The 142,427-nt window shown below is 34.8% G+C and overlaps 5 protein-coding genes across 20 annotated transcripts in view; 1 reads left to right on the top strand and 4 right to left on the bottom strand.

Moving 5' to 3' along the window:
- The first annotated feature begins 21,794 nt into the window (after window positions 1-21,794).
- Window positions 21,795-80,372, top strand: LOC136037388 (hormone receptor 4-like). 14 transcript variants are annotated; one of them, XM_065720120.1, is made up of 12 exons: window positions 21,795-22,061; window positions 48,926-49,027; window positions 52,767-52,872; window positions 61,031-61,583; window positions 63,476-63,690; window positions 65,460-65,608; window positions 67,881-68,092; window positions 69,940-70,074; window positions 72,485-72,739; window positions 73,675-73,870; window positions 76,751-76,884; window positions 78,757-80,372. In XM_065720120.1, exons 1-12 carry the CDS (start codon window positions 21,989-21,991, stop codon window positions 78,838-78,840), a joined length of 2,214 nt encoding a protein of 737 aa, XP_065576192.1. In that variant the 5' UTR covers window positions 21,795-21,988; the 3' UTR covers window positions 78,841-80,372. The 14 variants fall into 14 exon arrangements, with proteins under 14 accessions (XP_065576192.1, XP_065576191.1, XP_065576203.1 ...); XM_065720119.1 differs by having other exon boundaries at window positions 21,804-22,061; window positions 61,019-61,583; XM_065720131.1 differs by lacking the exon at window positions 21,795-22,061 and adding an exon at window positions 31,343-31,485.
- An 8,081-nt stretch (window positions 80,373-88,453) lies between these two features.
- On the bottom strand, window positions 88,454-88,813 carry LOC136036832 (uncharacterized). Its single transcript, XM_065719164.1, has one exon. It carries the CDS (start codon window positions 88,811-88,813, stop codon window positions 88,454-88,456), a length of 360 nt encoding a protein of 119 aa, XP_065575236.1.
- Window positions 88,814-90,336: 1,523 nt separating this feature from the next.
- Window positions 90,337-90,840, bottom strand: LOC136036831 (uncharacterized). Its single transcript, XM_065719163.1, has one exon. It carries the CDS (start codon window positions 90,838-90,840, stop codon window positions 90,337-90,339), a length of 504 nt encoding a protein of 167 aa, XP_065575235.1.
- A 1,425-nt stretch (window positions 90,841-92,265) lies between these two features.
- LOC136037387 (protein obstructor-E-like) lies at window positions 92,266-125,270 on the bottom strand. Its single transcript, XM_065720118.1, has 5 exons — window positions 125,116-125,270; window positions 113,662-113,865; window positions 101,202-101,396; window positions 97,273-97,477; window positions 92,266-92,378 (listed from the first exon to the last, which is right to left on the bottom strand). Exons 1-5 carry the CDS (start codon window positions 125,156-125,158, stop codon window positions 92,348-92,350), a joined length of 678 nt encoding a protein of 225 aa, XP_065576190.1. The 5' UTR covers window positions 125,159-125,270; the 3' UTR covers window positions 92,266-92,347.
- Window positions 125,271-138,548: 13,278 nt separating this feature from the next.
- LOC136037384 (IWS1-like protein) overlaps window positions 138,549-142,427 on the bottom strand; it is a 438,978-nt gene continuing 435,099 nt past the window's right edge. For all 3 annotated transcript variants that reach the window (XM_065720114.1, XM_065720113.1, XM_065720112.1), the window contains exon 10: window positions 138,549-138,754. In XM_065720114.1, coding sequence (XP_065576186.1) covers window positions 138,638-138,754 — 117 coding nt within the window. In that variant the 3' untranslated portion in view covers window positions 138,549-138,637. The remainder of the gene's footprint in view (window positions 138,755-142,427) is intronic.

Here is a 142,427-nt window from a genome sequence, read left to right as displayed (position 1 = left end):
CTTTCTTAAGATTACTTATTAAATCTTTGAAAATAAATCTGCGATCTCAAAAAAAAAACATTTCGAAGGAAAAAAAATCTTGAAGAAAAATATCTCGAAAAATTTTTTTAAAAAAAGCAATTTCGTCTTGGAGAATGCCCTTGAAGGTCTTTAGAATGGGCCGGTAGCTTCTTAGGGAAAAAATGAGTGAGGGGTTAGCAACTTCAGTACACTCCTCACAGCTCTTTTAAGACTATGAGAAGCGTTATATATTAGTTTGTTAGTTTGAGACTATATACTAACGTTTGACTCCCAAATCAATAGTCTTGTTTTTTATTCTCGGTTTTCGTGTTTTTGGTAAAGCGATAGTTTGCTATAATCTTTCAAACATACGAAGATATTACCAGTCGGTTTATTTTCTCTCGTTTTATTGATATATGCTAGATAGGCTGTGAAGTAATAACATTTGTTGGTTCTTCGTTTTTACTTCGCTCTTTACTTCACTCGGAAAAAAATTATTTGTTTTCAATTAATCTATTATCAAAACTATAACATGAAAGCAAGGAGAAATAAAATCACTTATAGAAGGAAGAATAGAAATTTCGGAAGAGCCTCAAGAGCAGTTGCATATAGTTATCTTCGGGAAAGACTAAAAACTCCGAAAATAAAATATAAAACGAATTCGAAAACGAATCCGAAAATATAAAACCGTATAAAATATAAAAGGTTAGCGTAAAGTAATCAGTAAAGCAGATTTAGTACTTTACTTTTTAATACTTTACTTTGCAGATTTCTCCAAATTTACTTTTTAAAACAGTAAAAAACTTTAGCGTAAAGAGCGGGGCGTTGAGGAGGGAAAAGCCCCTTTAATATACGGAGTAATTTCTGTTCATTTTGAGTTTTAATGTTGCTCCTTACTTTCAGTCAAAAAACTTGTTTTTTTTCTTTTAATTTCTGAACGTTTTTGAATTAATATATTTTTGGATATTGGCTGTCCGCACATGAATAATTAAAGCGAAATTTGCTTATTAATTTTTTGGGCTAAATGGCTTTCTCTTAGTTTTGATCGGAAGATTTTGAAAAAAGGGGTGGGGGAGGAGGCCTAGTTGCCCTCCAATCTTTTGGCTACTTAAAGAGGTAACTAGAACTTTTAATTTTATACCAACTTTTTTATTAGTAGAAAATGTACGTAACTTACAAATTAACTTACGTAACGAACTTCTATATTCGTATGTTTTTATTACGTATATGAGGGGGGTTCACCCCCTCGTCAGTACCTCCCTATTTACACTAAAGCTTAATTAGCTAAAGCTAATTATTGTCCCAATTCTTTAAGAATGACCCCGGAATCACAAAGGCCGTAGAATAAATAGTTGAAGTTACTAAAAATGCTTTAGCGTAAAGAGCGATGCATTTAGGAGGAGATGAGTCCCACATCTGCGTAATAATTTCTGTTCGTTTTAAATTTCAATGCTGCTCCTTACTTTCAGGTGAAAAAACTTTTCCGTATTTATTTTTTAATTGTTTTGTTTTTGTTTTAAATAGTGCTAGAATATCCTGCGCTCCCTTCATAGAAATTATCTTCTCCCATGACGAATTTCTCCATAGATAGATCCTTTCACGTAACCCCCTCCCCTCCCGACCAAAATAAAATCCCCCTGAAAATGTCTGTACACTTTCCAATAACCAATACTATGCCTAAACACTGGTCAAATTGTGTAACTTGCAGCCCCTCAATGCAGCCCCAATGAGGGAGTAAGTCGTCCCCAAAGACATTTGTTAAGTTTGTTGACTATGCTGGACGAATTGGCTATCTCAAAATTTTCATCCGTTGACTTTGGAAAAAATGAGCGTGGGAGGGGGCCTAGGTGCCCTTTAATTTCTTCAATCACTTAAAAAGGGCAATATAACTTTTAATTTCCGTTAGAATGAGCCCTCTCGCGACATTCTAGCACCACTGGGTCGATACGATCACCCCTGGGAAAAAAAGAAAACAAAGAAACAAGCACCCGTGATCGGTCTTCTGGCAAAAAATATGAAATTCCACATTTTTGTAGCTAGGAGCTTGAAACTTCTACAGCAAGCTTCTCTGATACGCTGAATTCAATGACTCTTAAGGGGTGTTTCTCCTTACTTTCCGAAATATGGCAAATTTTCTCAGGCTTGTAACTTTTGATGGGTAAGACTAAATTTGATTAAACTTAAATATTCAAAATCTTTATAAAAATATGATTCGTCTGATGAATCTATTAGTATCAAAATTCCTTATTTAGTGTTTCTTTTAGTATTGAGCAGGGTCGCTCCTTACTAAATTTCGTTACTATGAACTGTTTGATTTGTGGGAATACAAACAACTGGAGCTTACAAGAGGAGAGAGGTGTCTTATAATGGCATTTTGGAGAAAGATAATATTTCAACATTAAAATCTTGAGTGTGCGTTAAGCCATACCCCCCCCCCCCCTCGGCTCATATACATGATCAGATGGAATTTCAAAACCCTCTTTTCCTGTATTGCTTGTAGGTAGTAGCGTATATTAGGCAGGGGCCAATGGAGTGATCCCCCCTCTGAGATCCTCATAAAAGGAAAAGGGTGAATGTGTATGGAAACTCTAGTGAAACCGTCGTTGTCGTGGTAGCGAAAAGGTTGATGCTCCAATCTAATCCAAAAAGGTTTTCGTTTATCGCAAGCACGTAAGTGAAAATAAAGATCTAGAAGCTCAGTGAAAATTTTGTTTGCTATTTATTATTATTTATTATTTATTGTGAAAATTATTAAGGTATATAATAAGTCCCAGCAACAGCTTTTGCGAAATATTATGTAAGAAAACAAGTCTTACATTCAATTTTAGCCTCTTGTTTGTATGAAAATCGTCAATTGGGAGGAATTTCAGGCTGGTTTCAGGTGTTTATGGTGCTTAAAACAGTCTTAAATCGTGAAAAAACACTGCTATTTTTTGGCCTAGAGTGATGTGTAACTTCGAACAATTCCTTCACATAGTGTGGGAGCATATGTACTGTATTTAAAGAAATTGAAAAAGAGGGAATGGAAAGAAATTAAAAGAAAGTGTCTGATACATACGACACGCGTGTTGCGCAACATATAGGAAAAAAAATTATAACATGGTATAATTTATTGATCATTGGTACATTTTTTGGGCAATTTGTGATACTTTTTGTTTCGAAGTGTTGGTAACACTGCCTATTATATTCCGGTACATAGAGTAATGTTCTTTGGAGATAAGATATGCTCAGTTGGCAACACTAACGCTGTCAGCATCATTGAATGCTGAGAGCAGGCTAATCAGCTTACCAAAATTTATTTTTAATAACAACGTTAAAACAGGTTTCTTCCATGAGCTACTAGAACTACGGCTGCCAGGTTTTCGGCAGAACGTGTAGCCCAAACCTGCGCAATCACTAGCCCAAAAATAGACCAAACTAGCACAAAAATAGCGAACGCCATTATAACCCTATTATGCCCTATTATAGCGCTGTTATGGATAAAAAGAGAAAGAAATAAAATCGGCATATCAAATAACCTACCCATAAGCATTGGCCAAAAGCAAAATAGAGCCCTGACAACGAACAAAAATACCAACCCCCTCCACGTATGCTGTCGTTAAATTAATTAGTGCTTCAGTGAAAGCAAATATTATATAAAAGCAAAAAAGTAAATTGTCATCCCCAAAGGTATGGTTATTGGACCATTCGACCATGACTAACAAAATGGGTATTTCAAAATTTCGATCAAACAATCTTGGGAAAAAGGAGGTGGTTGCCCTCCATTCTTTTTTTTAACTTAAAAAGAACAATAAAACGTTCAGTTTTCGTTCGAATGAGATCTCCCTCAATCGCCAATGACCATAGGTTTTGGTACGATTACCCTCGGGAAAAAATATATAGAAATAAAGGCGCACTTGCGATCTTTCTACTAGCACAAAATACAATCAAAAACTTTTCAGAAGGGAGTTTGAAACCAGAAGGGAGTTTCAACCAATTCCAACGGGGACCCATAGCAACCAATTCCAATGGAACCCTAGCAACCAATTCCGTTTGTGGCCCTAGAATCCAATCCCAACGGGCCCCATACATGACCACCCGGTGCCCTAGCATCTAATTTCACTGGGAGGCCCTATTATCTAATCCCATTGGGAGCCCCATAGCATTCAATTTCATCGGGTCCCCTAACCTAACAACCGAGGGCCCTAGCATCCATTTTAACTGGAGACCCTAGTATCTAAATCCACTGGGGCTCCTAGTAACAAACCCCACCGAGGCACCTACCATCCAATTCCACTGGGGACCCTAGTAGGCGACATAATGAGACTTGTTAGAGTCTGCTAGTCAAACGTGGAATACCCGGTCATAAATGAAGGATGGACACAAGTGGGTGTTACATGATGACGGTGCAAACGTAGGTGTTACGCAATGACGAAGTACATATGGGATGTTACATAATACTTTCAGAGATTTTATTTTCTTTCTATTCGTTTTTCTTATTTTTTCCTTTGGGAATATTTATTAACTAAAGATTTTTGGCCACGTTAGGACTCGAAGGGGATCCCCCCTCAGTGGAATGGAGCGTTAGATAGCTCAACCAAGAAAATCTCTCTAACATTTTGATTCGGCTAGTACATTTTACATGATACCTTATTACACATAAGGTAAATTCCCTGTTCCCACATACTAGAATGATTAAATGAATTGCGTGTTCCCATATGGCAGCAACAATTGACACCCAAAAGGAAAAATCGATTACCAGAAACTGCTTGAATTCCGTATGAACCTGCACGTTAAATAACGCTTTTAGCGAGTGTTATCAGGTAATATTGTGGGTTGCTCTTAGGGTGTTTCTCAGTAATAGAGTTGTTACTCTATTGGAACTTAAATATGCTATGGGAAATGAAGTAATAGTGAGAGTAAAAGTGAAGTTATTATGGGTAAAATATGGTAAACCATGCACCTACCTGCACCTTTTAATAACAAATGCACTATCATACAGCATTAATGCTTCTAAAATTGGAGCCTAAATATTCATTTAGACTTTTGATAATTTCAAATCAATTAACTATTTCAGAATTTTCAGACAATAGCATTTTGGCCTTCTTTTGACTAGAATTGTTGTTTTGTGCAACAAAATGGCTGAAAACGCCGCTTTGGAGTGGGACAGAATTTTTGGCTAAAATGAAAATCTATATTACCTCTTTTTTTACAGGACTACCAGAATTTTTTAAAAACAAATACCCCACCGTACGGCATTACTGCCTCTGAAACTGAAGGCTCTATATGCCTATAGTTTTTTTTGAATCAATTGACTATCTCAGAATTTTCAAGCACGGCTAATGTGTTTCGATATTTCTTTTTTTGTTAAGACTATGGTAGGTTTTTTTTTCGTCATGAAACTTGCAGTATTTTTATTTTATCTTCATGAAAGTTGATTTATGTTGATTTTTCTTTCGTGATATATGTTGCCTATTGATTTTTTCTTCGTCAAACATTTTAAATTTTTCTCTTCATAAAAGTAGGTGCACTTTGATTTTTTTTGGTTCATGAAACCTTATTTATGTTAATTATTTCTTCGTGAAACCTGTTGGAAGTTGATTTGTCATCGTAAAACTTGTTGTTCTTTTAGTTTTTCTTCGTGAAACTTGTTGTACGTTAATTTTTTCTTTCGTAAGTCTGAATTTATATTGATATTTTCTTCGTGCAACATGTGTAAAGTGGGTTTTTTGTTCATGAAACTTGTAGCATGCTTATTTGTTGTTCGTAATACATAATATATGTTGTTTTTTCCTCGTGAAACTTGTTGCATGCTGATTTATTTGAAACTTCTAGCATATTACTTTTTTTCGTGAAGCATGCAGTATGTAGATTTTTTTCGTGAAAAATGTTGTAAGTGGATTATTTCTTCAGGAAACGTAATATATCTTGACTAATGTCTTCAAGAAACTTGTTTTATTTTTATTCCTTCTCCAAAAAACCTGTTGCACGTTGATTTTTCTCTCCGTGAAACTTCTACATTGCTTTTTCTCATCGTGAAACCGGTTTTGTTCATGGAACTTGTTGTGTGCTGATTTTTCTTCGTGAAATTTAATTTATCTTAAAATTTTTCCTCAGAAAACTTTCAAAATTTATTATTTCAAAAAATTTCATTGACCGTGATATTTTTCTTCATGAAACTTGTTTCATATTGGTTTTTTCTTCGTGAAATATGATGCATGCCAATTTTTATTCGTGAAACTTGTTGTATATAGCTTAGTTCTTCAAGAATCTCAATGTATCTTGATTTTTGTCTGCGAGAAACTCGCTCTATTTTTCTTTCATCTTCATTAAACTTGTTTGGTGTTGGATTGTTTTCTTTATGAAACTTGTATATTGACTTTTCTCCTCGTGAAACCGGTTTTGTTCATGAAACTTGCTTGCTGATTATTGTTCGTGAAACTTAATGATTTAGTCTTTCTTGAAACTTAATTTGTCATGATATTTTTCTTCGTAGAACATTTTGCATGTTTGTTTTTTCTTCGTGAGACATGTAACATGCTGATTTTAGTTTGTAAAACTTGTTGCATGGAGATTATTTCGTCAAAAAACTTAATGTATCTTGATTTATGTTTTTTTAGAAACTTGTTATATTTTTATTTCTTCTTCATGAAACTTATCACATGTTGATTTTTTTCCTTCCTGAAACTTGCACAGTAAGTTTTCTCCTCGTGAAAACAGTTTTGGTCGTGGAACTTGTTGCGTGCTGATTTTTGTTCGTGAAACTTAATTCATCTTGTTGTTTTTCTTCGTGAAGTTTGTTGCAGGTTGATTTATTCTTTCGTGAAACTCAATCTATCATGATATTTTTCTTCGTGAAACTAGTTGTATTTTAGTTTTTTCTAGGTGAAATATGATGTGTGCTGATTTTTCTTTGTGGAACTTGTTGCATGTAGATTATTTCTTTAAGAAACTTAATGTATCCTGATTTATATCTTCGAAAAACATGTTTTGTTTTTATTTCTTCCTATTGAAAATTTTTGTATGTTGATTTTTTCTCTTTGTAAAACGTGAACATTGATTTTTCCCTACGTGAAACCGCTTTTGTTCGTGGAACTTGTTGTTTGCTGATTTTTGTTCGTGAAACTTAATTTATCATGATGTTTTTTTAGGAAACTTGTTATATGTTTTTATTCTTCTTGAAACTAGATGCATGCTGATTTTTTTCATGAAACTTGTTGGATGTGGCTTACTTTTTCTAGAAAATTAAAGTATCTTCATTTATGTCTTCGAGAAACTTGATATATTTTTATTTCTTCTTCATAAAAAATTTTGTATGTTGATTTTTGTCTTTTTGAGGCACGTACCTTGATTTTTTTTTCTCCTCGTGAAACTGATTTTATTCGTGGAACTTAATTTATTTTGATGTTTTTCTTCACGAAGCTTGTCGTATATTGTTTTAATCTTTCACGAAACTTAATTTATCATTATATTTTTCTTCATGAAACTTATTGCATGTTTGTTTATTCTACCCGAAACATGATGGATGCTGATTTGGTTCATAAAACTTCTTCTTTGTGGATTATTTCCCAAGAACCTTGATGTATCTTGATTTATGTCATCGAGAAACTTGTTATATTTGTTATATGTTCGTGGAGCTTGTTGCGTGTTGATTTTTGTTCATGAAAATTAATTTACTCTTGACGTTTTTCTTTGTGAAACATGTTGTAGGTTTATTTATTCTTTCGTAAAACCTAATTTATCATGATATTTTCCTTGGTCGACCTTTTTGCATGTTGGGTTTTTCTTCATGAAATATGATGCACGCTGATTTTTTTTTGTGAAAATTGTTGCATGTGGATTATTTCTTCTAGATTTTAGGTCTTCGAGAAACTCTTTAAATTTTTATTTCTTCTTCATGAAACTTGTACACCTTTTTCTTAAATGCTAGTTGGTTAGGTTAACCTAATCTACCGTATGTAGGTTAAGTACGCTAGCTTAGATTAACCTAACCTAGAAAAACGCGTAAAAGTTTCATGAGGAAATAATAAAAATTATAACAAGTTTCTCAAAGACATAAATCAAGATACATTAGGTGTCTTTAAGAAATAATCCACGGGCAACTAGTTTCACGAACGAAAATCAGCTTGCATCATGTTTCACAAAGAAAAATCAATATGGAACAAGTTTGACGAAGAAAAAATCATGATAAATGAAGTTTCACGATCAGAAATCACCAAGAAACACTGTCAATGCATACAACTGATTTCACGAAGAGAAAAATCAATGTACAAGTTTCAAAAAGTAAAAAATCAACATGCGACAAGTTTTATGAAGAAGAAATAAAAATATAGCCAGTTCCTCGATGATATAAATCATGATCAATTAGATTTCTTAAAGAAATAATCCACATGGAACAAGTTTCATGAACAAAAATCAGCATGCATCATGTTTCACGTAGAGAAAGACTACATACAACAATTTCCACGAACAGATCCAGTTTCATGAAGAGAAAAAAAAAATCAAAGTACATGTTTCACGAAGAGAAAAACCAACAAGCAACAAGTTACATGAATAAGAAATAAAATATATCAAGTTTCTTGAAAATATAAATCAAGATCCGTTAAGTTTCTAGAAGAAATAATCGACATGCAACAATTTTCATGAACAAAAATCGGCAAGCACCTAGTTCCAAGAAAAAAAACAATCTGCAACAAGTTTCACGAAAAAAATTTCATTAGAAATAATGTTTTACGAAAGAATAAATCAACATACAACAAGTTTCATGAAGAAAAACATCAGAAAAAATTAGGTTTCACTAACAAAAATCAGCACACAACAAGTTCCATCGACAAAACCGGTTTTACGAGGAGAAAAATCGTTGTCCAAGTTTCACGAAAAGAATAAATCAACATGCGAAAAAGTTTCCTGAAAAATAAAAATATAACATGCTTCTCAAAGACATAGATCAACATACATTAAATTTCCTGAAGAAACAATCTGCTTGCAACATTTTTCACGAACAAAAAATTAACATGCATCATGTTTGGCGAACAAAAAATCACCACGCAACCCGTTTCATGAGTAAAAACCAGTATGACACCCGTTTCACGTAGAAAAACATCAAGATAAATTAATTTTCATAACAGAAAAAACAACGTACAACAAGTTTCACGAAGAAAAACTAAAAGTCCAAGAAGTTTCACGATGAAAAATTAAAAAGCAACAGGTTTCATGAACAAAAAAATCATTGTGTAACTGGTTTCATGAAGGGAAATAAAATAACGTAAAAAATGTTTCAGGAAGAAAAAAAAATCAAAAGGCATTATGTTTTACGAAGAAAAAAACAACATAAAACAACTTTCATCAAGATAAAATAAAAATACAACAAATTTCATGAAGAAAAAATTAACATATAATAATTTTCACAAAGAAAAAATAAATCGACATAAATTGGCCTTGTTTGAAAAGTTAGAGATAGTCAATTAATTCAAAAACTATAGGCAGATTGAGCTTTCAGCTTAAGAGGCAGGAACGCCGTATGGTTGGGCATTCGTTTATAAAGGTGAAGGTAGCTCTAAAAAATAAAAACCTAAAAAGTAGCCCTAAAAAATAAAACCTAACGGAAACTTATTTTAGCCAAAAATTATTTTAGCCTACCTTTAGTATTTTACATTTGACGACTAGGGAGTATGCAGTCCTTTGAATAATTTCTTTGTACCCAGTACAATAGGCAAGGTTCAATAGCTCTTTATAACTGTATTGCAACTATTACGACTTCTTGCTTTAACAATTAAACAGTCAAGCAGTTCATTTACCACCCATTAGCCTTGACTAAGGACTTGTTTATTTACAAGCAATAATGATTGATAAGATTTTCTCGTGATTAACGTGCTGCTTGCTATTCAAATGTCTTGTTAAAGATGCCAATTTGGAACTATGAGACAAAGCGTACCATCTGACGTGTACCCGTATCTCCTGAAATCTCCTTATTTTTATATCTTTTCCATTGTTTGTAAGAAATGTTATTTATTTTGCCTTTTATGATTTCAGTTAATCTAATAGTTCTTTGACTTTAGGTTTTTATTATTTCTTTTAATTTCTTGTATTATTATTTATCAATTTTATTATCTTATATTTCTTTCCTTATATCTTCTATTGCCTTTTTCATGCTTATTCAATTCTTTTTATTTAATCTAAAGGCAAATCAAATTTCCATTACAGTTGCCTTTTTGCCAATTTAGGGGATTTCCCTCCCCCGTAACATATTTTTCATGAAGAAAATCTTTTGTTTCCCTGGGTAGAATGATCGCCATTACCTAGTTATTAATCAAAAATGCATTTTCCAAAAAAGGAGTTTTTCAAAGAACAATAAGGAGCTAAATTAAACCATATACGAGCAGAAACGAAGTCCTATAATAATTCAAATCTATAAGAACAGAAATTACAATGAATGAATAATTGAGACCCTAACTGAAACAGAAATTACAATGACTGATCAGGTTAAACTTAAAATGAACAATTATCACCAGAAACAGGAGTAGGGCTCAATTCCCTTAGGTCTTCTAAAAAAGGTAAAGGTAAAGGATACGGCATTAGACTTTACAGTCCATACCGGCGGTGCTGATCTCCGTTTCTTGGCCCTTCAGCCAGGAAGTGTAATGGGGTGTTGGTGGCCAGCCATCCTGTGCTTTCGCACACCCTTCCTGTTTACCTTCCCCAGATTTCTCCAGGTACCCATTTAGAGCTGGGTCGACTCTGGCTAAGCTTACAGAGTCACGCCACTGACCCCCATCCCAAACTGAAGAATTGGGTACACTGGGATTCGAACCCGCGTCCTCTCAGACAAGGGATCCCGAATCTAGCGCACCAACCCACTCGGCCAGGACGGCTCAAAGGTCTTCTAAAAGCAAGAGGGCCATTTGCGCCGCATTGAAAAAAGTATTTATTTCGAGCAGTGTGGTTTTGTTTTTCATAAAAATCAAACGTAAAAAAAACATCATATTAATCACAGTAGCGAAAATAGCGATTGAAAGTACACTGACTGTACTGAAAGTATTACTAATGAAAATAGACGCCCTCCAAGCCTCTTAAAGGCCAGAGCGCTATCCGCACTTTATTGAAAATTAATTTTTTTTTAATAAAGTTTTTCTGAGGGAATTAAAGAGCGAAGTTGAAACTTAAAACGAACAAAAATTATCACTTCCCAGCCTATCTAACAAATATTAATAAAACTAGTGCAAATAAATCAACTGTTGATATTTCCTTATGTCTGTAGGATTACAGAAAACTAGCGCTTTACTGAAAACACGAAAGCCAAGTATAAAAAACATGAATATTGATATAGGATTCAAAGTTAAATACATAGCTTCGTAACATCAAATTAATCTATAAGGGTTTTCATAGTTTTACAGGAGCTGTGATATCCATAACTTGCAGTATACAATTAAAATTATCTTAAAAACTTAGGCATAAAAATAATAAGTTCAAAATCATTTAACAGCATAATAAATGGTAGATTGGTTTATCAGGTAACATCTTGGTCTCGCCTATTATTACTCGAAATGAAGAACATATCAACCGTAATATGCACTCTGGAAATCCAGTTATTTCTCTCTATAAAACGAACTAATTAAACAAAAGAAAAAAGTTTTTTTTAGCTGAAAGTAAGGAGCGACATTAAAACTTAAAATGAACGGAAATTATTCCGTATATGAAAGGGGCTGTCCCCTCCTCAACGCCCCGTTCTTTACGCTAAAGTTTTTCTTATTGTTTTGAAAAGTAGAGTTGTGAGAAGGAGTCAAACTTTAGCATAAAGAGCGGGGCGTTGGGAATCACGGGTGTTGAGGGCATTGAGAATTAGAAATCACAAGTATCGGTATGGGCGTATTATTATTGGCCTGGAACGGGGAGGGGGGGGGGTTTAAAATCGGGTCTGAGGGGGCAGTTGCTCCCTGCCCATAGCAAATTATGCCCCTGACTAAACAAAAGACTTTTGGTGACACTTCTTAGGTAGAAAAGCTTAGGAATATAAAATGATATCATCATTGTATGGTCCAAAACCCTTAACTCGAGGTTTGCAAGACCACATCTCGGATGCTCCTCCTCCGAGCCTGTTTAATAAGCTCTGCAATTAAGGTACAAACACCAATATATCAAATCAGATTATTAGAGACGTGGTTCTGTAAGTATTTTTTGTTGTTTTTTTTTTTTTTTGTTTTTTTTTTTCAATCACTGATTTGTCCCCTCTTAAGTGATCATTTTTATCTTTATTATATATTTTTATAATTTTTATCATTTTTATTTTTGATCTTTGTTTTTATATATGTGCTGCACTCATTTTTAAAAGCATGTACAGGTAAGGTATTTTGTCAAGCATTTTGATTCAAAAGGGAATAGAGATCATCCGGTTCATGGTTTGCAACGACATTTTTAGTAAATCACTAAATCCATTTCCCAACATATGTGTAATTTTGTTAAAATCCTGGAGGGGGGGGTAAACCTTGATTTTCCCAACTCAAGTGAAAACGACAGAGAAGACTGAAAAACGCATCATATAGTAATAAAAAAGATAAAGATGTACTAAAGAAAACTGACCTGTTTCAGTGGATGCTTGAATTATGCAGGCTTATCTTAGTTTTGACTAGGGGCTTTTCCCTCCTCAACGTCACGCTCTTTACGCTAAAGTTTTTTAACTGTTTAAAAAGTAAAGTTGAGAGAAAGAGTCAAACTTTAGCGTAAAAATCGGGGCGTTGGGGAGGTAACAGCCCCTTTCATATACGAAGTAATTTCTGTTCGTTTTAAGTTTTAATGTCGCTCCTTACTTTCAGTTAAAAAAAACTTGTTTTTTTATTTAGTTTCTGAGCGTTTTTGAATTAATGCATGTTTTGATTTTGGCTCTCCGCAGGTGAATAATTTAAACGAAATTTGCATATTTATTTTTTTTGGTTAAATGGCTTTCTCATAGTTTTGACCGAATGATTTTAAGAAAAAAGGAGTAGGGGAGGACGCCTAGTTGCCCTCCAATTTTTTGGTCACTTAAAAAGGCAATTAAAACTTTTAATTTTGTACGAACGTTTTTATTAGTAAAAGATATACGTAAATTAAGAATTAGCTTACGTAACGAACTTCTACATTCGTATGTTTTTATTACGTATATGAGGGGTTCACCCCCTCGTCAGTACCTCGCTCTTTAAACTAAAGCTTAAATTTTGTCCCAATCCCTTAAGAATGACCCGTGAACACAAAAGCCATAGAATAAATAGTTGAAATTGCTAAAAATACTTTAGCGTAAAGAGCGAAGTATTAGGAGGAGGTGAGCCCCTTATATGCATAATAATTTCAGTTTTAATGCTTCAATTCGTTTTAAGTTTTAATGCTGCTCCTTACTTTCAGTTGAAAAAAATATTTTCATATTTATTTTTTCATTGTTTTTTTTTTAAACAATGCTGGAAAATCCTGCGTTCCCTTCATGAAAATTTTCCCCCATGACAAATTCCTCCACGGAAAGTTCTCCCAACACATCCCCCTCTCCTCAGCCCCTCCCCCCAACCAAAATTTTCCCCTGAAAATGTCTGTACACTTCCCAATAACCATTACTGTATGTAAGCACTGGTCAAAGTTTGTAAATTTTAGCCCCTCCCACGGGGACTGTGGGGGAGTAAGTCATCTCCAAAGACATAGTTATAAAGTTTTTCGACTATGCTGAATAAAATGGCTATCTCGGAATTTTGATCCGGTGACTTTGGGAAAATAATTAGCGGAGGAGGGGGCCTATGTACCCTCTAATTTTTTCGGTCACCTAAAAAGGGCACTAGATTCCGTTAGAATGCTCATTCTTCCATTAGAATGAGCCCTCTTGCAACATTTCAGGACCACTGGGTCGATACGATCACCCCTGGAAAAAAAAAAAACAAACAAACAAACAAATAAACGCCCATCCGTGATCTGTCTTCTGGCAAAAAACACAAAATTTCATATTTTTGTAGTTAAGAGCTTGAAACTTCTACAGTAAGGTTCTCTGATACGTTGAATCTGATGGTGTGATTTTCGTTAAGATTCTATGACTTTTAGGGGGTGTTTTCCCCTATTTTTTAAAATAAGGTAAATTTTCTCAGGCTCGTAACTTTTGATGGGTAAGACTAAACTTGATAAAACTTATATATTTAAAATAAGCATTAAAATGCAATTAATGTAACTATTGGTGTCAAAATTCCGTTTTTTAGAGTTTTGGTTACTATTGAGCCGGGTCGCTCCTTACTACAGTTCGTTACCATGAACTGTTTGATTCCAAAAATATAAGTTTGATCAAGTTTAGTGCAAGTCAAGTTACTCATCAAAGGCTAAGAGTCTGAGAACATTTGTCTTATTTTCAAAAAAGGAGTGAAATACCCTCTAAAATTCAAAGAATCTTAGTGAAAGCCACACCATCCAGATTCAGCGCAACAGAAAACCCCAATGTAGAGGTTTCAAGCTCCTATCTGCAAAAAAGTGAAATTTTGTATTTTTTTTTTGCCAGAAGAGAGATCACGGATGCGTGTTCATTTATTTCTTTTTTGTTTTGTTTTTTCAGGGAGTGACTGTATCAACCCAGTAGTCCTAGAATATCAGGAGAGAGCTCATTTGAACGTAAATCGAAAGTTCTAGTACTCTTTTTAAATTATCAAAGGATTGGAGGACAACTAGGCCCCTTTTTTCCAAATTCTATTTTTTTTTACGGGTTTAAAATTTCATGTAAAAAACTTATCAGGATTTGTTTTATTCGAATAGCTCAAAATTTGTCAGGAGCAGATTAAAGTGTTTGTCAAAAGGTCAAAAAATCCGTCACGAAGGGGCAAAAACAGGTCTTTGTCTTTCCTTTTTGACATACACCTAACGAATAATATGATGTAATAAAAAAAATATGGCGAGTAATGTCACAAAAATAAACTAGTTGAATGAAAGCACACTTTTTATCACGGAGGTATAGGCCATTCATCTCTCTTTTCCGCCTCGATATTGGTCTATTAAAAAAAAGATTTGTTTCTTTGTTCTGTGTAAAATTCGAGAACAAACTAGTTTTATCTGTTTATGTTAAGAAGCAATTAGCTTACGCTCAGTGGAAAACAAGTGGCGGATGACAGGATACATTGGAATTATATAATTTGGGCTATGTTTGCACATTGGGGGGGGGGGTTAGGTTACCACCACCACCCCCTAATTTGCAAATACATGGCCCAAATTCGTTTCTAAGGTATTATTTCCGTTAAGATTATATGACTTTTAGGGGGTGTTTCCCCCTATTTTCCAAAATAAGGCAAATTTTCTCAGGCCCGTAACTTTAGATGGGTGAGAATGAATTGGATGAAACTTATATATTTAAAATAAACATAAAATTCCGATTCTTTTGATCTATCTATTTGCATCAAAATTCAGTTTTTTAGAGTTTCGTTTACTATTGAGCCGGGTCACTCCTTACTACAGTTCGTTATCACGAACTGTTTGATACAGTGCTAGATAACATTTTATATATATATTTTAGTATATTCTAAAAGAAATCCTAAGCATACCCTTTTTCAACTATAGGGTCTGATGCAGATACAATAACACAGTCTGTAATAACGAATTATGAGCCCGGAGCGACTCGGCCCAATAGTAACCGGACTCTAAAAAGTGGAAGTTTAATAATAATAGATATACCAAAAGATTCTTTTTTTTATGCTATTTCCAAATGTTTGGAATTCGTCAAGTTCAATGTAACCCATTAATATTTACGGACCTGAGAAAATTTCATGAATTTTCGAAGAAAGAGTGAAATACCCTAATCTTCTTGAAAATCGTGCAGATTCAACTTATCACAGAAACCTATCGTAGAGGTTTGAAGCTCCCTTCTGCAGAAATGGGGACTTTCTTATTTTTTTCCCCCTAAAGAAAGATCACGAATGCGCGTTTATTATATTTTTTTATCTTTCTTTCTTTGTTCATCCCAGGGATGACTGTATTGAACCGATGGTCCAAGAAGACCGAGAAAGGGCTGATTTGAACAGAAATTGAAAGTTTGACTGATGCTTTGAAGTGACCAAAAAACTTGAAGGGCAACTAGCCCCCCTCCTACAACCTTTCCCCTCCCCAATTTCTTCTGAAGAAAATTTTTTCACACCCTTTCCCCCCCCCCAGAATCCCTGGGGAAAGGGTTGCAAGTTATGAAATTTGCCCATTGTTTACACCTAGTATTTGTTATTGGAAAGTATTCAGACATTTTTCTAAAAAGTCTGTAAAGATATTTTTATAAGTCTAAGTGACACATTAATTTTTGTTACCTATTTTTGCGCCCTGAACTCTCAGGGCTTCCCGAAAATTCTTTCATTTCGCCAATAGTTTTATCTTGGACGTTCAAATCACCTGTATAATCTAACCCTAGAGATTTTTACTTTCCCTTTTGATACCATACATTCTCCTGTAGCCAATGTCGTGCGGCTTTGGACAAAAAAAATCCAACAAAATAAACCACACGATTAGGGGTTGGAATGTTTCAAACTACTCCAGAGGTCCAGACTCCTTCCCAAAAAACGACATGAACAGTTAAAAGCAATGAATTAAGTGCACAAAAATAAAATCCCAGGAGGTGTGGTCAGATTTTATTTAACAGGGTAACTTAGATACTTCAGGAAAAAGTCCACAGATAGGCCTAGCGTCTTAGCTTGTACAAAATTCAACATTTTCTCGTACCAATTTCGGGAGTTCCATGTGTCAATTTTAAAGGGAATCCTTGCATATCTCTGTGCCTGGCTCAATCATGGGAAGAGGCACTTTTGAAAGCATAACGGCCTTAAAAGATGTTTTCTTACTTTAATGGATGGATTATAGAAGATGGATGGAAATTTTCCAATGGATGAAACATTACAATTTTGGATGGATGGAATAAATAATTTTGGAAGGATGGAATAAATAATTTCATGGTTATGTCGAATGAGTCATATCGAATGGTTATATCGAAGAGTGGTTATATCGTGGTTATATAGTATTACAGTGGCTATATAGTGGTTATATAGTATTAGATAATTTAGATAGTATAGTTTAGAGTAGATAGATAATTTAGATAGATATTTAGATAGTATTAGATAGTATTAGGTTATACAGTATTAGAGTGGTAGTATTATTATTATTAATTAGTATTATTAGTGGTAAGTATTAGAGTTATACAGTATTAGATCGATAAAAGATATTCGGGGATGTATGGGTGCTGTTTTAGATATGAAAACTAAAGATCACGATCTAGTGGTATCATAGTTAATTTTAAGCCACCTTCCTGGAAGTTCTCAAAGAGTTCGTGGTAACGAACTGTAGTAAGGAGCGACCCGGCTCAATAGAAACCAAAACTCTAAAAAATGGAATTTTGATACCAATAGCTACATCAAAAGAATCGGATTTTAATGCTGATTTTAAATATATAAGTTTCATTAGGTTTAGTCTTACGCACCAAAAGTTACGAGCCTGAGAAAGTTTGTGTTATTTTAGAAAATAGGGGGAAACACCCCCCAAAAGTCATAGAATCTTAACGAAAATTACACCATCAGATTCAGCGTATCATAGAACCCTACTGTAGAAGTTTCAAGCTCCTATCTACAAGAATGTGGAATTTTGTATTTTTTGCCAGAAGACAGATCACGGATGCGTGTTTATTTGTTTGTTTTTGTTTTTTTTTTCTTTTTCCCATGGGTGATCGTATCGACCCAGTTGTCCTAGAATGTTGCGAGAGGGCTCATTCTAACGGAAATGAAAAGTTCTAGTGCCCTTTTTAAGTGACCAAAAAATTGGAGGGCACCTAGGCCCCTTCCCACGCTAATTATTTTCCCAGAGTCAACGGATCAAAATTCTGAGATAGCCATTTTATTCAGCATAGTCGAAAAATCTTATAACTATGTCTTTGGGGACGACTTACTCCTCCACAGTCCCCTTGGGAGGGGCTACAAGCTACAAACTTTGACCAGTGCTTACATATAGTAATGGTTATTGGGAAGTGTACAGGTGTTTTCAGGAGGATTTTCTGGTTGGGGGAGGGGTTGAAAAGAGGGGGACATACTGGGGAAACTTTCCATCGAGGAATTTGTCATGGGGGAAGAAAATTTCCATGAAGGGAGCGCAGGATTTACTAGCATTATTTAAAAAAAAACAATGAAAAAATAAATATGAAAAAGTTTTTTTCAGCTGGAAGTAAGGAGCAGACTTAAAACGAACAGAAATTATTACCCATACGAGGGGCTCACCTCCTCCTAATACCCCGCTCTTTACGCTAAAGTATTTTTAGCAATGTCAACTATTTATTCTACGGCTTTTGTGATTCAGGGGTCATTATTAATGAATTGGGCCAAAATTTAAGATTTAGTGTAAAGAGAGAGGTAGTTTAAAGAGTTAGTTTACGCTAAAGTTTTTTACTGTTTTAAAAAGAAGAGTTGAGAGAAAGAGTCAAACTATAGCGTAAAGAGCGGGGCGTTGATGAGGAAGCAGCCCCTTTCATATACGAAGTAATTTCTGTTCGTTTTAAGTTTCAATGTCGCTCCTTACTTTCAGTTGAAAAAACTTGTTTTTTTTATTTAATAACTCATTTTTTTAATGAGAAGCTAAGAGGAAATTTTCAGGAACAGTTAAATATAAAAACTGTTAAATATAAAAATAAAAAATAAAAATAAATAAAATACAGTTAAATATAAATATAAAAAATTTGGCAATAAAGAAGGTGAATGGAATAATTTTGGGAAGCTAGTTTGCGAAGCAACATATATCTTAGGGAGCAAACTTAGAAAAGCAGTTAAGAATAGCAGCAATAACAAATTCAACTTAGTAAGGGCAACTAGCCCTCCTTCCTCGCCCCTATTTACCCAATGATATTCGATAAAAATTTAGAGATAGCCCTTTATTTCAGCATAGTTTAAAGTTCCAATAGCTATAGCTCTGGGGATAAAATGACCACCCACAGTCCCTGGAGAAAGGGATGTAAGTTGTTCAATTTTTCCATTGTTTACATATAGCATTTCTTACTGGGAACTATAAAGAGTTTTTTGGGGTCTTTGTGGGAGGATTTCAAAAGGGAAAAATTCCGTGGGGAGGAAAATTCACGGGGATTTCTTAAGCTTTAGAATTACATATAGTATTTGTTAATTGGAAAAATACGGAAATTTTCGAGGGAGAACTTTCCGTGGGGAATTTTTCGGGTAAGATTATCCACAAAGTGAGGGGAAGGATTCCTGAATTCTTCTTAAAATCAGGGAGGATTGTCCTACGGTAATTTTTAGCGAGGAGGGAATGACTTGGGAAAATTTTCCAGGGGCAATTCAAGTGGTGGTGAATTTTCAATGGCGTATTTTTCCACGGGATGAATTTTTAAAGGAGACGGATTTCCTGGAGCAAATTTTTCATGGAGAGAGGAGGCAGATCTCATGGCGTGATTTAAAAAAGGATAAGGAATCAAATGAAAAATCATTTATTTTTCAACTGAACTGAAAGTAAGGAGTAACATTAAAACTTAAGACGAACAGAAATTATCCCGTATATGAGGGGCTGCCCTTTCCCTAACCTTCAATCTTTACGCTGAAGTTTGACTTTTTGACCCCGTTCTTTAAAAACAACTCCTGAAACACAAAGACCAAATTAGAATTAGACACTTTATTAAAACACTAAAAAGCAGCAAGGGATTGAGACAGGGGCACTCCCTTCCTCATATACAGAATAGTTTCTGTTCGTTTTACGTTTTAACGTTGCTCCCTATATTCAGTTGGAAAAATTTGTTTATTTAATTTAAACAAATTGGCTGGAGAAATTTAACGAGCTTGATTTTGGTTTATTATAACATTTTTTTAAAAACTTAATTTCTATGAATCAAACTGGAAATATACTGGAGCATCGACCGGAGAATTAAATACTATGTTTTTCTCCATATAATTTCTACCATCCAAGTAACTTTTTTTTTAAAATAGACTGTAATATTAAAAATATACAAAATCCTTTTCTACTAAATATTTCATATTGATCTTCTTTTCTTTCTTTTATCCAGTGGCATTTGGTCCATACTGGAATATCCTGGATGTAACTTCTTTCTCTTCTTTTTCTTTTTCATTTTTTCTTTTTCTTTTTCATTTTTTTTCTTTTTCTTTCTCTTCTTTTTCATTTTCCTGATGATGGTGGGCTGGTGATACTTCATGTAATGTATAGAATTAAACCAGGTATTTCTTTTGTCGTATTCCTAAAAATAAAATAAAAAATCAATCCCATTTCTTTTTTCTTTTTTTACTCTAAGACTCCCTGCTTATTTATAATTTAATTGACCATTAATTGACTATCATTTCCTTCACTTTACTACCTATCTACCTTACCTCTTACTCAACATTGCATAGCTTTCTACCTTTCTAATTCCTCAACACCATAATTTTTCTCTACTGTTAAATTTTATCTACCTTTTTCTTAAAAACAATTTTTTTCCTAATTTAGCCTTAACCATTAATTTTGTTTTGTCTTATTGGCAGAGACGAACTTGAGTCAGGCCCATTCGTTTTTTTTTCGAAGAGAGGGGCAGTAATATTTGGTACTTATGTATTATACAAGAAACACTCCAGAATTTGGATCGCGAACATGAGACATTATCCGCTTTTCACGGTGACTATACCAGACAATTAGCTTCGGCTGGCTGGGAAAATACATAGTAGCTTTATTCTAATTAAATATTTAGTTGCTATTTTGGTTAGGTTCGGTATATATATATATATATATAATATTTTTGGTACTTTTGTGTTATTCAGAGCACACTCAATAAGTGAAGTTAGATTCTTTCGTGAAACAAACTACGATGTAGGAATATTTTAATTAAATAATTTATATACAGAGGTGGTTAGTTTGGGTTAAATTAGGTATTTGATAAAATGCAAATATATATATTCCAAACTTTTGATAAAGCTAATCAAATAAAACAAAATATGATGAAAATATAATACTTTATTAGGAAAATTGTAAAATTACCATATAAATGGTATTAGTGCTAGCAAACCACGTATTTACATGCAAATAGACTTTTTTCAAACATGGCCTATTGTTACACTTCCAAAAATGTTCCTTCTCGTAAGAGTATAAAGTCACATTGTGTCCATTGACGTACTGTTTTGTTGTGGGCAACGATCCCTTATCCTGGAAAAATATAAAAGCCTCTTTTTCAGTCTTTGGTAAATCCCGAATCTTCATTTCAAAATCCATGTTCAGACGCTATCTTCTATCACTATGCGTAGCAAACTAAATTGAGCTTTGTCTTTGTGGCTATTAAACCGGATTTTCTCAGCAAAATTCTTGAGTCTCTTTTGAATAATGAACAAGTACCAAATATTTAATTAAAATGTACCTGCATCGTAGTTTGTTTCACGAAATAACTTCACTTAATGAGTGTGTTCTGAATAATACAGAAGTGCCTGTTTTTTTAGAGAGGGTGTGGACAGGAGCAATAAAAAAAAATAGTTGGTTATATTAACTAGAAGTGCCCAGAAATTCAGGAAATTTAGGATTTTTGGAGGATAGACCCTGAAATCCCCTTTGAGCATGTCCCTTGAGTTTCCTTCTTTTATTATCATATTACCATATATTTTCCACTCAGTTTACTTTTTACTTTATCAGGAAAGTCCCTATCACGCGTAATCGGAGCACCTTATTAATTATAGCTTTAGTCATAGCAGGTTCTTTTAATGCTCGTTTTTTCATTTGTCTTCCCCTTCAATGTAGTTCATAGATACATTGAACTTTAAGATTTGCTTTCACTATTTTACCGCAAGCTACCCAACACCTCTTCGCGACGGTAAGAGGAGGTCGCTACTCAAAGACTCATATTTACTACATTTGCTATGTTAGTTTACCTGCCGGTAAAGTCTAAAATTTATATGGAGAAAAACTGAATACGTACCTTTTTCTCAAAATTTTAGGAATATTTTACCTGGCTTCAACAAAGAGAGTTTACGTGAGGTTATGATAGTTTGAGTTTGGTGGAAGCTTGTGCTTTGAGTTTATATAAATTTGGAAAATGTTGGGACTAGGCCCTTTGCATAAGCAGCAACTTATTATGAATCTGGATACAACAAATGGAATGCACACAGGTGAGTTTATCACTTTTTGCAACCCTTCCTCCCAAAAGTGCCCACAACATTCCTCCTTTGAAGAAAACATGGTATAATTTTAGTTTTGGGGCTTCTTACTATCGTGGGAAGCAGTTGAGTTAGGTGAGCAAAACCTCCAGGAATGAATCCAGGGCCAAAAATACAGTTTAGAAAGATGTTGCCCAGCTACCATCTCTACCCTTTCTTTTTTTCCAAACAGATTGTATACATGACAGGTGACCTAAAAAATATTATACGTCGATTTTGACTTTTTAATCCCTTTTCTTTGACTTTAGTTTTGAAAATACGATTCCTAATATTTCATTATTATTTTAAGGCAAGAAACAGGTAATACCTCTAGAATCAGAATTTCATCCTGAATCCATTTGTATTGGAAATGAACTTTACCCCCTCTAGAGGGAGAAGCAGTGGAGGTGGGTGTTTTAAAATACCTTCTCGAGACATACTTTAGCCTGTAGATCCATCCCTGAAAGTTTCATTTTCCTAACCTAACCCCTTCCCGAGATAGCAAGAAGTCACTCAACTAGAATTTTACCGGTTTTGGCAACAGCAGCTAGGCACGAACATAGAAGAATTTTTTGGGGGTGGGCTAAAATACGTTTCATATAAAAATTTGGTAAACCTTTAGATGTATAGGGTTTTGAACAACTACAAATAAATAATTTTAAAATCTAGGGGTTTCCAAAGTCACAAATTGATTCGGTAGGGGTGATTACCCCTTACAGTATCACAGACAGTGTCTGTCACCATATTTTACCACGGTTTTTTTTTTGTAGACCGAGTTTTAGCGTTTTATTCATAAAATGCTATTTTATGAATAAAACGCTAAAACTTTAACCATCTTGAACCATCTAACCATCTAAACCATCTGACCATCTAAATATTTTAAAGAGGAGGGACAGCGAGTTTCTTTTTACTAAAAATTTATGAAAAGCTACAAAAAATTAATTTTTTGCTGAAAATTTAAATGGGACAACCAGAATAATGTGTAGCTTGATTTCGGGGATTTTGCTTTTTTGTGTTTCTGCGCTTTTTGCGTTGCACAGATAACAAAATTCCGTTGGATATTTCAAGATGGGAAGTAGTTGACCAGTTCTAAAGGAATCGTGCTAATAAAACTGAAGTTGTACTAATATTTTATGCTCTTTCCAAATATCATGGTCACCAGTCTGACAATGCACCGCCACCCTTTGATGGTTCCATATATAGCCCCAATAATATGTTTTTCCATTCTTTTGAACCTTGTAATACACCATATTTCTTATGGTGTATTACACCATAATACACCATATTCTTTGTCAAAACAGATTTCTGCATTTTCGATTCGACGAAATCCAGTTTCACGCGATGATAGCAATAGAATTGTGAATATAAGATTATCTGAAACAATTTTAAAATGTTGATAACGAACGAGATATAAATGATAATCTGATTAATAAAAAATTTTCTCTGTTATAAAGTAAGAATTTCGTTTTTTATTGTGTATTTTTATTTTCTTTTAGTTTTTATATACCCTAGGGCTGTGTCTTGGACCATCAGCGGTGTGGGGTGCGTCATAAAAAGGGACCATAATATTCGGAAAGAGCATAAAATAAGAAATGTTTCCTTCTTAATTAGAGATATTGTCTTAAAATAAGAGATGTTTCCTTTAGAAGTGGTCAGCTACTATTAAGCTATATCAAAATAATTTTTTTCTAAAAAACTAACGCCGATCTTTTAGAAATTGCCGTCCAGCCCATTGGAAACACCGTGAATAATATCTTCAGCTTTTTTTTAATCTTCCCTGCCTTTTAATTTTAACTTCTGTATCTCTTTTTATCTAGTTAACTATCTAATTTGACTATCTATTTTAACTATCCGTATCTATTTTTATCTACTTAACTATCTAATTTAACTATCTATTTTAACTATCTATTTTATCTTGGTTTCATAAGGCTAAGTCCAACAGAATATAATCAAATTTTCTGCAAGCAGGCCAAATTATTAAGGAACAAAGTTAGTCAACCGAGGAAACAGAAATTTGAAACATAATAACAAATTTCAGAGCGGCTCCAAATCTGTAACGTTTATTAACGTTACATTTATATAATCTAACGTTACAAAATATTCATTCAACATAACGGTTGTTAAGTTGTACTACTAGGAGGGATTATACTGTTATACTAGGAGGTAAGGTAAAGGTGAAGAATACGGCATTGGACTTTACAGTCCCTACCGGCGGTGCTGATCTCCGTTTCTTGGCCCTTTAGCCAGGAAGTGCAAGGGGGTTGTGGCCAACCATCCTGTGCTTTCGCACACCCTTCCTGTTTACCTTCTCCAGATTTCTCCATGTACCCATTTAAACCTGGGTCGACTCTGGCTGAGCTTACAGAGTCATGCCACTGACCCCCGTCCCAAACTAAATAATTGGGTACACTAGGATTCGAAGCCTCGCCCTCTCATGCAAAGGATACCAGCGCACCAGTCCACTCGGCCGGGACGGCTAGGAGGGATACTAGGAGGGATTGATCCCTCCTATTCGTCTTTCCCCTCCAAAAAGGAAAAGCATACCCAAAAAGGGCGAAATTTTTTAACATCTGGACGAAGTTACGGAATTATGTGGCCAATAGTTAGTTCCAACTTTCCTCCTCATTATTAGCCAATGCATAATCTACTAGTCATGTTAGGACAAAGATTCTCGTCGAAGAGAGTTGTCTTTTTATATTTAATTTCAACAAATTGTCTTCGTTTATATAGGTTTATCTGTATATACAGTAATATATCTATCGATAATGCCGAGTGGCTAGCCGAATGGTTGGTGTGCTGAATTTAGGATCCTTTGTCCGAGAGGGCGAAGGTTCAAACCCCAATGTATCGAGTTATATGGTTTGGGATTGGCTTCAATGGGGTGACTCTGTAAGCTCAGCCAGAGTCGACTCAGGTCTAAATGAGTACCTGGAGAAATCTGGGGAAGGTAAATAGGAAGGGTGTGCAAAAGTACAGGATGGCTGGCTCCCATCCCTCAAATGCAATTCCTGGCTGAAGGGCCTTAGGACGAAGATCAGCACCGCCGGTTTGGACTTTAAGGGTCTAGTGCCGTATCCTTTACCTTACCTATTTATTGGTAATTAAAAGGGATAAGGGACTTATAAGAATTAGCCCACATGGCATTTCCGAACTCGATAGAGGAATGTCAATTCCTTGTTTTTCTTCTGTGTACATGGACACAGAAATGAATTCAATAGTCTCTTGTGGTTTTTGACCCTTGTCAGTTTGCACTTGTCAAGGGCAATGTTCTTTAGAGCATCAGAAATGAGCTGAAATTTCTTTGTTCTACCGTTCCCTTTTTAACCTCACTGAAAATCAAACTTTTGAACTGAAGTACAGAAGCAGCAGTTTTCTCAATCAGATATAACTTGGGGAAAGATAGTGTTTTTGTTTTCTCACCTCTGTCATGTACAATTTTTTTGTACAGGTTTTGTTTTCCACCCTAGAATGTTCCCCAGTAACAGGAGAATCGTTGTCCTCGTTTGTCGATTGTAACGATTAAAATAGGCGTCAACTTAACAGAATAAGTGGGATAGTGATAAAAACAATGGTGACATAACTACGAAAAAATAGTCATTCTACACATAACAAAATAACGAAAGATTGAAACACATGCTATATGCTATAGCCTATATTTTTTTTTCTTTTTTATCGTCCAATCAGGAATCCCAGTTCAAGGCTATACGTAGCAGTTTAAGGGAAGATTTAAATGGTCGTAAGAATTATTACAAATTACAGAAAAAAAAAAAAAAAAAGAAGTTGTGGGGAGTGTTATGAGCAGCGTAGAAGTTTTCAAGGAGGAAGATCCCGAAAGCCCCCCCCCCCGTAAATGTTCCCGTCGCGCTTTCCTCCCCCTTACGAATCTTTTTCGCACGAATTTTTGTAAAATAGATATTCTTAGAGGGGAGTTTTAACATGTTAAATATTAATATGGTCACCTGAATTAGGTGATGGTGACTGAGAAAACTCTCTGGCGTTTTGGAAAAAGGGTCTAGTTAGATTTTTTTTTCTCAAAATGAGTTAAGCATATGGTTCGAAAGAGTTTGAAGAGAGCTATCGATTGGTCTATTCATAATGGGCTTATCCTAATTCTGACCGAGCTATAAATTGCTCCAAAAGGGAGTGTAAAAAAAAGCGCATGTCCCTTATCTTCTAAGTAAAGAACAATTCAGTAATTTGGACATATCCAGTGAATTCTGACCAAGAAGCTAACTAGGGATCAGTCTTTAAAGTTTCAACCTTAAATTCTGATTTCTTAGGAAGATTTTTTCATTGTGCATTTTTATTTTCATTTTGATCTCTAAAATTAGGGGAAGTGAACATAGGCCCTTTTTACGAAACGCCGCGGAAATTCTTGTGAGAAAATTTGGTTGTCTTGAGCCAAAGGGTGACATGCCACATGGATCAAATATCGCAGGAGATGAGCCAAATCGAATAATTATATTCGGGTTTTTGGCTGTTATCATCAGTTATTTTTTGGTACAAGCAATATTTTTTCAAGCTGTTGAGGTATGACACGAATTTTTGGCTTCAATTGTTCCAATTTTAAACTATTTTTTTGAATGAGAAAAAAAGATACAACGAATTAAGAAAGCTGTAATTTTCAACATTTTAAAAACAAAGTAGACGTGAAAAATTGAAACGGCAAGTCTATCCAACGTTTTGTGGCTCGTAAAGGGAGAAGGGATGAAATACATCACATACTGCCTTTATATCCACAGCGGAGCAGAAATTAAATATCAGAGAACCGAAAGAACCCACGTGCTCATAAAACTGAGACGCAGACCTCACTGTAAATAATCGCCACTGACGAATCCGTTATTACAACCTTGGTGATAATTGTCTAATTAATCCTTACCCATTCAAAACATCGTTTCACCCAATTCTTTTAGTATTTTCCATCAGAGGAAATGTAGACCTTGACTCGCCACGCCTCCCTAATATCCTCTCCTAGTAATTCGAATAACAGTCATAGTACTAACAAATACTTGGGCGTTGACCTCAATGTTTGAATTGTCAATATTGATACTATTCCTTTTTACCCCTTTAGTGATTTTTTTTTTTTAATTTATCTTCACCCATTCAAAACATTATTTTGTTCATTTGTTCGTACCTAAATAACTCACCTTTTTTTCTGTGTGAGGAAATATAGACCTTGCCTTTAGTTCGCTCTGCCGCTCCACGACCCTCACCTAGTAATTCGAATAACAGTCATACTAACAAATACTTAAGCGTCGACCTCAACGTTTGAATTGCCGATGGTGATACTATTCCTATTTACGCCTTTAGTGATATTTTTTCAATTTATCTTCACCCATTCAAAACATTATTTTGCTCAATTTTTCTTCAGCATTTTTCTGTCTGAGGAAATATAGACCTTGCCTTCAGCTCGCTATGCCGCTCCGCGACCCTCACCTAGTAAGTAGGATAACGGTCCCAGTGCTAACAAAGAAGTTTGGACCGTTTGTTACCAACCGGTTTGTGACGCTTCTTTGCTTCCTTGTTTTTTTACCGTAATGTTTATAAGACGAAAATTATATGGTTAAAATTGGGAACGCGTGAGGGGTGGTTAGCTTCTGTAATTAATACAGTGATGATCATTATATGATTGACTGCCACAACACAGCTGATTCGTGTCAACACCTGGCTTAGACTATCCACACTTTGAGATCAATGCTCAAAATGCTGATTGCGTCCAAACTTGGGAAGCAGCTAAAAGGACGTTTCTAGGAATGGACTTAGCATTCGCAATTTAATGTTCTTCCAAAAAATTTTCTTAACAAGAATTTTCAAGCTACATTTGGGAGGAGATTTTTTCTACACTGAAAAATTAGCTTTAATCAGATTTGATTGTAGTTAAACGGTTTCATTACATATTTTTTATTAATTTAGGACCTGCCTCCTCAATGGAAATTTTGGGGTGACTTATCGATGCTCATACATAGAAGCTATTTCAAGGAAAATTGTGTTCTGTTGGGGAAGGGGCGACCGTCCCTGGGAATCAAATTCAAAAGTGACAAAAAAAATAAAATTGTTATGAAAAGCATAAGCAATCCCGGGGTAATCATTTAAAACCCTTGAAATTTCACAAAGACCCTGCACCCTGCGACTTCCTTGCTTATGATTCTGTTGTACCTCATGCTACAGAGCTTTGGTGCGGGTAAGGGCGTACGTAGGGGAATTGAGGCCTGGACCATTCTACCGAAATCCTAAACTTTCCCACATTTGTGGTTGATTCTTATTCAAGTTCAAAATTTTTTATTATTTTCCTCTCTCCCCCTGCAGAAAATCCAAATTACGTGCGGGCATACGAGGTAAGACTTATAAGAATGATATGTTTGTATGGCGTTTAGCTAATACAATGGTTCATTCTATTCTACGTCATATACCCCTTTTTTATGATCGCTTTTTATTTTTTAAATGTCCTAAGCTTTTATTAAGAGAATTCACTTCCCTGTTTTTCGAAAGACAGCAAAAAGACAGATAGAAAGAACTTTGAAAGCTATTCTGCTACAAAAACCTTAATTGCAATATTTTCGCAGCTCTACACACGGGTATGGGTAGATGGGTAGTTCGTTTTAAGCACAAAACCCTTTTCCTAGTTAGAGAATTTGGATGTTGTAAATTCTTTTTCCGCTCACTAATAATAAGTTAATTTGAGTCAGTGGTCAGTCAAATTAATACTTAGTCCCAATAAATCCCTCAAAATGGGCGGAGATTAATGAATAAACTAGCTCTTTACATATTGGTCTCTAAGACCTGTCATGGAGAAGTTTAAAAATTAGGTCCAAAAAATTAATTTTTTTAGAAGTTAAGCGGAGGTTAAGACAGAAAGGAGCTATTTTAATACTAAAATCTTAATTGCAATATTTTTGCTATGTGGCTAATTCCTCATTCACTGTTCTCCATCATTTTTATTAAGATCTTGTGAGAGCTCAATTCCCCTACGTACGCCCCTTCCCGCACCAAAGCTCTGTAGCATGAGGTACAACAGAATCATAAGCAAGGAAGTCGCAGGGTGCAGGGTCTTTGTGAAATTTCAAGGATTTTAAATGATTACCCCGTGATTGCTTATGCTTTTCATAACAATTTTTTTTTGTCACTTTTGAATTTGACTCCCAGGGACGGTCGCCCCTTCCCCAACAGAACACAATTTTCCTTGGAATAGCTTCTATGTACGAGCATGGATAAGTCACCCCAAAATTTCCATTGAGGAGGCAGGTCCTAAATTAATAAAAAAAATATGTAATGAAACCGTTTAACTACAATCAAATCTGATTAAAAAAAATTTTATGTTACTACTATGGCTCTGAATGACTTAGGGACCTATGTAGAAGTTTATTTAAGGGCCAAGATTAAGGTAGCTTAAATTATGCAACGCAAAATAGACGATTTTTGTGCGAAATTATAGGGAAGATCAGTAAAATGAATTTGAGGTGAAGGATGACAACCCAAAGCCTCTCCATTTAAACGCTCAAATGCCTTTGTTTTGGAGAATATTTTTAATAAAAACAAATACGATATAATTATTTTCACTTATTTCCAAATACCCAACAAAACTCCAAATTTCTATTTTTGTCAATATTTTCATTTAAAAGCTTAATACATTATTATTCATATACCCTTTTTTATAAAAGGAATTGAATCGTAATAATTCCGATTAATTTAATTCAGTTCTAACCTTTGAGAATTTTTTATTGATATTTAAAAACTTAACAATTAATGCATTGCCAAAACCTGCAAAATAGATACTAAAGTTCAATTTTATTTTAAATGAATAGGCTAAGTGTAAAAACTACACTCTAGTTTCCAGAGATATAAGTTACACTGCAAGTTCCTATCTCTTTTTCGACTTCAATTGACTCCAGGGCTTTGCAACTGATATCAAGTTCACTGGCCGACAAGTAGGACAACATTACTGCTTTTTAATGTTTTGCGTATAAAGCTGTGTTTCAAGACAGAGCTGGAAAATAGGGCGTTCATTGACATCAAGTATAAAGTTAAATTTTTGTGGGTCAGCATTTTTTTTTATATTTGTAGTATTAAAATGAGGAAGATAGCAATTTTGGAGAGGGTCAGCGAGAAAATTTTACGGTTGCGAAATTCCATATGTGAAGACCGGAAGGTCTTTTAAGAATCAGCAGAAGGAAAAAGTATATTTTATCAGATGGAAAATCTGTGAAATTGGCGAATTTGCAAATCTTTGATATTCCAAGCCAAAAAGACGGAATAATAATTCGATTTTTTTTATGCTATGAAAGAAGAGAAATGACTGAATTTTTTACGTGGTAACTATGTAATATACATAAATGTACGTATATATATATATATATATATATATATATATATATATATATATATATATATATATATATATATATATTTAAACTAATAATCGTATAATAGTTTAGAAAATAACCCATACTACCATGGATGGAAAGATCAGGCCTAAAACCATCACTCCAACAGGAATTAAAATAAGTACTAAAGTCACATTTAAGAAAAAAACTGAATTTACCATAAATAGGATTGAACATACAGTCCACTTAAACCTTGTAAGGGTACTTATGTATTATACCGCCAACATTCAAGAAGTGAAGCTATGTTAATTCTAATAAAGAATACCAAACTTGATAAAATATACAATACTTTAGAAAGAAATTTGGGCTATATATTTGCACATTAGGTGGGTGGGGAAAATCTAACCTAAACTAGTCTACCCACAACCCCCCCTAATGTGCAAATATATAGCCCAAAATATGCAATCCCAATGTAGTCTGTTATCCGCCACTTGAGGCGGATGACTTGTTTTCCACTGAGCGTAAGCCAATTGTTTCTTAATACAGACAGATAAAACCAGTTTGTTCTCGAGTTTTACAAAGCGTAAATTTGTGTCGGCGGTATAATACATACGTACCCTTGTGAGGGCCAGAAGGCCACCTGTGTCATATTGAAGACAACTTGTATGTCTATCCCTGTGCAGGCTATATACGATTCTTATCTCCACTAACCAACATAAAATGAAATTTTGTCGCTTATTTTAGCTTATTTTTTAAGTATAGATACTCTAAAACTGTAAGAGAAAGTAAATTGACATTTGTATTAAATATTCCTCATTATTTTTCTTCTATATTTTTCTTCTTTTTCTGCTAACCATTCTTTTCCAGTCATTCTAAACCGCACGCGCTTAGAAATCACCGTCAGTTTCAACTCCACAATGTTAAAATTTTATTAGTTCTTTAAAAAGCCGTGTTGTAAACTTATCTGTCTAGGAAGTATCATTCAAATGAATGAAAGGGGGATAAAATTTCAGCTGCCTTACCCAATGGGGTCCTGACCCTACTCACCCAATGCCAGGGGACCAGGAAAGTTATACGTAAATATTTACTTTTTCTTAACATATTGCTTATTCAGAGACCTTTACCCTTAAATTGACAATCAATTACCCCACCCCCTCTGAAAGAACTAAGCTAAAGCTGGGCCACTTCTTTGAATGGAATTCCTGCTGAAATCCTCAACAGTTACATACATATATTTTTTTAATGGGGGAGTAGGTAGTAAGAGATACTCGGGGGGTTCAATAATAAATTATAATTTTGGTTGATAATTCGGATAAGAGCCAACTATGTACATCCCTGTTTGCGATCGATTCTGAATTTAAGCAATCCTAATTTGAGCTTTGTTGGATGCACTCAAAATGAATATGTATAATATAATATTAAATAATAAAAAAGAAATGGAGGGATCCCTCTGACTTCGCCAATCGATACGGTTTAATGGACAGAACAAAGTAGTTACTCAGAGAGAATGTTTGGGGTGTCCAGACCCCTTCCTTCTTTCGAATGAGTCACTTCTATAAAAATATATAATTTTGGCTCATATATTACGGTACATCCCTTCCCTAAAACGAATTTAAATAAATTTTGAATAGAGCCATACTTTTGCGAATTACTCGAAATTCTAATATATATATATATATATATATATATATATATATATATATATATATATATATATATATATATATTATATATATATTATATATATATATATATATATATATATATATATATATATATATATATATATATGTATATATATATATATATATATATATATATATATATATATATATATATATATATATATATATATATATTATATATATATATATATATATATATTACATATATATATATATTTTGTTTTGATTTGAACAGTCACCCCGTAGAAATTAATTGCATGCTAATAATAACTTGGATGTTTCTACTGTAGCTTTCTAAGAGAGAGCATTGACCGTGGCAGAAGGGTGATTGCAATTTTGATGTAACGAATGTAAACAAAGTTTTGCAAAGTATTCGCAGTCAAGCTCTAGATTTTCGCAAAGGATAAACCAGCAGTTTTGATATAAATGTTACAGGTAGTTATTTTTACTTGGGGATTTGCCCCTGAAAATTGGTAAAATACGTTTAATTAATTTTTGGAGTCGGTAGGGTTAAATCCTGTAAATGAGATTAAGCGTTGGCTTGGACGTTCACGGGGAGTCTCGGGGCCTACCCCCTTGAAACCTAAATTGTCTAGAGTTTCCGGGCACTTCTCATTCAAATTAGGAAATGAAACTTGTTTCAGGTCACCACCCCTACCTCCGAATAAGTTGTTTTTACGTGCCAGTGCTAAGTACATCGTATTTGAATGGTTTATCTTAAATTTTGGTGGAGCAAAATGCGTATTTCTTCCCTACAAAGCCTAGTAGGAACTTTTTTTTTTTAACTATTATATCTGTGGCTAGGCACCTCTAGATGAACTGAAATAGTCTAATGTCTCTGCACCTGCGAGAAAGACCATCAAAGAAGCTTTTTATTGAGGGTGGGGTTCGATTATTAAAGTTATTTTTGTTGGGGAGTCACGTCACTGGGAAGTTTTTATTGGAGGGTAAGATGGTCCTTAGAATGGAATGCCTCTTTTGTATTTGTTGGGTTGTTCATCTGTACTTTAGCCTAATTAGATTTATGATTACATCTAATTACACTTACACTTCTAATCTCTATGCCCCCTCCCCCTATAAAAGTTATCTGGTGCTTTCCTAAATATTGTGGCTGCGTGCACCTTTATCCGGACATTTGCTTAATAAAATCCTGGTCATTCGTAAAGGGATAAAGCCAGGCTCATACCAATCAATTTTCCCTAAAATTGCCTAAAATAGTGATCTAAAGCTAAACATGTCTGTGTTTACAAACAAATCCGGAACAGCGCTTAATATATTCTGAGATACAATGTCAAAGAGCCGAAGATATTAAGATCATAGACCTTTAGCCTCCTTATGCAACTAGTTTTAGTCCCAGGAATAACAACTTTATCCTACTTAAATGGAGACAAACAATTTCTTGACAATTACTTTGGTCATTTCACAAGCAAATATATAGCAACATTTTATTCTTTTTGTGTGTGAAGGGGAGGGGGGAATATAAATGAAATAGTACTTAGACTTAGATTTGATTTTATTAAACAAGAAACGATATGCATAAATCTTATACAAAGGAGACAGGGAGGCAACTTCAGTAACTGTTTGCTGAGTTGGAAAGCTAGGAGGGGTTACTACCAGGTGGGTATGGTTCTAGTTAATTGACTTCTTGCTATCTTGGAAAGGGTTTAGGTTAGGAAAATGAAACTTTCAGGGATGGGTCTACATGCTACAGTATGTCCTGGGAAGGTATTTTCAAGTACCTACATCCACTCCTTCTCCCTCTAGAGGGCCCTGACCTTTGATGACCTTTAAAAATATGTGTATTATAAAACTGAAACCTTTCAAGATAGATCTTCTTCTTAATTGAAGTATAACAAAATTGTTTTCAACTTTATAACTTTACTCAATCCGATTTTATATGGTTTTTAAAGATATGCAAATACATTTCCTAAATTTTGAAAAAAAAACGCCCTCTAGAGGGAGAAGGAGTGGAGGTAAGTACTTGAAAATACCTTCCCAGTACATACTTTAGCCTGTAGACCCCTCCCTGAAAGTTTCACTTTCCTAATCCAAACCCTTTCCAAGATAGCAAGAAGTCAATTAACTAGAATTTTACCACCAGGTGTCCAACACCACGCAAGGTATGTCATATGTGGCATGAAGAAGTGGTGCATAGCAAAGGTGTTCCCCATTTGGCAGAACAAGTGGCGCTCCGAGACGTACACTATGAGGCAAAGAGTTGTCATCCCCTCCGAACGATATTGAAAAGTATATAATACGCGCGGAAATGGATTTGCAGCAAAAATTAAGGACCAGGAAGGTTCTTTCAGGCTATCATCTTAGTATTTCCCCTCTTTCTAGGGCTCTAAAAGTTCAGTGAAGACAGGTTCTGTAACCTACACATCTTAATTTGTAAAATTAGTTTCAAGTTTCACGTAAGAGGGTTTTTCTTAGAAAGTAGGCTAAGTTTGGCGCGAATTATTTCTGAGTTCGGGAAAAGTCATTTTTCTAGATAAGAGAAGAGGGATGTAGCAGGAAATTTGAAAAACTTTTCAGAAACCACATTTTGGTGGTTTGTCTTGTCTTGAAAGTTTCATTCACCCACCTCACAATGTTTCTTACCCTTCCCCCTCTTCCTTCTCTGAGAAAACTTTCTGGCGGTGCTATGGGGGTACATGAACCTTCCCCATGGATACTTCACTAATTTTTCATGATACCAAATGGTCATTTGATGTTGTTGTTGATACCATCTGACTTCCTGATACCCTCTGACTTCATCCGTGTGAAGCCAGTTTTAGTCCTTCCCAAATGTTGAGCATTTTTAGCTCAATCTAGCCCAAATTTTATGCATTTCATTTTATTTGTCTTAATTTTCTCTTCACACAGTTTGTTTCTTGTCTAGACTCCGTCTCGGCAGTAATGTGTGCAAGGAAAAGTTCATTCAACTTGTTTATTCAACTTGAAAAAGCCATTTGCCAAAAGCCGACCCATGAGATAATAAAATGATTTTTCAAGACTAATAAAAGTTTGCATCATGACCTGATTTTAGATGAGGACCCGTTTTAAGAAAATTTTAAATCAAGGCGTTTCGCATTTGACATCCTCGTGGAATTAGACGCAAGATGCATATCCAGCACACTTGTTTTGGGGGGAATAGGTTTGTCAAAATGAGCTATGAGCCAAGAGAGAAGAAGGATCTATTTACAAAACACATAATAAACAAAAAAGTAGTGCTACATCCCCTAAAACGCAAAGCTTGTCCGTAAGGATTTTTCACTGCGTATATTTGGATAGTGTATTTTCCAAAGGTACTTAAATGAGTTGGCGCAATTTTTCTGGAATTCGTAGATCTGTAAATTTTTCTTCTAGGACAAGTCCTCAAAAATTCTAAGTTTTTAAAAAAGTTTTTCACTACTAAAGTATCATTTTTTTCTCGGTTTGTTTATTCCTCTTTCTCTAAAGGGGCCGAAAGAGAATTCATTTCCCTATTTGGGCCCCCATGGTGAAAAAGAAATTTTTTGCCAAAAAAGTATCTTAGAAATTTTGTTGCTTTCGCTTACTCCTGCTGCTAGAAAGGAGCTGAAAATATTTTTCCTTCTTCTTTGGGGCTCACATGAGGACATATCGTATTGTTGAAAATCAATTACCTGGTTATGAGTCGACCTTGCTTCTAATAGTTTCCCAAAAACTGTTTACATTAATGAGTTGGTTATACCCCTGATAGAGTTGGAAAATATGAGGATTTGGGGGTAAAATGTAATAGTGCTGTGTCATATTCCCCCTCAACAAAAAGTAAGTTTTGAAAATCCTGTTAATGATTTTGACAATCTTTGCCATTGATTAAAATATATTAGGTGTTGAACTGGGAACTGAGGATACCGAAAATAGACTGCTAAATTAGTACTAAATTAAACTGCTCAGCCTGTCCTGGTAGGGCCTGGAGTATACGCAAAATAGAAACTGCCCGACGGGCACTTCACCTTGTTGCTACTAAATCTTCAAAAAAAAAATTAGTTAGTTAGAACCCTTCCCCCCGAAAGTGTCGCTACAATACTCTGCTCTTAAAGCCAAGACTGTATTAGCGTAATAGTGCCAATAAACCATCCCACCAATGCTTGCACAGGACGACCCCTCTCTCTCACCCAAATAAGTTAGGCGTCTTCCACCAATCCCGTGCACCGTTTCTGTAAAAGTGAAATAGAAAATCCCCAAGAATTCTAAAAAAGATACCTCCTGGCAGTTTGTTCTCCACCCCCTCTAGATGTTTCCGAGATACTGCGATTACGCAGTTTTAAAGCTTAGATTGGACAAATTTTTCGGTGAACCGAAAACGAGGCATCCCCCCTTATCCCTTCCCCTCAGCAAAGAATTTAGTTTTCAGGATTTCGATGACACTCATCCCATACAATTTAGTCCTTATAATTATAAAAATGGAAAAATCTCAAGGATCACAAAAAGATGCATTTTTGTAGTTTCTGCTCAGTCCCCCCTTAAACTGTTCCAGAGATATTGCGTCTACGCTATTGGACAGCTTGAGTGGAAAAACTTTTAGGCGGACCAAAGACGAGACATTTCCCCCTCATGACCTCCCGCCAGCAAAAAAATTTAAGCTAAGGTTTCTATTACACCCATCTTGTGCAACTTAGTCCTTTTAGTTATAAAAGTGTCATTTCCTGACACTTTCTAATCCCCCCCCCCAAAGCCGTTCCCGAGATGATGCAAATACGCTATAAGACACCTTGAAGTTGACAAATTTCTAGGTGAACCAGAGACGAGACATTTTTTGCCCCATCCCCTATTCCCTCTCCCCAGAAAAATGAAGCAAGGCTTTCAATTATATCCATCCCCTGCAGTTAATTCCTTTCAATTATAAAAATTAAAATAAATCCCAAAAATAAAAAAAATCTGCTTGCCAACTGCAAATTTTCGTAATTTTTCTCCTTTTTTCCGAGACGAGAGTTCCTTCGCGCATTTTCATTTGAAGGTCAATGAACCTCTTGTTAGAAGACCAGAGCAAGAATAAACTCTTTAGTATAACACGTGCGTTTGTTCAAATTAATCAAAAAATTAATTTTTTTAAGCTATAAATGCAAAATTTTGAATATAAACTCAAAAGTTTCCTGAATATGTACAAATCATTCGTAGTGAAGTGGCTCACTGTCTTGTGATACCAATTTTTTTAATTTTATTATTAGACAATGCGGAATATAATGGATATGTCAGTGAATTTATTGTATTATGAAAATTGGATCAGGAAGTATATAATATATTGTACCTGGTTAAAGGGGAGGGGTCCCTAGAAAGGGTTATAGCGGGTAGGTTGTACAAGGCCTTGGTTTAAAAATATACGCTTATAACATATATATATATATATATATATATATATATATATATATATATATATATATATATATATATATATATATATATATACTTATTTAGTGGGTTGACGGTTCCTAGTCACTTTTAGTATGTCCACTGTTCGTCGGGACCTCCCCCGCAATTTTTAAAGGGAATATCAGTGAATTAATTGTTTTAAGATAATAGGATCAGGAAATTTATAACATGTTGACCTAGATAAAAGGAGGGAAGGCCTCTTGAGAGGGTTATAGCGGACAAGGTGATATAGGCAAAATATTTCAAATGAAGATTTTATTCTATAGATTCTGCATAAAGAAATTGCTTCCCAAAGAGTATACGTTTCTTTTTCTTTTATTCGCTGAGCGAACTATAGCTTGGTTCCTAGAGACGCTCATAGATAGTGTATGTTCTCCCCCCTCCGTAAATTATTCTGGGGATAGAGGCTTAAAAGTTCATATAAACAGGGAACTTCTGTCCAATTCGGTTGATATAGACATCCAAAATTGAAGCTATTTTTCGTAGTGTGTCGAAGAAAATGAGGAAGCAGAGAGCAGGGGCAAATCTCCAGCATTTTCTTCGGGGGGGGAGAGGGGTCCATATCCGGATAGTCAAGGAGCATGGGATATATAATAATCTTTTCTCTACATTATTTGGGGGGGGGGGGGGCAATTTTCCCTCCCCTTGTCCCCCTCCGAAACGACGCCCCTGGAGAGAGGGACCTGAAAAATTATTTTCTTTTGCCAAGTTCGAAATTTCTAATCAAACCTGGCCATTTTTTTCTCTTTTGTCATGATATTTTTCATGATGTTATAGCACAAATGTATTAGCACAAAGATATTTTTGCGTCAAACGTATCCGAGTATTCTCAAAGACGGGTGGGGAAATTTGGCCGGGAAATTGATCTTTTTGCTATGAAACGGACTAAAATAAGCTTTGTGGCTCACTTAATGTTTTGATTACACGCTCTTAGACAATTTCATCCCAGGGGAGTGGGGGGGGGGGGGGCTAGAGTTGATTGTTTTGCTGAGATGGACAAAGACTATAAAAAAGCTTCTTCAAACCGATGTTTTTGCTTTTCTGACTCGCCACTTAATTCGTTATATTCATAGGGGATGGGGTACAACTCCAATTCCCTCTCGTCATCCTAATTGTGTTCCTGTTAAGTACATGTTTAAGTGGATACTTTTCATCAAATTTTAGCAGTGATAATTTCGTATGCCACCGGTCTTCGGTGTTAATTTTCATAATATATTTTAAAAGATTAAATTTTTGACTTTTATTTCCAAGAAGGTTAATTGATCTAAACTCAAAAAGTAAAATATGGCTTTTAAAAGGGTGATTTATCAGCCCAACTCAATTTCTATTAAGAAAGTATTATGATAGATGTTCGGCTTTTAATTTATCAACTCATTTTTCGTGATATTTCTTTTCCTAATTAGGAATTATTATTGGTAGGCAAATTAGTTAGGTTTCTCTGCTTTTGTATAGAACATTTATAGTTTCTTTAGATTGGTGAATAACTTCGAAGACCACACTGCCTTTCCATGATGAAAATATAACAGTTCAAAATAGGGATGAAACCTTTTAATTGATAGTGAAAATATATATTTTTTTTTTCACTGGATGTTTCGAACACATAGACAGTGTCCATCATAAGAGCAATGAACTATATGTAATTAGTTTATTGGGTATATTTTTTGTTTGTTTTTATTAATGTCTTTTAGTTTTAATGCTGATGATGGACACTTTATATGTGTCCGAAATTTCCAGTTAAAAAATTCTATATTTGTTTCACTGTCAATTAAAAGGTTTCATCCCTATTTTGAAGTGTTATACTTTAAATTGGTTGTGTATATCCCCCTCTTCCCCCTTTTTCAGAAATAGTTCATGAATCACATGGTAATAAAATATTAGTATTATTCTGATGCGTAATTTTTAAGCAGCTGAAGCTACTTGTTTTTACCTAAAGAGCATCACTTGGGGGATTGCAACCACCTGAATTCTCCGGCTTGTTATTATATGCTATTTTACCTCTTTTGTCAAAAAATTATTTAAAGCAATTAAGAAAAAGGATTAATTTTACTTATTTTAATTTACTGGAAATCTAGTTTCGAATCAAGGAGTTGCCCACTCTTCACTATGCGATGATAATCTCACCATCATTTAGTCTTTCATTCTGGCGTAGTTCCGCCATGCTACCACTCTTGGTTGATCCGTGGCACACTTTTTACCACGTGCGATACACTGCCATCAAGCCTACAGTACACTTTCTGGTTAGCAGAACTATTTACAGGGGGTAGCCACTCAACTTTAATTCTCAAATTTGTTTACAATTTTATTGAATTTCTTTTCTGTCTCCAATTTACATATCTTTGAAATACTTAAATAAAACAATGAAAATAATATTTTATAACGGGAATCAACATAATAATATCTTATTGTAAATAGGCCTACTCCTTTTGAAGATAAAACAAAAACTTATTTTTCTTGGTACCAGACACTACACAGGAGGCCTTCGAGTCTGTACCTCCTCCAAAAAAATTGGGACTCTTAAGATTTATTCTACAATTTTGTATACTCTAATACATATGCCTTTTTTGTGTATTTTCTTTACGCGCCTGCTTTGCTGGTGTGAATTTAAGCTGAAAAACTTTCGGAGGTACAAAAAAAGTTTTAAAACCCTATAGGTCTGTTACCTTTTGTATTTATATATATTTTTTTAAAGTACATAGTTCACCAAAGACTAATTTTCTATTTTAATTTTACATTCTATCACATATCTTTACATGGAGTAATTTATTCTTTTTCCCCCTAGACATTCACGTTCCATAAAAGCCTTAGAAAAGAAAAACTCACGGAAAGTACCTCGTGAGGGAAATGTTTCCCCTTAGAAATAATGACGTTAGTGCGTCACATGTTGTTCCATCTCCAAGGACATTGAATTGACAGTTCTTTTTTCAGACTTATCGAAATATGGTGCTTACAGGAAATTTTCTTTTTGGGACATGGAACTCATTTGCGTCATAATTTCACGTGGGATTGACTCGTGGGCGCTTTCTATGAAATTAATTCAAATATTCTCAGAAAAGGAATTTGGATTTCATGAATTGTGCTTCTTAGCATATGTGTATAATTTTAAAAGTTTATTAAATTTCAACCAGATAAATTAAGATACAATAATTAGATTATTTTCGACAGTATATGCTTCTATGGTCAAATAACCCTTAGGAGTGCAGGCCAGGTACGTAAGTGTAACGGGGTGTCTTGGGACTCAACCTCCTTAAATAGGATATTTTTCCGAATTTTTGGGCCCTTCTTAGTCGAGTAAATATTTTTTCTATTGTTGAGTCCCTCACACCGAAACAATTCTTGGGTACGTGCCGGATATGAATATAAATAATTTATCCAATTTTTCGGTGGGCTACAATTCAGGAGTTACGGGGTTACAATTCAGTATAGTAGGGGATTTTCGTGATTCTGCGAAAATTTTCAAAGCTTAATATATAAGAGCTTGTGGGTGATTATTGGGGGGAGGGATGTTATGGCTTTTCAAACTTTTTTTTCGGGGGGGGGGGGGTTCATAATTCAGCGGTTATTTACTATTTTGAAAAATAAGGCAAATGTTGTTTGCTATTGCAGAAAGTTTACTAAATACCTTTACAAATGTGGTTTAAATCTTCGTTCGAAAATTATATTACTGGATTATGAATTTATTATTTAAATTTTTGGATGCAGTGGTGGTTTTGGCGTCTCTTATGCCCGAGGCATAATCTTAATTGGCAACCCCCCTAACTCCCACAGAATTTTCAGGTAACATTAAAAAAAAATTCAATTTATTAACAAAATTATTTTCAATTTCTTAATTAATACTACATTTTAATTTTTTTTAAATGTATTTTGTTAAATTATTCTTAATTATGCTAATTATTCTTATTTACTTGTTAATTAATTTATTAATTATTTTCATTTATTAACTGTGTCCTCTATTTTATTTCAATAAAAATAAAATTTCAAAATTTACAAAAGGATTATCACCGTTAGGTTATTTGTTTTAAGTTTTGTGCGCCTAAATTTCTGCGCCCGGGGAAAGTGCCTTCTCCGTCCGTTCCCGAAAACCGCATCTGATTGAATGTAAACTTCGTCATTTCTTAAATCTCAAGTTTTCATAACATTTAACCTCTTCTATCTTCTTCTTTTATCTTCTATCGCTTTTCGTTTCTTGCAACTTCATTCATTATTCTCTAAATTTTTGAGCAATTCCAAGGTTGTTTGGAATTTTTAGCGTGAATTTGCTCTCAAAATTTCACTCATTTGAAGAAAATAATTTTGGTGAGAATATTCCCTAATTAATAATCTTGAGGTGGAACAGCTAGTTCTTAAGAATTTAAATTAATTTGCTTTCTTTTGGAACGCATTTGTGTATCTGTTTGTGCTGTTTGCGCATTTGTTCAAAAAGTACCAAAGAGATTATAAAAGAAAAACATTTTTGCACCCTGGGTCTACCTTAAGTCTATTCGTATCTGAAAACGATTTCTAGGAATTTCTTTTGGATTTCTTTTGGCTGTTTCAAAAACCGAAGTTTTTGGAAAATGTTTGTACTGTTGTCAGTGTTGCCATGACAGTGTTGCCATGTCAGTGTTGCAACACTGACTTTTTGTCAGTGTTGGCATGTTGAAACGTAAAAATAAATTAGCTTAAAGTTAAAACTTTAATCACAAAGCTTTAAGTTATATATTTTTGTTTCACCAATCGGTTCAATTGAACCAAATATATTACTTTAAACACTGAAATAAAGCCAAATGAAAGTCTAATCCAATTGAATTTGACAACCCTTTTCTTTCTAAAAACACAAAATTAACAATCTGTTGATTCATAAAGACAACTGCAGCTTCAATGGATACCTACACCTTCTCAATTTGTTAATTGCCAAATATTTGTAGTTTATTTTTTGTTGATCTTATTATTGCCATATATTTTGGCATATGTTTTGCTGATTTTCAGCCTCGTTTCTTTGATTTAAATTTACTGCCTGCTAATAAAAAAACCTGCATAACTATATAAGAGGTTCTTTTTCATTGAAACTGAATTTTTCATTTTTTTCCAATTTTTCAAGGCACATAAGCTTTTACTTAAACAGTTTGAATGACCGGGGTTCATTTTGACTGTCCTTTGTACTAACACTGTACACATGCTCATCTTCCTATTGTCTCTTAGTCTCACTGTAGATAAATTTATATCAAATAGTTTGTGGTAACCAACTGTAAGTAAGGAGCGACCCGGCTCAGTAGTAACCGAAACTCTAGAAACGGCATTTCGATACTGATTGATGCATCAGAATAATTGGATTTTTATGCTGATTTCAAATATATAAGTTTTGTAAAGTTTAGTCTTACCCATCAAAAGTTACAAGCATGAAAAGATATGTGTTATTTTCGAAAAAAGGTGGAAACATCCCCTAAAAGTCATAGAATCTTAATGAAAATCACACCATCAGATTCAGCGTATCAGAAAACCCTTTTACAGAGATTTGAAGCTCATATTTGGAAAAATGTGGAATTATGTAATTTTTGCCAGAAGAAAGATGTGTCTTTGTTTTTTTTTCTGTTTTTTTGGTTGATGTTGTTTTTCCCCGGTGGTAATCGTATCGACCCAGTGGCTCTAGAATATTGCTTCAGGGCCCATAAACTGGAGGGGAACTAGGCCCCCTCCCATGCTCATTTCTTCCCGAAGTCACCCGATAAAATGTTGAGATAGCCATTTTGTTAAGCATAGACGAAAAAATTAATAACTATGTCTTTGAGGATGACCTATTCCCCCACATTGTTATAATTTTAAAATTTTGTTATATAATTTTACAATTAAATAATTATATAATTAATTTAAGGATGAACCCTTGTGTTGGGTTGTTGCCTCTGAATTATTTGTCTTTTTTTTTACTGTTTTTGTTGTTTGGTAAATGACGACTTATACTTACACGACTACCTGTCCATAAATTATTCTTTATGATTGATTGTGTATGGCTATGCTGTTTGACCTATGTGATTGTATGGATGAGTAGGGTTAAGGCCTCATTCAAGTGCTGATCTATATTAATCACTAATGTAGGAAAACAGTCTTCCTTTTCTCCTTTTGTCTTTTTTTTTAATGTGTTTGTGCTGTTGCATTAATATATATATATATATATATATATATATATATATATAATGTATATTTGAAAAAAATTTATGTTCTTGCACAACGTACATAACAAAAATTCTAAGGCGCTTGAACTATCTTTTTCTTTTTTTGCATCCTGTAAATGTTGTTGCGCCATTCAATTTATCGATTAGTTTGAATACTTATGTAATTTAAAAACCTGTATCTAATGTAATTTAACCATACGCATCAAAGTTTTCCGTTCCAGTTTTTTTTCTTACTTGCCAGTGTTGTCAAAAATAAAAAAAAAGCGGAGACAGGCTAAAAAATGTCCGTCAAGTTTTCGAGTTTTAAAATATTTCAAGTCAAACTTGAAACTGGTCTTTTTTATTTGCTTATCCATTATTCTTACATTGTCCTTAAGCGTGGATTAGACTATTATTCTGAAAAACATTCTGCTAAATGTGTCTAAATTAAAGTTTCATTAAAAAGATATCACTTTGACAGGAAGAATGATTAACCGGCAGCCCTGGTAATGACTAAAGTTTTTGTGCTCCAAGCATTTGACCTGCCGGTCTTGACGTTAAGCAAACTGAATTGTGCGCTCCTGTGCGCATGTGTGAGTTTTCTAGGCCGGGTGCAAAGACTTCTATCTATGTCAGTTCGTTGACACCTGGTGAAAGTTTGGAAAACTCTCGTAATTCAGCTCTGATGTTTTTCGCTCCCGGCTTTACTATCACTTTCAAAAAAGTAAAGTTTTTCTCATAAAACGATTGATGGTTTATGCTGACATTGCAACCGTCAACCGGAAATAATGAAGGGTTAAGTCAACAGTGTAATTCTACAAGGAAATAAATACAAAAAATAGCTTCTTTTTATTTTACGGCGAGCTGTCCCCCAGGAGAGGGAGAAGTATTTTCCTGGGGGTTGTTTTTTTTTAGATATATATTGGAAGACCAATTACCCGAATTACGTAGCAGATTTAAACATACAGAAGATTGTTTCCCTATTTTTAAGGAGAGCTAGGGAATCTGATGTCTAGAATCTTTTCCCTTTGCTTATTCAAAATTTCAGCATGCAATAATATCTTATAACTATTTTATATATTTTAACTATTAAACAAAAGTAAATTCGTCGGAAGCCATTTTTTTTCTGTCAAAGATAACTTCGAAGACCACACTGCCTTTCCATGACGAAAGTAAAACAGTTCAAAATAGGGATGATACCTTTTTATTGACAGTGAAATATAAAATTATTTAACTGGATATTTCGAACACATATACAGTGTTCATCATCAACAGTTTTACTGCTGATGATGACAATTTTTTTGACAAAAATTAAAATTTTTGAGTAAAATTTAAGTTTTACTGCTGATGATGAACACTGTATATGTGTTCGAAATATCCAGTTAAATAATTATATATTTCACTGTCAATAAAAAGGTATCATCCCTATTTTGAACTGTTTTACTTTTTTCTGTCAACTTAGTTAAATTGATGCAAATGGTCTACCCTCGCCTTCCTCTTTTGATTAGTCCTGGATAAACCTATATCCATATCCCTGCGGTAAACAGGTTTATCCAAAAATATGCATTTTGGCATATATCACCGAAACTGTAGTTTCTCGGATAAGAAATAGAGATGGCAGCACATTCTCTGGGTATAAATTTTAAATCGCTCTAAATTGTGACTACTCTAGACACTACTCACGTCATTTCCCTGGAATATAAAAAGGTTTAAGGTCAACTTGAATAGATATTATCTCCAAGTTTTGCTTTTGAGTAAAATTTCGGTTGTAGAGATTTCCTTCGATTTCAAGTTTTCAGTAAAATCCGTGATCAATCCTACCCACTAGGATTCCTCTTATCCTAGACACTACTCACATCATGTGCCTGTTATATAAAAAGGCTTAAACACAGGTCGAAGAAATATTTCTCAAAATTTTGTTTAGAGTAAAATTTTGATTGTAGACATTTCCCCACCCTCTCAAGTCCTCAATAAAGTTGTTAATTTAACCTGCGCTTCAAGCTAAAAGATAAATAAATGTGTAAAAATTTAATTTCTTCAATAAGGGATAAAAAGGGCTCTCTTCAATAAAAAGGGGTCTTCGTCGATCCTTGTATCTCCTAGAAAATACTCCTGCAATCTCCACCCCATCCAATTGAAATACTGGCTACACACCCGATGAACGTCACTGCAGAAGAAGAAAACATCCATCTACCTGACGAAATTCGAAAATTCGATCCATACAGGGGCGAAAATTAAGCCAAAAATTAAGAAACATGGGCGAAAATTAAGCCAAAAAAGGCTAAAAAATGATACCAAGTAGGAAAAGGTTCACTTTTCCTTTGAAGGTGTCATTGTCTTTGGGAATCAATGTATTACAATGTTTTTGAATTTTCATGGACAAAAAGCGTTGCCAAATTCAGCTAATTAGTTTTGCTTATTTATATTCGCGGTTCAACGTGGCAACACTGGTAAAAATGTGGTACTGCCATGAAACCTTAGGAAGTCACAATTTCCAGGTATAGACCTAAAAGTGGTCAAGGGGGAAAAATGATCTTTTTATTTTGAGTTCGTCGGCACTTTAAACATAGAAATTACTAAAAAAAAAGTTTGGAAATACTTTTCCAGCCCCTCTGTAAAGACCGCTCTGCAAATACGTTTAAAAGTAACAGATGTAAGAAAAACGGAAGTATTACGCAAAATGCCTTCTATGCAACCTGGAATTTAGTTATAAAATTTTATGCAAAGATCATTTTATGTATTGCTCCAGGTGCATTTTATTTCACTTGGTGTTTGGCCAACATGTCTTTAGCAGAAGGTTTTCAAAATTGGTCACATAAAGTTAATGAACTCTGTGTAGAAAGTTGAAGTTTGGTTAATTCTTGGAGTGAAATCAAAATTTACCATGAAGTTGATTACCCAAGGTTGAAAAATATACCAGAAAAAGTGAAGCTATTATAGTAACTATAATGATTATGTATATTTATTTTTAAGTCTGTTTATTACCTTAAGTTAACGTCAAATGTAACTATATTAATTTACAGAGTTTACTCTAATGTTTTGAGTCGAAACTTTCTGTTTCTTATACTGGCTTATAATTTCTTACAAAAGGTTTTAACAGGGGAAATTATTTGTCTCTTCAGAACTTTTGACAAAAAATAAAATAAAGTACGAATTATATTTTGGCAAGAACTATTTTTGAAAAAATAATGATTAAATTAAAAAAAAAACAACAAAAAAACAAGCTTTTGAAGTAAAAATGAAGTGTTTCATCTTTTCGTCTGTTTCTTTGCCACTGGATGAAAATTACCCTCGTTAGGGATTTTTAAATATTTTTTTATTTATATTTTTGTTTTTTGTCAAACGTCATGTGTAGCCAGTGTGGTCTTACGACGTATTAATGTGTCTCCAGAAATTGCATTTCCTTGTCATTCGAGATTTGACACTCGATACTAGTTGACCAGAAGCAGAAGTAATCATAGTTTTTAAAAGGTGATACTGTTTATCTCTCCAGAAATAAGGGAGAATTGTGGTTAGCTTGTTAAAATGCGGCGCAAAATTAAACAAATATAGTTAAAGCCCAATATTTAACATGAAATAACAGGATAGGGATCAGTCTTTCTCTTTGGCATCAATCTCGGTGGCACCCCTTTTTGCACCCCTCTTACTTATTGCACCCCTTTACTATTTCGAAGTGCAAAAGCTTTAAGCCGCACCAACCTTTTCTGACTCTCTTACTCAGATAGACATTCGCACCTATGATAGGGTGTGTTGACTGCTTTAGAATTAGATTTGTGTCTACGTGATTTTCAATTACCTTCTGGGAAATTCCAGGAAAGTTCTGAATTAGCTAGCTACTTATCCGGTGACTGTTATTTTATCCGGTGACTGTTTCCGGTGACTATCCGGTGAATTTTTTTGTTTCTGTATAGAACAGTGTTTAGGGGAACTTTTTCAATTATTTACTTTCATTTCTAAGTATAATAACTGCAACAGTGTTATCAAACGTTGATAATATGAGCTTGGGGAACGTTTAGTTCTTCATTTTAAATTATATATGTAATGAATAACAGCGTCATCGAACGTTGAGGATATGAGCTTAGATATACGTAGAATGTTTAGGAATCGTGTTTTGATGAATGTTTTTCACTATTGATTTTTAATTCTATATTAATGGCTCAATCAAAGGTCAATCGTTCACGATATGAGCTTATATACCCGGTGAATATGGTTTGGGGACCGTTTAGTTATCCATTTTTAAGATTGGATATAGTAAATAATACTATCATCAAACGTTGAAGTTATGGGCTTATATCGACGTAGAATATTTAGAATTGTGTTTCAATGAACATTTTTACTTGATTTTTAATTCTAAATTAACGGCTGCAACAGCATTATCAAACGTTCATGATACGAGCTTCTAGACGCGGTAAATATGTTTTGGGGACCCTTTAGTTATCAATTTTTAAGATTGGATATAACAAATAATACTATCATCGAAAGTTGGTGATATGAGCTTATATCTACGCAGAATATTTAGAATCGTTTTTCTATGAACATTCTTAATTACGGTAATGTTTAATTCTAAATTAATGGCTTTCACAGTATTATCAAACGTTCATGATACGAGCTTATATACGCGGTGAATATGTTTTGGGGACCCTTTAGTTATCCATTATTAAGTTCGGATATAACGAATAATACAATCATCGAAAGTCGATGACATGAGCTTATATATACGTAGAATATTTAGAATCGTGTTTCAATTAATGTTTTTAATTATTGATTTTTAATTCTAAATTAATTAAAATCAATTCGGATATAACGAATAATACAATCATCGAAAGTCGATGATATGAGCTTATATATACGTAGAATATTTAGAATCGTGTTTAAATTAACGTTTTTAATTATTGATTTTTAATTCTAATTAATGACTGCAACAGTATAATTAGACGTTCATGATACGAGCTTATATATGTGTAGAATTTGTTTTGGGGAAGTCTAGTTATTCGTTTTAAGACTAGATCTAACGAATAGCCTTATCATCGAATGTTGATGATACGATATTATATATATGTAAAATATTTAGAATCGCATTTTGGTGAATGTTTTTGATTACTGGTTTTTAATCCCAGATTGATGGTCCCATCAGTATTATCAGACATTCGTGTAGAATATGTTTTGGGGAACTTTTAACTATTCATTTTTGATTTAGATGCATCATCAAATGTTAATGATATGAGAATATACATAGGAACGTATTTTGAGGAGCGTTTTTGATAATTGATTTATAATTCGATTATAAATCAATAATTCAATAATTGATTATAATTGATCTATAATTGTAGATGTAATGACTGTAACAGTGTCATCAGACGTTGATGATATGAGCTTATATCAAGATTTAAAGCTGAAGATGAGAAAGATGGACTCCAGATGCAGTAGTGATGGTATTTATTTATTGATGTGTTTTTATAGACGATTAAGGCACTATTGGACTATGCAAATGGGTCAAGCTATGTTTTGTTTTTCTAACTTAAGAGAGAGCAAAGTCTTGGTACCTGGGCGACCAACAATATACTTAAAACCCTTTTCCATGTGTTTTATTTTGAAGAACACGGAAAAAAGGTCCCATCTCCGGGAAGAAGAATTTCTTAAAACATTTGTTCAGTCATTTGTGAGGTTCATGTGCCTCCTGTGTTTTGATACCTATCCCCAAAATATATCCCTGCACCCACCCTAACTTTTTTTTTTGGAATAGCGTCTTTAGTCCTATTCACAGCTGGAAAGTGGGATTGTATCGCCATCTATATTTTATTGAGTAAATCTATCTAAAAGCAATGAGTTCCCTGAAAGGGATGAATTTTCCAAATTTTTGGATGGATATAGACCTTCTCGACTTCTCTGGCTTAAAGAAAAGAGAGGGGGAGGAGAATAACTCAGATGAGACTTAGTTTTGTTCTCTAAAATAAATGTATCAGGGAGGACTAATTTGTTGAAATAAGTCGGGCAATTAAATTGTCGTAATTAAAAGTAAACAAGGTTTGAAAGTGCCAAGGACATTAAAACAAATAAAAAGTTGGCCCTGTGGACCCCTCTTTGGTGTGTTCATACCTGAAAAAAAATTTCTAAGAATTTTCTTTTGGTTATCCCAAAATAGGAAATTTTTAGGGCAGTACCACATTACCATCAATGTTGCCAAATCGAGCCGTGATAATAAGTTGTCTGGGCCGTATCTAGGAATTTCATTCGTGGGAGGAGAGTGCAAAAAACTTCAAAAAATGCGTCAAAAATTAGTTTTTATCCATTTTTGTTACATTTTTACGCGGCGAACAAATTTTCTTTTTTTAGAGGGGTGAGGGGTTCAAACCCTTACCCCCCTTGATATGTCCTTGTAAGTAAGTAAGACTAGTTCGTTAAATTTAACTAGACCTTTTCGTATGTAAAAATTCAAATATTGACAATATTGATTCTCAAAGACAACCATACCTTCAAAGGAAGCTACACCTTCAGTTGTTTGACGCCATCCGTTTTTAGATCATTTTTGCTGATTTTCACCCACGTTCCTTTATTTTACATTTGGCGCCCATTACTAACAAAAATTTTGTAGCTAAATATGCATGTCTGTTTCGTTAAAATTGAGTTTTCAACTTTTCATAATTTTTTAGATATATATGACTGCGCACGTTTTCACTTAACTATTTCAATTAGGCTTCGCTTTCACTGTCCTGGTACTCTAAAATGATGTTATTTATATAAATAAAATAAAAGAAGCTACAGAAATATACCTCTTTTATAAATAAAAGAAGTATCACCGAGTAGAATACAAGAGGGATTTAAAGAAAAATATTTGCAACGAAGTTGAGAGCTCCTCACCTTCCATTTCTAGTTTTGGGAAATTTCCATTGTAAAATTACCTGATTCCCCCTCCCACTAAAAAATATCTTTTTTCTCATTTTTACCTTAAAAAGTTACAAACGCATCTGAAACGAAAAATTAAAATAAGAAGCAGGGCTAGGATGTTCAAACCCTTCGTGAGCAATATCTGTCATGTATAGACACTTACCCCCAGGTCTTGTTGGACCCCCAGGTCCAACAGTAAGTTATACTGCCTTCATATCAAAGTCACAATTAAATTCAATAGTCGTTATATTAGATTGCATCAGAATAAAGGTGTAGTGTAGTGGTGGTAAAAGAGGTTTCAACATAACTAAAAGCATATCTATAAGGAGTATTCTCGATCATTACATAATTTCCCTCTATCTCCCCCTAGGACAAGTTTTGCTTTTTAGGGGAGGTAGTAACCATTTTTTGTTTATTATCTGTTCAATGAATAAATGCTACTCTCTCTCTCTCTCTCTCTCTCTCTCTCTCTCTCTCTCTCTCTCTCTCTCTCTCTCTCTCTCTCTCTCTCTCTCTCTCTCTCTCTCTCTCTCTCTCTCTCTCTCTCTCTCTCTCTCTCTCTCTCTCTCTCTCTCTGTCTCTCTCTCTCTCTCATTATTTCACTGAGCTTTCTATAAAAAATTTAAAAATCTGAATTGAAAATCTAATTTATGTTTTGGCCCTCTCATCTTTTAAACTTCCCCCTCTTGAACTTCCGGCTGTATAAGCTTAAGGTTGAAACTCACAGATAAATTTTTTTTTGGTTGATCCCTTCATCTAAAAATCTGAAGTGAAAATCTAATTTTTTTTTTGTCCTATCATCTTTTAACCTTCCTCCTCTTAGAACTCTGGTTGCATGTACTTAAGGTTGAAACTCACAGATAAACATATTTTTGGTTGATCCCTTCATCTAAAAATCTGAAGTGAAAATCTAATTTACTTTTTGGCCCTATCATCTTTTAACCTTCCTCCTCTTGGAACTCTGGTTGTATGTACTTAAGGTTGAAACTCACAGATAAACATATTTTTGGTTGATCCCTTCATCGAAAAATCTGAAGTGAAAATCTAATTTCTTTTTGGCCCTATCATCTTTTTACCTTCCTCCTCTTGGAATTCTGGTTGTATGTACTTAAGGTTGAAACTCACAGATAAAATTTTTTTGGTTGAACCCTTCACAAAGAGGCTAAAAAAAAATTGTATCGAGGAGAATTATTCATAGTTAAGCACATAGAGTACTGAGATCATTTTCATGCCAAAAGATTAATTAAAGTTATGAAAGTGCAAAATCAAGTTACTTAAAATCTTTTAATTTTAATTATCTCCTCCCTGCATTTCTGTAGAAACGTGACACGTCTTAGAAAATAATTATAAAATAAAATATTAATAAATGGTACAGGGCAATAGATATTGAAAAAGTTACTTTATGTTCCTTGTGGCTTAAAACATAAAAAAAAATCAAGGATAAACGTACATTGACTTCTTAAGCACATACTACCAGTTTCACAAAACCAAAGAGAAAGTTGCGGGGTCAGCAACCTGCGCTCTGGTTGTATGATTTTCACTTTTATAAAAATAATAGTGCGAATCTTGGTCATCCTTTTATTTTCATCCTACTTTTGTATTAAATTCGACTCCTCTTTATTTTTAATCAATTCTTTTGCTATTTTAGTATACCTTAAATGATGTTTAAAAGGCTGACAATGCATACATCAATTTACTTGAGTAATCTTGAAGTACAACGAAAGTCCAATAAAATATTATTTACCTTTTTGACCTAGGTGTTTTATTTTGCCCTAAGGCATCTATGCTGAAATTTTTAAACATCAAAACCATCAGAATAAAAACACCCCCTCCCCCCTAGGGACCCATATTAAGTTTATCATGATCTGAAAACCACGATTTTCTAGAACTATTCTGTCACAATTACAAAGTTTTTGGAAAAGTGCCACATTTTCGTCATTGTTGCGACAATGAACTGCGGAAATGTTTTAGCAAGACTAAATAAAAATTTAAGCTAACATTAATATTTTTCCAAATAGCTTCGATAAGACCATACCGTAAGCAATTTCTTTAGTCGCCATAATGTAGATCGCAGTAAATATTTAGCCTATGCTTTAAATACCATAAACTTTAAAATGCCATCTGGCTATAAACTTCAAATGCCATTTATCATTTGGCTTACTTAAGCCATAGAATTCAAAGCCAACTTTGTAAGTATATTCTAATTTGGTGTACTCTAAAAAACCCGAATTAAAATCGTTGCGTTAATTATATTATTTAAAAAAACACATTATGTTTTAATTTAAGGTGAAAGTGGTTTGGACGGATCTCCTTTGAACTGTGGCATGTCATTGGAAGTTTCACCTAACAAGGGGATGTCTAATAGCTGTCTCACACCTCCATACCCAGAAAGGTAGGATACCAGTTCAAGGTTTCTGGCAACTCGACATTACCACTTAAGACCTTTTGCAGCAGAACACATGTTAGGGAACATTTAAAATGAGATTTAGCCAACGCCTAGATTTATCAAATTGTAGCTAATGTCTAGATTTAAAGTTTACTTTAGTCCCATTAGTAGTGAAGTTCATCCCATTGGCTGGTTCAGGTCAATGGGATGGCCAATGAAGGTTTAGACAGAAAATACTCGTCCAATCGTTTTCCTCTCCTTCTTGTTTGCAGTATTTTGGAGATACCTCCTCATCTCATCAAAATCGAATTCCTTGTCACCAAGGGGTCTAATTCCTACATTAATATTTAAACTCAGATTTAGTCACTTTTGCCGAATTCTAAAGAAGTTTAAGAATCATTCGCAATAAGATTTTGCTAATGTTGATATTTAAATAACGCCGAGTTTTAAACTAACATCTAGATAATGCAAAAGCGTCTCCGTAACAATCAAAACAAGAAGAAAAAGAAATTCTACTTGATTTTTCTATAGAAGCAAGGATTAATGTGACGCTCTCTGATAGGCTGGCCTCCAAAAAGTACGGTTAAATTGTGAACTTATGTTCTGGCTCTGACTAATGTCGGAATTTAAATCCTATTCTAAATGGTTTTAGTGCTAGCTAAAATCCCAGCGTTAGAGCCAATAAAAACTTTCCGTGGAATTTTTCAGCCAATCAGATAGTTGTATGAAAAATATGATTGGTTGTTTTAGCGCTAGCTAAATCTTATTAGTAAAATATCATTATGAGCCTTTTGCTGAATCTCATTGTAAATGAAGCTTTAAATATTGAATTTAATAGTTTTTATAATTAGAAAAATTAATTTGCTTACTGATCATAGACGAAGTATCAGATTGTTTGGATAAGGAAAAAATTGCATAGGTCACAAATTGAAGAAGATGTTTACAGCGCCATCTATATTTGCAAATTCTAGTTGTTTTCAAGTTAAATAGATGGCACTAAAAACTATTAGTTAGCGCTATACATTATTAATTCTCCAAGGAAGGAGCTGTTTTAGGAAAAATACAACAGATAATAATATAGCAAAAATATAGCAGATAATAACCAGTTTAGCCCATAAAATGATTATGATACGTAAAGGTGGTTTAAATTGTAGTCTGTCCTACACTTAGAGAAATATAATTTGCCCATAATTTTAATAAAGCAATTATCTTGAAAAGAAAGACAATGCTGTTGGGGAGAACAACACAAAGTGAGTGTTAAAACCCTGATCATTATTAGGCCCTATACAGGAAAACCCTACAAGGCATTTCAGCCCTAATTTTAAAATATATCATAGGGAGGCGGTGTCTAAAAATCGATATTTTACGGAATTACTAGGTTTATTTGAAACTGACGATGATTATCCGTGTGTTTGAAACTAACAAATTATTTTATTTTGAAATGGAAATCTGCGGAATTGCGCCATTTCTAAATGAAACATAACTAGTTTAAAGAGATGAATTTTAAGATATACATCAATATTGTGTATAATTCAAAAATTTCACGGACAGATGTCAATTGGTGAGAATGTAAGAGGGGGGAGGACGCAAGTGATATTTTTCATGTTTTTTGTGAAGATACAAACATGATATTTTTCAAACTCTATGGGGGGGGGGGCATTTTGTTTTTTTGTGATTTTCATGAGAATACAGAAAAATATTTTTCAAAACTTGAGGGGAATGGGGTACACAAATCTAGGAGGGAGGCAGTTCCCCCTCCACCATTACTCTATCAACTACCCCCTACCACCATCCAAATTGCGTCATTCTCCGGAAATAGATTTCATAAATAGCTTTTTTATTCAATAGTTATATTATTCACGAATAATTTCATAAATAAAAGTGTAGTTCTGTGAATTAATTATCATCCTTATGGTTTTGACAGTAGAGGATATTCTAGCATTTCAATATGTGATGAACGGGAACTAAAAATGGTGTTGTCCAAAAGAAAAAGAAAATTCTGATAAATTTTGCTTAAATAGAACCTAAATTCAACTAAGCTTATTTCTAACAAAGCTTAAGTTTACTTAAATCCCTCCTGACATTTTTTAAGTAGCCCGATTGTTTTGTTTGGGTTTTAAAGTTAGGGCTATATTAGAACGTAAAAAATATTCTACCACACAAGCGTTTCTTCAAAAATATACGAATATACCTATTATGTCTTGTTTTGCAAAACTTTTCTTTTATCTCTGGCTTGTGCAAAGCCAAAATAAAAAGAAACTAGTAATTTCATTTTAAGTTTTTGTAATTAAGCAGATTTCGCTGGGTATTGCTAGATAGTGCTGGCTGTTTTTTCAGACCAACATGATTTTCCACTCTCTTATCGGCTTCCCATCCCCTTCGGGTTAATCTTCTTCTCTGCAGGGTTAGCTTAAAATGAAATTTATTAAATCGGCTATTGATACTTCTTGGATACATGGGTCTCAAATCGTATAGGGACCAACCTTTTTCCAAAAAGAACCTAAGGAATTGCAGTCTCATTTCTTATGTTGTTTTTGTATTTATTTGTTATAGTCTTTATCTTTGTCATTTTCTTGATCTATAATCAACGATAATTTTCAGAAATTAAGGAGGAACAGAAGGGAATTGCAGATTCTGTTAAGGGATCCTTCGAAAGATTTTATTTTGACCTTGATCAGAGGACTTTTTCTCACTTCTATAGGAAAATATTAGGGAAAAACAGTTATAGCGAGAATCCATATGCCTAGATTTAAATTATACCCCGTCCAACCACCTAACCCATCCCAGAAAGTCTCACAGTTTTTACTTTTTGGATGTTCAATAATTTAATTGAAAAAAGCTTTAACTTTACCCGTTTGATATATCTATCCCTTACCTTGTGTGCACCAAAATTGTATTCTTGCGTATAGCAAAATTATAAAGGCAGCAGTTGTCCAGGCCCTCCTCCCCACGAAACACGTAACGTCAGAAAAGATTGTACCCTCTTTATTATTTAAAGAAGAATCAAATGTTTATTTACGAAAGTAAAGGATAAATAATGTTTTGCATCTATAGATGAAGAGTACGGATAGTAAGAACAGCTTCTGGAGTATAATCATTAAAAGAAAAACTATTCTTAAAACTAGAGTTATTGCGTGTAAATTTATTATATTTGGAATATGAGGTATCTGGTGTCTAAGAGGAAATCTAGATCTTTCACATTTATTATAGATATTGATACCTTCGCTAAATCTGAATCCCCCCCCTAAAAAAATGAAATTCTGGCCATTTTGTTCACGTAAATTTACAATACATACTTTTTATCTACCTAGATTTTTCAAGGTTAAATTTAGATCTATCAAATTTATTCAAGATATTGATACCGTCTCTAAATCTGTACCCCCCTCCCGAATTAAAAAAATAAAATCCTGGCTATGTTGTTCACGTGCATTTACCAATCCATACGCTCTTATCTACCTTTGATGCTTAACTTGAAGCAAATTCGAAATTTCACTACCGCAAATATTCAACTTCTAATTTCTTTTTTTATCTTGAGTACTAATGCACTTCTTATCATTTGTCCAATTTGACCTTCATTGTTGGAAAACGTACAGTGAGGTTCATTTGTACTTTACTTAGTATCGTTAGGGATTGCAGATTTGTAAAACATGATTAACTCTTTAAGGATATCATTGGAAAGGTATATTTGAATATTAGTTCTATTGACACTTCAAAGGTGCTTCAGATCGTACCCTGAGGGGGGGGGGCTATTTAAAACCCTTCGCTTAAGCATAACCCTATATGAGTCTCATTAATTCTGCAGAGGAGAGGAGCGCTTTAGAGTACAAAAAGTGCAATGTTTGTGCGAGGGGGTCCTTTGGAGTAGTCACAGGGAGAGCTCCATCCTATTTTTTCTCCTAGTTAGGTATGAGACGTCTTAGGGACAGTGGGTATAGAAAGCTTATTTTTTACAAGAAAAAAAGTTTTCCCATCTAATTTATTTTTCATGTGTTATCTTTCTAAATTACACTTATTGTTGACATTAATAAAAGTAATATAGAAAACTGCTTTTGTATTATTTAGCTTGCTTTTACTGAGGGGTCACACACTTTAGTCACCTGGTGTAGATATCGGAGCGCCATGCGTACTGCATAGCTCTACCATGCTTGGTACAGCTCCACTACGCACGGTACAATTTCACCTAGTTTGGTAGAGTTTACACAGTCCCCCATGTCCCAACATGCATTACTTTGATAAGAGATCTGAATAAACGACAGAAGACTAAAAGTCAACACTTATTTTTCTGGAAATTTTAGAAAACCCATTTAGCTTCTCCCGTTTTTTTGCTGGAGATATTCAGATTAAATGAAACTTACATCATTAGAGAACATAAATTTCGTTTTTGAGATTGAACAGAGCAGAATTTTCTTTTTAAAGTTCCTGAAAGGGGAGGCTCTAAAAATATTCTAGCATACTTCCTTGGAATTTTGAAAACCAGCTCAAAAGAAGTATCAATGAGTAATTTGATAGATCTGGAAGTTTTGTATTGTAGTAATTGCCTTGATTTAAATCTTTACCGACAAAGGATGCATATTATTAATGCTATATACCTTAATATATTATTAATGCTAAATGATAGCGTTTTGCTCAACAGTTAGTAAGAGATTTTACATTTCTTTATTCTAAACTAGTCTCGTTTGCTTCTAGAACTATTGACACACTTAAGACCCCCTACCAATTTTTACCATAATTGCTTTGGAAACTCCCTAAGACGCTGAAAAAATTTGCCAATGGTCCCTTTGTCTTTGATGCTGGCAGTCGATGCTAGGACTCGGAAAATAATTTTATGGTATCGAATCCCCTTAAAATACAGAGCAAATAAAGAAAAACACTTGCTAAGAAAAAGTATTAAAGGGAAGAGATAGAATACTGCCAAGGGCGTAGCGCCAGCATTTTTATTGAGGGGGGCAAGAATTTTATTTGAGCGCTACTGAAGAAAAGTTACCATTTACTGAAGATGCTACTAGGCTAAATTCGAAATATTATACCATGCATAATAAACAATAAACAAACATTAGATAAACATAAAATTAAGTACTGGTCAAGCTTTTACTGGTCAAGCTTTTACTGGTCAAGCTTTTACTGGTCAAGCTTTTACTGGTCAAGCTTTTACTGGTCAAGCTTTTACTGGTCAAGCGATGAGCTGCTGCAGCTGACATTAGTATAGTTTAAAAAAGCTTTTGCTTGGGCAAAGGTGAATTTCATATGAATTTGGTTTTTTCAGAAGGCTTCACCACACTAATATTACAGAACCTGCACTTCCCCCCTGCACTTCCCCAACCTCCTGTCCCAGCACAGTATGCTCTATCTTATAGTTGAACCAATCACTGTTCTAGCAGCCCCTATTCTATATTGTACTATACAACTGCACGCAACTTTGAACAGATTTTGACTCTGTAAGATTAGTTGTTGCAGTTGTTGCAGTTTAATGCTGATACTTAGTTGAAAAAACATGCTCTATCTAATATTTGAACAACGGAACATTCTAACAGCCCGTGTATTGTGCTATTCAATTGCACGCAATTTTGAACAGATTTTGACTCTGTAAGGTTAAATTTGTTATGCTAAACTTTTACTATACTTGATTCATTAAAATTTTCTGTATGGGTTTTTATTAAATTGATTTGGTAGTGGGTTTACTGTTTTATATTAATAAGTAGGATTGATATAAGCGGCCCACATAAATGAAAAGCAAAAATACAGGATAATTCCAAGTTTCCAACTTCTTTTAGACGAATGTACATATAAAATGAACCAACAATCCACACAGACTTGTTACAAAAATTGTAGTCATATATGTTTTCTCTTTCAATTGCCAACAGTACAAGTGAATATAATCTTTGTCGCCCCGTGGTGCTGTGGCAGTACGTCTTCAACCATTGAAGGCAGGAAAAAGGTCTTTTACACGACGCAGAATTCATAGGAAAAGTGAAGTACATTTTAAATAGATCAAATATTAGAGAAAACACACATTTACACTCTACGCCGTTCATTAGATATTGTTGATACACCTTTTTGACAACCAGCCTGCATAGAGTGCGTTTTTTTAAATTGAATATCCCACTCAAATTTCCCTGAAAGTCTTACTTTAATAACCTTAGTCTTAGAAGTTGTAGTATCAGTAGTAGCAGTGGCATTATTAGCAGAAGAGTTACTAGTAGTAGGCTATATGAATAGTTGTTGCAGTAGTTGTAGCAGTACTAGTAGTAATAGTAATAGTAGTAATAGTAATAATAGTAGTAGTAGTAGCAGTAGTAATAGTAGCATTAGTAGCCGTAGCATGAACTTTCTTGCTTTAGGTTAGTTCAGCATCCTCCTCAATACTCCCTTAAAGTTTCACCCTTATAACCTTAGTATTAGCAGTGACAATGGTAGTAATTTTAATAGTATGCACATAGAGCCTTTTGGTGAGTTCAATACCCCCTTATCAAAGTTTCACCTTAATACCCTGATTCTCAGTTGTAGTAGTGGTTATTATAGTAGTTGTACTAGTAGTAATATACACATAGTGCATTTATGTTGCGTTTTTCACCACCTCTTTCTTGAATGCTATTGTTTTTTATATCCTCAACTCCGTAAAAACACTGTAGATCAGAAATGCAACCTTCAAAATCGAGCTTATAGTATTGACACACAAATCTTCCACTGTCTTTGTTCATTTCATTTGCACCTAGTATTACGCTTAAGTTGCTCAAAGCGTCCATACTGTCTTCTAGCCTACTTTTAATCTCTGTAGTTAGAACATCAATATCAGGATGCATCACTTTATTTTGAAAAACTCTCGCGCTGTGTCATATGGAGCTTTTATACCCCCTACCTGATTTTACTGGAACTTAACGTTTCCAGGGCGATTAAGGACCTTTAACCCGCCTTTTATTTTTTAGCTAATTCTGAGCTGTGAAGGCAGTCATGAAGTGCCATATGACACCCACAACGTGTACTTTTGTTAAACAAATTTGTTTTTTTCTTAATATTTATCTAATAAATATTTTTCTTATGGCCTTCCTGGCCGAGTTATGACCGTCCTGGCCGAGTGGATTGGTGCGCTGGATTCAGGATCCTTTGTCTGAGAGGACGCGGGTTTGAATCCCAGTGTACCCAATTGTTCAGTTTGGGACGGGGGTCAGTGGCGTGACTCTGTAAGCTTAGCCAAAGTCGACCCAGCTCTAAATGGGTACCTGGAGAAATCTGGGGAAGGTAAACAGGAAGGTTGTGCGAAAGCACAGGAAGGTTGGCCCCCAACCCCCCATTGCACTTCCTGGCTGAAGGGCCAAGAAACGGAGATCAGCACCGCCGGTAGGGACTAAAAGTCTAATACCGTATCCTTCACCTTTTTTTAAATCTCTTGAATATTTAATATCTTTTTGTTTTAATTTCACGAGTTGAAACAAGAATGACGCATGGCAAAATGCAAGGTAAATATATACTTTGGGTTATATGTTTGCATACTAGGCGGAAGGAGTTGTGGATATAAACTATAGTGCAGCTACAGTCAAACGTATTAACTACAATTATTCTACACATTATGAAGTAGGTCTAAGAATTATTTTTTAGTATATTTTCTTCTCAACCACCTCAATTCTATACTTATAAGAAATTTAAGGAGGGGGACAATTTTTCTTCTTTTTTCTGTGAAAATACCAAATAAAAATTTGTTTTTGAAATCAAGGGTGAGGGGAAATCCAGGAGGCAAATACTGCCTCCCCCGTAATTGGTGCCACTGAAACTAGTTTCAATAGCAACAATTTCAAGCACGAGACCTGCCAACAAGAGCAAAATTCACCCTTGTTGATGTTACGCTGATCTTTTGTTAGAAATAGATGACCTATTTCCTTGATGATTAGACTTCAAAGGGGTTATATTCGTATAAATATTAATGAGGAAGCGCAATAGAACCCTGTTTTTCGCGTTTTTTTTTTTACATTAAAAACGAGCTGAGATTATTTAAAAAATCATCTTGCCAAAGTAAAGAGCGAATTTGAAGTTTAAAACGAGCAACAGTTTAAAGTTACTTAATGATTTTTATTTGTTTCTCCAAATTATTGGGGGGCAACTTCCCCCTGCCTGTAAACGACGCCACTGATACTGTGAATCTTATCAATAATTGAAACAGGTCTTTTTACAGGGCGTCGCCTGATTCTGGTACTGTTGATGACCTTGTTCAAAGCTCTGATCAAAGTATTGGTCGACCTACACCAAGCCCAGATCGTAGTTCACCTGAGAGAGACCCATATGACTTACCATCAATGTCTGAATTCAGCCTTCTTCACCAAACTTTGACCCTAAACCGAAAAACACCCAAATCTTCCTCTGTTGACATCAAGTCTTTCGCGAAAGTTAATGACTATATTCACAGAGTTGTTGACTCAAGAAATAGTGTTATTCAGTCACCTATAGAAAATAAGCCGAAAACCCCCACCGTAATTTTGGGTGAAACTGGAGGAGTTAAAACAATGATTTGGGCGTCCCATTGGAGCAATGAACCTGCGCAGAAGCCAAAGACTAATGGCCAGGGAAGACAATATACAAGACAAATTCACAGTCCTTTAGATTTGACAAATGATACTTCACCATATAATAGCCCAATTCGGAGCCCAAAAGCAGAAGAGAATGGAGAAGGGAAGAAAATACTTCAAATAGGATCGCAGACAATTAACAAGGAAACTTGGGCTGATCAGGTGAGTATATCAATACAGATATTTTACCCTAATACTAGATTAAATCACCTATCTAGATTGAATTGAGGTAAATTAATATAAAAAAAATTGTATTCATGTGCGATCTTCAATTTACATATAAATACATTATATATATAACGAAAAGAGAAATCACCAATGCAACAGCACAAACACATTAGAAAAAAAAGAAAAAAAAGGAGACAGAAGGAGAAAAGGAAGACTGTTTTCCTAAATTAGTGATTAATATAGACCAGCACTTGAATGAGGCCTTAACCCTACTCATCCATACAATCACATAGGTCAAACAGCGTAGCCATACACAATTAACCATAAAGAATAATCCATGGACAGGCAGTCATGTCGTCAGTAAGTATAAGTCGTCATTTACCAAACAATAAAAACATTAAAGACAAATACTTCAGAGGCAACAACCCAACACAAGGGCTCATCAGGAGAATACACTTGCCTATAGGGTTTATATATATATATATATATATATATATATATATATATATATATATATATATATATATATATATATATATATATATATATATACTTTTTTGGTTGTCCCGAACGTATTCATCCATGCTGATGCATCAGGTGAAACTTGTGTTAGCCAGGCACGATGCTCGTAAAGTGTTCAATTCTTTTATTCAAGATGCAATGGTATTCCATGCATCGAAACATGGAGTGAGCCCTTCATATGTCAGAGCCCTTCGTGACATGTATTCTAGTGTTAAAGTTCGCCTAATACTTCATCCATTATCTTAAGCTGACTGCTCTTAAGCCAACGCTCAATTCCCTGATATTTTTGTCCACGTCGAAAAGGGTACCCACCAAGGCGCTGTTTCTTCCCATTCACTCTTCAATAACGGAGCTCTAGATGCACAGTCAGCTGTTCCCACATCTTTCACCTTTGTCGGTCTTGATTTATCTATTTTATGTTATGCAGACGACATTCTGAATATGGGCCGCACTATCCAGCTCATTAGCGAGATTTTTGCAACGCTACAATCTGGGTATGCAAAACTAGGGCTTCAGTTCAATGCTGAAAAGTCCAAAATTGCATTCTCCAACTGGAAGAAAGGGTCACCTGGGGATATTCCTCTCGGGAATAGTAGGATTAAGCTAGTAGATCATATAACCTACCTCGGTCTTCCCATTGGTCCGTCAATAATGCACACGCGACAACTATCAGCTGCTCACGTTGGACATAGAGTTGGGTTACCATATGCTTCTTTTATAACGAGTAAGCTACGCTTCAACCGCCATCTTCGTTCGAAACTTTTCAACTATGTCGCTCTACCACATATAGCCGTTTTGAAAAATGCTCATAAAATCTGACAAGCCAAAAATTCGTTCAGTTTTTATCCGGTTCGAAAAATATTTTTTACGTTTTCCCCTTTGGACCCACAACTCTTATCTAGTAAGAAAATTCAGTATTGCTGACCCCTTTGTAGCTGTGGAAAAATCAAATTCGTGCTTATAATTCCAGTTTGACGAAGTTGAATCATCTTAGGTCGTCAGTACTGGCCCAGTAGTTAAGATGTATTTGTTTTTTTTAAGTGTTTGTTTTCGTGCTTAGTGTGTATTTTCTTTTTTTTAGTTTTTTTTTTCATTCGTTTATTCCTCGTCTTTTCCTTTCTTTGTATCTCGCCTCTTCCTTTCTTTTCCAATAAATAATAATAATAACTGTCCAAATGGCCTTCTTTCTCTTTGTTTCTGCGGAACAGACTAAACTTAATCCGGCCGACTACAAGCTAAGCTTCTTGGGCCAGATAACCGTTTCCTGTTTTTAATAGTGTTTTAGCACGAATAAAATGATTGATGATTGATTTTGTTCCCAAGTCTTTGTAACACTGTTTATTTATGTCGAATATTATTTTTAGGAATCACTTCTTTCAAATATATCTAGTCAGAGAACGATGAGTTGGAACCAAACCGATGTATCTCCATCACGGTCATATGAATACAGCAACCTATCGCCTGTTTCTGAAGCCATTGGTGGCTACATTCAAGGCGAAGGGCTTGACGTTCCTCTTGTTTGTATGATTTGTGAAGACAGGGCTACTGGTTTGCATTATGGCATCATTACTTGTGAAGGGTAAGCATTTAAGCAATATCATTATTTGTTTAGTATACCAGCAACCAGGTGAAGGGAAGGCGTGAATCATAGATATTCTTCAATTTCAGTAAAACTTTGCTATGTTCCATTGCAAGAAAATATTGCGAAACTGCCACTTTTATGCTTTGGCCTGGATTTACTAGTTTTTAGTCAAGAAAAAGCTTACCCTCTAGAAATATAACCTGATACCTAATTTATAAAAGTTTTATCCGAGCGTACACACTAACCCTGCAAATACATAATGAGGGCATAATACATAATGAGACCATAATGAGGGAATCCTATAGTTATTGTATGTACGATGTGTTTACAAAATGTAAAAAATGCATGAACTATGTGTGTTTGGTCTCAACAAAGCTTGTTTGAAATTTCAACCTTCTTGACCTTGGGGACATTCACGGATTCTAACTCATTTCCCCAGAGGGTCTGTGCAGACACCTACGTCAAGGAGTGTGTGCAAAAGTCATGGCGTAAGGTGTCTATCTTAAACCCCCCTCCCCCATCCATGAGGACATAGTTTGTGGCTTGAATTCTTCTGATTGCTACATTATTCTTTGTAAGTGGCGAATGTTAGAAATTTATCACTCAACAAATGTGACCTTTCATTTCAAATTAATTCCACCAATATATTATTGATAAGAAGTGCAATTGTCTTCTCTATTTGTTTTCTTATCTTTGAACTAACCTTGGCATTGAAAAATTGGATGATTTGGTCTTATAAAATATTATCCAAGATTTCTTATGACTACTTACGAAAAGAACTGGGAAAATCATAAATATTTTTGATGTGATAATGGTAATAAGTATTTTAAGGGTAGCAAATTGCAATTTTCTATCACCGTTGAATTTTGTAAAATTGTCATTTTCTCTACCTGGTGGCAGCTCATTAATTGGACCCGTGCCCTTAAACTCTGGGGCACTACGGTTCAAACCATCATGTTCGGAGGCCTTCTCCTTCGAGGGGTTGTGGTTCTTGAGGTATATACGGTTAAGAAACTTACATGTTCTTTTTATTTGCGTTTTGTTGCTGGGTCTATGGAGTACCTTAACGCTTGAGTCGATTCACTCCAGAATTTTATTTTCTACTTCGTTCTATAATAATACGAGGCTGAGTCTTTAATCAAATTACACTTAACAGGATTTAATGTATGTTTTCCGTCACTCTGTTTATCTCAATGTTCTTATGGATAATTTTTTTTAATTTCAATGATTCTCTAAAGCTTTGTAGCAATCCAATACAATCGAGAATTTTACTTTTCGCTGATAAGGTGAGGTCGGAAAGTTTGGGCTTTTACTAGTATATATGTTACCGTGCATGTCCGCAAATTGGTGAATGTCAACATTCACCGGTGAATGCCTAAAATACATTTTTTTCTCCTTGAACTAGTCAGCGTTGCCAATCCACTTTTGAATTTAATGCAAGGTGTTAGAATTTATTAAGTTTGGAATCTAACGTCACCTAAGCTAACATAGTGTAGCCTAACCTAACTTTTACTATCATAGCTTGCATCAGACTAAAACGGCTGACTCGTGAAGCTAATTGGATCAAAGGAGAGAAAAAGAAATTTCAAATATTCACCGATGAATGTCGACATTAACGATATTTCGGACATTCACGGTAACATATATATTTTTCACTGTCTTGATCAGCCTACAGATTTTTGTTATTATATATTTCAATTTGTTTTAACTATAAATGGAGAGTCAGTTTGATATAATAAGTGATTCAGTTTTATTTTATATTTTAGTTGCAAAGGGTTTTTCAAGAGGACAGTACAAAACAAAAGGATATACACATGTGTCGCGGATGGGAAATGCGAAATTACAAAAGCACAGAGAAACAGATGTCAGTACTGTCGCTTTCAAAAGTGTTTAAAACAAGGGATGGTATTAGCTGGTAAGTCTATTGAAATAAGTACGAAATATTCTTTTATAAAAACAAAAGAGTTCTGTCATTAATTGCGGCCTGAATTTTTCGAAGTTCAGACACTGACAATTGTCATTCAGTGACAAACAACATGTCAGTAATTTAAGTTTTCAGTAACATCTCGTTACAGGACATAATTTCCATTTAGGCCCATAGGAATTAGACGATAGTTCTTAGTAAATATGAATTTTATACCTTCTCTACTGGGCAATTAATTTGTACTGGGCAATTAATCAACTTGCCCGTAGTTTTTCGACGATAGTTGTAAATAAGTGTATACTTCATGTCATGTGTAATATGTGTACTGGGCATTTAATCAAACTGCCCAAGGGAATTATACGATAGTTCTTAATAAATGTTTGAACTTTATGCCATGTGTACTGGGCAATTAATCAAATTAAGCATAGGAATTAGACGGTAGTTCTACATAAATGTGTTCTTTATGCACTGCATGCTGGGCAATTAATCAATGTGTTGTAAGAATGCGAGGATAGTTCTTAAAAAATGGGCACTTTATGCATTGCTTATTGGGCAATTAATCAAATTGCCTATAGGAATTATACGATAAATCTTAATAAATGTGTACTTTATACCCTGCGTACTGGGCAATCAATCAATTTGTCGTAGGAATGTGACGATAGTTCTTAATAAATGAATACTTTATGCACTGCGTACTGGGCAATTAATCAAATTGCCCATAGAAATTAGACGATAAATCTTAATAAATGTGCACTTTATGCCCATGGTACTGGGCAATTAATCAAATTGCCCGTAGACGATAACTGTCAATAAATGTGCCCTCTTATCAAATTTTAGGTTACAGGAAAAACTTTTAATGCAGTCGGACTATATTAAGTAGTGTAACTATATTAAGTAGTATATTAAGTAGTGTATTAGTCGATTAGACAATCATAGATGAAGGAATTACTCTTTGTTGGTGGGGATTGCCCCGAAAGGGCAAAGGCATACACAATCTGGGGTTTGGGGGCTTAACATTCACGTTCAAAAGAAAAATAACTGTAGCAAAAAAACAGGAATCCTCTTTAGAAGAAAGAATCGCTTGATAAAAAAGCTAGACACCAAAATTATTGTTACGATGCCTTTTTGAATTACTCAAAATTTAGTATCGTAAAAAATTAGAAATAATTACAATAATACAAAAGGAATTTTCAGCCTTTTGAAAACTGATTTTGTCTATTTTTTATATCTTTAAAATGTAATTTTCTTTTTTACAATAATGAAATAAAACAAATAGAATTTTAAAGGCTCAGACTCTCGGCATTCTTAAAAGAGTTTAATACACAAACACGCATTGGGTTGTGTAGTATAAAAAAAGCTGACCAAACTTACAGAATATTGAATTTGGGTCTTGAAGCGTAATTTGTTCTCAGCTCTTATCCCTCTTCCCTCCCCTAGGAAAAAGTCATCTGATGCTCCTCTAGAACTACGTCGCGAAAACGTATTCTCAGGGGGGGGATTTGTTCTATGTTCATCCCCACTGACGTTTTCCCTGTAATCAATTCAGGGGGTTGTTATGCCCCCATACAGTCAGATGCGCCGCAAGGCAAAATATGTTATTTTAAATATATGTCCTTAGGATTCCCAGTGTGACTCTGTTACTGTCAATCCCAGTGTACCCAATTCTTCAGTTTGGGACGGGGGTCAGTGGCGTGACTCTGTAAGCTTAGCCAAAGTCGACCCAGCTCTAAATGGGTACCTGGAGAAATCTGGGGAAGGTATACAGGAAGGGTGTGCGAAAGCACAGGATGGCTGGCCCCCAACCCCCCATTGTACTTCCTGGCTGAAGGGCCAAGAAACGGAGATCAGCACCGCCGGTAGGGACTGTAAAGTCTAATGCCGTATCCTTTACCTTTTTTTTATCCTTAGGATTAGCTAAACGGAAAGCAGGACGTCCGCGGTTGGGGTGGGAGGATGTTATAAAGAAAGATTTAAAGGAAATGGGAACTTCCTAGGAGGGTGTAAAGAGTAGTTTCCCCCCAATAATTTTGAGAAAAAATATTATACAGACCATGCCCCTTGACTATCCGGATATGAACCCCTCTTATCCCCAACCCCCCACCCCCAATAAAAATTCTGGAGATTCCCCACTGTCAACTACTGTGTTAGCCCCCGGTTATTTTGCTACAATGATTTTTCAGTAGTAATATAAGTAATTTAAGGCCCCCTGCTTTTATAAGCTGATTTTTCTCTTGCTATCCTTATTATTTACTGTATTTTTCAGCTGTAAGAGAAGATAGAATGCCAGGTGGCCGGAATTCTGGTGCGGTATACAACCTCTACAAAGTAAAGTACAAAAAACACAAAAAATCCAAGGGCAGTGAAAATCAGTCCGTTTCACCCGAGGTACCATGTCGTCCTATCATTTCTCCGGCAGCCATGTCTCAGTTGGCATCTGGCCAGATTCTCAAGACTGCCCTCACAAATCCATCTGAGGTAAGCTTTTCAATAAACTGAAGGTCATTTTAACCTGTGACCTTGCTTCTATAAAAGTAAAAGTCATCTGGTTCAGTTTGATACTGTTCTCTTTGAGAGAGAGGGAGGGTTGAAGAATTAATTCTTTGAATGGTTTCTTAAGTAAAATCTGTTGAGGTTTCTATACCACAGAAATTTTATTAGAGAATTTGATTTTTATGTAAGGTTAAGAGGGAAAGGAAGGCTAAATGAGCAGTTGCAATAATGCAGTCGAAGATTTCCATCAGATTTCAACAAGATTCCTCTAACCTATGCTCTTTGCAGGACCTTTTTTCTACAACCAGGTCGTAAGGAAATATTCAAGAGAAATTGGAATTTCTTGGGAGGGTGTAGGGAGGGAAGCTTTGCATAGATTGAGATAGAGGAGTGTGCGTAGCTGTGTTGACCTCAGGGGGCTGCAGTGAGTTGTTATTAGTAGTAGTAAGCTCTTTCCACGCTGCTTGAATTTTTAAGAGGCTGTATGTTATTCCTTATCTAAATAACCAAACCCTTTTCTTTATTTCTATATTGTAATATCCTTTTTTTTTATTTTTGTAGCTTAAGATCAATAATATAGTAGTATATCTATCTTATGTCTATTCTTTTCTTTTCTGTTAATTCCATTTTTATTTAGTCAAAAGGCTAGACATTTCTATTAATGAAAACGTGAAGCAAATTTGGGCGACAAGCTTGCTACTTGTCCCTGTAAAAAACACTCAGCAACTGAAGCGTCGACTCGACGCCCTATGCGTCAGCAATGGCTCAGGTCGAGAATGTAATAGGTACCCAACTCGAATTCGAGCTCAGTTTGAGTTGAACAAAGTTCAAACTACTGGGTATGTCATCCCGTAGATGCTCTCGGGTCATGATTTCTCTCGAAACTTGATTTTGAATCGATCTTTCTGAAACCTGAAAATCATTAATATTTTTCGGATCTCGTTTAGTCTCTTTGTATCTTTACTTGAAGTGCAGATTATGTTTTTTCGCTTCTTCCACTCCGTGGTTAAACCAGAAAGTATTAAAAAAGAAAAGAAACCTTGGAGTTGTGCAGCCGAAAAAAAAGATAAAAAAAAGAACCAGTGGAGTAAATTGTATTGATTATGTTCATAATTGCTACAAATACGTTCCTAGACACACTGGCTATAAAAAATTAAACAAAAGAAACAAAAATCAAGAAATAAACAAAACCAAACTAGGGTAAATTTCAGCCAGTGAATAAAACGAAAAGAAAACAGAAGTTGGCAAAGACTTCTACAAGCAATCCTCAGTGGAAAAGAAAGACTGACCCAAAGAGGGTGGAAACTCTCGCTAGTGTTGACAAAAAAGAAACTATTAACGTCATCTAGAGTTTACCGACATTTGGTATTTTTTCAAGCGTTGTAATCGTTTTTTGTCAGGAAATAGGATCGGGTATTTATTACTACTCTAGTTTTACCAATTACACTAATTAAATTAATTATTCTTATTGCTACACTTTAAAAATGACAAGTGTGCCAAACACTAGATGGCATTGATAGTTTTTTTTTGTCGGCGCTAGCACCAGTTCCTACTCTTATAAGATTCCCATGCTTTTTGAACTTACCTCTGAAGTAGCCTGATTAGTAATTCCTTCAGATCTATTTACTTCAAAATGTTGCACTGAAGACAGCTTAGCAGAAGTCCTTGGTGAAATATCACTTTATCCTTTCGTCCTATTCACTAGTTAAAAATCACCCTTATTTGGTTTTGTTATTTCATAATTTTTTCCTTGTTCGTTTTTGTTGTCGCACATATCATAATTATTCATCACTTTTATTGTTTTTAAGTTTAATATATATTTATTTCCTTAGATATTGGCATTAAGGAAGAGGCTTGAATCCAACGTTTCTTCAACTGTCGACAATTGTTTAAGCTACGGTACTGCTGAGCACATGATTCAAAACTTGATTCGCTGCGACGAGTTTGAAGATATCGCAACCCTTAAGGTACAAAATAACCTGCAGTTCTCCTTTTAACTCGTTTCTTCAACTCATCAAGCTTTTTTAACTTAGATCAATTTGATATATACGTTATTCAAAGACCAATCCGTTTTGCATCCCCTCTTATCTTTACATTCATAGATTCTCGAAAAAATCTACTTTTTAGTCTCTTTTGAGAACGAGCTTTTAATTTATTGTTTTAAGTAATCACTTCTTGATTTCCGCCATCCTTTTTAGTGATGAAGCTATTGAAGAAGTCCTGGGGGCTCTGGACTATCTTGCAACTCGGAATATTAATCAGCATCTTAATTAAATAATTAGTCAAATTATGTTATTGGGAAGTCCTGGGGGTTTTGGACTATCTAGCAACTCGGAATATTAATCAGTATGTTTACATTTTATTTCGGAGGCTCAAATTGATGTTTGTGGCTAATACCCAACCCTGTTTCCAAAAACCATAATTTTTTTTTCACTTCTTTGAAATATTTTCAAAACTTTAACCTCTTGCGCACTCATTGCGCACTTTTAAGCCTTTTTAAAAAGTTAAAAAAATTGAGTTTTCTTAATTTTTTGCAATTTGACATGTTTTTTTTTGTGAACAAGGTATGAGAGATGGCTTTTAAAAGAGAGAGAGCTTTTTTTTCGTTAAATTAATGATTAATAATTAATGATTAATAGTCAAAATACTGCAGCCATCTTTTATCAGAAGCCCTGCTGCCTACCCCTGGCAGTTACTGTAATGCTTATTTTATAGCAGTTTGCAAATAAATTAGTCTGTCAGTTAAAATGCTGTTTGTTAATTTCAAAGATTTTCTGGGTATAAGACCTCTCCCCTCCCCAAAGCTTTTACTTGTGAGTTTACTAGCTGATTTCAAATACTTCTGTTCTTCCGACAAAAAAATAGTTTTGTTACTAAAATCCAAACCAATCATTTGATTCTACACCAAATGGTGTACATCAAAACAGTTTTGTTACTAAAATCCAAACCAATCATGGGGGAATCAATACCTTGCTAGGGTTGTAACTTACTTGCTCCCACCAAGTGAAAGTAAAAAAAAATAATTCTTCCAAGATTTTTATGTTTTCATCGGAAAGCAAGATTATTTGGCCTACTTCAAGTCGGTCTGATTCATTTTAACACCGAGTCGTCGAATTTATGGAATAACGAGGTTTACATGCTATCCTCAAATCGTCAGTAATTATGAAATAATGTTTACGAAATAACAAAATAATATCGAAATAATGAAATGAAATTGAATTTTCGAAATAGAGAGGTTCACTTTCAATTTAGTGTGATTTATTTTAACACTGAGCCGACGAATATACGAAAGTGCGAAATCTACTCATTAACGTCAAATTGGCAATAATTTCAAAATAACGTTAACAAAATAGTATTGAAATAATGAAATAGCGTTGAATTACTGAAATAAAGAGCTCCACTTTCAAGTCAGTCGAATTCAGTTTAGCACTGAACCGTAATTTCCAAAATAACGAAGCTCACTCGTCAACTTCGGGTTGTCAACCATTTTGAAATAACGTTAACAAAATAGTGTCGAAATAATGAAATAGCGTTGAAATACTGAAATAAAGAGCTCCAGTGTCAAGTCAGTCGAATTCAGTTTAGAACTGAACCGTAATTTCCAAAATAACGAAGCTCACTCGTCAACTTCAAATTGCCAACAACCAACAACGTTATTTCAACTATTTTGAAATAACGTTAACAAAATACCGTCGAAAAAATGAAATAGTGTTGAAGAACTGAAATAAAGAGCTCCACTTTCAAGTCAGTCGAATTCAGTTTAGAACTGAACTTTAATTTCCAAAATAATGAAGCTCACTCGTCAGCTTCAAATTGCCAACAATTTTGAAATAACGTTTATAAAGTAAAAAAAAACAACTTCCGACATAACGAAATAATGATGTATTGTTGGAAGAAAGAAGTTCACTTTCAGTTCGGTGTGGTGTATTTTAACATTGAGTCGTTAGATTTGCAAAAACGAGGCCTAATCAGGGTCAAATTGTCAGTAATTTAAAAGTAATGTTAACGAAACAACACCGAAATAATGAAAATGTTGAATCGTTGAAATAAATAACAATAATAATAATTTATTTGTGCCCTCTATACATACAAAAGATGTACACAGAGGAGTATGAAAAGAAAACTGAAAATATAAAAATTACACTTCTAATGAAAATAAGTAGATCATAGTTTTTTTTTTTGTTTTTTTTTGCACGTAACTCAAAAACGACTCAACATGACCCATAAATGATAAATCAAAAGTAATGTTAACGAAACAACACCGAAATAATGAAAAAATATTGAATCGTTAAAATAAGGAGCTCTTCAAGTTAGCATGGTGTACTTAATACCAAAAAATTACGTTTTTTAATTTACGTTTTTTAATCTATTTTCCAGAACTTAAACGAGCTCTTAGATCACAGAGCTGATTTATCTTCCAAATTGTGTCAAGTTGGTGACTCTGTGGTATATAAACTAGTACAATGGACCAAAAGACTGCCTTTCTATTCTGAGCTACCTGTTGAAGTCCATACGAGGCTACTGACTCACAAATGGCATGAGCTGCTGGTTCTTACTACATCCGCCTATAAGGCTATCACGGGACCTAGAAGCATGGCTAATGATTTTTCTGAAGCTAACCTCCTGGAACAAGTGAGTTTGAAAATTTACTATTCTTTTTTTTCAATAAGTATTAAAAGCTGCAATTTTTTCCTAATGCTCTATATTTTTGATTAGCTGTTAAATGTAAAATGGCAATTTTACGAAAAGTATAAAAAAAATATTTTAAAAAAGTATAAAAAAAATTCTGTGTCTTATTTCTCTTGTATAGCGTAGTACTTCAATATAGGTTGATATATTAATATAAGATATAACATTACTATAATACAAGTTACTATGTTAATATAAAACTAGAAAAAAAATATTTTGACAGATTTATTTATTTAGCTTTAGTAGTAATTACGCCGCAACTAAGATGGCTGTTAAATGTTTTCATAGTCTCAATTATTTTTGTATACAAATTTATTATTGTTATAAAAAAAACAAACAAAAAACTTATGAACTACAAACCAACAATATGCAAAAATGAGGTCGTTAGTTAAGCTTTCTGATGTATGGTAACCATTTTATTTCATTTTGTTTTTATACCCACTGTTCGATAACAAACAAATTTTGTTTTTCTTTATTATTTCGATCAATAAGTGTTGCATACCTGTGATCTAATTTAGTGAATCACGTTATTCCTTATGTAAGTTAAATTTCACCCGATTGGTTCTGCTGTGTGAAATATTTCACCAATAAGAACAAAATATGTGTTTTTTGACCCCAAAGTCAAATGTACCATGAGAAAAATGAGCGTGCTTGTCCCAAAAGACATTAAAGGTCACATTTAGATAGGTTGTATATAGTTCATGTATATAGCCTATTGACTAAATAGATCACTGAGTTCAATATACTACGCTTGTTGCTGTAGATTTAGTATTTTAAATAAAACAGTAGGAACAAGACAAATGATCAAATTACTTGATATATTTAAAGACTAATCAGAAGTTGTTATTTTCTTGATTTAAAGGTATGTTTTCTTGTAGCAAGTAAATATCAATCTTGGCCTTCTTCAGTCAAGCTTATCCGCAATGATGGCCCGACCACTAAGTCTAGAGCAGCTGAAACATGATGTAGGAAACATGGTTGAGCGTCTGACTTATGTAACAATGCTAATGCAGCGTTGCCAAATTAGTATGGAGGAATATGTTTGCCTTAAAGTTATTGCCATGCTCTCACAACGTGAGTGTTATTTATGTGTTTTTCTTTAAGTGTACTAAATTGATTTTTGTCAACTGGAGATGGACCCAGGTCAGCATAGTCTTCGATTTTGTGAAAAGGGCGGAGGGCTATAGGACTTATATAGAGGATGGGGTCAAAAACGAGAACAGTTTCATTTTTCTGCCAGGAAGGTTTATTTGGGCTTTCGTTTGGCCGATAATAAAGGAAAGAAAGCAAATATACTAATTCACAAAAAGTCGATTTTTTCACTGATGGTTTATAAAAGAAAGGGAAAATAGATTGGCCACAGGCCAAATCATTATTGTGATTATTCACAGAGCCTTTTTTTCATTGGACCATGTGCTTATCGTTTGTCAGGGGGTGCCGATTGGGGGAGAGGAGAAATACTGGGGCAATTGCCCCCTCTTCCGATTTTGAAAAATACCTTTTTTTAATATTTTCCGTTGAAAAATAAATTTTGAAAAAATATGCTTTTTTTGTATCTTCATAGAATAAAATTAAAAAAAAAACATTACTGCATTCTCCCCTCTGAATTTGCTTGAACTGGTTCACCTGCCTGCACCGTGACACCATGAGTACCATAACACATTGTCTTTCTGCTTAACATTTTTGGCAACTCACCACAAAGTTTTAAAATTGACCGTACATTTCTAATGGAATGTTAAGACTTTCTCCGAAACTCTATGTAGACGCACAGAGTACTTTGACAGTCACTTTGACAATTTTCCAATGTACTTGACAATTGACAATTTTCCATTTCCCATTGACAATTTGACAATCTTCCAATGTACATAGGTCTTCTAATGTACTTGAAAATACTTATAAGATAGCTGAATTCGGTTTTGAAAGATTACGATCTCAACAAAAATTTATTGGACAAATGATACATTTTTTATGGATGCCATTTGGAAAGATGGCAACTGGGATGCCATCTTTCACAAGTTGGATTCGAGTAAATTCCAATTTATGTTCACAGAGTAGATAAGGTGAAAAATGAAAATTTCCAAATTTGGCGTTTCCAAAATTGAAATGCCAAAAAATTGGCGTTTCAAAAAACCAATTTCCAAATTTCCAAATTCCAAATTCTTTCCAAATTCCAAAATTTCCAAATAAAAAGAGGGGGACTAATAAACGTTGAAGAAAGAAAATCATTGCTTATATTTCTAGATAATTTTATTTGGAAGAGACTTATCATGCCAAACCAACTTGGTCTATGATTACCAGTCTTCAGTCTTCATTATCAGTCTTCAGTCTAGTATTTGATCACCTTTTGGTTCTATGAGACGCTAGATGGTTGTGAAATTTCTTGAAATAGGAAACATTCAACCTCAAGTTTGATAAAAAAAAATGATTTTTTATAGGAAATCTAAGGGTTCAGATTTTAACTTTCAGGTCGTTTTTTATTTTTATTTTTTTAATCTTAAAGCTCAGTCTGTTTTGAAGAGTGGTCTCAGAATTGTGATGAGAATATCATCAAATTTTTCTGCTCAAGAGCTTATATAAAAATGTCTAATCGATTCTGAGAATTGTCTGAAAGAAGTGGAATAAATTGAATAAACTGTTTCTTAATTATAATAAAGGTATATAACGGAGACAAAAGAAAAGATAGTGAAAGAAAAATACTTTAAAATTTCAAAAATAATTTTCATTTCCCCAAAATAGGATACAACCAAATTAGTAGGTAACAATTTTGTTAAGTTATTACAAAGAAGATGGGGGAATATAAATGAACTTCTATCAGAGGTGTGGCAGTTTTATGTTGCGATAGTGCTGCTTGATAATAAAGTACTTCTTCTCAGGTAAATGAGTCCAGCAACCAAAAAGTAAAGCTTTTTAAGGAAAAATCTTTTAAGGTAGTGTAGCTGCCGCCAGTGGGCATAAATATAATTTCGAGTAAAAATAAAAGTTGTCTAACTGACAGCAAGTCAAGATTCAAAAGAATTACACTATACAAATGAATTACAAAAGAATTATTCAAAAGAATTGCATCATTAATCAGTGAATTTGTTGTATTGACTCGGTTGTTTAGTTGATGATCGGTTTTTTTTTTATCTGACAAGTATCTGAAACTGTGAGTCTATGTCTGTGTTTTTCCGTTTTTTTATTTGACAAGTTTTATCTGACTGTAATACCTGACGTAAAGCGCTAATTTGGTGCCACGCGCTGTGAAAGTCGTTTGTAAAATAAAAGTCTCTTTCTCTCTCTCTGTCTCTCTGTCTCTCTCTCTCTCTCTCTCTCTCTCTCTCTCTCTCTCTCTCTCTCTCTCTCTCTCTCTCTCTCTCTCTCTCTCTCTCTCTCTCTCTCTCTCTCTCTCTATCTCTCTATCTCTCTATCTCTCTCTCCTCACTCACTGTAACCCTCTAAAGCTGATTGAAATTTAATATTTGGCTAGCAAAGAAAATTTAGCATTCCGTGTAGGGAACACGTCGATAAGGTAGTGTCAGGGACAATGAAACATATTAGTAGTAGGTCTACTTATCCTATCATTCTTGTCAAGCATTCTTCTACTAAGGTTTTTAAGGTTTTAGGTTATTAAGGGCATTTAAGGTTTTTATGGATGGGTTGGTTGTATAAACATTAAAGGAGGCTCGTTTGGCTGAAAATTGGAATTTATAGTTCCTTTTTAAGAGTCAAAAGTGATGGAGGGCAGCTAGCCCCCTCCCCCACCCCGACTACCCCTCTTCACCAAACGAGTCTGATTAAAACTGTGAGATAGTGATTTTGCTCAGAATAGTCCAAACAACATATAACAATGTCTCTAGGGTTGACAAAAACACCAGTGCCCTGGGGATAGGGAGAAACTGCCTTTGGAATGATGAAGGGTGCCATAGGGTGCCGTGTGCCGTGTTTATTCTTCTACTATAACTTACTTTTTTTCAGCAAAGAATAATCCAGTAATTCCGTCAGTGGAGGCAATACTGTCAAAGTATAAAGAGTGTCTTCGGATATTTGTGGAGCGGAATCACCCTGATCAACCCAACCGATACTCACAGCTGCTTATGCAGTTATTCGAGGTAAGTTAGTTGATTTATTTCTATTACATTATTTAGAAACCATTATTAGATATGCAAATATATTGATAGTTTATTAAATATGAAATATATGTTAATGTTTGTATATAATAAGAATTGTTACTAAATTTCTTCAAATTTACTTTAAACTAGCCAGAACCACTTGCGGTTCTTTTAGATTTTTGTCGCCTTCGTTTAGTTGTTCAGTCTTTCAGCTCTTGTAGATAGCCAAAATAGCCTTTCAGCCAAAAATATTATTTTTCGTCATATTTTTAAGCTTTGGTATCTCCTAGGTAGATACTGACATCTAATAAAATTTCAACTCGATCAGGAACAATGTGCACCAAACCTGAAGACCTGTTCCCCTCTGCCTGGTTTGCATCATCCAGTTTTTCTTCCAATAGACCTATAACTAAAAGTCCCAGATATCTAATCGAAAGAAGCCAACTTCATGAAATTAAAAAGATTTTAAAAATGTTGTTCGTGAAAAAATAATCTGCGAACAAAATTCTTAAAAGGGAAGAGAGTTGCCTCTTCCTTCAGACGAAAAAATTCCCAATTTCCCAATAGATATAGATGTATGATCTTTAAGGTAGAACAAGCACAAAAGTTCAAGGTGTAAAATTAATAGAACTGTGAAGCTTCAGGTGACCTGTACATCCTCCCTATCTTTGAAGACCCAAATACAAAAAAAGGTAAAACATTTCGTATACCACTTTTCTTGCCAAAACACATTGGTACTTGATGCCAAAAACTATGTAAAAACTATTTAGTAAGTAAATCCCACTCCCCCCCCCCCAAATTGCTGCCACTGACAAGACTAGCACTTATCAAACACTAACGATTAAACACTGACGCATAATAAGGCACAACTGGATCTGAAAAGTGTTTTCTGTGCTCGGTAGACCAACTTAATCTGTCTTTGGTATTGACGTTGTGTTTACTCATTTCGTCATAAGTGGTGGTAATATGTTTCTACGTTTATCACTGTTGAGAAGAAACTAGTAAATTTGCAGATGAGAATAATTCAACACTCGTAAATGGGTGGTAGTTATAAGGTGGATAATGGTGATTCATAGCCCATATATAACCTTCATAGTTTATATATAATGGTGATTCATAGCCCATATATAAGCGTACAGACACTTATACAGTTCTTTTCTGTAAGAACTCAAGTTGGTCGCTTAAGTAACCTGTGTTATTGACCTGAGGGCCCTCTATAAGAAAATCTTATTGTAAAATCAGTGGGATGTATTTGAGATACGTTATTTTCAAGTGTGGCACTACCACATTTTCGTCAGTGTTGTCATATTTAATGTAAAAACAAACAAGCCAAAAATTAGTCAGATTTGACGACACCTTTTTGTTGTTAAAATTCAAATTTTAACAATCTAGATTGTCACAGAGAAGTACATACTCAACGGAAAGCTACACCTGCTTAAGTTTTTTTTGTGCCATGTTTTTTGGCCTCCCTTTATTGCTCTAAAAATTGAATTCTCTTTATTTTCCGGATAAATACAGCTATTTAATATTCCGCTTAATCAATCCAAACATTATATAGAATGTATGTGAAAGTGTAAATGTAGCTTTCATAGGAGAGCTATATTTTCTGAAACTGTTGGTGCCATACATCTCCTGAAAGAACTATGGATGTAACTTAAATAATACCAATTCATAATCCGTACCAGCGTCACAGTGAAATACCCTGTTTATTTGTTATTATAATTTTCTTTTTTTATGAATAATATTTTTATTCATATATTGGTCTTAATTCATTATTTTTATTCATTCATATATAATTTTATATCATATATTTTTATTCATATATATTTTATAATATATTATATAATATTTATATAATATTTTTTTTTCTAGGTTCAGTCTGCTGCTTCGCTGCTCTTGGAGAGTAAAATGTTTTATGTTCCATTTCTTCTAAATATATCTGTAAGGCGGATATGAACAGGATATGATATTGTGTGATAAATAAATCCCACCAAGAACGATTTTAGTGAAGAGTAAAGCTGTTTGAAGTGTGATATTGAATAAGAAACGTATTGCCATCAAGATTACATGGATTCCAGAACTCAGATCCATGAAGTTGTGCTGCTTCCCTAGGACGCAGCTTTCCTGTCTTTTGCTAGAGATGCTTTTCAGCCTCCTTGTCCCTCAGAGAGGGTGAAATTGGCAGAAGTTCTCACTCAGATCAATTTTGTTAAGATTACCTTTAGTAAAGTGAGACTTATTACCATCTTCTTATAAAGGCGGATCTGAAAACCTGAGCAACAAAATTGTCTTAAAGTACAGAAGGCTTTTTCCTGTGCATCGTCTGCGACAGTTTCCTGTGTCCTTGTTTCTGAGACAAGGAAAAATTGGCGAAAGTTCCCACTTAGAAAGATTTGGTGCAAATTAACTTTAGTGAATAAAGATTTTACCATCTGTTCATTAAATGTTACACGAGTTCTGAAAACCTGATCAGTAAAGTTAAGCTGCGTCTAGATACAAGATTAATGCAAGAAAAGAATCACTGTCAAGTGTTATGCCTTATAATCACGAATGTTGAAAGCCAATTTTAAGTCGAAATGGCTGTCAAGTGGAACAAAGACTATAAACACTTAATGCCAACAGACATTAAAACTTATCCAGAATTAGTAATCTGACCCATGAAGTTATGCTACATTCAGACACAGGGAAAATTGATAAAGTAACGATATCTGTCATGCTTTTTGAATTTTTTACCACTTTCACAAATTGTTTCTGATTGAAAGCCAAATTAGCTTTCCTGTATGTCTGAATGCACCCTACATTGATAAGAATAGTTATGCACTGCCATCTGTTTAAAGTCAAATTGAATATTTTTTTTAATTGTAGCTGCGAAAGTCTGTCTGTGATTTCCTTTTTTCTTTTTTTTCCCAGCTGATGGAAGTGTTTAACGAAAATCTTATTTATGCATATTAATTCTCTTGAAAGTTCGTAAAGATGTTGAAAAATTGTCAAACTATTTTCGAAATTACAGCTTAAATTCTATTTTTTTCTAGAAGTCGTTTCTAATATTTTAAACTTATTGCTGCTTAAATCTGTACGGTTTTCTCTTATTTTTATCTTCAGCTATTGAAGATGATTTAAAGAATTGTATTTGTGCATATTTTCTCGAGATTTTTTCGTAAAGAAGTTATAAAATTGTCAAATTATTTTTAAAATTATAGCTTAAATTCTAGTTTTGTTTTGTTATTTTTGGAGTTTTAGATTATACAAGCGTAAAGAGGTACAATGGGTTAGGTTAAATTTTTATACAGATTATATTTTCGGAAAAGCTCGTATTGCCAAGTTATATGTATTTATTGAATGTATTTATAAAAACGGTATATTTACGGTTGTTAGATATATATTTGTCATGAGTTTAGTATAATTACTCGAAATTTATCTGTTTTTAATCTAAGGTACCTTTCCAGTGCAATTGTCACTACATGAATTTTTTGGCCAATAAAATTTTGAAAAAAATGGTTTTTTTTTGTCTTTCTTGTGCATCATAGAATAATATTTATAGATAATTCTGCGAAGATAGGCGCAAAACGGGTAGAATAGCGTCGTAAAATCACTCTAGTTTTTATATTTGTTTATTTATTTGTACTACTTTTATGTGTTCCTTTTGTTCCTTTTTATATTCATATTGGTGTCGATTTCATTCGAGAGTTCCCCCTCAACCCAACGAGCTAATTGCTCTTTCTTTGGAGAATTTATTTTGATGTGTTATTTTGTTTTGTCAATAAGATTTAAGTTTTAAGACAGGGCTATCATTGGAATGAAACTACTGATCGCTCAAAATCAGTAGACTGGAGAAATAATCATTAAAACAAAACCAAGACGGAATCAGATTCGGTATATTGAAAATATGTGGGGTTGGAGTCGGAGTTTTAGTAAGTTTTTGATGGACGGAGACGGAGTCAGATTTGGTATATTGAAAATGTTTGGAGTCGAAGTTTTAGTAAGTTTTTGGTGAATGGAGACGGAGTCAGAGTCAGTATATTGAAAATGACTAGAGTTAGAGTCGGAGTTTTAGTAAGTTTTTGCTGAATGGAGACGGAGTCAGAGTCAGTATATTTAAAATGTCTAAAGTTGGAGTCGGTGTTTTAGTAAGTTTTTGCTGAATGGAGACGGGAGTCGGAGTAAGTATATTAAAAATGTCTAGAGTTGGAGTCGGAGTTTTAGTAAGTTGTTGCTGAATGGAGACGGAGTCAGAGTCAGTATATTTAAAATGTCTAAAGTTGGAGTCGGTGTTTTAGTCAGTTTTTGCTGAATGGAGACGGGAGTCAGAGTAAGTATATTAAAAATGTCTAGAGTTGGAGTCGGAGTTTTAGTAAGTTGTTGCTGAATGGAGACGGAGTGAGAGTCAGTATATTTAAAATGTCTAAAGTTGGAGTCGGTGTTTTAGTCAGTTTTTGCTGAATGGAGAAGGGAGTCAGAGTAAGTATATTAAAAATGACTAGAGTTAGAGTCGGAGTTTTAGTAAGTTTTTGCTGAATGGAGACGGAGTCAGAGTCAGTATATTTAAAATGTCTAAAGTTGGAGTCGGTGTTTTAGTCAGTTTTTGCTGAATGGAGACGGGAGTCAGAGTAAGTATATTAAAAATGTCTAGAGTTGGAGTCGGAGTTTTAGTAAGTTGTTGCTGAATGGAGACGGAGTCAGAGGCGGTATATTAAAAATGTCTTGAGTCGGAGTAAGTTATAACTTATAAATCTAGTTTAATGAAGCTTTAAAACAGGGCTCTGTAGTCGGAGTTTTATTAAATATTTTCTGAATAGAGTCGGAGTGGAGTCTGAGTCTGCTTTAGTTTATAGATTATGTCAAAACTATTGTTTTCTTTTTCTTTCTTTTTTTTGCACAAATCCCGGCAAAATTCGAAAGATCCTTTCTTCATGTCTTGCACTGTTTCCAAAGATCTTTTTTTTCGACTTCTGAAATTAAAAAGCTCAGTTAGACTAATTATTCAAACTAGACAACAAACATTTTCTTATTTTTGGCTAAAATATTATGAACGACCTTACGATAAAAATGTCACCTTGACAGGAAAAATAATATCAGTAAAACGAATAACAAGTCAGTAGGGTTAGGCACCCTACATGTGGGTCATGTTTCGTCAAAACCCTGGCTGAGCCAAATGTATCTTTGACCTTTGAAGAACCATGGACACTGAAAATAAGTTCGATTTTTTGAAGTGGTTAAGAATATATAAAAAAATACAAAATTTGGGGATTCAATTTTTAATGGAAAGGACCTCCCTATTCAGATATGTAGTTTTGGCTGTAATGGGCTCAAAAATTAAAAGAGAAGAAAAATAAGTAAAAAACCAACAAAAAAGAAGGTAAAGGTGTATTTATCTTTGAGAATCAGCAGGCTGTTAACGTTTGAAGTTTTTCCGAACGAAAAGTGTGGCCGAATGTTAGTAGTTTTGCATATTTACTTTCATTGCTCAACGGGCAACACTGACGAAATTGTGTTACGCCCCTAAAAACCTTGTAATTTCGAAACAAACAAAAGGAAAATCACAGTTTAGAGGTATGAATAGACCTAAGATGGGCAAAAACTTTCATTCTGATGTCCTCAGCAATTTCAAAAGTAATTATTTGATATATGTTGATGGGTCTCCTTTTGTTTTATAGTTAAACTGAAAAACCCCACGCAAAAAGTGGTGAGTCACTCTCTAGATCTTTTAAAACTGTCGTTTCGAAACTATGTTTAAAAAATATATAACGAGATTTGAAAATTTCTAATGAGGTTCTGTCGCCCTAAATAAAAATTTTAGCAAGATGAATGGATTTCAGGAGGTTTCGGGCGTTCAGGTTGTAAGAATAAGTTTTAAATATATTTTAAAGAAATTAAATCCCTTAGACTAGGAATAAACGAAGGTAAAGACGTCATATTGGGTGACGAGAAGATTGATCAATTGAAAAGCTTTACTTACCTAGGTAGTATTGTCACGAAAGATGGTGGATCCAGTGAAGATGTAAAAATAGGTGAAAGGTTCAAAAAGAACTTTTTTCTCAGGTGAAAAAAGTTCGGAAAAATGGGAACATAAGTCTGTAAATCAAGATTAGAACATTGGAAGGTAGGGTAATAGCAGTGGTCAAGTATGGTTCTGAAATATAGGTGCTTTGAAAGGTAGAGGAGGAACTGTTGAATTTTTTTCAGGGGACTTGTCTAAGCATAGTCTTAGGTACCCGTCTGACTGACCTTATGTCAAACAACAAGCCGTACGAAAAATGTGGTCTAATTCTAATTTCTAGAACTATAACGAAAGATAGGTTGAGAAGGCTAGGACACGCTTTACGGGTGAAGGATGACCGGCTAGATTGTAATTTTTGGCCATCCATCTGAGGGTAAAGGTCATCCTAAAACGGGGTGAGAACAGGTTATAAAGAAGGACTTAATGGAAACTGGTACTTTAAGGAGGGATGGGTAGAGGAGGAGCGTGTGTAGCTTTTTTTGCCTAAGGTGACTTGGCGCTTCGGTGAGTTTTTAGTAGTAGTAGCGTTAGTAGAACAGTTTCTAAATACTTCTCCTTCATGCAAAAAAAATCTGATTAGTTGTTTCTTCTATAAAGATCTACTGGTGAACGAAGCAGATGTTTGATGATTTCAGGTGTTTGCAGAAGAAACAGCATATTAGCTTTTGGAAAACAGCGTCAGGTATTTCCCTGGAAATGGTTTTGGATCTCTGCTAACAGATTTTTCTGACACACTTGAGCTAACCCCTTCATAAAAACACTTGCACCCACCTCTGATGGTCCCAGATAGCTGGACCCCTAGGATATATACAAAACTAAAAGAAAGCACTCAAACAATGAAATTCTTACTCTGTAATGTATAGTATGTTTTGATTGATTATGTTATCATCTTTCCCTCTAGGCCTCTATTGGTAGGTACGTAGGTAGGTTTTATTTTTATCCATAATATATATTAAAAAAAAGGACAACACTAATAAATTATTGCAGCAAAAAAAAAGTCCTAAGGACTTGTGCTGCAAATTAATATCATGATTTATATTTTATAAATAAATATGTAAACATAACATCTCATAATTACCCATCTAGCCTATCTTATATATAAAATCCCTCTAGGCCTCCATTGTTATCCACGTTTACAAATAATATTTCATTGGCAAAGGATCTTAATTCCTTTCGCAAGTTTTTTACTGTTTTAAAAAGTAGAGTTAAGAGAAAGAATTCAAATTTTAGCGTAAAGAGCGGGGCGTTGAGGAGGAAAAGCCCCTTTCATATACGGATTAATTTCTGTTCGTTTTAAGTTTTAATGTCGCTTCTTACTTTCATTTAAAAAAACTGTTTTTTGTTTTGTTTAATAACTACTAAGGATGCCCTCGGAGTAAAGTGGCAGCTATTGAAGTGCTAACTTTATCCTCATTTAAAGAAAGCATGACAATAGAAAACCAAAAGAAAATCAAAATTAAAAGAAAAACCAAAAAAAAAATCTTATTGAAAATGATAGCAATCTTGATACCTCTTCATTTGACCCAGTCTACTTAATCTAAGCGGAAACAGTCTTAGGTCTCTTTTTACAGCGTCATTTTATCCATCTGCACATCAACACATCTACACATTACACATCTACATATTAAAACAAGAATTTCAAAAGCTTTGGTCCCCAAAACGGTAAAAGTCCCAATTTGGATGTATACGTTTCGTATCTGTAATGGTTTATATATTAAAAAAGCCCCTCTTTGAGAAAATTAAAATTTTAATTGAAAAACTATTTTTTGGAAAAATATTTATGTCACCCAAATGGTAACACTAAGGCATTATTAAAATCTGACACAGGGATAGGAAGGCCTTATTTAGGTTCGTTTTCTTAGAGATGCCAAAATCTTTTGGCATAGAATAGATACCAACCTTCATTCTGAGCTCAAAGTACTAAATGCATACACTGAAGCACAAGCAACCTTATTTGACATATTCAATGTCTCACCTCAAGAGTACATGCCTCTAAAACTTGACACGCTTTCTTCTTTTAATGACTGACTTAGAGAAGCTCCAAACAAGGCCAAACTTAAGACAAGATTCACTTATCGTTCTCCAAAATGGGTCTCCAATTACTCAAATAAAAGGCCATATATTTAATATGGAGTGTATTTAATATATTGTAAATGCGTTATATTTAAACGAATAAATTTTTTGACGACGTTGGAATAATAGTGGCCAAAAACATTGGGGGGGGGGGCGTCTCTCCTCCTCCCATACATGACACCTCTGAGCTCAACCAACCTCATTTCACACATTCAATGTCTGATCTAAAAAGTACAGGCCTTTAAAACTTGACCCATTTCTTTCTTAAATGACTCATTTAGAGAAGCTCCCAAAAATGTCAGACTTAAGAAAATATCCACTTATCATTCTCCACGAACGGTTTCTCATTGCTCAAATAAAAGGCCATATATTTAATTTGGCATATATTTAATAGATTATAAATGCCATAGATTTCAGCGAATCAAAATTGTTGGCAACGTTGGAAAAATAGTGACCAAAAACATCGGAGGCGGTTCCCTCCTCCTCCCAAATGTGACACCTCTGAGCTCAACAAAACTAATTTGACATTTTCAATGTATGGTCTAAAAAGTACAGACCTTTAAAACTTGATTTGAAAAACAGCGACCAAAAACATTGGGGGGGGGGGAGGTCATTCCTCCCATACGTAACAACTCTGAGCTCAACCAAAATCGTTTGATATATTCGATGTTTGATATAAAAATACAGGCCTTTAAAACTTGAAACGCTTCCTTCTTTAATGACTCATTTAGAGAAGCTCCCAAAAATGCCAGACTTAAGAAAAGATCCACTTATCATTCTCCACGAATGGTTTGCCATTGCTCAAATAAAAGGCCATATATTTAAATTGGCATATAATTGATATGCTGTAAATGCCATAGGTTTAAACAAATCCAAATTTTTGGTGACGTTGGAAAAATAGTGACCGAAAACATTAGGGGGAAGTCCATCCTCCTCCCATACGTGATACTTCTGAGCTCAATTAACCTCATTTGACATATTCAATGTCTGATCTAAAAATACAGGCATTTAAAACTTGAGACACTTTCTTCTTTAATGACTGATTTAGAGAAGCTCCCAAAAATACCAGACTTAAGAAAAGATCCACTTACTATTCTTCGCGAATGGTTTGCCATTACTCATTTAAAAGGTCATATATTTAATTTGGCATATATTTAATAGATTGCAAATGCCATAGATTTAAGCGAATCAAAATCGTTGGCAACGTTGGAAATAGAGTGACCATAAACATTGGGGGGGGGGGTCCCTCCTCCTCCCATACGTGACACCTCTGAGCTCAACCAACTTCATTTGACATATTTAATGTCTGATCTGAAAATATAGGCCTTTAAAACTTGACCCACTTTCTTCTTTATTGACTGATCTAGAGAAGCTCCCAAAAATGCCAGACTTAAGAAAATATTTACTTATCATTCTCCACGAACCGTTTCCCATTACTCAAATAAAAGGCCATATATTTAATTTGGCATATATTTAATAGATTGCAAATGCCATAGATTTAAGCGAATCAAAATCGTTGGCAACGTTGGAAATAGAGTGACCATAAACATTGGGGAGGGGGTCCCTCCTCCTCCCATACGTGACACCTCTGAGCTCAACCAACTTCATTTGACATATTCAATGTCTGATCTAAAAATATAGGCCTTTAAAACTTGACCCACTTCTTTCTTTAATGACTCATTTAGAGAAGCTCCCAAAAATGCCAGACTTAAGAAAATATTTACTTATCATTCTCCACGAACCGTTTCCCATTACTCAAATAAAAGGCCATATATTTAATTTGGCATATATTTAATAGATTGTAAATTCCATAGATTTAAGGGAATCAAAATTGTTGGCAATGTTGGAAAAATAGTGACCAAAAACATCGGGGGGGGGGGTCCCTCTTCTTCTCATGCGTCACACCTCTGAGTTCAACCAACCATGACTTAACTTGACTTAATGCTCCTGCCAAAATGCTTCCGGCGTCGAGATTGATGCTACATGGAGCCTCCATTTAGACCGGTCTCTTGCAAGGATGTGGACGTCCTCCTGAATATTTGCCAGGGCTAAGAAGGCACCTGTCGTGTCCTTCCATTTGGTTGGGGGAAGACCTCTTGGGTGTTTCCCGCCGTGCAGCACGGGCTCAAAGTAAAAAAACTGTTCGTGCGGGAGTGTCGGGGGGCATGCAAAGGAGATGTCCGTACCAGCGTAGTGTTCGTTGGGCGAGTTGGACTGAGAAGGGCGTTTGAGCAGTTAACACCAGGAGGTTCTCGTTGCTAATCAAATCGTGCCAGCGTAGTCCTTCAATGCGGCGAATATGTTTTGTTTGGGCTATATTTACTGTGCTAAGCACAGAAAGATTGGCTGGCCAGGTTTCGGCTCCGTAAAGAAGCACGGATCCCACCGAAGCATTACATATACGCATCTTGGTCCTACGGCTGATAGAAGGTTTTCTCCAAAGGGCACTTGGTCTTCCACTACTGCTGAGGCTTTGGCAATTCGGTGCAAATTCAAATTAATTTTATTTAAAAAACATGCGACGGACAGAGCCGATTATTAGTTTTTATTGTCATACACACACAAAAATTCGTCGACGAGTCAAAATTAACATTCACAAAATTATAATATATACAATTAACAATAATAATTGTCACGTACACACGAAAATAAGTCAACAAGTATACACAAAATTATAATACATACAATTAACAACAATAATCCGGATTAAAAAGTCGACCCAGCATTAAACAACTTAACAAACGAGGGCACAAAACTAAGCTCATAACGAGCATGTGACACAATCACAGATTGAAGTTTCGGTACAGGCTCTGCAACGGCCCTGAGTGGCCTTACCCGTGCCGGTTGATGTTGGGGAGGGAGGATATTTCGGTGTATAGGGCTGGACAAAATTTTATTGCCAAAGGATAGGGCTAGTTTTAAACGACGAGATTGAAGGGTTTGAAATTGAAACTGATTAAGGAGGGATATGTACGGTATTTTTGGGGCTTTTGAGATTTCTAGGAGGGCACGGTATTGCACCCTCTCAACCCGGTCCGACTGTTCCCTAGTCAGCCCAAAATGCCATACAGGGCAACAGTATTCAAGTGTGGAACGTATAAAAGAGAAATAGATGCGTAGGAGGTGTGGTGCAGGGATTCGATGGCGAGTCAACAACTTTAGAGACCTGATGGCCAAATTAGCTTTTTTAAAACATGCCATCAACATGTTTATTCCACTTCAGATCCGAAGTGGTATGAAGGCTGAGCAGTTTAATTTCGGTCACGTGACTGGCGCTGGGAATAGGTGGATTAAAAAGTGGCGCAGATTTTAAAAAAGAAAATGTTAAAATTACAGATTTATCAAAGTTGACAGTCATTTTGTCCACCCTTGCCTCTTGACATATATCTTTCATTAATGAACCTGCTCTGCTTGGTAGGTTTTTTCGACAACATTCAATAAGCGACAAATCGTCGACATACTTCCAGCGGTCATCCAGTGTTGTTGCCAAATCATTTATTATGACAAGAAACAAAAGTGGTCCCAAGCTTGGGGAACTCCACAAAAAATGGGCAGTGGGTCGGAGTATGTGGACTTATATTTTGTCCGTTGACATCTACCAGAAAGAAAACTAGCAATTAAACGCACAAGGAATAAATGTACACCTAGTCCAAGAAGTTTTTTTACAAGAATATTGTGGCAAATTAAATAAAAAGCTTTTCTTAGATCTATTGCAATAACATTAATCCAAGAAACTGGTTCATCGAGTTTTTGCAAAATACTGTCAATTACACCTACTAAGTAATGAGACGTAGATGTGTTCGGCATATTTCCAAACTGCCTTGGATCAATTTTGTCCAGAATACGTCTTTCAGCCATGCTGCAACAAAACTTTCATACACTTTGCTAAAAATGGGTGTCATAGTGATCGGTCGGACACCCGAAAAATCATTGGGTGCATCTTTTTTTGGTATTGGTGTAATGAACCCATTTTTCCAAATTGATGGATACTCACCTGTTTTTTTCACCTGATTATAAAGGAGTGTTAAGGGGCCACTAAGATAATCTGGAAATGCTTTGATGAGATCAACGGGAATATCTACAGGGATAATGCTTGTTCTTTTAAGCCTTTTTAATTTGAAAAACACCTGGGACTCTGATATCAAAGGGAAATCAACAAGACTCAGGAGGAGGGTTGGGTATTTCCACGCTCAGCAAAGGTGGGAGGGATTGCACGATGTTACCCAGATGTTTATTAAGGGAGTTGGCTGTTACGACGCCATCTTCATCAATGCCAAAGTCGACTCCTTTTTCCACCTTGCCCGTCATCCTTTTGATTCGTTTGTACCACTGGCTTGGTTTGGACTCGAACAGATGATTAACTTTACGTTCTACATATTTGTTCGCTTGTTTTTGAGTGACCTTTCTTAGTTTGTTTTTCAACCTGTTGGCTGGTTCGGTATTACCATGACGGAAAAGCCATCTCTTTTCCATTACCATTTTCTTAACTTTTTGTGTAATATATGGTCGATCTGATGAGAAACGTTTGGTTGACGTCTCAGAAAAACAGGCCTTGCAATGCCTTGTAATGGAAAACGATGCATTAGATCTTTGAGGATAGAGCCAAGGTATGTAAATTCCTCAACAATCTCAGCTGGCTTGTCACCGACCATTAGGATTGGCGGGGGACGCGGTGAGCTACAGGGTTCAAAAAACATCACTTTTGTCTCCTGCCGATTAATCGATAGCCCTATCTTTAAGACTTCATCAGCATGGATCTGTAGGACCTCTGTGAGCTTCAAAGATGAATCGGAGACAAGAGGAAGTTCATCGGCATAGTCAGCGTCTGAAAGTACTCTATCGCCGTAACGCAATCCAGACTGGAGGCGGTTTACGGTCCGAGTCATAATGTAGTCGATGGCACAATTAAATAGCTCTGGAGCAGCGGCACAGTCTTGATTTCAAAAGATGGGCTGTGTCTGCCATTGACTTGCACGCAGCTCTCAGTCCCTTCGTGGAGCGGCTCGAAAAGGTTGCTGTACTTCGCTGGTAGTCCCATTGTTTTCAGTATGAGCCAGAGCGATATTGCCGGTCGACAGAATCGAAAGCAGCCGTGATATCCACAAAGGAAACATATGCTTTTTGTTGAAATTCTCGAGTCTTTATATCACCTGCCGCATTGTGAATATTTGCTCCACGATAGACCTTCCTGGCATGAAGCCAGCCTATTGGATTCTTCGTTGGCTTCTGAGAAAAGTGGTACAGCGGTCCAAGAGGGTTATAACGAAGAGCTTCCCGGGCACAGAGAGGAGTGTGATGCCTAGATAGTTGGAGCAGGTTTTGCGACTGCCTTTCCGTTCCCAGAGAGGCAGAATGACGCCCGCTCGCCAGTCTTTTGGAATTCATTCTGTACGAAATATTATGGAGAAAAGTACTTGGAGCCAGAGAAGGATCGCTGCCCCACCATATTTCAGTAGATCTGTAGGGATACCACATACTCCTGGGGCTCGGTTGTTTTTCATCCGTTTCGGAGATTTCAGGATTTCTGTAGAGCTGAAAAGGTGTTGCACACTTTCACATGGGGCCTCAGGGGTGCTAGATGCAACTTTAAGAAGGTCAGGGTCGGGCTGGCTAACACAGTCCAGTTTTAAAAGTGAAGAGAAGTAATCCTTCCAGGCAGACAGTTGAGCGCTCTCGTCAGTGAGAATATTTCCATCATTAGATGCGGTAGGGCCTAGGGAGGATGGCTTTCCCTCTGCAAAATCCCGAAGGTGTTTGTATAGAGCGCATGTGTCACCCTTTCTGGTGGCCTCCTCAAGATCGGTGGCCTTTTTCTCGGTGAACAGCTTTCTATCTCTGTGGAGGAATCTATTTCTTACGCCGTTTAGACGTCTGTAGGTAACCATGTCCCTTGCTAGGCGTGCTTTGCGACGCTGTTCAATAACATCTAGAGTTTCCTGCTATATCCAGCACTTCTTTTCTGGGCATCAGACGACCGATAGTACTTTCGGCCGAAAGCAATACGCCGTCTTTGAATAGTTGCCAAGCTTCTTTAGATTCTGAAATTTGACCAAGACAGTCAATACGGTTTGAGGTGGAGACAGCATAAACCTGGCGCGTGTTGGAGTTTGCAAGATTGTTCAGGTCTAATTTGGGGGAACGGTGATCACTTTTCTGGGATTTCAGGCATAGTCTAAGGTTAGAGACGACAAGCATGCGGTCGGTGTTTTCCCATTCTGCACTTCTGTATGTTCGGCAATTAGTTATAAAGGAACGCCAGCGTGGGGACACGATTATGTAGTCTAACATCTTTCTTGTTCGTCCGTCATTGCTGTACCAGGTATATTTGTGAACCTCTTTCCCTTGAAAAGGGGTGTTGGTGATCATAAGATTGTGCATGTTGCACAGCTGAATTGAGCGTTAGCCCATTGTCGTTCAAGCAGTCGGGTGTTACAGGTCCTAGAACATTGTTCCAAACGCCGTCTGTATCTCTGACAGTGCCGTTGAAGTTGCCAAGAAGGGTAAAAAATCATGAGGGGATACTTTTGCTAGGATGCTAGACAGCCGGGCTTAAAAACGGTCTTTCATCTCATCTGAGACTTGGTTTGTTGGGGCGTAGCAGACAATGATGGTCCGTTTACCATGTTTGTGCTGGATTTGCGCTGTTAGTATCCTGTCTGATATTTGCTCGTAAGAAAGGAGGCACCTCCTGGTCCGAGAGTCTAGCACAAGTGCGACTCCATTAGTTTTGGTTCTTTGATCACCCGACCAGATTAGGCGATAGCCTTCACTAATGTCTTCAGAGTCATTTCCTATAAGGCGAGCTTCAGTTACGCCTGCAACAGCCACACCAAAACGCTTGAGTTCTAGCGCAAGCATTGAATTCGCTCCAGGGAATTTGACATATTTAACGTCTGATCTAAAAATACAGGCATTTAAAACTTGATACACTTTCTTCTTTAATGACTGATTTAGAGAAGCTCCCAAAAGTACCAGACTTAAGAAAAGATCCACTTATCGTTCTCCACGAACGGTTTCCCGTTACTCAAATATAAGGCCATATATTTAATTTGGCATATATTTAATAGATTGTAAATGCCATAGGTTTAAACAAATCACAATTTTTGGCGACGTTGGAAAAATAGTGACAGAAAACATTGGGGGGAAGTCCCTCCTCCTCCTATACATGATACTTCTAGTTAAATCCTTGAGGAATATGGGAATCTATACCTTTCTATGGGGAAACCAAATTGGCTGCCTTTTTCTTGGAGTGCTACACCTTCAAGTGCTATTAGAAAACCTTTTAAAGGAGCAAAATACCAAAAACGCAATAATCAATAACAGTTTATTAAAAATATAGTACAAAATTGATGACTTGTTCTTCATTTACATAGGTTCAATCCATATACTATTTTACTCGGATGATAGTGGGTAATAGTTTTCACTAGAAGAAAAAGATTAAACTAAATAGAATGCCACAAAAATTGTACAATCATTGAAAATAAAACTTCTATCTACAATTTATTATACCGTTCCTCCCCATTTTTCATTTTAAATTTGTTTTCAGTTTGACCATTCAAATGTGAAATTTCCTTTCTGGGGAGCTGTCTCATTGACTTATTTTCTTCTCGCTGATATTACATATCTTCTTTCATTTTATCAATAAGCATTTACCCTAGAATTCCTAATCAAGGTCGCAGCGGTAGCCGCAGCCTAGTAAAGAGTGAAAAACCTACCATAGTACCCAAAAGTCAAAAAACACGTTTTGAAAAAACTGTCTGGTGAAACATGCCATCTGACACTGATTCAGTAATGCTAACTATTATTTCGGTACGTCTTAAAAGTAAAAGTTTGTTGCCAAAAAAAATTTAAGGTTTAAGAATTAAAAAAAAATAATATTGGCATTATAGCTGGCGAGACCAAAATGCTACCTGATAAATCAATCCAATATTTATGCACGCTGTTCAGTTACTTTGCGGTTAATAAAAATATTTAATTTTACGCTTATGTTTTTAATACATAAGCGTAAAATTACCTTCCTCCCTAATATGCAAATATATGGCCCAATTTTTTTTTTATGTAACGAAGGAACTAAAAAAGAAACCGGTTTCTCCTCGAGTTTTACACAGCGTAAACTAAAGTAAGTGGCGTATAATACACAAGTACCTTATTTGATATTAAATAAAAAAAAACTAGTTTTTTTTTAACTGAAAGTAAGGAGCGACATTAAAACTTAAAACGAAAAGAAATTACTCTTTGTATGAAAGGGGCTGTTCCCTTCTAGACGTCCCACTCTTTACGCTAAAGTTTTTTACTGTTTAATCAGGTATTGAGAGAAAGAGTAAAAATTTTTAATAAAGAGTCAAACTTTTTTACTGTTTAATAAAGTAGAATTAAGAGAAAGAGCCAAACTTGATCGTAACGAGCGGGGCGTTGATAAGGGAACAGCCTTTTCATACAAGGACTAATTTCTGTTCGTTTTAAGTTTTAATGTCGCTCCTTACTTTCAGTTAAGAAAACTAGTTTTTTTTATTTAATTTCTGAACGTTTTTGAATTAATGCATGTTTGATTTTGGCTCTCTGTACGTAAATTATTAAAATGAAATTTGCGTGTTACTCATTTTTTGAAATAAAATTTTGAGAAAAAAGGAAAGGACTAGTTGCCTTCCAATTTTTCGGTTACTTAAAAAGGCAACTAGAACTCTTAATTTTTAATTAATGTCTTTATTAGTAAAAATTATACGTAACTTAAGCATTAGCTTACGTAACGAACATCTATATTCGTATATTTTTATTATGTATATGAGGGGGTTTGTCTCCTTGTTAATACCTCGCTCTTTACACGAAAGTTTAAATTTTGTCCTAATTCCTTTAAGAATGACCACTGAATCAGAAAGGCCGTAGAATAAATAGTTGGAATTATTAAGATTACTTTAGCCTAAAGAGCGATGTATTTAGTAGGAGAAAAGCCCCTCATATGCGTAATAGTTTCTGTTCTTTTTAAGTTTTAATGCTGGTCCTTACTTTCAGTTGAAAAAACTTTTTCATATTTATTTTTTCATTGTTTTTTTTATAATAATGCTAGAAAATCCCGCGCCCCCTTAAATGAATTTCTCTTCCCCCATCACATATACCTTCAAGAAAAGATCCTCCCACATAGCCTCTCCCCTCACCACCCCCCCAAAACCGAAAAAAATCCCCCTGAAAACGTCTGTACACTTCCCTATAACCAGTACTGTATGTACACACTGGTCAAAGTTTGCAACTTGCAGCCCCTCCCCTGGGGACTGTGGAGGAGTAAGTCATCCTTAAAGACATAGCTATTATGCTTTTCGACTATGCTGAACAAAATGGCTATCTCAAAATTTTGATCCGTTGACTTTGGGAAAAAATGAGCGTTTCATTTCCAGCGTTTCCTAGAACTTTTCATTTCCCTTAGAATAAGCCCTCTTGCGACATTATAGGACCACTTGTTCGATACGATGACCGCTAAAAAAAATAAAATAAACACGCGCCCCTGATTGGTCTTCTGATAAAAAATACGAAGTTCCGCATTTTTGCAATTAGGAGCTTGAAATTTTTACAATAGGGTTCTCTGATACGCTCAATGCGATGGTGTGATTTTCGTTGAGATTCTATGACTTTTAGGGGTTGTTTCTCCCTATTTTCGAAATAAGGCAAATTTTCTCAGGCTCGTAACTTTTGATGAGTAAGACTAAATTTGATGAAAATTATATATTTAAAATCAGCATAAAAATTCAATTCTTTGATGTATCTTTTAGTGTCAAAATTCCGTTTTTTAGAGTTTTGTTTACTATTGAGCCAGGTCGCTCCTACTTACATTACCACGAACTGTTTGATAAGTTCAAAGGAAGAGTCAGACAAAAAAAAAAACAAAAAACGTTGGGCTAAAATATTATTGTTGAGCATTTCCAATATCAGATTGCCTAACCAACGCTACCTGTGATCAAGATTTTTGAGTTTCCCATTTCTTCATTCATTTTACTATATTTGCTTATCACAATCGCACTTATTTGTTTCAATAATTCTTTTCGTCAGGTCATCTAAAAGGCGAAACTGTCAGGTTTCGACCGGACGTAATATGAATTGAGAACTATCATACCAACTACGCCTTCTGTTGACCAGAGTTTAACCCTACCTCTGTAGGGAAAGGAAGTAGGGATCTCCATTCCCTATGGAGTTCCTCTGAGCGATCTCCAGATTTTTGTTATCAAGTTATACAACAGGAGATGCTGCTTTTGTAGCCATATGTTGATGGAAAGAAAAAATAAATACCTTGATTGTAATTTTGTGGGCTCGTACCCGATCCAACATGTAAGAGAGCATGGGATGTGGAACAATTTTGGCCTTACCAAAAGAGATCATCAGATCGCAATCAATTTTCGTGTGAAGTACAAAAAAGTGTCCTAAATCTGCTTTTTGGGTGTCTAGATGTCCTCTATAGAGAGGGTACCTTTGGGTCCCTTATTTATACCATCAGGACACTTAGCCCAAAAGATAATCAGCCAAAAATTGAGTTAAATAAGAGCTAGAGTCCTAGCTACGCCCTTTGGGGACCCAGATCTGACGTTTTTGGTTGGGAGAAAGAAGAGGAGCAAGCAGATTTAATCATCAGAAAGTATAGTTGAAGACCGTGATATTTTAGCTAAACTTGGTCGGAAGTAAGAGTAAGTGCCTTAGTTGGACCCTTTAAGAGATCACACCCATTTCGAACTCTTTCAGGTGCTTGGGGTCGTTAAATTCTTGCGATTAAGACTACTACTAGAAAATGTGTTTGGTCTTGAGCAGCCCTAAGACTCCTTCGGAGGGCTCTTACCCAATGATCAAATTTGTAGAGGAACATTTGTTGTGGAGGAAGAGAAATAAACCGGATCTTAATCAAACTTTGTGAGAAACAGGAGAAAGTTCTTTACTGCTTTTTTTTTACAGCCGATCTTAATATATTCCCTAGAGGAAGGAAGGGGGGAGAATTAGAGCCCCTTTATTACATACTATCAAGACCTATAGCAGAAAAGATTCTCGCACGTCAATCAAAAGTTGTGTTAAGCAGGACCGAGGGTCCTCCAGCAAAATCCAAGGCCTTTATGGGTGAGATAAATGGGAAGGGCTGTTAGATTTCGTCATCAGAAAATACACCTGAAGGGGCTATGATATACCAGCTGAACTTGGTTGGGAGTAACTGTAAGGGCCTTCGTTAAATCTTTTGATAGGCTGTATCCACTTTGACCTCTTGTGAATGCTGGTGGTCTCTAAATTCTTGCCACCAAGACATCCACTAGAACAGGTTTCCAGTCTTAAGTAGCCCTAATAAACCTTACGAGGGTTCTCATAAAATGATCAAATTTGCAGAGGGGCATTTATTCCAAAAGAAAAGGAATAAACCGACCATAATTGCAGAGCAGAAATTCATCAGCACATAAAAGTTTACAAGTCGACAGGGTGTGCAATACACAAAAATGAAGACAAATGTTTAAGCTTCACATTGTGATTTGGACGAACTTTTCCTTGTTTAGATTCCTAAGAAAATCAACAAAAAGTTTACAAAGCTTATTTTTTGCTTTCCTGTATATTTATGAAAATATGAGACACACTATTGAGCTCTGAGTATGTGCTCTATTTAATTTAATTCAACTTATAATGATTACTACTTACACTAATTCAACTTATACTAATTAAATCTAGTATTGACTTCAAAAATCAAAATCACATCGAAAACTATTTGCATCCCCAAATATTCAAGTGATCTTCATGGAAATTACACTATCAGACACAGCATATCAGAGAACCCTACTGTAGTGGTTTCAAGCTCTTATCTACAAATATGTAGAATTTCGCATTTTTGCCAGAAAAACTTTGGAAGAGGAATTATTTACTACTACTACTACTACTACTGACAACTCACCGCAGCATTAAGCAACCTGTGGCCAAAACAGCTACGCATGCTTCTCCTACATCCCAGTCTATTCAAAGACTCCCTCTCTACATCCTACCAGTTAATTTTTATTTTCTCACTTTCAGTTTATGTTTTTCTCGCCCGTTCATAAAGGCTTCCGGATGGGAAGCTGAAATGTCCTAACTTTTATTATCATTTTTGTATTAATTTTTTTTTCACTGTCTTAAAGATTAAATTTATAGGCAATAGTTATTGTTATTCGACCTTTCGACTATGGTTAGACCCTACCTGCTCAATTCCTTAAAACCGCACTATAGTTTAGATGTTGTGAATTTTAACGTTTTTTTCAATTTGATTTTTTTTTCAGAAAGTTAAAACTTTAGATATTTTAGGTTTTTTCTTTTATACATATGTAGAAACTTACCATCCTGGTACCAGCTCAGGTTCAGTGCAATCATTTGCTTCAGGATTGTAGACCATACCTTCTTCACAAGCAGCCAAGCGAACGTTAACTCCCCCTTCACAGACAAAGAATTTTTTACAGTCCTTTGGATTTGGAAAACGGGTATGGCCGCCAGCTGCAAGTAAATCTCCTTCTTCTATTGGTGGGCACGTAAATCCAATAAATGCTGAAAATTAAGTCAAACTCGCATTATAAAACAAAAAAGTCTAATAAGATTTATTTTGCATCATGATTGAAAAATATTCATCGACTATATAAATTAAAAATTGGATGCTATGTAGAATTGCTTTGGAGGTAATAATTTTTACCAGTACAAGCCCTTATTCTGCAATAATTTTTACTTTTGCAGAGCACTACAATCCTGGTGTAAAGCCCCACAATGACAATTTACTAATACTAGCTAGATTTAACTAGTGCTGATTAATACCAGTCAGATTTCCCATAAAAATTTTTTGATTGGCTGAAATTTTTTTTTTTAAATTTCTGATTGGCTTAAATTAGCGCTAATTAAATCTTGACATTGGTAAACTCTAATTGTGAATGGGAATTAATCAAGTAACGATTGAACTATATTTAACTTCAGAACTCTTTATACCGTAAATGATTTCAATACCTATAGAAGGGTTGTCATATCTTGATTCCTGTTCTGTTGGTTGTTTCATTCAATTATTTTGCAAACCAGCTTAGAATAAAGAATTTTTTTTTTCAAAAGGTTAATTTTGAAAACTTAAAGTAGGCTAGTAGCCCAACCCTTGTTTGTGGAAACTTTTGCTCCTTTGTGGTTTGACCTGAAAACTCATTTCAATTTCTGCTCGTTTTAGGATCTATTTACTCATCTATAGCAGTACCTGTTATCTTTGTGTTTGATTTGATTATCAGGGTCGTATCCAGGTTTTTTTTTCGAGAGGTGTCTGATACAAGGATTTTTTCGGGGGGAGGAGGGATTGCACAAAAAACCTCAAAAATGCATAAGGAATTTGCTTACATCCATTTTTGCTACGTTTCTACGAGTCACACAAACATTTCAGCGGGTTCAAACCCCCTAATCATCCCCTAGGTACAGCTTTGGTGATCATTTATTTTGATTCCTGTTCGTACTGGACTCTTTCTATCACTGATAGTAACTTCGAATTGTTTTGAGTTTGATTTATTATAATGTATGAATTAATTTCTGTTCGTCTGAATTTTAAACGTGGCACTTTGATTCTCTTTGAAAAAAATATTTTTGGAAATGCTTTTTTAAAATTAGCTCCTGTCCATTTTTAATTGACATAATTTTACTATTGGTTAACATTAGGAATATTTAATAAAAATCAGTTTTTTTTTTCTGCTGTAAAATTAAACCGTTCGATAGGAATTTAAATTTTGAAAAAAGTCTGAATATTCAGTCGAAATTATCAGCGGTAGTTTTACGAAGTAAATTCTTAGTAATATTTTTACTATAGAATTCCTAGTGAATTCCTAACGGATAGTGGATGAGTAGTGTCTTTTTTTAGGGCTAAAGCTATCCTGACCCAGCTTGTAGATACTCTTGAACAGAGACGTATCTTAACCCACTACTTTATTAAAAAAAGCTTTCTATGTTATATTTTATTCAAACTGTTTGCTTGTTTAAATAAATGCATGTCAAGGTCATTTATTAAGAAGAAATATGTCTTGTTGTCTTAAGAAAAATGTCTCTAACCAAAAAAAAAACACATTTGTTTCCATACTTTATTGTTTTAATTGAGACTCCGTTCGTTTAAGTGTCTAGATGGCCTGTAATTTTAAAACATTTTCGGATAAAAAATCAGACTTTCCCTGCTAACAATCGATACAATAATAATTAATATCTTAATAGTCCTCATTAATATCTGTTTGGTAAAGCCTACTTACCCTGCACATTCTACGCCAATCAACAACGTTTGGCCTATTTTAGGGTTTCACGAATCAATATAACTCATCCTTCAAGAAAAATTGTTGACAATTTTAGTACGAATCGGTATTTAGGATACAAAAGTTTTGGAACTTCTATTCCTTCCCTTAAATATAATATTGAAATGCCCCTTGCTCTCCCTAGGCACTTTCTGAAAGTTTAAACTTGACTTCTTACCTTTCCCAGTTGTTCCCGAGATATTACGCGCACGCTGTTTTATACACTGTACAAATATACTCTTTTTGCATAACCCCTTTACCGTGAATAAATTCAAAGTTACATTAGGGCTTATAGTGACAAAACATTTTAGACTGACCGGAAACACACATTTCATGACCCCACAGCCCCTCTCTCTAAATAAAAAATATGAAGTAATCTAGCCTTCTCTTCCTAACATCCTGAAAGTTTCAATTTAAACCCTAGATATTTCTGAGATATTGTACAAACGCCCTTTTGATAACATGGAAACACAAGTTTTTTTCGTTTAGCTTAACATTCCCGCTAACATGCACTGAAGTTTCAACTTAATAAACTTAGCTGTTCCTTAGATATCGTAAATGCACTCTTTTGACAAACTTAAACACACATAGTATCTGTTTACTTAATTAAATATCACCATCAGCATGCTCTGAAAGTTTAAACGTAATATCCTTGGCTGCTCCTGGGATATTGCACAGACCACCATTTGACTATCTAGGCATCTGGATATAAATAGTATCTTTTGATCTAGTTTGATATACCCCTTCCATCTTCCCCTAAAATTTTCAACTTAATACTTTATTTCGTTACTGAGATAGTGGAAATATGACATTTTTAAAACCTGGATGACACCTAAATTCTTTTGATTTGGTTCAATAGTTGTACTGGTAGTAGTATTATTAGCAGTAGTAGTAGTCGTAGCAGTAGTAGTCGTACTAGCAGTATTAGTAGTAATAGCAGGAGTAGTCATAGTAGTAGTACTAGTAGTAGTAGTAGCAGTAATAATAACAGTTGCAGCAGCAGTAATGGTAGTAGTAGTAATGGAAGTAGCTGTCGCAATTGCAATAATAGTAGTAGTCATAGTAGGAGTCGCAGTCTCAAGTAGTTGCAGTCACAGTCTCAAGTTACAGTCGCAAGTCGCAAGTCACAGTCGCAAGTAGTCAAATTCACAGCCACAGTAATAGTAGTAGCAGTAGCTGTAACAGTAGTAGTAGTAGTATACATATAGTGTCTTTTGGTTAATTAAACATTCCCCTCAACATACCCTGAAAGTTTTAACTTAATACCCTAAGCTATTCCTAATAGATTGTTAATAGGCAACATCCCCCTCAACATTCCTTGAAAGTTTCACCTTAATATCTTTTGCCCTTTTGGAGACCAAGGATTGACCAATCCCCCTTATTCGAATACCGAAACCTGAATGTTAACAATGGGCGACTTGCATAACCTTCTAGGGCACTAGAACTTCTATTTCCAATGAAATGGCCCCCCTACCCAAAAAATAAATTATACGATGCCTCCTTCCCTACAAATTAACCTAGAAATAAATAATAATGATACATTGAAACCTTATTGATCCTTACTTAAGAATCGCTCTTGCACTCTTTATGATTCAACCCCTTATATGCCTAGAAAAAGATAAGTAAAAGAAGCTATCATTTTAGTTATTTCTTCGCCTACAACACAAAGAACTGAACAATCTATTTTTATTGTCCGATGTCTTGAAAAGCTAATAATAATATATAATTAATTATCATTAATGATAATTGGCTTCTGGAACCAGGATACCAATGATTTTGGAAACTAGAAATACTTTAATGGCAAATAAGCAATTTCAATTTTTCTCCAAGAACTTAGGCAAACAAAGTGGAAACGGCTTTAGCTGCAGCATCACAGGTGCAGCTAAAAGCTGCACCTATTCAGGTCAAAGGAGTTTTTACTAAAAGAAAACAGTCTTTTTTTTTAACTTAGGCAACGGATGTAAAAACAACTTTACCTGCGGCATCACAACTTTCAGTCTGTTCCGGCCAATCACATCTCAAGGACTGTTCATTAAATGCCAAACCTTCTGGACAATTGAAGTCGTGCGCAACGCCTCCAACACAATTCCTAAAAGTGCCACAGTTTGCTTTGTCTCCAGTAAAATAAATACCCCAAGCATGCGGACATAATTCGGTTGACTGAGGCGGCTCTGTATAAAAGGATATTCATAAGTTCAGTATGAATGGTCTTTAGCTAATCGGAACTATTTTGCAGTGCTTTATTATTATTTATTATTAGAAATTAACGAAGAAAAAATGTAATAGTAATAACATGCACTTGAATACTGGCATACCCTTATCGTGGTTACATCAATAGCTCTAGGCTATCCAGGAGCAAGCCCCGTCCAAGGCTGCATCCTGGGGTGAAGAGAGGGGGGTTTGGACCCCCCCCCCCACTCAAATTCTATCCAACTCATAAAAACGTAACGAAATGCATACAAACAAATTGTCGATGCGATTCTTAAAGTTTTCTATTTTACCCCCCCCCCTGAAAAAAATCTTGGATGTGCCCTTGACCCCATCCCTTAGTAACCAAAATTAAATTTTCAAGTTTTCAATCAAAGTTTCTAATCAAATTTTCAAGTTTAAGAGAATCGTCATTTGACACTGATTCAGGAGTGGAAAATATTATCCATAGCTGTGGCGAATTATGCTACTCGACCAAGTGAAAGGCTGAAAGTTGCTGATACATTTGCAGACATTTTGAAAGTTTTAGACTACTGTGATAAGAATTCAGTGGAACTGCCGAAGTTTGTTATATACGAACCGGACGAAGTCCCCACAATTCCTGGCGAGGCAAGCGCTACGTTAACCCGCAAGGTAAATGATTTATGTCTAGAATTTAAGAATTTTGTGTCTATGGCTAAAGCACAGAGCCTATGTTGCCCTTCAGCGAGTAGTGTCCCAGGCCCCGCCAACCCTGTAACAGTCAATCCCCAGACATCCTATGCCGTTGTTCTTAAAATGCCAAAGTCTCTTGATAATCCCATTGCTCGCAAGCAGTTTTTGGATACCATCTGCCCCAACTCAGCCGAAATAAGTGAGCTAAAAAAGGTGAGACAGGACTGGAAATTATTCGTCAAGTCCAAATCTTCTGCTGAAAAGATCGTTGAGAAAATGAAAGTTAGTAAGCCTGAGGTCTCTGCCATGCTCAAAGAGAAAATGTTTATTGCTGTTTTGAAAAAGGTTCCGCCTAGTATGACCCAGACTAATATAGAATCCCTTGTTCCATGTGCATTAAAAGCAATAGAAATCGGTAGCTATGAGCGCTCCAAAGTGTTCAAGCTGTATTTCGGGACCAGTAAGGATCTCGAAGACTTTCTTGCAGTCTCAGTCCGAATCGGTTATGAGAAGCTGCCTGCTGAAGAATTCAAATTTCTCCCAAAAAGATGTTGTTCGTGCCATAGAGTTGGTCACTTAGCGACTAATTGCGTATTGACGCCTATATGTGGTCGTTGTGGTGCTTCTGATCACACATCCACGAAGGATAATTTGTGCACTAAAGATATGTACTGCATTATATGCAAAAAGAAAGGCCATACATGCTATAACATAAGATGTCCGGCTAATAAAGCGATAATCAATATGAATTCCCTACCAAAATGAATCTAGAACCCGCTTGTGCTAAGCATGCAGTTGCAACGTGGAATTTAAATGGAAATATCCTTAACCGGTCTATTTTTATCGAGGACCTTCTTTCAAGATATGATATTGTGTGTTTGCAGGAACATTTTGCAACCTCTCTCAGCCTTCCGTTATTGAACCTGTCACCAGACCATCAAGTTTTTACAGTTGCAGCCAAACGCTCTCGCACTCACGGCCGGCCATCTGGTGGCCTTGCGACTTACGTTAGATCCTCTCTATCAACTTCTATGTTTGACTCGGCATTAGACTTTCTCGCTATCAAAATGCATGATATTGTTATAGTGAATGTTTACCTCCCTACGGACTATCGTGATGATCGATCAGACAGACAGTTTGCCATAAGTATTGCAAGGCTATCCAAATGTATTGATAAAATAAAAAAGCATGGACTTTCGTGTCTGATAACAGGTGACTTTAACTGTGATCTTGAAAACCCGAGCGGCAACAACAGTTCAAGTTCTAATCGTGCTAATAGGTGATGAATTTATACTCGCGTCTAAGAATACGAATTTTTCATATATTCATAATTCGGGAAGTATGTCAAACCTAGATCATGTTATGCACACTCAATCACTTACACCGAGTGAGGTTCTTGTTTCTGATTCAAATTTTACATCCGACCATTTTCCATTGTTTTTCAATATTGATTTAAATAGTAGTGTTCCGCCTCCTCCTGGAAGGCTCCAGAAGCGTCCTTATTTTGTTTGTGATTGGAAACGTGCGTCTATGAGTTCATTTTAGTCGACTTGTGATGAACTTGTTTCAAAAATCTGCGTTCCTTTTGATCTGCTGATGGTTAGTTCTAAGAACCATCCGGCGGAATCACGAATTCGGTTGAATATTTATTGTGGTGAGCTTGTGCACGCATTACGTCTCGCTGAACAATCAGCTGTACCATTTAGACGGGTGTGGCCTGGTACCGAAGTACCAGGCTGGTCTGCAAATGTTAATCTTCAAAACGCGTGTAGTTCGGCAATATTCTGGCTTTCGGTTTGGCGTGAGGCTGGATGTCCTCGAGACGGGTGGGTGAATAAGGTTCGAATTCATAGTAAACGTAAATTCGCGAAAGAACTTTCACTACACCGTAGTGCAATTATTCGTTCTTCATCTCAGGCTATCCTTACCCACCCAAATAAACTTTGGTCTTCATTGTTTAAAGAAAGATCTCATGTAACAATGACCTCAATATCTCGAGATAATTGGGTTCAGCATTATAGAAATGAATTTTCGGCTCCTGATATCAAGCTACAAAAAAGCTTCGGTGTGAAACTGGATGATTTCTTCTCACGAAAGCGAGAAGAAAACAGTCCGGGTGTTAAAATTACGAGGTGTTCTATCCGTTCTGCTATTAGAAAACTAAAAAAAAAGAAATCGCGCGGTTGTGATGGTATATCAATTCAGCACCTGCTGTTTTGCAGCGAGCTGTTCCTTGAGCACCTTGCCCTGCTTTTTCAAATAATTTTTAACCTGGGTATAGTGCCTGATTCTTTTTCAATAGGAATATTAACACCTGTGCCTAAAAAGGGAAAGCCACTTAGCCAGTGCTCGTCTTTCCGACCTATAACTGTGGCTACAGTTTTTTGTAAGTTATTTGAGGCACTTATTGTCGATGAACTGCGGTCGAAATGCACAGTCCCAGACCATCAATTCGGTTTTCAGCCTAGTCTTGGTAGTGGTCACGCTCTTTCTGCTCTTGTTTCGGCTTTGATAGATGCTGAGAAAAGCGGTGAGAGCATAGCTCTCGCTGCACATGATGTCAGAAGGGCCTTTGATTCACTAATTCATGAGAAGATTATTTTAGATATGGGCCTAGTAGGTGTTGATCCAAGTATGTTAAACCCTTTATATGATATGTATAAAAATTTAAAAGCTAGGCTTAAGCTACCAATAACACCAAACCTGACAAATAACCCGGTACTCCCCGTTGAAAAAGGTGTAAGGCAGGGTGCATTGACATCACCTACCGCATTTAATAACAGCATCGTTAAACCACAATCTAAGTCAAATCTGACATACATTCTGAGAGGAATTGATCTATCGTTAATAAGCTATGCAGACGATGTACTTAATTTGAGCCGCCTCCTTCACGGTTTAGAGGAGAATTTTATCCAGCTTCAAGTAGAATATGGAAAAATAGGCCTTCAGTTTAACGAAAAGAAATCTGATGTGTTGTTATTTAATGCTAAGCAAGGGTCTGCTGTTGATGTTAGGCTGGGTGGTGCTACTGTTCGGCTTGCCGAACACATAGTTTATTTGGGGATCCCTATTGGTCGGTCTATGCTTGAAACACGTCATCTTTTGCAGAGTCATCTGGAGAAGCGGATCTCTTTAGCGTATAGCCGTGTTGTAGTTTATAAGCGTCAGTTTGATCGGCGGATTTTGGCCCATCTATATAATGCAATGGCACTTCCTCATTATCTGTATCTAAGTCCCTTTTGGAGGATTTTCCAAAAGGAAGATAAGAAAAAATTGCGGTCTACATATTATAAATATGCAAAGCACCTCTTACGGCTTCCACCATGGACAAGTAACCGTATTGTGACAAGTCGGTATGGGATCATCAACCCTAATGAAGCAATATTAGCCCAAATCGCCAGATATAACTCTAAAATTGTTACTCATCCTTGGGCAATTATTTTGAGGCAATAGGTTTTTTATTTTTTGTAGTTAGATACTCATGTGTTCTTTATTTTTCTTGTGTGTTGTGTATTCTTCTGTAGTGAGTTTTTTTTTTATGGGAATTAAATATGCATGTATGTATGTATGTATTCCTGTACAGTGATATTTAAAGTTGTATGTATGCAAAAGCGGTTCAGTGCTTCATCGAATGTTCTTTATAAATTATTCCATTGTTGTGATGTTTCTTTTTTTTTTTTTTTTCATATTCCTTTTTTTTGTCGTTTTGTCTGTATACTCCGTCTCTGTTTACTTTGTATTGTATGACGGGTTAGAAATAAAATAAATAAAATAAAATAAATAGCTATTAAACTTGATCTAAATTTAAAAGTAAAAGCACTGCTGAAGACAAATCTAGAAGATTGTCGAAATTGAGCATGAAACTCCTCAAGAATGATGGTGGATCAAAATAAAAAATTCACCGTTGGAACCCTTCTGTAGAGTTTTCAAGTTCTTATATACGAAAATATGGTCTTTTCTCTTTTTTCCCCAGGGTGATCATATCGAGCCAGTGATCCTAAAAAATCTGGAGAGGGCTCATTTTATCAAAAATCAAAGTTCTACTGCCCTTTTTAAGCGACAAAACTATTGGAGAACAGCTAGCCCCCCTCCTACGCCCCTTTTTTCTCAAAGCCCTCCGATCAAAATTTTGAGATTGCCAGTTTGTTCAGCATAGTCCAAAGACCCGATAATTATGCCTCTGAGGATGACTTGACTCTCAACAGCCCCCAGAAGAAACACTGCAAGCCATGAAATTTGCCCATTGCTTACATATAGTGTTGGCTATTGGGGAGTATACAGATATTTTTCGGGAGTACGGGAGAATTCTATGGCGAGGGGGTGGGGGCTGATTCTTAAGTTGGAGGATTTTTCCATGGAGGATGCTTTTGTTGGGGAAGGAAATTTTTCATGGAAGGGAAGCTGGATTTTTTAACTTTATTTAAAAGACGATCAGAAATTAAATAGAAAAAAACAGTTTTTTTCAAATGAAAGTAAGGAGCAGCATTAAAACTTAAAATGAACAGAAATTATTACATATATGAGGGGGTTACCCCCTCCTAGATAATTCGCTCTTTACGCTAATTTTTTTTTAGAACTTTAAAAAAACTTATTATTCTAATTAAATGGCCCTTGTGTTTCAGGAATTATTCCTAAATAATTGGAGCAAAAGTCAAACTTAAGCGTAAAGAGCGAGGTATTGAGGAGGGGGCAATTAAGGACGTGATAATTTTTGTTTCTTCTAAGTTTTAATGTGCTCCTGGCTTTCGGTTGGAAAACACTTGTTTTTTGTTTTTTTTATTTGATCGCTCAAAGAACCAGCAAAGTTTATTCAAAGCGGCACATATAATTCTGCCATGGACTGTTTTTACTTATTGGTGGCACAGGATGGAACTTTTCGCTCACAAAGAACATGACTACATTCATTCTATGTTCTGAACAGTAACTCCCTACCCCCAGTTTTTGGGGTCTCCCCATATTTCTCCGAAAGAAAAGTGGATTCTCCGAAATCGCCCTGAAAACCAACGTTAGAAGAGATTAAGGATTTTTATTCGTGCTAAAATTTGTAATTTACCAAAATTAATTTTCGGAGAGACTTCTGAAAGGCCGATTTTCATTTAAATGAAAAATAATACCCCAAAAACTCAGGAATAGTAGAAGCATGATCCTGATTAATAAGTATAAATGTCTAACAAAAGAAATAGGTAATGTACACCCGTTTGTATGTTTGCAACCATGCATAGGAATATTCCATTTAAAAAATGGTATCATTTAAGGCCTATCAAAAAGAGACATCCAGCATATATAGGTTTTGCCACTTTGGGTCTCTCAATAAACAATAAATTTTGGTAATAAATATTTTAATGAGCTGTTTTACTCAAAATTAATTCGCATGGCACACTTAGTGGGTTTGGACCTTAAATTACGGCTGTTGACTAAAATTGACGCTGCTAATTTTAAGGCAAGTTTAGTTGTGACATGGTCTGAACGTCAAAAATAACAAATTTTGGTCATCAGCATCTCAATCAGCTCTCTTTACTCGTACCCAACAGGACACAAACCAGGACTTAGTGTGTTTTGACCCTGAGTTACGGTTCTTGTCTAGATCTGACTTGACTAAGGTCGAGTTAACAGTTGCTCTGACAAGGTTTGAATGTCAAAAGATTGCCTATTTGTTAGGAAGTTTTGTTTGCCAAAATAGTCACAGCATTTTGTCAAGGTTTTGATAACATTTTGTCAAAAGCAATTTCCACAACTAGGTAAAAAAGAATGAAAATGCTAACTTGTTAATCGACATATGGAGTTCAAGAATGTAAGGAATTGGTTGGTCACAACATCTAAAATGGCAAGAAGAACTTGGTCAACAAAATATTAATTCTTGTCGTATAAGCGTCGTTGCTTTTCCGGTTAGGTTATTGAAAAATTTTTGTCTATTTTGTCTAACAATTCGTTTTTCAACGTTTGCCAAACAAAATAAAATGTCATTGCTTTTTCGGTTGGGTTTGTGACAAACCTTTGTCATTTTTTGTTGCATCTACATCTACAGTAATTGTAGATTAATTTTTAGGTTGTATATGTAGGTTCTATTGTAGGTTTCAACAGTAATTATCAGGTAGTTTATAAAATTATTGTTGCTTTAAGTTATTGAAAAATTCTCCGCACAAAGAATTCTTTGCTCATCAAGTTGGCTCCGATCGAATACTGCTAGTTGAATAATACAAAATCCTTCAATGCACGCTTTACTCCATAAATGAGTTTAAATTGATATGTATAAATTCTAAAATACAACTGTTGACACAATATTTGGTTCTCCAACCCACTCACACTGCTAAAAAAAAAAAAATGTTCTCAAGGACAAAGCTTTAAAAATGTAAACTCCTAAATTAATGGATTTTAAAACACGTTGAGATTGAGTGTTAAACATAAGTCGGCGTCCTTCTGACTACCACACATTGTTTTATTACACGTAATCTTGATTAATATACCAGCGTTAGATTGATAAAGAGATGTATCTCCAATGTTTTTTTTTCGTTCTCAACATATAAAACTAACGATTTTAGCAACTTATTCACTCCTGGTGCATCAAATGGATTGAAATCCTAACTTCAAGGTAGGTATTTTGATTAGAACAGTCGGTAGGTCTAGAAAAATCCCTTTGGGTTGTCATTATTCTTGAAGCCCGGGCGGACCCCGGGAATCCTTGTAGCCTCTCAATGCTCTTGATCATAAATTCAAGACAGCTTTTTTTTTCAAAATTATCAAAATAATAAATAGAGCTATTCCGGACCGAAATATTTTTCCTTAAGCAATGAGTTTTGAAATTTTGTGGATAATAATCATTTAATTCAGATAATCATTTGAGATTAATTATGATTTAATTCAGGGTCTGTTCAAAATTTGTAATATTATGTTAACATTAAATATATATTATGTATTATATATTAATATAATATATAATTATATATTATGTATAATTATATATAATTATATTATATATAATTATAATATATATTACATATAATTATATTTAATTATAATACATAATTATATATTATTTTAATATTATGTTTAACATTAAATATATATTATGTATAATAATAAGTGGATAATAAAAGAAAATTGTTGCGCTGATCCGTTTTGATTTTGAATATTCTGGCCGGCTATATACAAATTTATTTTTTTGGGTGGGGGGGAGGGCAGACGCAATAATCATAAAAACGGGCGAATTATATGGAAAATATAGGAATTTGCACGCAAATCGTACCATCTCAATTTTTCAGGAGGCGCCAATCTGAAGACTCCCCTTCTTGTATATATGCCTTGGATCAAAACAATAGAAGACATTAGGCCCTGTGGCATTTTTATTCCTTCATTTTGGTCTTTTTTATCTTTATCACGTAGAAGGTCATTTCCACTTTTATAGCTTTTACAGCTGAACTATACGAACGAATAATTGCAATCGAAAGAAAGAAGAACACTAAAACTGTTACTGAATTTTATTATATTATATTTTTAAATATTTTATAATATTTAAATTATATTTTTTAAATGTTTAAACATTTTAATATTTAAAATAATATTTAAAATATTTAAAATATATTTAAATTTTTATATTTTATATTATATTTTATTATAACTGACTTGATTTAGAGGTCTTGCCATAACTTGTAGGGTTTGGATAAGAGATCCGAATAAACAAGAGACAACTAAAAACAGAAACCGACTTCCCTGGACATCTTAGAAAAAACGTTTAAATTCTCTCGTTTTGTACGGAAGATAGAAATATTCAGATTTAATGAAACTTAAATCATTAGAAAGCATGAATTTTACTTTTTTGATTTAACGGAACAGAATTTTGTTTTTTAAAACTCCCTAAGAAAATCAGGCATACCAGATTGAAAAAAAAACTCAGCTACTCAGAGTTCCCTTTTGTGCTACCCACTTTGCTTGAAGACCTTGCGACACAGGATGTCCATTATTTATATATTCATGCTTTCTCCATTTTCCTGACATTCCATTTAATTTCGTATGGTCTATCGCTCAATTAATTCTTGTACAAGTCCATCTTCCCCTCTGCTAAACATAAAGCATTTTCGCTAACATTACTAACTGCATTTTTAGCTTTCCTCCCTAAGACACAATTAGCAACTTCACAAATTATTTACCTAAAATTCTTCCATCCATCTTCTACATTGTCAAATTTTAAACTTTTCGCTTTCGATCCAACATTCAATGGAAAGTTCATCTCAAATTCTTATTCTGGAGTCTACCAATGTCATAGCTTCCAGGAAGGTAGTTTCCCTTCCTAAATTAAATATTAGCTTTAAATTAACCCTAGACACTACTAGATGGTGATCTTCAATTTTAACATAGATAATAGTACTCATATATACCCCAACATCTTCTATTGATCCTGCCAGTCTTCCGTTTACCATAACATAATCAATAAGGTTAGCTCTTGTACCATCTTGTGAACACCATGTTAACTTATGGACCATTTTAGACCCATAGGATACCATATATCCCTATTTCTACCGACCTTGGAATTAGAATCCCCAAATAAAATACCATATTTCCACCTGGGACCTTTTTTATTTATTCCTGTAGCCTTAAGTAAAATTCATCTGCGTTACTACCATCTCCATCAGTCAGTTCTACGTGGGGATCATATCTAATACATTATCATATCTTATATATTTTGTGTATATTTTTGTATATCTTGATATATATGTGTTTCATACATATCGAATTTCTAATATCATGTTTAGAATATTTTCATGGAGTTTGCCTTCCGAAATGTACTTTTGTATATATCCTTATCATTCAAACAAATATTTTGACTTTCAACTTCATATCACGTTCGCCATGACGAGACACTTAGCATCTTTCAATATACTGACAATTCGGTCAATCCAAGCAGCCCCCATACCCATTGTTTAACACAATGTCCATCATGCAGGACTGCATCCACCCTCCATGTTCAACTCAAAACACAGCAATCGATTCACCTTTATCTTAGATTTTATCAACGAGCCCTTGGTCCTAGAGAATGAAACCTGCGTAATTGGTTAATTTGCATAAAAAAGAGATAGTTCTGAGGATCCTATAATTGTTTAACGAAAAAAAAACAAAAACTTTGAGCAATCCCAGTTCCAACAAAGTATACTATTCTCACATTACAAATCAAAATCGTAGATATACTTTTTCATTTGAAATTCTAGTCGTTTCCATAGGCTTATTTCATATCTTTTAAAAAGACTAAAATACTCTTAACCAATACAACCCGTAGTAGAAAAAAAACAACATCAAACAATCAAACCATCAAATATATTCCTAACCATGAAGCGAAAAATACCACATTTTGAAATTTCTTGGCTCGGGAATCAAACTTCTATTGAAGAGAACCGGTTTTACTTTTTTGAGGTGGTACCCTTTTTCTAAAAAATTATCCAAATTTTACGTAACACTTTTTCGTATTTGGATTTAGCATAAAATGGACATTTTTTTGCACGCTTTTTTTCCAGATTTCTGTTTTTAGAATCTTGGCTACTATTGGTAGGGGTGTTCTTTACCTATAATTCACTACCAAAAACGCTATGATTGGTATATAAACAAGTGGCTAAAATTGAGTTACTAGTAATCACTTAGATGACTTAGAAATATGCTGTAACCTTCGTTTGAAGTGCCTTTTTTTATTGACAGTTGAAATTGCGATTGACATTGGTAAGTAATTTATAAAGACACGCAAAGACAACATGGCCTTCTTCGCCCTTTGGTTTTCCCATTTTTGTCCTTTCACCTGTTAGATAAAATTTAAAACCTAAACCTAGAGGCTATTATTTTTTACACTGTTGAAGAAAGGCCTAACCATTTACATACGATGAAGGCTTTAGAAAATGTTTGAAGGAACAAAAGCTACGAAAATAATATTGAAAACTAATTCTATGACATTTTTAAAATAGGTATAAAATCGTAAACATTAAATATTTTCGTATAATGAATTATCCAACCCTGTATTGAATAAGCTCATGGCAGTGTTGAAATTTTGACGTCCAATAGTATTTTTATAAAAAGAATAAAATATCAGTCAGTGTAAAATGAAGACTTTTTTTTTTTAATTTGACCTTGAAAAATATTTGGTAGCTTTAGCAGTAACAGATTTAACTTATTAACCTGAAAGTGATCTTCTGAGATTTGATAGCCTCTGTCCCATCTTGCTAGAGAAGCCATCGAAAAATCAATAGGGCTAAGATTAGTTCAAAATTTGATAAACAGGTGCCTATACCACCGTCTAAGAAAATTGAGACCCAGATATCCCTCCCCTGCGTAAGTACCTGGTGCTCACTTTAGGGGATACTGGTGCTATATCAATCCAGTAATACAAAATAATGATGAATGTAAGGTAATTACAAAAATATAAGATAAAGATTAAAACATTAACTAATTAATTATCATTATTTTACGGTTATGAAGAAAACACTAACCATTCTTCACAACTGATAAACAAAAGAGTCAATACACTTTAGGATTTGTTAAAGCAACACCAATCAGCATGAAATATGTATGAGAATTACCTCATGCATGAGCGCGGCAACTTTAGCAAATGCTAACACGACTATAGATTTTGTTAATTAGCTGAATGCATCAGTTATACTGAATTTTTTAACTGAAAAAAAGTAAGTGCCTGGTGCTCACTTCAAAAGGGTAAAGGTGCTGTATAAATCCAATAATGTAAAATAATGATGAACATAAGTTAAGATTAAATCATTAACTAAGTAATTATCACTATGTTACACTTTTGTAAAAGGTCTAAGCATTTATATACGAAAAAGGTGTAGAAAATTTTGGAATGAGCAAAAAAAGTGGTAACCTTTACGATTTGTCTCAGCGACACTTACCAGTGGGATCTATTTATCAAATGAGATTTGTTCATAGGCTTGGTGATTTTAACAGATGTAACCACGACTATCACACGATCCTAAAACTCTTTCAGCTGAATATATCAGATTTTTAAACTTCAATCAAATCTTGATTTATAAATGCAGTAGATTGAATGCGTCAGATTTTTTAACCTATAACTATCAGATTTCTTGTCATTAGATATTTTACATCAGATTTGTTATAATCATTGGATTTATAATCAACAGATTTTTTAACTTATCATCATCAGATTTTTATTATCAGATATTCTCCATCAGATTTTTGTAATCATCAGACTTGTAATTGTTATATTTTTTTAACTTGAAAGCATCACAGTTTTTAATTTATAATCATCAGATTTTTTTATCATCAGATATTTTGCATCAGGTTTTTTATAGTCATCAGACCTAGAAACATCAGATTTTTTAACTTATAATTTAGATATTTTACATCGCATTTTTTATAATTATCACACTTATAATTATCAGATTGTTTACCTTGAGTCCATCAGATTTTTTAACTTATAATCATCAGATTTTTTATAGTCAGATATTTTACCTTAGACTTTTTATAATCATCAGACTTAAAATCATCAGATTTTTAACTTGAATGCATCAGATTTTTGAATTTATAATAAAAATTTTTCACTTAAAAAAAATCATAGCTAAATTTTACGGGTCACTGTTCTGCTTCCACAGTCCACATCAATGGGGTAATCGCAAGGGTTCCTCGTCCATACTGCATTGTCATTGAAAAGTAAGCCATCTAGACATAGTTCCTCTGTTGCAACACCATCTATACACGTGTAATATTTATCACACTGCTTCGAATCGGGGAAATAACCATTTGGTTCGGGACATGTAAACGATTGTGCACTTGCTGGAAAAATAGTAAATCAAAAGGGTATCTAGAGAACTGGGCTTGTTTAGACTAGGTTCAAACCCATGCTTTCACGAAATAAACACATTGTTAGTACTAGTGGCATCAATTCACGAAGAAGTAAGGTGGGGAGGGGGCGAGGAATTTTTTAAGGGAATATGCAAATAAAGATTTTTCCAAAATCTAGGGGGATATCCTTTTTCTATTTCTTATGAAGATTCAAAGAGGCATTTTAATATGCTAGGGGGGATTTTCTCCCCTTCCAATTGGTGCCTCCGTTTAGTATCTGAAACGGCTGTTTCAGATTTAAGACCATCAAGAGGAAGCCCAAAACGAAGAAATTACAAAAAGATATAAACAGAAACAAATATAAATATAAATAAAAGAACTGACAATTGTGCTAAAGAAATGTTCAAATGTGTAACTAAAGAGAGAGCAAAGGGATTTAACCCTCAAGAAAACTCACTGCTTTCTAAACATATCTTGCTGCTTTCAAAGGTAGTTGGGCATTCTCCCTCTCTCCTAGAAAATTCCTCACCACACTTATGTGATTATTCACCTATATATCATTTTTTTTCTCCGTTTCTTATTTTGCTAAGCTGGCTGAAAGTCTGAGTTAATATCAGGTTATTTTTATAGCTTTGGAAAAGTTTTAGCTTATCTGATGATTGTTGCGTTTGTTTGATTTATTCAATGACAAACTTTGTTGCTGATGTTAAACGAATTAATATTTATTAAAAATACAACCTCAGAAGCAGAAACGAAATTTGGAAAAAGAAAGAAACTGGTCCTTCAATTGGTCTTAAAAAGTCGTCAAGTTTGGAATCGTTATAAACTAGGGCGGATGAAGTAGGTAGAAGGTATTCCGTCCTGTCTTTCTTATTGGTAGCTTAAAATAAAAGATGTTAAATATCATCTGGTTGTTTTTTTTACTAAATATTTTTGGGTCGAGGCTGATTATTCAAAATACGAAATAGGCGTTAATAGTATAAGCTCATCTTGATAAAATCTCAACATAATAAAAAATCATCTTAGCTATGGAAACTCAAATAACCTTGTTGGGCTAGTACCACGTCTTCCTCCGGCTTGTTCAATTTGAAAATTTACGCCATCTATGTTTACCGTTAGGAACCCATAAATTATACTCCGAGTTTTCATACCTTAACCACTATTTTACTATGTTGATTAATTGCTGAAGTCTTAAAGTTCTTTGAAAGATACTTCTGATTTAAATTTGACGACCCTTATGATTGAGCAGTCTTTCTCAAAAGAATTGTGACAAGAAGTCAAACTTTATCGTAAAGAGTGAGGGATGAGGAAAAGGTTGTCCATCTGATAAAGTTTTGATGTTGCTCCTTAATTTTAGTTGAAAAAACTTTTTTTTAAGTTTTATTTATCCTATTGTTTAGGATAAATAAAAATTAAATTACATGGCGGTGATGAATGTAAACTTCAGATTTTCTTCTTATCTTTTTTCTGTATATCGGTGGTTTTATCTTGTGGCAGGTCACTCTAGGCCAGGGGTTTAGTTGTTGATGGTTGACAAGTGAAATCGTCAAGCCAAGGGCCCAGTTAGTTGATCTAGGCTCTCCTGAAAAAGTTGATTTTACGCAATAGTCTGCTTCTCAAAACACCAGCGGCGATGGGAATATGTGGAATAGGCTTCTGAATTTTTTTGAATATTTCAAATAAATAATTTTTATTAAATAAGAGAACGAGTTTATTTCAACAAAAACTATGGAGCTACATTAAATCGTATAGCGAACAGAAATTATTCCGTATATGACGAGGAATACCCCTCCTCAATACCTCGCTGTTCACACTGAAGTTTTTTGAGTACTTTGAAAAAGTCTCTTATTCTAGTTAAACGGCCTTTGTTTTTCAAGAGTCCTTCTTTAAGAACTAGGAAAAAAAAGTTTGATTTTAGCATAAAGAGCGATGCTTTGACGAAGAGGCATCCCCAGGGCCGTATCTAGGATTTTTTCGGGGGGTGCTTTACATAAGGATATTTTTCGAGGGGTAGCTTACACAAAAAGCTGAAAAAAACGCATAATTTTCTTATAACCGTTTGTCTTACGTTTTTACGAGTCAGAAAAATATTTTGGGGAGAGGAATCAAACCCCCAGCCCCCTGGATATGGCCTTGGGCATCCTCCCCACATAAGGAATAATCTCTGTTTGTTTTAAGGGCTACTGTTGCTCCTTTCTTTCGGTTAAAAAAGCTGTTTTTTTAATTTAATTCCTGATCATTTTTAAAGTGCCAGGAAACATGCTTCCACCTCCATGGAAAACTCTCCCAAGATAATTTCTCTATAGAAAGTTTCTCTCGTGTAAAATCCCTTCCTCCGGAAAATTCCCGACGGAAAATGTCTTGTGGACAATTCTGCTTGGAAAATTCTCCTTATCCTACTTTCATTGGAAAAAAAGGCTTGTTTTTTTGTTATATTTCTAGTAGTTTTTCAAATCATACCAAAAATCACACCTCTGTGGGAATCTCCGGGAATCTCCTCCCACTCCCAATGAAAATTTTTTCCCGTGGAAAAATCTGCCATGGGGAATTTCTTCTGCGCAAAACTTTCCCACAAAAAATTGTTCCCTAAGAAAATCCCCTCCCCCCAGGGAAAGATTTCTTAGACAATTCCAGCCCAGCTGAAAATTTCCCATCGGAAAATTCCCTCAGAACATCTCCACATGTAAATTTGAGTCGTCAAAGAGAAAGTTAAGATAAACTACGAGAATTTTGAATAGGATTACTGGCAGATTTCCCCTGTGTAAAATTTCCCCTCTAGAGTTCACCCCCTGAAACTTTTCTCCCAACGGATAATTTGCTCCATGGAAAATCCCCCCCGTAGAGAACCCCCCTCCCCCAAAAACATATGTATATATTATATATTTGGCCACAGATGGGACAAATGTAGACGGGGTTCTCCGAAGAACTGGCACAAGACCGCTCATCATGGAAGACCATCATTCAGAAGCTCTGATTAGATGCCGGGTGAGGCGGAAACGTCTGGTCCTGCTGCAAGTACGTGTAAGTAAGTGCCCAATATCAAATACTGTACGTAAACCTTGGGCAAATTCTGTAACTTACAGCCCTTTCCCTGTCGAGGGTCTGTGGAGGATACCATGGAGGGTCATGTTCTTCCCGGAGGATTAGTTATTGCTTTATAATCATGCTGAACGAAATGACTGTCTTAAAATACTGATCTAATGAATTTGGACTAAAAAAAGGGGCATGGGAGACGGGCTAGTTTCCCTCTAATCGTTTGGTCACTTAAATTACCGGCAATAAATCTCTCCGTTCGAATGAGCCCTCTACTGATATTCTAGGACCATTGGCTCGATAAGATCACCCCTGGGAAAAAAACAAATACAAACAAACAAATAAACCCTCATCCGTGATCACTCCTTACTCACAATTCGTTAACACAAACTGTTTGATTCGAAAGTGTCCAAACCAGTACCTAGTACTATCCTTAGGTTAAAAAGTATGGGTGACTAACTCGTTGGCCTGGACTGCATTCCGGGTAGGGTCATCCCCCTAGTGATTCATCATCCTTTCTAGTGATTTTTTATACTACCTAGTGATTTTCTTCTAGCTAGTGATTCGTAGTGATTTTTGTTCTGAAACTATTGATTTTTTCTCAAATCTAGTGATTTTTCGCGATGTACGGCGTATATTCATGACTCAAATAAATCAAATAAATCGACTCGAATCGAATAAATCATACAAGAGGCTAATTAATATAAAAAAAACACAAAAAAGTGATTCACTGCAGTTCCTAATATGTTCCAAATTAGCAATTATGCAAATATAACCACATTTGAAACTACCGAATCTTTCGCCATATTTCCATATCAGATATAAATCCCAGGGTGTTATAATCAAGATAACAGGCGAAACCTAGTTAATTGTAAAATTTCAAAAATGTTCTATACTACTTGTTTCACTACATTTACTCAGGTCGAATTTTTGTCTTCATATTTATGTTTTTATTCTCTGGAATCTAAGAGTTCTAAATTCGATTTTTTATTTGTTAAAGCCTTTGAAAATGGACTGAATGGTGAACATGATTACACCCTCTACATCTGCAAATAGAACAGAAGTGGAGTCATTGAAAAATAAAAAGTTGAACTTTCTAAATGAAAAAAGAAATCATTGAAAAGAAAATTGGACTTGCTGCTTTTTATAAAGCGATTTGCAATGTAACTAGATAGATTAAATCAATTGTAATTTGATAATTGAAGTCGGTTGAGAGTAGAGAGGGTATCTACTCTGGGAATTGTCTAATGATTTTAATTTCTACTAGATTTTACAATGATTTCAATGATTTCTGCAGTGATTTAAATTACTAATATCCAATCAAATTACCCAATTAAAATTACCAAATTACCCAATTAATTATCCAATTTAAATTACTAAAATCCAATCAAATTACCCAATTAAAATTACCAAATTACCCAATTAATTATCCAATTTAAATTACTAATATCCAATCAAAACCCCAATAATTCTCCAAATCCTCTTATTTGTAATTGAAACACATAATAAGAGCAAACACGTCCTATTTTTTATGTTTGTGGAGTTATGTGCTAACATATCAAACTGTTTGTTGTTACAAACTGTTTCAATGGAGCAATTTAATAGTAATCGAAATCCTAGAAATGAAATTTTGATATAAAACGATATATATCATCGGCTAATTATGTTCTTTTCAAATATATAAGTTTGATAGGCTAAAAAGCTAAAACTATTAAGATTTGCCTGATTTTCCAAGAGGAAGGAAACACCCAATAAAAATCCAATAATTTTAATTAAAATCAAACCGTTAGATTCGGCGTATCAGAGAACCCTAATGTAGAGGTTTCAAGCCCCTATCTGCAAAAGTGTTGATTCTTGTATCATTTGCATATGAAAAATCACAGATTCGTGTTAATTTGTGCTTTTTTAAAGGGGTGATGTAATCAAACCAACGGTCCTAGAACATCGAGAGAGGGCATTTGAATGTAAATTTAAATTTTTGGCGTCTCTTTTATCTGAAAAAAAAAGATCAAACGGCTACCAGCCCAAAATATTCTCCAAAAATTATCCGATCTAAAGTTTGAGATAACCATTTTGTTTAGTATATTGGACAGGTTCCAAAACTTTATCTTTAGATTGAACAAGACCCACAGAGCCCCTCAGGATAGGTCTGGAGATGAAAGTATGCTAAGAAGGATTTGCTAAGGATAATGTACGATGGATGAAAACAGTTTCATAGCCACAAAGACAAAGGACGGGTGACAGAATGCAATGGATTTGTATAACTTGGGCTATATATTTACACACTAGGGTGATAGGTTAAGTTAGGCTAGTTTACCCCAAGGCCCTCTTAATGTGCAAATATATAGCCCAAAATATATTATTATATAAACTAAAGTATTATATTTTCATCATATTTTGGCCTATTTCATTAGGATTAACATGATTATAATTCTTGGGAGCGTTTCGTATAATTAAAAAGTACCTCTTTTTCTTATTGAAGAAGCGACGAAACCGATGCTTACCGAAATTTGTGAAGTGTGGAACGCATTTTTTCCATGGCAATTTAAAAAGGCCGATTTCAAAGTTGTCGCTGGCATCCCAGTAATTACACTAGCTCAACTAGATTAAATAAAAAATGTTATATATTTTTTGGGGGAAAAAACTGGGGTTTTGGATCGACAAGGAAAAAAAATTTAAAAAGGAAAAAGGACAAATTTCGATTTGATCACTGATAACCAATTTTCAATGATTCGAGTATAAGCAAAAGGTTTTGTTCTAGTCCCTGCATGAGAATACAAAAAGACATTTTTCAAAATTTGAAGGGCAAAATTTCACGAAAAATGAATCTAAAGGTGTTTTTTACATCTGGGGGGAAGGGGTAATTTTACCCCCTTCCTGTAGGCGCGCCTTTAAGCCTATAGAGCGTTGTAAAGAAACAAAATATTTATAAATTATAATGATAAGGAGTATTATAATTCTAAATATTTCTAGTCAATAATCTAATAATTTATGTACTGATTTAGTGATTTTTTCAAGGATCTAGTGATTTATTCACCGGGTGGCAATCCTGATTCCAGAATGAACACAAAGTAACTAAAAGTTCTGAAAATCTTTTTTTGTTCCTGCTGACGTTTCGTAACAGTCGGAACAACAGAAAAGTAACTCTGAATCTAATTTGCTAGTAAATTTTATTAAAGATAGTTACATAAATAAATACATAAAATAGATAGTTTAAAGTAAATAGATATAAATAAATAGTCACATAAAGACAGTAGATAGTAAAGATAGTTACAAAGAACATGTTTAATGGATTAAGTGCGCATTATAATCATTTTTAAACACATTGAATGTATTATTGAACTAAATAATACTGAAAGAATAATGAATACAATTGAAACACATAAAGATTATATCTTTAGAAACCTAAGTAGTTACTTAACAACCGTTTCCGGTGACTGTTACTTTAAGTAACATTTACAGTTAAACTATAACATAGTTAAACAATACTTAAATAGCCTTAGACCAGAAACATTTAAGAAAAAAAAAACGATTGATTCTACGGAGTACCTAATGTCAATTAAAAAACTTGACATACCCGCCTCTCAGCTGAATTTTAAGGGGGAGGCTGCCTGGTCTAACGGCATTTCCAATGCTGTATAATCAACAGAGATGTTTATCAAACAGTTTGTGGTAGCGAACTGCAGTAAGGAGCGACCCGGCTCAATAGTAACCAAAACTCTAAAAATCAGAATTTTGATACTAATAGATACAAAAAAAAATCGAATTTTATGCTGATTTTAAATATATAAGTTTCATCCAACGGTTTGCAACCTGGAATACAGCTTTAGACCAGAAATACTTAGCAAAAAAAAAATTTCTTCGTCTCTGAGCCGAATTTTAGGGGGGGGAGGTGGGCTGCCTGTTCTAACGGCATCTCCAATGTTGTATAATTTAAATCAAAAATACAAAAATAAAAGGCAGTGTCATTCAACTAGGGGGGGGGGTGGGCTGGCACCTCCTGCCCGCTACCTAATGGGCGCCCATTCAGAGAGATGTTGATCAAACAGTTTGTGGTAACGAACTGCAGTAAGGAGCGACCCGGCTCAATAGTAACAAAACTCTAAAATCAGAATTTTGATACTAATAGATGCATCAAAAGGATCGAATTTTATGCTGATTCTAAATATATAAGTTTCATTCTTACCTATCAAAAGTTACGAGCCTGAGAAAATTTGCCTGAATTTGGAAAATAGGGGGACACACCCCTACACATCATAGTATCTTAACGAAAATCTTATCATCATATTCAGCGTGTCAGAGAACCCTATTGTAGAAGTTTCAAGCTCCTATCTACAAAAATGTGGAAATTTGTATTTTTTGCCAGAAGACCGATCACGGGTGCGTGTTTATTTGTTTATTTGTTGTTTTTTTTTCAGGGGTGATCGTATCGACCCAGTGATCCTAGAATGTCACGAAATGGCTCATTCTAGCGGAAATTGAAAGTTCCGGTGCCCTTTTTAAGTGACCAAAAAAAATTTAAGGGCACCTAGGGCCCCTCCCACACTCATTTTCCCCAAAGCTATCGGATCAAATTTTGAGATAGCCATTTTTTCAGCATAGTCGAAAAACCTAATAACTATGTCTTTGGGGCTGACTTACTCCCCCACAGTCCCCGGGGGAGGGGCTGCAAGTTACAAACTTTGACCATTGTTTACATATAGTAATGGTTATTGGGAAGCGTACAGACGTTATCTGGGGGATTTTTGCGGTCGGGGGAGGGGGGTCAAGAGGAAGGGTTTACGTGGGATGACCTTTCCATGGAGAATGTATCATGGGGGAAGAGAATTTCCATGAAGGTGGCGCAGGATTTTCTAGCATTCTTTAAAAAAAAAATATGAAAAAGTGTTTTCAACTGGATATAAGGAGCAGCATTAAAACTTGGAACGAACAGAAATTATTACGTATACGAAGAGGTTCAACTTCTCCTAAATACCTCACTCTTTCTTATTTTACTTTTATTACTACCTAACTATTTATTCTAATACTTTTGTGATTCAAGGGTCATTCTTAAAGAATTGGGATAAAATTTAAGCTTTGGTGTAAAGAGCAAGGTATTGACGAGGGTGTGAACCCTGGCATATGCGTAATCAAAATATACGAATATAGAAGCTCGTTACGTAAGTTAATTCGTAAGTTACGTATATTTATTACTAACAAAAATGTTCGTACAAAAATTAAAAGTTTTAGTTGCCTTTTTAAGTAACCAAAATATTGGAGGGCAACTACACCTCCTCCCCAACCCGTTTTTTCTCAAAATCGTCCTATCAAAACTATGAGAAAGCCATTTAGCCAAAACAAAATTAACATGAAAATTCTGTTTTAGTTATTCATGTACAAAGAGCTAAAATCAAAATATGCATCAATTTAAAAACGTTCAAAAATTAAATAAAAAAACAACAAGTTTTTCAAATGAAAGTAATGAGCAACATTAAAACTTAAAACGGACAGAAATTACTCCGTATATGAAAGGGTCTGTTTCCTCTTCAACACCTTGCTTTTTAAGCTAAAGTTTTTTTTATTGTTTTAAAGAGTAGAGTTGAGAGAAAGAGTCAAACTTTAGCGTAAAGAGCGGGGCGTTGAGGAGAGAACAACCCTTTTCATGTACGGAGTAATTTCAGTTCCTTTTAAGTTTTAATGTCGCTCCTTACTTTCAGTTGAAAAAACTTATTTTTCTATTTAGCTGCACGCAGGAACGTGTCTGCAATTTGTGCGTCGATGTGAAAGCTCATATCAAGGTTTTGACAAAGACTATGCCCGACATCGAGGCATGTGACGAAACCCAAGTACACCTGGGTTAAACTAGGGTCGGCACATATACAGATATATACCTCAGAAGGGAGGAGAGGACAACACTGGGAAGAGTGGTAGCAATTTTTTTCAAAAGAATAATTTTTTTTCGAAAAAAATAAATGATGGAAAGATGACAGGAGAGAATGGAACATATTCCTGTACAAGTTGTTAAACAGTTCGTGATAATGAACTTTAAGTAAGGAGCGACCCTGCTCAATAGTAACCGGAACTCTAAAAAAGGGAATTCTGATACCAATAGATACATCAAAAGAATTGGGTTTTTATGCTTATTTGAAATATAAATTTCATTAAGTTTAGTATGGCTCATCAAAGACTAAGAGCCTGAGGAAATTTGCCTGATTTTCGAATAAGGGGGAGAACACCCCCTAAAAGTCAAAAAATATTTATGAAAACCACATCATCAGATCAAAGCCACATTTATCAAATTTAATCTTACCCATCAAATGTTACGAGCCTGAAAAAATTGGCCTTATTTTGAAAAAGGGGGAAACGACCCTTAAAAGTCATAAAATCTTAATGAGAATCATAAAATCAGATTCAGCGGCTGTAGAGGTTTCAAGCTGCTATCTGTAAAAATCTGAAATTTTCAATTTTTTTGCCAGATGAAAAACGCGGATGTTTGTTTATTTGTTTTTTTTTCAGAGGTAATCGTATCAACCCAGTGGTCCAAAAATATCGCGAGAAGGTTTATTCGAACGGAGATTAAAAGTTCTAGTACCCTTTTTAAGTGACCAAAATACTGGAGGGCAACAAGGCAACATCCCACGCTTATTTTTTCCCAATGTCACCCTATCAAGATTTTAAAATAGCCATTTTGTTCAACATAGTCGAAAAATCTAATAATTATGTCTTAGAGGATGACTTAATCTCCCACACTCCCTGGGGGAAGGACTGTAAGTTATAGACTTTGCCCATTGCTTACATATAGTGTTGGAGTTTTTTTGGTGGGGGGATCGAGGGGAGTGGTTACACGGTGATCTTTCCATGGAGAAGTTTTTTCATGAGGGAAGAGAGTTTTCAATGAAGGGGCACCATATTTTACAGCATTATTTAATAAAGATTAGAAATTAAACATAAAAACTAGTCTCTTCAATCGAAAGTAAGGAGCAACATTAAATCTTAAAACGAACAGGAATTATTACGTGTATGAGGGAGTTGGCCCCTCATCAATGCCTCGCTCTTTGCGTGAAAGTTTTTTTTAGTAATGTTAAAAGAGCTATTTATTCTAAATAAACGGCCTTTGTGATTCAGGGGTCATTATTAAAGAACTGGAACACAATTCGAGCTTTAGCGTAAAGGCCAAGATATTGACGAGGGGGCAAAACACCTTCACATACTTAATATTTTTTTTAAGTTTTAATGTTGCTCCTTTATTTCAATCGAAAAAAACTTTTATTTTAGACGCTGACCCTGACGGTGAAAGATCTAGTTCTAAAATTTTCATTCTTGACCAAGAAAACAGAAATTACAATGCAAAATTTTTGGTAATATATTCTAATATTCTGAAGAGATAAAAAAAGAAAAAGGGCTGGGACTTGATTACGATGGTAGTGACTATTAATTTTGGGACAATCGTTGAACAGAGAATTGAATTGTATCTTTCTTTTTTTTACCCTTTTATTTCTGTGTTACAGCATAATTAACTTAATTAAAATAAACTATGAAAAGTTTCCTAATGGACGTTAGGTACATATACAAAAGTTTACGTGGGGAAGGGTAATAATCCATCCACATGTCGAAAAAAAAGCCAATTCCACTAATTTCAGAACCTTAAAAACCGTAATATTTCTGAACACGACCCACTGATTATAAAGGTAGGTGGGCATCCTTTCACCCTCCAAGAGAATATATATATATATATATATATATATATATATATATATATATATATATATATATATATATATATATATATATATATATATATATATATATATATATATATATATATATATATATATATATATATATATATATATGCTTAGTTGACTGAGATTGGGGGTAAATTTTAGGCTATTTTTGGAAGGGTGCTTAGCCTTGAAATGGAGCCTACTTCATTTCGTTTTTGAGGAGTAGTTTATTTCACTACAGGGCACCAATCCTCGGAAACGTAAGGGGTACAACATCTTTTCAATTAGGAAAAAGATAAGATATTTTTGAAATATTTTTGATATTTTTGGTTGATGGCTCGTTTTTCCGAATTTTTTCTATATATATAAAAAAAAAACAAAGAAAATTTGTTTTTCTAAGTCTATGGGGAAATAAAATCTAACGCGTGACTCCTGCTAACTAGTACCGCTGGTCCATTGTATATCTAGATATGTGTTCTTTGTTAACTAAGATAAAGATTTTTACCTGTTGCTACAACAGCAACTAAAAAAGCACAATACGATTTCATCCTCGCAGTTCGATAACACGTAACTTAATGACTCGTCTTCATTCTGCAAAACCTCTGGCGGTAATTTGGGTGCATATTAGTGAAAGTGGCGTTCAAGGTTAATTATTGACATTGGAAGAACATAACTGGAAGAAGCACCTTTTCCGATGATGATTTTAAATATTTTTGCGCAAATCTGGAATAACCAGTTGTACAACAAGAAGAGGGAGGAACTCTTTACTGAGAAATACAGCAATTATTATTAAAGCAGTTAATAGACATAGTTATTATAGTTATAATTCATAATTATAGTAATAGTAATAATGATAGCAGTTAATAATAAGTAGTTATTAAAGTAATAAGCGCAATAAAAAGCAAAGCCAATTGAACTCAGCGACTGAAGGAGGAGACATTAGTGCCAATTCACGAACATGTAGGAGGCAGGGCCTTATCTGGGATTGTTTCGGCGGGAGGTAAAAAAAAACTTTATAAGACGCAGCAGAAATGTGTTTATATGTATTTCTTATCTACGCTTTAACTGGTCGCAAAATAGCCGCGGGGGTATTCAAACCCCCTTACCTCTCCCCTGGACACGACCTAGGTACGAGGCAATTATAGGAGGCAAAATAGGAGTATTTTTCAAAGCGTAACGTAAAACATTTTTGTTTTCCTCAATTGTTCTGAATGGAAATACCAAAAATTATTATTTTAAAAAAGCTAGGAAGAAACTGTCCCCCTCCATTGCCACCTCTGGGGAGAAATGTCACAACGCTAACTTTTAGGCCTCCTGCTGGAACTATCATGATTTTTTATCATTTGTTCCTTTATTTCATATAATTTTCATATAGTTTGTCCATTTTTGAATGTTAGACATGTATTTTAATAACTGTCGTAGATGATAAGAGGGGTCTTCCCAAAATTTTTCTTAAGTAGAGCCGTTTCTAGAATTGGTGATGCCCGTAAAAAAATCAATCACAGCGCCCTACTTCCAACTCAAACCTAAGCCAAAAAACCAGATCAAAGTCAAAAGGGATAAAATGATAAATTCCCAGCCACGGCTCCCCAAAGCTATGACCAAGGGACGACTGCCCCGAGTGCCAACCCCCCCCCCCCCACAAACTGCTCTAGTCCTTTATAGGGTTTCCCTTCTTGGAACTACTGTTTGTTAAACGAAAAAATATTTCAATATAGTTTAAGTTGACAGATGAAAAAAAAAACTTTGATTATTAGTTTAAGATGCTTCAAATTTTCTTATATCATTAGTATTGACATTAAGAAGTTAGGGAATTGACAATATTAAATTAAAGCAAACTGTCCAAAATAAATATAGTTTTCAATAAAAAACAAACAACACAATAGGCTTTTGAACTTTTATGGGTGAGGGGAGGGGGGAAATAGCGAAGCTAATGTACGTAGTTTAATTTTTAATCATTTCAAGATTTATTTGCTCATCTATATCAATATCTGTTCATATCAGTATCTTTGAAGTGATCATTTATTTTATTTTCTGTTCGTTTAGGGTTAAATTTATTCTGTGATAGTTGCCTTCAGTTGGAGCTATTACAGAACTTTATTTCTGTTGGCCTTCAATATAATATGACTTAAGTTTTACATTTAAAATTAATAAAAACAGCAATGAGTATTTTTTTTTTTTTGTAAAAATGTAACTATATTACACTTTAGCATCTCTTATCCGACTTAAAAGGTTAACATTAACTTCCCCAGTTGTAATTTGTAAAAGATAATAATCTTTATTTATCCTGCAGCTTGTTGCCGGATAAGTATTTAGGGAACTAGGCAAATGTCAACATTAATCACCTGTACTCCAGTGTAAACATAGCTTATTTACAAATCTCTTAATGTCCAACATTTCACGATTACTGCCCTGTTTTGTTAGTTGCATATAATTTCATATTTATGTTCCGTTTTAGAAAAGAAGGAATTTTTTGCATCATATGACGTCGCTTATCCTGCCGAAGCTAACAGGTGTAACCTCCCCGATAACTATTAAAACCAGGGCTGCCAACTGCCGACGTCTGAAAGGAGTACAAATCAAGTCCAAAATAGAGCGAAATTTGTTAAAAAGAGTGCAAGTCAAAAAATTCACAAATCAGAAAATGTGTAGCCTCTTTCGCTGTTCTGACCACCTTTACGCGATTTCAAATAATTATCAATTATGCTTCGACCAATAAACGTATTATCTTTAAATTTTTCAAATGTACGTTAAATAAAGTTAAGAGGGTCCCTAACTTTATTACAAATGTACTTTAAATAAGGTAAAGGTAAATAAGGTAAGGTAAGGTAAATAAGGTAAGGCTCTGCTTGAAATTTGGAGCTGTTTATTTTGATTGCTTGGATCTTCAACTGAACTGTAGTTGACTTCTTAAAATGTTGAGATACAGTTTTGTCTCCATTTTGTCCAAATTTTCTGGAAGGAATATAAGAGGTCTAAGTATTAAGCCATGAACTATAGCTGACTTCACTATAGTCAAGTAGCGCACCCTAGCAGCGAAAAAAAATGGCGAACATTGTGTGTTATAGAAAATGTTTCTTCTTCTTCCTCTGCTGAATTTCCTACTTCTTTCCTTTTAGTGTAAATTTATATCCAATTTTTATATGAAATGAGTAGTTTTCTGGGACACTCCTGGGAAAAGAGTAGTTTTCCTGGGAGCAGCAAAAAAAAAAAAAAATGGCGAAAACATTGAGTGTTACAGAAAATATTTCTTCTTCTTCCTCTATTGAATTTCCTACTTCTTTCCTTTTCGTGTAAATTTATATCCAATTTTTATATGAAATGAGTAGTTTTCTGGGACACTCCTAATAAGTGGATAGCTGCTTTTCCGCCGAATGTACTGCTTTTCTTTGAGTAAATTAAGTTAGAGCGCATTAATGAATATGAATAAATACCAATGAGGCAAGTTCTGCGAAAAGGGTATTTTAGATCATGTGAGGTTCAGAGAAAAATGTCTTTCTAGGTTGTTTATCACAACAACACAGAAAGTTGTGTAGGCACAATATATTTAATAAAAAAAAGGTTTAATAAAAAAATACAATAATCATAACTTACATAATCTCTCTTCTCTATGCAGAAATGCATGCTGAGTTCCTTATCGCCTCAAAACTTATTACGCACTATGGCTCTCTCTTCACTCCTCGATACAACCATGGCCAATACCTTTAATATCATCCTTACAAGTCCTTACCATTTCATCCAGGAGCAAACCTCTCTAATCTCTACTAAAGAAAAAAATTACTCAATAATGACTAAATTCTCTTAACTATTTAAACCCTGTATTCAATTAAATTTATTTCAAACACAAGATATCTTTTTATTTTTTTTAAAGAATCGAGGGAGCTTCTATTTCTAAGTTCAAGTGGAAGAATTATTGTAAGGTTTAGCGCAGACGGTGTCGGGCAAAAATCCGACCTCACTGTTGGCGTATGTTGAATATGGATCTGTGCAGATAGTCATGTAACTGAAAGATGCTTTTCGGCTACCAAACGGAATAGATTTCTGAAAGGCGGTGGAAGCAAGCCGGAGAGGAGTCTGAAAGCAAAAACCAAGCAGGAAAGCTACCTAGCGATTTCACCGAGAAATAATCTTCTGTGTGTTTGATGATCTTCAAGGCGAAATAGTCATATAATTGAAAGATACCTTTCAACTACCGAACGGAATAGATTTCTGAAAGGCGGCGGAAGCAAGCCGGAGAGGAATCTGAAAGCAAAAACCAAGCAGGAAAGCTATCTAGCGATTTCACCGAGAAATAATCTTCTGTGTGTTTGATGATCTTCAAGGCGAAATAGTCATGTAATTGAAAGATGCCTTTCGGCTACCGAACGGAATAGATTTCTGAAAGGCGGCGGAAGCAAGCCGGAGAGGAATCTGAAAGCAAAAACCAAGCAGGAAAGCTATCTAGCGATTTCACCGAGAAATAATCTTCTGTGTGTTTGATGATCTTCAAGGCGAAATAGTCGTGTAATTGAAAGATACCTTTCGACTACCGAACGGAATAGATTTCTGAAAGGCGGCGGAATCAAGCCGGAGAGGAATCTGAAAGCAAAAACCAAGCAGGAAAGCTATCTAGCGATTTCATGGAGAAATAATCTTCTGTGTGTTTGATGATCTTCAAGGCGAAATAGTCATGTAATTGAAAGATGCCTTTCGGCTACCGAACGGAATAGATTTCTGAAAGGCGGCGGAAGCAAGCCGGAGAGGAATCTGAAAGCAAAAACCAAGCAGGAAAGCTATCTAGCGATTTCACCGAGAAATAATCTTCTGTGTGTTTGATGATCTTCAAGGCGAAATAGTCATGTAATTGAAAGATGCCTTTCGGCTACCGAACGGAATAGATTTCTGAAAGGCGGCGGAAGCAAGCCGGAGAGGAATCTGAAAGCAAAAACCAAGCAGGAAAGCTATCTAGCGATTTCACCGAGAAATAATCTTCTGTGTGTTTGATGATCTTCAAGGCGAAATAGTCATGTAATTGAAAGATACCTTTCGACTACCGAACGGAATAGATTTCTGAAAGGCGGTGGAATCAAGCCGGAGAGGAATCTGAAAGCAAAAACCAAGCAGGAAAGCTATTTAGCGATTTCACCGAGAAATAATCTTCTGTGTGTTTGATGATCTTCAAGGCGAAATAGTCATGTAATTGAAAGATGCCTTTCGGCTACCGAACGGAATAGATTTCTGAAAGGCGATGGAAGCAAGCCGGAGAGGAATCTGAAAACAAAAACCAAGCAGGAAAGCTATTTAGCGATTTCACCGAGAAATAATCTTCTGTGTGTTTGATGATCTTCAAGGCATTCTTGTGCATGAAATTCAGTTTTTTCAGATGGGATTTGAACGTCAACTGATATACCATTGCGCAATACTTTAAGCAGGGTTTGATGAGCGTATGGTGGATAAGCCTTGATGTCGCTCGAGTATCTTGTTTAATCTCTTCATTTGGTTGAACAAATATATGTAAAATCTTTTCCGAACTTCTATGATCTCAAGCTTTCGATCCACCGGCCAAAGCCATAGCTAACATCAGCTAACGGGCTAAGACAAATATTACATTATTCCTAAGTGAGAGGGTTCAATCGCGAAGCAATGAGAAGCAATAGTCACTCTGGCGTACACAGTGATATGCTGGGAAATATTAACTCCTTTGTTACATAAGTTAATAAATAATTATTGAAATTCTAAAGTTGTTTTCTACTTTCATCAATTTTTTATATTTGATCTTCATTCGTTTTGACTCTTATATATTTTTTTTAATTCACCCTTAGCTCATAGGCCAGAGTTTAACTTTTGCATTTACAATGCTTCAAGAAAACCCCGGAAAAAACTGTTTTCTTAATACTTTTTTTTTGTTTAATGCCAACATAATCATTTTCGTCTTGTTCTGCATCCCTTCAATCCTGACATCATGTGGTCACGATGTCTCCTTTTCTTAGATGTATGATCATGAATCATGAGGAAATTTAGAGTTGCTGTTCTTTTTAGAAAACCCAAAAGTCATACGACTGATTGGAGTAGCTATTTCCCCGAGAGCATCTGAGATTACAGCTTTGAACTAAAATGTCAACCGATGAACTTTAAGCAAATAATGTCAATATATAGGCCTAAAAAATAAAATTCAATTTAATGTATTATTTCTTTACAAAACTGCTCAAAACACATATAATTTTCAATAAACCGCCAACTCTGCAGTAGACTTTAAACTTTTATAGAGAGGGAAGCAGGCAGTACTCGAACTCTTGTTTGTAGTGATTACTATTCGTTTTAAGCTTGATTTTCATATTCACATACTTTATTTAATTTTTATTCGTTTCGGTTTAATTTATTCTTTAGTAGTAATTTCTGGTCGTTTTGAGTTTGAATCATTACAGTTTTTTTTATTATTTCTGCTGATTTTAAGTTTAATATGGCTTTTACGCTTCTTTGAAGAAAATCCTTTTTCATTTTTTTAAAATTAATCCGGTAAAAAGCTACAGCTAATGCCCGATACGGGTAGACTCGTCTTAAAGGCCAGTCCATGAGTAAAGGTAACAACCCCTATTCATTCTCGAGACCATAATTCAACTTCTCAAGAACATAATTTTCATTTTACTGAAAAAAAACGACTGCGGATTGCCAGTTTAATATACACCGATATTTATATATCGATATTATTTCCGATATACCGATATTTATTCCTTAAAGTATTTTGAAAACATTAAAAATATATTTTGTTTTCAGTAAAGTACAAATTATGTTCTGGTCTTGAAAAGGAATGGAGGTTTTCCATAAACAAAGTCTAATGATTCTTTGTCTTATTTCTTCTTTTCCTCGGTCCCCTTATTTATTGTCTTTATCATGATTATTTTTTAATGTCGGTTCAGTTTTGAAATGTAGCGATAGCAACAATTCAGTAAAAAGCAAACCATGGCCCATAGATACCAATAATTTAAAAATCTACTTAAAAAAATATGTCTAGAGGAGAAAATTGCCATTTACACATGATTTAGGGATAGCAACTATTTTTTCTTTCAATTAATCCAAATAGTAAAATGGAATATTGAAAAGAATATACAGGAATTTTGAAAAAAGTGCCTGAAACGCCTCAAAAATGGCACTGGATCGAAACAAAAAGTACAATTGAAATTGGTATTGTCGGAAAACCTATTCAGGACAACCACAGCTCCCGCCTCAAATAACAAGAAAAACCACTTTTTTACATGGGTAGCATTGGTAGACCCTCTTTTTTTCCTTCGCCACTAATGGGGCACTCAAACAACACAGAGAGCTTTTTAAGGGGTCATTTATAAGCTAGCGTTTATATCTAATGACTGTTCATAAATTCAACTTAATAGCGCCGTCATAAAGTGCCATATGGTATCTTCCTCCCCATTTGATTCCATTTAATCTTCCTCCCCATTTGATTCCGTGGTCTCACATTACCTTTCCTGTGCTCCTCAAGACAAATTCCATCAAAATGATCCGTATAAAGGGGGATAGAACACAACCCTGTTTAGCTCCTGATTTAATACAAAACCAGCTGCTAACCTAACTTCTTACTTTAACCGCAGCAGTATTATTCTCGTACGTAGCACTAATCACTTTAATGTATTTGTCTGGTATACCATGTAAGGATAAGACCTTTGCTAAAGCTCTTCTATCAACAGAATCGAACGCTTGCTCATAATCTATAAAACTGAGGACCAAAGGCGTTTGACAGTTAAGGTACTTCTAAATTATTAACCTAAGATTGAAAATTTGGTCAACACATACTCTACCTATTCTAAAACCGCACTGTTCTTCTCTTAAAACTTTGTCTACAGTATCTCTCAGTCTAAATAGTATCATATTACTAAAGAATTTGCTACCTAGAGAGGCCAGACTGATGCCATGATAATTACCACAGTCACTCTTATCACATTTTTTTTTTACACAGTCTAATTAAGGTTTTACTAAAATCGTTAGGTACTTCCCCTTTTCAAAAATCATATTCATAATCTTCAGTAACTGATTTCCAACCTCAGAGCAACCATATTTAAGAAACTCATTTACCATACCATCAGCACCCGGAGCCTTATTATTTTTTAATCATTTTAGTACTGTCGCTAATTCTTCCTCACAAAACACATCTTCCTTCACATCCAAGGTATCACAAACTTTTTTATTTTCCACTATATCTTTTCCTGCAACTGTGTCTCGATTTAGCACATTCTCAAAATGTTCCACCCATCTCTCTTTAACTCTTTCCTTATCACTAATTGTGGCCCCATTCCTATCTTTAACTGGGACAAGTCTGGATTGACTACTTCCTCTCAATTTATTAACATACCAGTATATTATTTTACTATTATGCCGTCTAGCTGCATCTTCCAGATCCTCGGCAATTGTATTCATGGCCTCCACTTCATACCTCCCTAGTTTATATTTAATGCTTTCTCCACTTTCTTTACATTCCCTTTGTTTTCATATGATCTATCACTCATATAATTCTTGTACAAACCCCCTTCTCCTCTCTATTAAACATAAAGCTTTTTCACTAGTATTCCTATCAGCACCTTAAATTTCTTCCCTAAGACACCATCAGCAACTTAACAAATAGTTTTTCTAAAATACTCCAACCATCTCATTGTCAAATTTTAAGCTCTCACTGTTCCTGGAAAGTTTTTCTCTAATTCTCATTCTGAAGTCTATCAACATCATAACTTCTCGGGAGATAGTTACCCTTCCGAAGTTTCAGCTTTAAATTAACCTTAGACATTACTAGATGGTGATCTTTACTTTTAACGTCAATAACAGCACTCTTATATACCCTAGTATTTTGTATTGATCCTGCCAGTCTTCGGTTTAGCTTTTCCTTCGCAAAAGTTACATGTGGGAGGAACCAAAATCAAAAACATAATCGAGGTCATGACAAGAAAATAGCTTCATAGGAATCTTTAAGGTATGCCTGATTTTTTCACTGGCTACCCCACTGTCACACTCATTATGAACCGTGCGGAGACCCCCCAAAAATTAAGTTTTTAATATAGAACTTCAACTACGAAGCATGCACCATTCCCTATGTTTCCATAAAAAAAATTTAATCCGTTTCTGTTAGTTCCCCGACGCATCACTATAAAACAGACCAATTAAAGTTCCAGTTCCAAAAATTGTAGGGAGTTATATGGACTAACAACAAGTCCTTTCACTTCTTTGACTTCTTCTTCAGATTACATAAAAAAAAACTAGTTTTTCTAACTGAAAGTAAGGAGCGACATTAAAACTTAAAACGAACAGATACTACTTCGTATATGAAATGGGTTGTCCCCTCCGCAATCCCTCGCTCTTTATGCTAAGGCTTTTAATTGTTTTAAATAGCAGAATTGTGGTAAAGAGTCAAACTTTAGCGTAAAGAGCGAAAGATTGCGGAGGGGACAATCCATTTCATATACGGAGTAATTTCTGTTCGTTTTAAGTTCTAATGTCGCTCCTTACTTTCAGTTAGAAAAACTAGTTTTTTTTATGTAATTTCTGAACGTTTTTGAATTAATGCATGTTTGATTTTGGCTCTACACACATAAATTATTAAAAATAAATTTACATTTTAATTCCTTTTTTGGCTAAATGGCTTTCTCTTAGTTCTAATCAGACGATTTTGAGAAATAAGGAATGGGGAAGGAGGCCTAGTTGCCATGCAATTTTTCGGTTACACAAAAACGCAATTATAAATTTTTATTTTTAACGAATTTTTTTATTAGTAAAAAATATACGCAACTTAAGAATTAACTTACGTAACAAACTTTTATATTCTTAATTTTTTATTATGTATATGAGGGGGTTTGTACCCTCGTTAATACCTCGCTCTTTACACTAAATCGTAAGTTTTGTGCCGATTCTTTAAGAATGACCCCTGAATCAGAAAGGCCGTAGAATAAATAGTTGAAATTACTAAAAATACTAAAGCATAAAGAGCGAGGTATTTATCTCCTCCTTAATACCTCGCTCTTTATGCTAAAATATTTTTAGAACCCCTCATATGCGTAATAATCTCTGTTCGTTTTAAGTTTCAATGCTACTCCTTGCTTTCAATTGAAAAAACTTTTCCATGTTTATTTTTTCATTGTTTTTTTTTTTTACAGTAATTTTAGAAAATCCTGCGCCCTTTTCATTGAATTTCTGTTCCCCCACAACATATTTCTCCAGGGAAAGATCCTCCCACATAGCCCCCTCTCCTCAACCCCACCCTCAAAACCAAAAAAATCCCCTGAAAACGACTGTACACTTCCCAATAACCGTTATTATATGTAAGCACTGGTCGAAGTTTGTAACTTGCAGCCCCTCCCCCAGGGACTGTGGGGGAGTAAGTCATTCCCAAAGACATAGTTATTATGGTTTTTGACTATGCGGAACAAAATGGTTATCTCAAAATTTTGATCTGTTGACTTTGGAGAAAAATGAGCGTGGGAGGGGGTCTAGGTGCCCTCCAATTTTTTTGGTCACTTAAAAAGGGCACTAGAACTTTTCATTTCCGTTAGAATGAGCCCTCTTGCAACATTCTAGAACCACTTGGTCGACACGATGACCCCTGGAAAAAAAAACACGCACCCGTGATTTGTCTTCTGGCAAAAAAAAACGAAATTCTACATTTTTGTAGATATGAGTTTGTTTTGCTATAGGGTTCTCTGATACGCCGAATGCGATGGTGTGATTTTCGTTAAGATTGTGTGACTTTTAGGGGGTGTTTTTCCCTATTTTCTAAAATAAAACAAATTCTCTCAGGCTCGTAACTTTTGATGACAAAGACCAAATTTGATGAAACTTATATATTTAAAATCAGCATGTAAATCCGATTCTTTTGCTGTATATTTTAGCACCAAAATTCTATTATTTAGACTTTCGTTTTATTGAGCCGGGTCGCTCCTTACTACAGTTCGTTACCACGAACTGTTTGAAAGAAGATAATTCGGTATTTCGGGGCTTCTGACATTATTACTCCTTAACGGAAGTTAAGCTCAAAATTGAAAAAGGATTATATCTTTTCTCTGGGCCCCTTCCACCTCTTAGTTCGTTTATTTTCCCGTTAGTTTTCACCTGTTTTCGCTTTATAGTTGTGTTATCTCTTAGCAGTTCGTTCGTTAGTTGAGTTATGGTTGTGGTATATATGTTTTATCGCTCGTATAGTTGTGTTATTTTCAAATTATACTCCATAATAGAGAGGCTCCGAACACCCAGCATTGTATATTAAGCTCTGAATTTGACGTTTTTTTTCTAACGTGACCAGATTCGTCCTGCGCCCTTTTCATGGAATTTTTCTTCCCCCATGACATATTTCTCCAAGGAAAGATCCTCCCACATAGCCCCCTCCCCTCAACCCTACCCCTAAAACCAAAAAAATCCCCCTGAAAACGTCTGTACACTTCCCAATAACCATTATTATATGTAAACACTGGTCGAAGTTTGTAACTTGCAGCCCCTCCCCCAGGGATTGTGGGCGAGTAAGTCATCCCCAAAGACATAGTTCTTATGGTTTTCGACTATGCTGAACAAAATGGCTATCTCAAAATTTTGATCCGTTGACTTTGGGAAAAAATGAGTGTGGGGGGGGGGCCTAGATGCCCTCCAATTTTTTTGGTCGCTTAAAAAGGGCACTAGAACTTTTCATTTCCGTTAGAATGAGCCCTCTTGCGACATTCTAGGACCACTTGGTCGATACGATGACCCCTGGAAAAAAAACAAAAAAAAAAACAAATAAATAAACACGCACCCGTGATTTGTCTTCTGGCAAAAAATACAAAATTCCACATTTTTTTAAATGGGAGCCTGAAACTTCTACAGTAGGGTTCTCTGATTCGTTGAATCTGATGGTGTCATTTTCGTAAAGATCCTACGACTTTTAGGGGGTGTTTCCCCCTATTTTCCTAAATAAGGCAAATTTTCTCAGGCTCGTAACTTTTGATGGGTAAGACTAAACTTGATGAAACTTATATATTTAAGATCAGCATTAAAAGTAGCTATTGATATCAAAATTCGATTTTTTTGAGTTTTGGTTACTATTGAGCCGGATCGCTCCTTACTACAGTTCGTTACCACGAACTGTTTGAAAAACTAGCCACTGCAAGCACTATTCTCCTCCAGTCAGCAAACAATGGGTACATGCAATTATGTACAATTAAATTGACGCTAGCCTCACAAGTTTTCAAAAATATTTGAACATTTCTCATGTTAGAACACAACGGAGATGAGATTACATGCCTGAGTTGGATACTAAGCGGTAAATACAGTCTTTTTGGTATAAATTTCAGACAGCTTAGCTAGCAGAAAACCAGCGTCAAAACCAACACCACCATCCCCTATGTAAGATTGTATTAGACAACCATAAGCTAGAGATATGGAAATTTTTATTCCCCAGCATATGGCTGATAGCCCGTATATTCTTTTAGGTAATAATGCATCAGCATCTGGGATCAGTAAATCAACGGTAATAACCCTCGTTGCAGAGGCACCAACTAGAGGGAGAATGGGAGGAATACAAGGGGCTATTGTCCTCCTCATAGATTTTGAAAATACAAATGTTGCGTTATAATTGAAAAAACGACATAACTGATCCATCTTCCTCTAGAATTTGGAAAATACATTTTGTACCATTGATAGAAAATAAAAAAAAAACCATTTGCACACCCCTACATTCTTGTAAATTAGCACCCGTGCTTCCTTACTTATACTTATACCCGTGCTTCCTTATATCCCATTTTCGAAAGAGTATGAGCAAAGAGAAAAAGAACGATAAATCTTCTATACTTCCGTGCTAAAAAGTGTAATTTATTTCAATTCGTTTATTTTGTGCACCATTTTCGTAAAGTATTCATATCATTCCTTATATTTGGAGGGAAAAATAGTCCCACCTTTTTAAAGCCGGGATAACTAATGCTGAGCAATGTAGACAGACAAGTAGATGTGATTTTTAAAAAGATAAATAAATCCACATTTTTCAATTCCAACCGGTCCTAAAGTTTTTGAGTTTTTTTTGACGTTTTTTACAGTTTTCATATTTATTTATTGTCGCTCTAATATCTATTTCCACATTTTTTACTTATTTATTATAATTAGCTTATGTTATTAATTAATTTAATATTCATTTATTTTTCTGCAATATTTACATTATTTTTACCATATTTCTCTTTACAAGTAAGCTCTCTCTCTTTCTCTGTGATGTGGCGCGACACAGTAGAAGCGGTTTCTTCCATGTGTGAGATATTTTGTTGATTTCAGAACAAAATGAACTTTTGACCTCTGGGTAGAATTTCTGGGACAAGAATTTTAAGTTCCCCTCCCCACCAAGGAAATGAGACTGCCTTCATATACCAGAGGCAAAACTAGGAAAAGAATCCACCATATGATAATCTAAGAAGTTTGGTGTGGTAGCTATGACAGTTTCGTTTTGCTTTTTGTATGTGTTGCATTTAGCAGGGAAAAAGGCTACTCCCGTACAATCCAGAAAACACTCGAAAGGTTTGTAAAATCTAAGATAATCGGTTTCATAGCGACAAAGATAAGTAACGGATGACAGAATTAATTGAATTTGTATAATTTGGGCTATATATTTGCATATTAGGGGGATGGGGGTAAGTTTACGCCTGGTTAGGCTACTTTACTCCACACCCCCACCCTAATATGCAAGTATATAGCCCAAATTATATTATTATACAAAATAAATGATTATATTTTTGTCATGTTTAGGTATATTTCATTATGATTAACCCAACGTCTTTTCTCGAGTGTGTTCTGGATTGTACGGGAGTGCCAAAAAAAAAAAAAAAAATCATGCTCCTTTGTCTAGAAAATTATTAGAGGTTTTCTGGGTCAAGCAAAATAAAAGAATTAATAGTACAGTGGTGTGTATTATAATGAACGAACTCAGCTATTTACAATCATAAATATAAACTAATATGGTAGAGAACAAAATATATTTAAACATATTATCTTAGGTAAAAACAACACTTCATAATGAAAAACCTTTGCGCTAATTACGTAAATCTCTAAATGGAAAGGTTTCTTCCTTCAAGACTCAAACCCGTGGTCTTTGGACCCTTTGCAAAACTCTTCATTTTTTTATATTCATTCATCTTCTTCTCATAACGACTCATGCGTTTACGCTAAAAAAAAGAAGAAATTACCAAATACACTTTTTCAATTAAAAGAAAAGAAAAGAAATTAACAACTAACACTTACGCCAAAAAGGGAAATTAATTAAAATAGATGTTGAAAACTACCGCCACATATTATTTAAAAAAAAAGAAGCCAACCCTAGGCCATGCATATACAGGTAATGTCTCCCCCCCCAAAAAAAACACCAACAACATATTATTAAAAAAAGAAAATGGTCAACCCCAGGCCACGCATATGCAGGTAATGCCCTCCCCCCAAAAGAAACATATTATTAAAAAAAGAAAATGGCCAGCCCTAGGCCACGCATATACAGGTAATGCCCCCCCCCAAAAAAAACAACATATTAAAAAAAGAAAATGGCCAACCCTAGGCCACACATATACAGGTAATACCCCCCCCCCTAAAAAAACCAATAACAACATATTATTAAAAAAAGAAAATGGCCAACCATACGCTACGTATATACAGGTAATGCCCCCCCCCCAAAAAAAAAACAACATATTGTTAAAAAAAGAAAATATCCAACCCTAGGTCACGCATATACAGGTAATGCCCCCCCCCCACAAAAAACATATTTTTTGCGATTCCTTCCACAATTATCACAAAATAATCACTGAAAAAGAAATTATAAAAAGCACAAAAGACAATATTGAACTCATCCCACACTCTTTGGTCAACCTCATAAAGTAAAAGAAAAAAAATAACAATTTTATCACATGTCCCTTGACGTAGCGAAAAACTTTTAAATTTTTTTTTATGGAATCATAATACATCTGTTTCTTTTAAAAATGAAAGTTGAACGTTTTTCCAATCCTGAAAAAAAGGGATCCTATTCTTGGTAATGGCGTATACATTCTCGTGTTAGTTTTGGAAAATTTCCACAAAAAGTGTTAAATAGCATGGATTTTCCAAGATGTGGCTGCTTAGAGTTATATCAAACTCCTCTCAGAGTTTTAGGTTTGGTTAGGCTTTCCTTGTTTTGTTATAGTAGTAGTAGTAGAACATTTTCAATGAAAAAAAAAATCTTTTTTTTAAAGTACAACAAAAGCGGAGCTTGCGAAGATGTGCTAAAATAAAAAAAAGGAGAAAGAGTGTGGAGCATGAGACCATTTACCGAAACCAACACATAAAAAATACAGAAAAATAACAAACTGAAAATATAGTTAATCTGTATCAAAAAGCATACCTACCGAGCAATTCCACACGTAAATCAAATTTTAACTGGTTAAAATTAACATTATGAAGTTTGTTATAGACATTTTACAAAGTTTTCACGGGTTCTACTAACGTAATAATCTCCTCAGTAGCACGGTTTTTCATACAAACCCATTTGCCGACTAACTAGAGTCCTATCTTTAACAGAGCTACGTAAATTCATGACGACAGAGCTACTTTTAAAGAAAACCGCTAAATTATTTTTTTAGTAATTTTCAAACTGAGAAGGAGGTAACTCATGGTTACAGAATTTAAGAGAGAAAAACCGGGTATAATTAAAAAAAAAACAGTTTAACAAAAATGAAAAAAACAACAAGCTTTAAATAATAAAAATCCGAATATTTCAACGCCACGTCCGGGAGCCTTTATCAATGGAAAACAAAGTTAAAGTTAAATTACACGCACATATAAAAATAAAAAAAGACAAAAAAAAACATAAAAAAAAATAAAATATAACTCACATCTTAACAATCTAGAAAATACCACAATCACTATAAATAATATGATGATAGGTTACTGATTGTCTATAGTACAGTTTTAATGATAGGTTATTAAAATGTGAGCTTATTTATTTGTTGTTTTTTTGTCTTATGCCTTGCGTTTAATTTACTTTAACCTTTTACCTGTTGATAAAGGCTTCCGAAGGAGGGTCAAAATATTCGGATTTTTATTATCTAAGTTTGCTGGTGTTTAAATTTTTTTATTCTACTGTTATTATTTATATTATATCCATTTTTCTCTCTCTTAAATTCTGTAAATGGAACAGCAGTGTGGTCAAAAACATTATTTAAACATTATTAATTATTATTTGAACAATTATTAAAAATTATTTATTCCATGTTTAGGGTATTTTTTTCAGAAACTGATACAGATAAGAAGCTTTTGATTTTAAAGAAATGCCTTTTAAACCTTTGAAGAATTACATTATCAATCAAAGAGATAGTAAAACAGTTCAAAATAGGGATGAAACCTTTTTATTGACAGTGAATAGATATAAAATTATTTAACTGGATATTTCGAACAAATATACAGTGTTCATCATCAGCAGTAAAGAATTTTACTGTAAAAGTTTATAAACTCAGTAAAGAGTTTATAGTAAAACAGTTCAAAATAGGGATGAAACCTTTTTATTGACAGTGAATAGATATAAAATTATTTAACTGGATATTTCGAACAAATATACAGTGTTCATCATCAGCAGTAAAGAATTTTACTGTAAAAGTTTATAAACTCAGTAAAGAGTTTATAGTAAAACAGTTCAAAATAGGGATGAAACCTTTTTATTGACAGTGAATAGATATAAAATTATTTAACTGGATATTTCGAACAAATATACAGTGTTCATCATCAGCAGTAAAGAGTTTTACTGCTGATGATGAACACTGTATATGTGTTCGAAATGTCCAGTTAAGTAATTTTATATCTATTCACTGTCAATAAAAAGGTTTCATCCCTATTTTGAACTGTTTTACTTTCCTCATGGAAAGGCAGTGTGGTCTTCGAAGTTATCTATATAAAAAGAGATAGGGTAACCGTTTCAAAACAGTTTGCCCCTAATAAAATGTAACTGCATTTGAATATATTAAGGATTAAGCTGAAAGTATTTGCTCCGAAAAATATTAAGCATTCGATACGCAAGAGAAGTCCCAGAACCTTTTCTAATCTGTAGAAGATGGTTAGATTTAAAGTGAATAATGCTTGGGTTTTCTACAAATTGAATAACCAAGGTAATTGATATCACCAATGATCGGGACATCTTAGATGGTATTCTACCTTTTTTTATACCCCTAGAACGAATTGCTGATTAATATCATAAGTGTGCAGCATTATGGGTTTCTATCATAAGTGGGTTAAACCTTGAAGCTAATTTTCACCAAAGCTCCAAACTAACATGACATCCTCCATGAAACGTCTCCAAAATACGATTTAGAAAACAGAAACTTAATACCCAATCGTCAAGAAATTCAACGCAAAAGCAATCAAACTGGATGGAGGAGCTCCCAGAGAGTATTTCCCCTTTCCTCGCTAAAAGAGGAAGCATGAAATCCAGATCTGCGAAAGACATAACAAGGAGATTGGCTTTCTTCTTGCGCCAAGTTTACTTGAGATCTAACCATCTTTTCTGTCCGATGGTCAGGGAGTTTTTTCACGCAAGATGGCTTTATTGAGACCTGTCTTGCTAAGTTTCATTAAGATCCCTTTTGCAGGAGGGTCTGAAAAATCGAATTTAGTGACCAGCTCCCTCTCTAATATATGTCGAATCAGATATGCATACGAAAATTTTGGAAATCTGCAAGATCTAGATTGACTTTTCCAGAACTATTTGCAAAAACTTGAAAGAATGTGATGTATTTCATTAATCCGAAAATAAGCGATCACTCAGTTCATTATAGGAGCCTGCTATTAGATAGAATAGTTAGCTATTTGGTACCTTGCATAGTTTGC

This window comes from Artemia franciscana, chromosome 16, assembly GCF_032884065.1.
Source record: "Artemia franciscana chromosome 16, ASM3288406v1, whole genome shotgun sequence".
NCBI lineage: Eukaryota > Metazoa > Arthropoda > Branchiopoda > Anostraca > Artemiidae > Artemia > Artemia franciscana.
The sequence above is the reverse complement of the archived record's forward strand: the minus strand, read 5'-3'. Positions and strand labels throughout refer to the sequence as shown.

What these genes read in the sequence shown, in the direction of transcription:
- LOC136036831 (XM_065719163.1), bottom strand. Translation starts at nt 90,840, where the DNA reads ATGGTTACCTACAGACGTCTAAACGGCGTAAGAAATAGATTCCTCCAC.
- LOC136037388 (XM_065720119.1), top strand. Translation starts at nt 21,989, where the DNA reads ATGTTGGGACTAGGCCCTTTGCATAAGCAGCAACTTATTATGAATCTG. An exon ending in AAGATATCGCAACCCTTAAG is followed by an intron (nt 70,075 to 72,484) that starts GTACAAAATAAC and finishes TCTATTTTCCAG; the next exon opens with AACTTAAACGAGCTCTTAGA. An exon ending in AAGCTAACCTCCTGGAACAA is followed by an intron (nt 72,740 to 73,674) that starts GTGAGTTTGAAA and finishes GTTTTCTTGTAG; the next exon opens with CAAGTAAATATCAATCTTGG.
- LOC136036832 (XM_065719164.1), bottom strand. Translation starts at nt 88,813, where the DNA reads ATGGCTGAAAGACGTATTCTGGACAAAATTGATCCAAGGCAGTTTGGA.
- LOC136037387 (XM_065720118.1), bottom strand. Translation starts at nt 125,158, where the DNA reads ATGAAATCGTATTGTGCTTTTTTAGTTGCTGTTGTAGCAACAG. An exon ending in AGTTGCTGTTGTAGCAACAG is followed by an intron (nt 113,866 to 125,115) that starts GTAAAAATCTTT and finishes CTATTTTTCCAG; the next exon opens with CAAGTGCACAATCGTTTACA. An exon ending in TGAAAGTTGTGATGCCGCAG is followed by an intron (nt 97,478 to 101,201) that starts GTAAAGTTGTTT and finishes CTTAATTTTCAG; the next exon opens with CATTTATTGGATTTACGTGC.